The sequence below is a fragment of the Zootoca vivipara genome, chromosome 3 (genome assembly GCF_963506605.1).
Source record: "Zootoca vivipara chromosome 3, rZooViv1.1, whole genome shotgun sequence".
Classification (NCBI taxonomy): domain Eukaryota; kingdom Metazoa; phylum Chordata; class Lepidosauria; order Squamata; family Lacertidae; genus Zootoca; species Zootoca vivipara.
Genome location: NC_083278.1, coordinates 1,619,390 through 1,741,316, shown reverse-complemented (window position 1 = coordinate 1,741,316; position 121,927 = coordinate 1,619,390). Strand labels below are relative to the sequence as shown.

General features: G+C 45.0%; 1 protein-coding gene, 1 long non-coding RNA gene and 1 pseudogene across 2 annotated transcripts; 1 reads left to right on the top strand and 2 right to left on the bottom strand.

Moving 5' to 3' along the window:
- The first annotated feature begins 4,301 nt into the window (after positions 1-4,301).
- LOC132591867 (uncharacterized) lies at positions 4,302-7,516 on the top strand. Its single transcript, XR_009557268.1, has 3 exons — positions 4,302-4,545; positions 5,430-5,717; positions 7,408-7,516. It is a non-coding gene; the product is annotated as an uncharacterized LOC132591867 (long non-coding RNA).
- A 15,437-nt stretch (positions 7,517-22,953) lies between these two features.
- Positions 22,954-32,426, bottom strand: LOC132591866 (cysteine-rich venom protein pseudechetoxin-like; annotated as a pseudogene).
- A 14,675-nt stretch (positions 32,427-47,101) lies between these two features.
- LOC118082805 (cysteine-rich venom protein helothermine-like) lies at positions 47,102-97,048 on the bottom strand. Its single transcript, XM_035110633.2, has 9 exons — positions 96,990-97,048; positions 66,149-66,461; positions 63,194-63,255; positions 59,980-60,099; positions 58,894-58,981; positions 53,875-54,023; positions 52,651-52,745; positions 47,734-47,822; positions 47,102-47,449 (listed from the first exon to the last, which is right to left on the bottom strand). Exons 3-9 carry the CDS (start codon positions 63,251-63,253, stop codon positions 47,322-47,324), a joined length of 729 nt encoding a protein of 242 aa, XP_034966524.2. The 5' UTR covers positions 63,254-63,255; positions 66,149-66,461; positions 96,990-97,048; the 3' UTR covers positions 47,102-47,321.
- Positions 97,049-121,927: the final 24,879 nt, after the last annotated feature.

The following is a 121,927-nucleotide window of genomic DNA, read 5'->3' as shown; positions in this document are numbered from 1 at the left end:
GTGATGCTGCAGCCCAGTGGAGCAGCACAAAAACAGGAGGAGGTGGTATTCAACTCAGTTTTACTCAAACCTATTGAGTTGAATGGACCTACCTTGGTCATGTTCATCAATTTCAGTGGGTCTGTTTGAGTGAAACCAGCTGAGTACCACCCAGGAGTTCCCACTTCCAATGTCTGGCGACAATCCCATAGGGAGAAGACTTGCCTTGAGGCAGAGCAGAGCTATAGCCAACCTGAGTGGGTGGAAGAATAACCAATGTCCTCCTTCAGGTAACTGACTCATGCAACCAGAGGAGTAGCAGTATCAATCTGCAGCAGCCGAAACAACCAAGAGTCTTGTAGCAAACACAGTACTTGGGTCATAAGGCTGAGGTTAAGTTGTCACAGTCCAGGAATGGCCTGGGGAGCTCACTTGGGCCTCTAATAAGAGAGATGGATTAAGGACAACCCCCAGACAGCATACCTGCTCCTTCAGAAGAAGCACAAGCCCATCCAGTATAGGAAGCTGACCTGTCTTCCAGTTAGGGAGCCACCCTAGAGGCCTCCATCTTTCCAGGATTCAAGGTCAATTTATAGATCCTCATTCACCATTGCATCCAGGCACAGCTCCAGAAACTCCTGGTGATCATATGGGTGTTGAATAGCATTGAAGACAAGATCAGTGCTTGGAGCAACTAGCTCAGACCTCTCAGATAGACTGAGGTACAACAATAGGTTTGATTACACTCCTCCCAAGGTGAGGAGTGGCCTAGCTAACCTGGCAGGACAGCTTACTCTATGCCATTAACCCCTTCATGCATCAAGTGGACTTAAGCATGTTGGTTCTATGAGGCTGGTTATCCCACAAGCCCAGATGGACAACCAAAACATGCATGGGGGGCACACCCCACCTTGCTGGATCAGGGTCGGCAGCAACCTGTCCCAACGCATGCCATGGCAATCCAGCTGAAGCCCACTGCCTAAGGAACAGCTTGGTCCCAATCTTTGACTTTGCCACCTGATTTGCCTAGAATACCACACTAGATCACATACCATGATATGTACCCACTTTGATCCAATTCAGTGATCTGTCAAAAACAAAGGCTGAGACACTAAGGACTTCCTCCCCACCACTAACTTCAAATTACGAGCCAAAGAAAGGGGGGAGTATGGACCAACATAGGGGATGCAAAACTTAAAAGAAAACCTTCCTTAAGATAGAGGGTGTCTGGGGTAATTTTCCATCAGATGTCACAACTCTGCTGCATTGATTGAGCTGGGGCCCTTTCCCAGTGTCACGGTCTGGTCGGCAGGCGGCTGAAGCCCTGGCTGAGGACGTCAGGACCAGAGGCAAGATGGTGGTGTAGAAGCAGGAACAGGTGCAGGGCTGGGGGTCGAGGAGCAAGGCATCGGCAAGGCAAAGGTCCAAGGGTCGAGGATCAAGGCATCAGCAGGGCAAGGGTCCAAGGAGCAAGGAGCAAGGCGTCGGCAAGGCAAGGGTCCAAGGAGCAAGAGGCCAGATGCAACCAGGCAGGGACAGCATTGCTGTTTTAAAGAGCTGAAGGGAAATGCTGGGCTTTTATCCCTCCCAGCTCCTGCCACCAGGTGCCGTGAGGTATCAAGTGGCCTCACCTGAGTGGCCACTCCTTGCTTCTCCAGCACAAGCTGAGGCAGGCCCCAGTTCTGCAAAGCAGTACAGGCTCCAGAGCCTGATTCCTGCCCATACTCCTGACAGTACTCCCCCCCAATAGGGAAAAAGGGTTCCACCCCCGGTCATGGCCCAGGCTTATCTGGGAACTTCCTTGGCGGGCGTGTGCACAAAGTCAGCTGGTTCCCAAGATCGCTCCTCCGGCCCGTAGCCCACCCAGTCAATTAGGTATTGGAGTTTCCCACGGAGTCACCTCGAGTCCAGGACCTGGGCAACCTCAAACTCCTCATGGCCGTTAACCTGGACCGCTGCTGGTGGTGGGGTAATGTGGCCCGGAAAGTGGTCCGTGTGGCAAGGTTTCAGCAGGGATACGTGGAACACGGGGTGGATCTTCAGAGAGTGGGGAAGCCCCAACTTTTAGGCGACCTGGTTGACCTGCTGCAGGATGGGGAATGCTCCCTTAGTCGAGGGACGTCCGGTGCGGTGACGTTCCAGGGACAGCCAAACCTCACCCCCAACCTGGAACGCAGGCCCCTGCTGCCGCCGTCGATCTGCTTGCGCCTTATAGTCCGCCTTGGCCCTCTCTAGGTGCTGTGTCAGATCAGCTTGTGTCTCCGGGATGTGGGAGGCACGAGGGACGCCACTGGTGTGCAGGGACGGTTGCGTAAGTCCATAGAAGGGGTTGACCACAGCCTGTGGGGGGGGTAGTGGCTGGAGGAGCCCCACGCTCCCCCCTGAATTTATCTGGCACTGGGATGGGGAGAGTCCGTTGGGCTGGGGCCACAGCAGGGGCTGCTCGAAGTGCTCACACCTCCCCCTGGAGCGTAGCTACCTGCATGAGGAGCTGCTTCAGCACAGTGGCGAGGTTCATCTCGCACCCTGGCCGGGACGTGGGTGGGCCACAGCAAACTGTCACGGTCCGGTCGGCGGGTGGTTGAAGCCCTGGCTGAGGACGTCAGGACCAGAGGCAAGATGGTGGTGTAGAAGCAGGAACAGGTGCAGGGCTGAGGGTCCAGCAGCAAGCAGTCGCAGGGTCAAGGAGCAAGGCAGAGGCGAAGGTCTGGGAGTCAAGGAGCAAGGCGTCGGCAAGGCGTGTGGGTTTTATGCCAGGCTATATCCACGTCTTCAGTCCCTCTTCTGCCCCAACTAGGCTAACAGGACGACTGGAGCACCTTCTGCTTCGATAAACAATGGATACTGCGGCAGAGGTTTTTAATCCTCTTTATTATTTCAAGCTAATATGTATTTACAGAATATATACATAGGCTGTGTGAAAGTTACAAACAGCTCTCACTGCAAACACACAGCATAACAGAGAGCCAGAGCTACTCACAACAGCTACAAAGCAATATAGCAATACCACACCCCACTAAATTAGCAGAGTCAGGAAGACAATTTAGTGAGGGAACAGTTCCCGCCCACTTCTCTCTCTGGAGACTATCTGATTCTCACATTGGGAGGGGTGAAAATGCTAACAAGGCGAAGGTCCAAGGGTCGAGGAGCAAGGCGTCGGCAAAGCAAGAGTCCAAGGAGCAAGAGGCCAGATGCAACCAGGCAGGGATAGCGTTGCTGTGGCAAAGAGCTGAAGGGAAATGCTGGGCTTTTATCCCACCCAGCTCCTGCCACCAGGTGCTGTGAGGTATCAAGTGGCCTCACCTGAGTGGCCATCCCTTGCTTTTCCAGCACAAGCTGAGGCAGGCCCCAGTCCTGCAAAGCACTACTGGCCCCAGAGCCTGATTCCTGCCCATACTCCTGACACCCCCCCCCCCCAACTGCAATCCTTCGCTCTACTGGCTCTTTCTCCAGTGTTGCTGCAGCTGGGCCTCAGTGTTCTTGCAGCCTACTCAGCCTTGCCATGGCCACTACATTATCCCTCTTTCTCATGCACACACTTCCTTCTTGCAGTGATGCAGATTTTTCTACTTTCAAATGTGCAAGATGTGTGTTTTTTACGCCTAACCATCTCTTCATGACAGGTCTCTGAGCTGATAATTCCAAACATGGAAAGAGCCCTGCAGACTTTCCCCCTGAACACCTATGTGAAGAGAGAAACCCCAATGCTCTTGGTGGGAGCCACAGGTACAGGGAAATCAGCGATCACCAACAGCTTTGTGATTCGGCGCCCAACGACAAAGTACACTGCCAGACAAAGTTTCTCCGGCAGAACCACAGCCAGTCAGACCCAGGACGTTATTATGTCCTAACTGGTCAGGAGAAGAAAGGCACTTTTTGGTCCACCCGCTGGGAAAAAGGCTGTTGCATTTGTAGCTAAGATCACATCTTAAACATTTTTGTTGCTACACATGGCAGTTTTGAAGCATGCTGTTCCAACAGCAGGTGTAGTTCCTTTTGCAGAAATAAGATGCCAGGGACCCCAAACTCCCCAGGTAGGGAGTGTGGGAGAAGGACCGGGGGTGGGCGTAGAGCTGGGTGATATCAACTTTTCAACATTGTGACGTATCACCAGCCCAACATCACGATGTTGGAAAGCAGAGGGAGGAAGAAAGTGCATGAAGCCGGGGCCCATGAGGTCTTTCGTAAGGTTTTCTTTCCTTTTTGTTTGCTTTTGCAGTGTAATTTGAAAGTGGTGTGTGGAATGGGGAGCTGCTGCTATTGTTACACAACTGGGAGCTAGACATTATTGGTGGGCTACTGCTGTACCTTCTGTACCGCAATCATGATTTGGCAACATTTGGGTTGTTCTGTTGGGTTAGAAGGCATACGTAGAAACATATCCAAATTTTGCAATCCGAAATAATACCCAAAGTCAGCTTTGTTTTTTGGAACTTAGCTTTCCTGACGGCCTTTTCCCCTCAACCAGGAACTGTGCAGAACGACATTTGCTTAGCCAGCGACCAATGCAACATGCAGAAGGAGTGCATTAGAAAGGAGGAGCCAAGCATTCCACGTGCAGGAAAGGTAAACCATTTGCATTTATTGCCTCGTAATTGAGTGAATTGTTGAAAGAAAGAACGAAACCTCCCTTCTTTACAGTAATTCAAAAAGAAAAGGGAGAAGTGATTCTTGATGGCTTTGTTAATCATTTGCCTGTGGCTTTGTTTATTATTTTTAATAAGGTTGAATTGAACAGTTTAGACTGGATTTTTTTCTGTCTCACTTTAGAATCACGGGTTAAAGAACAAGGTCTATATCTTTTCAATCCCAAATCAATGAATGTAAGAGCTTGTTCTCAACATTCCATCACACTTTTGGTCATGACCAGGAAAACAGTGAAGTTTTAGCAGATGTGGGGCTGGAACTCTGGTGATGGGAAAGCCTTGATGGAGTAATTACTATTGTGCATCCCCAGGCCTGTGAGGGCAGAAAGGGATGACCTGACATCACTGTGACATCACATGAAAGCCTTGATGCGATTGTGATTGTTATAAATATAGTCAGGTAGTTAAAACTATGATAAGATCCAGAGCCAAGGAAAGGCAGAGCCAAGTAATTCTAGTTTTGTCCCCATGCTCTTCCCGGCTGAGTTATGCAACACTTAGACTAAGGAACGAGCATGAAGCTGACAGTACTGTAAGTTAGAAGGTAGGCAAGTGGCAGCTAGTTGAGGACAAGTAAGGACAAAATGGTGGGGCAGTGCCCCATTTCCCCTAAGGGACCAGCTTCCATTGCATGCATGGAGTGCAATGTATATGCCACCCCACCAGGTTCCTTGCAGTGTACAGGTCATAACTACATTATCCCTCTTTCTCATGCACACACTTCCTTCTTGCAGTGATGCAGATTTTTCTACTTTCAAATGTGCAAGATGTGGTTTTTTAGACCTAACCATCTCTTCATGACAGGTCTCTGAGCTTATAATTCTGAACATGGAAGCAGCCCTGCAGACTTTCCCCCTGCAAACGTATGTTAAGAAACCCCTATGCTCTTGGTGGGACCCACAAATACAGGGAAATCTGCGATCACCAACAGCTTTGTGATTCAGTGCCCAAAGACCAAGTACACTCCGAGACCAAGTTTCTCTGGCAGAACCACAGCCAGTAGGATCCAGGACATTAATATGTCCAAACTGGTCAGGGGAAGAAAGGCACTTTTTGGTCCACCCGCTGGGGAAAAGGCTGTTGCATTCGTAGGTAAGATCACATCTTAAACATTTTTCTTGCTACACATGGCAGTTTTGAACCATGCTGTTACAACACCAGGTGTAGTTCCTATTTCAGAAAGAAGCTGCCAGGGACCCCAAACTCCCCAGGTAGGGAGTGTGGGAGAAGGACCGGGGGTGGGGGTAGAGCTGAGTGATACCAACCATTCAACATTGTGACATATCACCAGCCCAACATCACGATCACATCTTAAACATTTTTGGTAAGATCACATCTTAAACATTTTTGTTGCTAACATGGCAGTTTTGAAGCGTGCTGTTCCAACAGCAGGTGTAGTTCCTTTTGCAAATATTGGAGAAGATTCATATTGAACTCCCAACATTTGATCTTGTTAGAAGTTGCCATGATTCCAAATGCTGCGCAGCTCTGATTCTTGTCCTGTTGCCAGGTGCTGATCCCATGGCAGCTGAGATTTCTTAAACAACTAACTGTCTTTTAGTTGAACAGCAGCTCAAACTCTGACCCAGAGGAGGCGTGTACATCCAGATTTTTTTAAAAAAACGGCAGTGCAAACAGATTCGGTGCTGGACCCAGACCTTGGTCCCCAATTCTAAACTTGAGCCAGAGATTCCATGGTCAAAGGCAGTAATGCCTCGCAATGCCAGTTGCTGGAAAGCGCAGAAGGCAAGAGTGCTGTTGTGTTGAAGTCCTACTTGCGAGTTGCCCACAGGCATCTGGTTGACCATTCTGAGAACAGGATTCTGGACTCCATGGGCCAATGGCTGATCCAGCAAGCGCTTCTTATGTTCTTGTGAGGCCCCCAAGCTGGGATCCCTAGAGACAGTGAAGAACTGCATTAATATTAGAAACCTAAAGTGACATTCGTATTCTCGAGTGGGGAATTTAAAGTGGATCTCCCTGATCTACTGCTCTGCCCACAACACCAGACTGATGCTATCATCGTAGATGTGCTACACCTCTAAACTAAGGAACAGCACAGCATGGATTAAACAGGCACTGAGAACAGCTTTTGACCCCATGCCAATAATGGCACAACCATTGTGTCAGTCTGTGCAATTAAGTTGGGGCTTAGTTTTATTGAAGATTTCCTTAGGTATAGGTAGGTAGCCATGTTGGTCTGACGTAGTCGAAACAAAATAAAAAAAATCCTTCTAGTAGCACCTTAGAGACCAACTAAGTTTGTCATTGGTATGAGTTTTCGTGTGCATGCACACTTCCTCAGGTATGTCACTCAGTGGGGTGCTTTTGCTGTCCAAAGCACCCAAAAAAACAAATGGGAGTATTTTTATGTGCTTACGAACTTGGGTCTATTTTGCTCAGATTTCCTAGCTGGCCCTATAAGCAGCTTCTGCTCAAATTAACCAGAGACACTTGTGCCTTTTCTGTCTCCATCAGAATGCAGCTGTTCAGTTTTGAGCTCAGCAGTTTTCAAATGACAGCTGAGGGGCACATAGATAATATTTAACATTAGCGGCTCAAATTAATGTAAGTCCTGGAACACCTCAGTGCACTTTAAGGGAAGTTAACTAAAGAGAAATATCTCCCTCTTGCATACAATATTGGGACATGTGCCTGGGCTTCACTATAGTTTTGTTTCAGCGTAGCCTATTATCATTGAATGGCATTTAATCGTTTGCCATCAGCAGAAGAAAGCTTGCTGTATTGCAGACTCACTTCCCCCCCCCTCTGACCTGGACAGGTTGGAACGTTCCTTATGAATTCAATGAATCTGATCTGAGACTCAGTATGCGGCAGATCCAGATGTTTCTGGATGAATATGTAGAAACCTCATTTGAAGCTCTCACATACCGTGTTTCTCATATTTTAAGGCATCCCCAAAAAATAAGCCATGACAGGATTTCTAAGGGTTAGTGAAAAATAAGACATACCCCGAAAATAAGCCATGTCGTGTAGCCCCGACCGAGCGAGAGGCGAAGGCGCGGGACCCAGCAGGAGCTCCCTGCCTGCTTCCCCGAGCCGTCGCGCATCGGGGGACAGAGCCGAAGATCGGCGGGCGCTCCTTGCTGGGCTTGACAAGCCCGGGAAACAGCGCCCGCCGATCTTCGGACCTGTCCTGTGTGACAGGCGGGGGTGGGGGGGGAAGCGGAGATCATGCTCCGCTCTCCCCCCACCCCCGCCTGTCACCGAAGATCGGCGGGCGCTGTTTGCTGGGCTTGACAAGCCCGGCAAACAGCGCCCGCCGATCTTCGGACCTGTCCTGTGTGACAGGCGGGGGTGGGGGGAAGCGGAGATCGTTCTCCGCTCTCCCCCCACCCCCGCCTGTCACCAAAGATCGGCGGGCGCTGTTTGCTGGGCTTGACAAGCCCGGCAAACAGCGCCCGCCGATCTTCGGACCTGTCCTGTGTGACAGGCGGGGGGGGAAGCGGAGATCGTTCTCCGCTCTCCCCCCACCCCCGCCTGTCACCAAAGATCGGCGGGCGCTCCTTGCTGGGCTTGACAAGCCCGGCAAACAGCGCCCGCCGATCTTCGGACCTGTCCTGTGTGACAGGCGGGGGTGGGTGGGGAAGCGGAGATCGTGCTCCGCTCTCCCCCCACCCCCGCCTGTCACCAAAGATCGGCGGGCGCTCCTTGCTGGGCTTGACAAGCCCGGCAAACAGCGCCCGCCGATCTTCGGCCCTGTGCTGTATGACGGGCGGGGGTGGGGGGAAGCGGAGATCGTGCTCCGCTCTCCCCCCACCCCCGCCTGTCACCAAAGATCGGCGGGCGCTCCTTGCTGGGCTTGACAAGCCCGGCAAACAGCGCCCGCCGATCTTCGGCCCTGTGCTGTATGACGGGCGGGGGTGGGGGGAAGCGGAGATCGTGCTCCGCTCTCCCCCCACCCCCGCCTGTCACCGAAGATCGGCGGGCGCTCCTTGCTGGGCTTGACAAGCCCGGCAAACAGCGCCCGCCGATCTTCGGACCTGTCCTGTGTGACAGGCGGGGGTGGGGGGGGAAGCGGAGATCGTGCTCCGCTCTCCCCCCACCCCCGCCTGTCACCAAAGATCGGCGGGCGCTCCTTGCTGGGCTTGACAAGCCCGGCAAACAGCGCCCGCCGATCTTCGGCCCTGTGCTGTATGACGGGCGGGGGTGGGGGGAAGCGGAGATCGTGCTCCGCTCTCCCCCCACCCCCGCCTGTCACCGAAGATCGGCGGGCGCTCCTTGCTGGGCTTGACAAGCCCGGCAAACAGCGCCCGCCGATCTTCGGACCTGTCCTGTGTGACAGGCGGGGGTGGGGGGGAAGCGGAGATCGTTCTCCGCTCTCCCCCCACCCCCGCCTGTCACCAAAGATCGGCGGGCGCTGTTTGCTGGGCTTGACAAGCCCGGCAAACAGCGCCCGCCGATCTTCGGCCCTGTGCTGTGTGACAGGCGGGGGTGGGGGAGAAGCGGAGATCGTGCTCCGCTCTCCCCCCACCCCCGCCTGTCACCGAAGATCGGCGGGCGCTCCTAGCTGGGCTTGACAAGCCCGGCAAACAGCGCCCGCCGACCTGTGCTGTGTGACAGGCGGGGGTGGGGGGGAAGCGGAGATCGTTCTCCGCTCTCCCCCCACCCCCGCCTGTCACCGAAGATCGGCGGGCGCTCCTTGCTGGGCTTGACAAGCCCGGCAAACAGCGCCCGCCGATCTTCCGACCTGTCCTGTGTGACAGGCGGGGGTGGGGGGGGGAAGCGGAGATCGTGCTCCGCTCTCCCCCCACCCCCGCCTGTCACCAAAGATCGGCGGGCGCTCCTTGCTGGGCTTGACAAGCCCGGCAAACAGCGCCCGCCGATCTTCGGCCCTGTGCTGTGTGACAGGCGGGGGTGGGGGAGAAGCGGAGATCGTTCTCCGCTCTCCCCCCATCCCCGCCTGTCACCGAAGATCGGCGGGCGCTCCTAGCTGGGCTTGACAAGCCCGGCAAACAGCGCCCGCCGACCTGTGCTGTGTGACAGGCGGGGGTGGGGGGGAAGCGGAGATCGTTCTCCGCTCTCCGCCCACCCCCGCCTGTCACCGAAGATCGGCGGGCGCTGTTTGCTGGGCTTGACAAGCCCGGCAAACAGCGCCCGCCGATCTTCGGCCCTGTGCTGTATGATGGGCGGGGTGGGGGGAAGTGGAGATCGTGCTCCGCTCTCCCCCCACCCCCGCCTGTCACCAAAGATCGGCGGGCGCTGTTTGCTGGGCTTGACAAGCCCGGCAAACAGCGCCCGCCGATCTTCGGCCCTGTGCTGTGTGACAGGCGGGGGTGGGGGAGAAGCGGAGATCGTTCTCCGCTCTCCCCCCACCCCCGCCTGTCACCAAAGATCGGCGGGCGCTCCTTGCTGGGCTTGACAAGCCCGGCAAACAGCGCCCGCCGATCTTCGGCCCTGTGCTGTGTGACAGGCGGGGGTGGGGGAGAAGCGGAGATCGTTCTCCGCTCTCCCCCCATCCCCGCCTGTCACCGAAGATCGGCGGGCGCTCCTAGCTGGGCTTGACAAGCCCGGCAAACAGCGCCCGCCGACCTTTGCTGTGTGACAGGCGGGGGTGGGGGGAAGCGGAGATCGTTCTCCGCTCTCCCCCCATCCCCGCCTGTCACCGAAGATCGGCGGGCGCTCCTAGCTGGGCTTGACAAGCCCGGCAAACAGCGCCCGCCGACCTGTGCTGTGTGACAGGCGGGGGTGGGGGGAAGCGGAGATCGTTCTCCGCTCTCCGCCCACCCCCGCCTGTCACCGAAGATCGGCGGGCGCTGTTTGCTGGGCTTGACAAGCCCGGCAAACAGCGCCCGCGTGCACTTTATTAAAAAATAAGACATCCCTCAAAAATAAGCCATGTCGTGTTTTTTTGAAGAAAAAATTAATATAAGACATGACTTATAATATGAGAAACACGGTATCTTACAGGTATGGACATTATGGCTACATTCAGACATAGTGCTGGTTTTGCATCAGGAAAACGAGTTTAGCATGATTTAGCTAAACCATTGTTTATCATTACGAACTTGAGCATATTACAAATATTATGAAAATGAGCCCCCAAGGGCTCCCCTCCCCGTTCCTCAGTGTGACCGTAGCAAAACAGCAGGAAAAGAGGAGGGGGGAGAGAGGAGCATGCAAGGCACACTGCAGCTCATGGGACGCTCGCTGCCTTATACAAAGTCAGTTGATTGGTCCATCTAATTCAGTATCGTCTGCTCTGACTGGCTGATATCTTCCTTTGCGGAAGTCAGGGCGAGGAAAACAAAATGAGGAGAGAATGGAGATGGGGGTCAGAGACTCTCCTCTCCTCAACTGCTCCCAGGGGCTCTTCCGTGGCCCTAGCCCCTTGTAGGGGGTACGGACGAAAGCATGGCGAGCCCCTGAATTGCTTTAATGGAATTCCCCGCACAGCAGCAGCATTGTAGGGTCAGGCATGGCTGACCATTTCCCCTACAGCAACCATTGGAGGGGCCAGCACAGCCAATCCTGGCCCCTCCATCAACCAGCAGCATTGGAGGTCACAGCCAATCCTGATCCCTCACCAACCAGTTTATTAACCAATGCCTAACTGCAACCTTACAAGTTGTGACGAATTGCTACGCAGTAGGTGAAAACCAAGTGGCACCAGCTATCCGCCAAATGGATAAATTCCTACCAGGCCCCTGCCCCCAAAGCAGACGACCCCATGGCAGGCATAGCAAGGTCAAACACAACAGCCTAAATAAAGGGAGGGTGGGTGGGTGATCCGAAGCTTGCAGTTAAAGAGAAAGCCCGCTCTGCGAGCCTTGAATATAAAGCCAGTAGGCTGTCAATCAAAAATTGCAACATAGAAATCTCCCCAACAACCGAAAATCTCCTATTACAGTTGTGGCCATCCAAACGATCTCACCCAACAGCAAGAGGAGGGTGTTTTGCTAGCCCCCACCGCAACACGTGCTCTCCATGAAGGAGAACACGCTCTCCGTAAACACCTTACCATTTTCATTCTAATGCCTTGTTTCTATCCCTAGGCGAATGTAACTATGGTGGGAGAACAATGGACGACAAGGACAGGCGTCTCCTGCTCTCTCTCATCTTCTTAGTGTATTACAAAAATTCAGAAGTCCTGGAAAACTATCAGCGTTCCCCACAGGGGGAATATTTTGAACTATCCTTCGGGACATGCCGGGTAAGAGAGCAGAAGGTGTGGATAAAGTATGTGTGTATTAGGAGAAATTTGCACTAGAATGCTAATGAATTTTCACAAGCACTTTAAAAAAAGCTCTGCAAAGTGATGTGAAAATGTGGGGGATTGGTTTAACACTAGAGAAATAAGATACTGAGAGTAACCGTCTATCAATTGAGGTTGCTTTTCTGACAAATTATGGTTTCCTTTTGGACAAATAAATGTCCAGCCAGAACTGCTTTTTTATGTATATGTGATTTTACACTGTTTATTTTCTTCTGATTTTTTGTATTTTGGAATATTGGTTTTTGTGTCTTGTTACTGGTCATTGGCCGTAATAAAAGGACTTGATTTGCCTTGAGAAACCGAGAGAAATCAAACTTGGCAGAGTCATCCTGATCCTATGCCGGGCCTTCTCAGTGTTTGCTCCCAGACTTTTGGGAATCCCTCTCTTTTTGTTCCAACATGCTTTTGGGAACGGACTGCTTTTAATGAAAGGGCTGGTGCTATGCTGTTTTTACTGTAATGATTTGTATGGGTTTAAAAGACTTGTGTGGTTTGTGTGTGTGTGTGTGTTTTACTTCTTTCTGCAAGACCTTGGCCATGTTTTAATACAGCATATCTCCTTCCCCCACCCAATTTAGGTGATGATACAGGAGGAATGTATGACTCAGGTGCCAGAAGATGGAGCCTACATTTGGCTGAAACCTGGTGAGAGTACCAAATGTCTGCAGAAGGAAATTTGCATCTGTGCTGAGAGAGGCTTGTCAACTAAATGCCTGTGCTTTCCAATGAAAAAGCGCAGCTAGAGCCATCACCCCTTTTACAGCAAAGAAGCCTTAAGGTCTGGGCTACAACCACCGCCCCATGGGAAAAAAGAGGTGTTGGGCTACAATCACCGCCCCTTCATAACGAAATAAACCTTAAGGCTTGAGCAACTTGTTTTACTGCACATTCATTCTGATTTGTTTCCAGGGAGGTTAGATGGCAGTTGCATCTACACCAGACATTGATGTATGCATGTATGCATTTCATAAAGTTTATATACTGCTTGATTCTTAAAAAAACACAAAAACCCTCAAAGGGGTTTATACAAAGAATACAACAATAAAATCATTAGTAAAAACAATGAAAACATTCAGAAAAGTAAAACCAGCAGTAAACATAAACACATCAGTATTTCAGATAGAGGAGGAGGCTGGTCTAAACAAAAATGCTTTAAGTAGGTACCAAAAAGAGCACAGTGAAGCTGCCTGCAAGATATCAATAGGCAGGGAGTTCCAAAGTGTAGGGGCTACCACATTAAAAGATCAGTTTCTTACAGATGCAGAATGGGTATTATGTAACAATGCCAGCTCCACAGATCATAGCAGTCCGAGAGGGCATGTATGGGGTAAGACAATCTCACAGAGTTTGTTAAAGGTCCTGGAAATTGTAGCCGTGTGAGGGGTAAACTACAGTTCTCGAGGTTCTTTGGAGGCCATGTGCTTTAAATGTATGCTGTGCATGTGAGCGATGTTGCATCAAGCCAGCATTATCCCACACTTTCCAGCGCATTTTCTCATCTCTTATACGTTTGGGGGGAGTTGGTTTGTTGTGCAAGACCTCCCAACTGCCATCAACTGCACAACCACGATTTGCTGGGATGTGGCTGAATCCCACCCAAGACTCGCAATGGCCTGGAGGTGCTCTTTGCTTTGCTCTCAATTGGCTTTCTCTCGTGTTGATCCATTTTGTATTGAGAATTGGGCCCTTCCTTTCCCCTGTTCTTACAGCCATACTCACAGCAACCCGTTTGCTCTCAGGGTGACTCAGGAGGGTATTCCCAGAAAGAGGAAGCAAAAAGCACCACTCTCGCCAAACTCCTTAGCCTTGGCATTTCATTCAACTTCTCTTCTGGCTTTCCCCAGTTCCTACCAGGGCTTTCATTTTCAGGTCAGAGTCATGGGTTCCAGCCCCTGCATTCTAGGATGTTGAACTAGATGACCCTCTAGTCCCTTCTAGCTCTATGGTTCTTTGATTCTGTGACTTCATAATCCGTCCATTCCTGTGGCAAAGACTTCCTTGCCCTCAGCCTTCCACTCTCTGCCCCAGATGTTCATCTCCTTGTGGTTTTAGGCCCCGCCTCCACCATAAATTTAAAGCAATATCACACCTATTTACACTCTAAAATACTGGGAACTGGAGTTTATATTAAGGGTGCTGAGAGGCTAGTTCTTCTTCCTGCGGGACTCTGGGGGCTTCCAGCTCTGTGAGGGGAACACAGCTATTAGATTTTGGGCATACTGTATTTTTTGTGTATAATACACCCCCGTGTATAATTCTCAAAATTTGGGGACTCAAAATTAAGAAAATGGAGGTAAATTGCACAGAGTTATTGCACTTTTTTGGTGCAATGACGATCAAACGCATCGCAGAGGCAAAATATCCTCTGCACGCTCGCCACCAGCAGCCACCAATTGCCCACCCAATTGCCACAGCAGCAGCCAATCAACAGCAGCACTTGACAAATTCACCAATCAACAGCACAATCACCACTGACAATATGCTGCTTGTGGCAGCAACCAATCACCCACTACCCATGTATAAGACGACTCCCTATTTCTGACATTATTTTAGCATTAAAAACCCATGTATTATACACAGAAAAGTATGGTATATTGACCGATCACAAAGTTAATTTAAGTCTGCCACCTTCATTTTTTATTTTTTTTTCGCTTTATGTTGCTGCTTGATTCGTCAGGGCACACACACACACACACACACACACATACACACACACACTGTTTATTTTGTGTGGGACAGACAGCCACAGCAGCATAGAAAGCAGAAGGATAGATAAGGAACAACTTCAAAGGGGAATGCTATTATTGTATTCAATTTGACAGGAAGAAATGACTGAATTGGATGTAGAAGAAAGGATGAGTCAAATATGACACATGGGCTGCAGGTCTGAAAAAATTGTTCCACCCCTGAGCTTTTGCCATAACCAGATAGTAATATTGACTCAGTTAATTAGGCCACACAATACCTTATCGCACCAGCTCACTTGCCTTATGTATATGCTTCACAGTATTCAAGCACCATGCATTATTTCTGGCCATCAACCATTATAGAGTAACAAGACAATTTTGCCCTGCCATAAAGCGTTTGCTGTCTATATAGTAGTTTGAAATAGGGAAGGCAACAGAAAAAGTAGAGGAAGTGAGTGCAAATGGGAGTAAGCCCCAAGATGCTGTACTTTCTTATATTAAAGTGTGGACCGATAATGTAACAACGGAGCAGTGCATTAGAGTCTATGGCAGGGGTTCCCAACAAAATTTTCTCGAGGACCCCTCATCGAGCCGCTATTGTGACAAGGACCCCCATTAATTGACTTACTTGCTTGAACATCAAATGCATGATCTTCCTCTTCATCTGTAGGCCTTTGTCGTTTTAACGAACCACTTTTAAACCAACGGTCCATTTTTAACTACGCGAACTGTAGCTTCCGCGAAAAACAACGCTTTGTTTACAAACACTACTGTTTTGCAAAGAGGCAGCGCACGCCAGGGAGGAGGGAGGGGAATGGAGAAGACAGGGTACCTGCGCAGTAGTGCACAAATGAAGCCGACGCGCGCAAAGCATCTTGGGGAGGTGAGCGTTTAGAATGCACGCGCTGCCTCTTTGCAAAACAGTAGTGTTTGTAAAGCGCCACCTAACGGCATACAGTAGAACTACTGCCTCTATCTAATTCTAGTTTTGTGCTAGACTCTGCTCATGCAGGAAGCGGCCAAAACAAAAAATCTGTTATCATACGAAATATATTTAATATTTTTTTATTCTAATAGCATCTTGCGAACCCCTCTGGCATAACTCGCGGCACCTGTTGGGAACCACTGGTCTATGGGAACTGCAAACCCTGAATGACTGCTGAAGTAAGTTACAGGTAGGTAGCCGTGTTGGCCTGCCATAGTCAAAACAAAAGAAAAAAAATTCCTTCCAGTAGCACCTTAGAGACTGACTAAGTTTGTCATTGGTATGAGCTTTCGTGTGCATGCATGCTTCTTCAGATGCACTGAAACAGAAGTCACCAGACCCTTATATATAGTGAGAGGGTGGGGAGGATTACTCAGAAGGGTGGTGGGAATGGGTGATTCACTGATAGGTGTGGTAAACCTGTTGACGAATGTTTACAGTTGGTCTTGCAGGAAAAAGCATTCAAAAGGAAGTGAGAAAGTAGTAATGGGGGATTTCAACTATCCGGATATTTGTTGGATGTCAAACTCAGCCAAGAGCATAAGGTCGAACAGATTCCTCACTGGCCTTGCAGACAACTTCATTGTCCAGAAAGTGGGAGAAGCAACAAGAGAATCAGCCATTTTAGATCTGATCCTAACCAATAGTGATGACCTGGTGAGTGGGGTAGAAGTGGCAGGATCATTAGGTGGTAGTGACCATGCTCTTCTGGAGTTTATTATACAGCGGAAAGGAGCAACCAAGCATACTAAGACTCAAATTCTAGACTTTAAGAAACCCGACTTCAGAGATCTTAGGAAAACGCTGAGTGAAATCCCATGGACAGCAATGCTAAAAGGGAAGGGAGTTCATGATGGTTGGGAGTTTGTTAAAAGGGAGATATTAAAAGCACAACTTCAGGGAATACCAATGAGATGGAAACATGGAAGGTGCCTAAAGAAGCCAGGGTGGCTATCTAAAGAACTTTTAACTGAGTTAAGATTTAAAAGGGATATCTTGATTTTAGCAAGGCGTTTGACAAGGTGCCCCATGATATTCTTGTAAAGAAGCTGGTAAAATGTGGGCTAGACAATGCTACCATTCAATGGATTTGTAACTGGCTGACTGACCCAACCCAAAGGGTGCTCATCAATGGCTCCTCTTCATCCTTGAGAGAAGTGACTAGTGGGGTGCCCCAGGGTTCTGTCTTCGGCCCAGTCTTATTCAACATCTTTATCAATGACTTGGATGATGGGCTTGAGGGCATCCTGAGCAAGTTGCAAATGACACCAAATTGGGAGGGGTGGCTAATACCCCAGAGGACAGGATCACACTTCAAAATGACCTTAACAGATTAGAGAACTGGGCCAAAGCAAACAAGATGAATTTTAACAGGGAGAAATGTAAAGTACTACACGGGCAAAAAAATGAAAGGCACAAATACATGATGGGAGACACCTGGCTTGAGAGCAGTACAGAAAAGGATCTAGGACTTTTGGTAGAGAGCAGAAAAGGATCTAGGAGTTTTGGTAGACCACAAGCTTGACATGAGTCAACAGTGTGATGCAGCAGCTTAAAAAGCCAATGCAATTCTGGGCTGCACAATAGGAGTATAGCATCTAGATCTAGGGAAGTAATAGTACCACTGTATACTGCTCTGGTCAGACCTCACCTGGAGTACTGTGTCTAGTTCTGGGCACCACAGTTCAAGAAGGATACTGACAAGTTGGAACGTGTCCAGAGGAGGGAAACCAAAATGGTCAAAGGCCTGGAAACAATGCCGTATGAGGAACGGCTTAGGGAGCTGGGTATGTTTAGCCTGGAGAAGAGAAGGTTAAGGGGTGATATGAAAGCCATGTTCAAATATATAAAAGGATGTCATATGGAAGAGGGTGAAAGGTTGTTTTCTGCTGCTCTAGAGAAGTGGACATGGAGCAATGGATTTAAGCTACAAGAAAGAAGATTCCACCTAAACATTAGGAAGAACTTCCTGGCAGTAAGAGCTGTTCGACAGTGGAATTTGCTGCCAAGGAGGGTGGTGGAGTCTCCTTCTTTGGAGGTCTTTAAGCGGAGGCTTGACAGCCATCTGTCAGGAATGCTTTGATGGTGTTTTCTGCTTGGCAGGGGGTTGGACTGGATGGCCCTTGTGGTCTCTTCCAGCTCTATGATTCTATGATTCTAAGTGAGTGCCCTGAAAAAGATAAGACATCTTCCTCTGGCAAATTGGAGGCTTCTTCCAGAAAGGTCGTAAAGACCTTTGAAAAATGGCTGAATGCTTTCCAGGTGTTTGCAGGAATAGTCTCTGCTGCTTACCCCAAAAGAAGTCTGCATTTTTGGATTTATTTGTCCTTGGTGTGCAGGGCGTTCATGTTGGCTTGTTCAGAAGCAGCCATCACTTATGACGAGACCTCCCATCGTGGGGCTTCTAAGATCCCTTCTGCCCGCTGGGATCGTAAAGATCTTGATGTGTGGACCACTTATGTGTCTCCACATTATGATGCTAAGCCTACTGAGCAATAGAAATTGAAGCCGGAGTATAAGAAATTTAGCAAGCCTCTTGTTTGCTGGGAATTCAACAAGGGGTCTTGCCAGCGTTTGGGTTGTGTTTATTCCCACGCTTGCAGCAAATGTTCTGGGAGTCATCCTGCTGCTTCATGTGGAAGCAAGTGGCTCTTTCGTGGAGCGAGGAGAGGTTCCCAGCAAGAACAACAGGCTGCCTCTCTGCAAGCATCCCGTGATGTCAAAAATGAGGTCTTAAGGACCTTTGCATGTACTCCCATTAAGTTGCCTGCCTTGAGGGAATGTTTGGATAAATATCCTGATGCAGCTGCTGTCTCTTATCTATGGCTTGGATTTTCCAAGGGCTTCCGTATTCCTGTTGTGCACCCACCCAGGGCTTCGAAAGTGGAAAATCAGAAATCGGTTCACGAAATGCCTGAGGTTGCAAGGCTCAAAATTAGGAAGGAACCGGTGGTGGGCAGGATAGTTGGCGCATTCCCTACCCTTCCATATCCTGATTTACACCTTTCTCCTTTAGGTGTGGTGCCTAAGAAGGCCTCTGGCGAATTTCACCTTATCCATAATTTGTCTTATCCACGGGGTACATCAGTAAATGATGCCATCCCTCCCTAGCTGTCTTCTGTTAAATATGTCACCTTTGACTATGTAGTCAAGTTAATCAGGAGCTTTGGGAAAGGCGCACTTTTAGCTAAGTGCAATGTGGAAGCTGTCTTTTGCTTGCTTCCTGTGCATCCACATGATTTTAAATTGCTCGGGTTCCATGCCCATGGGCTGTTCTATTTCCTGCACAGCTTTTGAGGCCTTTTGTACATTTTTGGATTGGGCCCTTCATGCAAAGACAGGTTATAGGGGCGTGACCCATTACCTGGATGGCTTTTTGTTAAGTTCTGCAGCAGATTCTAATGAACACCTGCTGGTATTGCAGGCCTTTAATGACTTGACAGCCGAGTTGGGTGTTCCCTTGGCTGCTGACAAAACCGAAGGCCCAGCAACAGAATTATCCTATTTGGGTATCCAGTTGGATACCATGGCACAGACTTCTGCATTGCCTGAGCAAAAATTAGTGGCATTGTGTTAATTATTATTATTATTTCAATTTTATTGATTATCCACCATACCCATACTTTACATACTTAAAAAAATTACATTCTTATTTCCATATTATCCATCCTTACTTACATTACAAATTAGCATTGATTCAACACATTCTCTTTTTACTCCATCATAATTGACTTCCATTCTTCCTTTGTCTTCTAACTATCATATTTTTCTGCACATTGCTTTTCTATTTTTCTGATTTCCATTTCTTTCCATTTCTTTCCTAATCTTTTAATATTTTTTAAATAAAAAACCATTAATAATTATATTGCCTATCAATATTTTATTGTTTCTTCATCCAATAAACTAATAAACTAATGTTATAGAGTACAACCGCTTTGTAAGATTCAGATCTACTGATATTCTCTCTTTCAACATATCTTCTCTATATAGTCCATAAATTTTTTCCATTCCTTGTCAAATTTTTCATTACCTTGTCTAATTTTCCCTGTTAACTTGGCTGTCCCCACATATTCCATTATTTTTTGTTGCCATTCTTCTACTGTCGGTATTTGTTGTTGTTTCCAGACTTGTGCTAATAACAGTCTTGTTCCTGTTGTTGCATACAAAAAGAATTTTTTGTCATTCTTCTCTACATCCTCGGCTACCATTCCCAACAAGAATGCTTCCGGTTGTTTATTTTTAATGTGTATTTGAAAATTTTCTTTAGTTCATTATAGATGTTTTCCCAATAATTTTTAACCTTCTTGCACTTCCACCACATGTGGGAGAAGCTGCCCTCCTCTTTACCACACTTCCAACAGTTTTTATTCCCAGTTTTATACATTTTATACAATTTGATTGGAGTACATCATCTTATAAAGATTTTCTTTTAACAATGTACATGCCATGAATTTAATTCCCAATGTCCATAATTTAAACCATTTATCATACTCTATGTTATGGCCTATATTGATTGCCCATTTCGTCATGACCACCTTGATCTCTTCATCCTTTGTGTGCCATTCTAGTAAATATTCATAGATTTTTGAAAATGTTTTGGTATTACCTTGTACTAAAATTTTGTCCAATTCTGATCTTCGATGTTCGAATCCTTTTTTGGGGGGGCTGTTAAAAATATATTATTTACTTGGTGGTACTCTAACCATCCTACAATTTTATCTTTTAATTCCTCATACGGTCTGATCTTCATTATATTATTTTTATCCAACAGCATGTCTCTCTATGTTAACCATTGTCTTCCCATATTTAATTTTTTAACAGCATACACTTCCTGTGGAGACAGCCACCAAGGAGTCTTTCTCTCAAACCAATCCTTATATTTATTCCAGACTTCATAAAGTGTTTTTTTATAATGTGATTTAAGAAATCTCTATGTACCCCAACTTTTTCATACCAGAGGTATGCATGCCATCCGTATATATTTCCAAACCCTTCCAAGTCTAATATATAAGAGTTGTTCAATTTCAGCCATTCTCTCAACCATGTTATGCATGCCACCTCATAATAGATCTTAAAATCAGGTAGCGAGAAGCCTCCCCTCTCTATTTTGTCTGTTAATAGTTTAAATTTTATTCTAGGCTTATTTCCTTGCCACACAAACCTGGAAATTACCCTCTCCCACTCTCTAAATTTACTTTGTCCTGTTATAATTGGAATTGTTTGGAATAGAAAAAGCATTATAGGCAAGATTGTCATTTTAATAGCCGCGATCCTTCCCCAGAATGAAAGTTTCAGTTTGTTCCATATCTCCAACTTTGTCTTTACCTCCTTCCAAGTTATGTCATAGTTGTCTTTAAATAAATTTGTGTTTTTCGGGAATAGCCAAATACCCAGGTACTTTACTTTTTTTGGTCACCGCTATTCCTGTTTCCCTTTGTAGCTGTTCTGACTGTTTGTCCTTTACATTTTTCACCATCATTTTTGTTTTATTCATGTTTATTTTTAGTCCTGCCACCATGTTGTAATCTTCAATGATATTTAATGTTTCCACTATTGATGTCTGAGGCTCTTGCAATGTTAATACTATGTCATCAGCGAAGACATAGTATTAACATTGTATTCTTGTATTCTTTTATTCCCAGCTTTATCCCCTTAATGTTTTCCGTGTTCCTTATCTTTTGGAGTGGTACTTCCAGTGAGCTTATATAAAAAAGGCAATAATGGGCACCCCTGTCTTGTACCCTTTGTGATGCAGAGATCATCCGTTAATTCATTATTAATTATGAGTTTCGCCTTCTGTTCTTTGTATATTGCATCAATACATCTCAATATAAGGTAAAGGTAAAGGGACCCCTGACCATTAGGTCCAGTCGTGACCGACTCTGGGGTTGCGCGCTCATCTCGCATTATTGGCCGAGGGAGCCGGCGTATAGTTTCCAGGTCATGTGGCCAGCATGACAAAGCCACTTCTGGCAAACCAGAGCAGCACATGGAAACGCCGTTTACCTTCCCGCTGTAGCGGTTCCTATTTATCTACTTGCACTTTGACGTGCTTTCGAACCGCTAGGTTGGCAGGAGCTGGGACCAAGCAACGGAAGCTCACCCCGTCACAGGGTTTCGAACCGCCGACCTTCTGATCAGCAAGCCCTAGGCTCAGTGGTTTAACCCACAGATTTGGTCCTAAACCCATTGCTGCTAAGTTCTTTTTCATGAAAACCCATGAAACATTGTCAAATGCTTTCTCAGTGTCTATGAAAATTAATGCAGCCTGTTTATTTATTTTGTTTTCTAAATTTTCAATTATATTTATTATGTTCTGCATATTGTCCTTTAGTTGACGCCCTGGCAGAAACCCTGCCTGGCCCAGAGGCTTAAAAAAAAACATGATTACCCAAATACATTTAAGCCAGGCAGGGTTTCTGCCAGGGCGTCAACTAAAGCAGGGATAGGTGCAGGGTGAGCAGCAGGTATTGGCACAGGGTGGGCAATACTTCTCCTCTTTCCCACCCCCCAAACCAGTGTGTGATCTCCCCTCAAACCAGCTGGGCTGGGGATCTCTGGGCAACGCTTCTCCTCGCTGTTTGCGGGGGAAGAGAGGAGAAGAAACATTGCCCAGAGGGGAGAAATTGAAAGAGTCCCCCAAACAGTGCATGATCATTCAATCTCTCCCTGCTTTCCCCAGCGGCGGCAGCAGGATTCTTCACTTGCAGCTGCAGCAGTAGCAGAGGGATCCTGCAGCCTCCATACAGCGCTCGAGCGGTGCTATACAGCACACATGCATGCGCCCCTGGGTGGTTTGCCGACGGCGCCGCTTGAGTCGTAGGGACGGCGGCAGAGGGTGCAGCCATGAGCAGAGGATCCTCCACACACAGCTGGGGCTGTGTGATGGTGGCGGGGCTAGCCCCCCATGGGGTGCCTTCTTGTCACCCCTCAAAGATGGCACCTGGGGTGCTCCGCTCCCCCTGCCCTCCACTTCCTCCACCACTGCCTCTGGTTTGGGTCTGAGCTCGAAGTCAGGAGACCTGGCATGCCTTGTGAAAATTGCCATCTTGGACCTGACGTTCTTGAATTCTTGTTTTGCAGCACTCAACCTTTGCTATGGAGAAAGGTTGGCCACCTGTTGATGGGGCAGGGCACTGGGGGAGGGGATTTTGTCTTCCCCAGAGCACTGTTATTCTTGGTATGGATGTTACATTTATTGATAATGTTGTCTTTAGTTTCTGGCATATGCTGCAGGAATTGGGCTCTCTGCTTCTCAATGGGGACTCTCCTGAGGAGGTATTTGGGTGTTGCTTCTGGACCCAAACCAGCTTTGGCCCTGTCAGTGATCATCAAAAATGAACAGTAGTCTAATTCAGCAAAGTATATTATTATTTTAATACAAATAGATGGTTGGTATAAGTAAGGAATTCAGGAGCCTTATATTATTTCTGTGGGACATTTGCAAGAAGCCTGACAGTCTTTCATTACATAATGTTTGCATCCCACTTGATCCTTTAAGCTCGCACAGTTGCTATAACGATTTTTTTCCTTGCATGGATTGGCTAAAAATGAGAGAGGGAGAGAGAGAGATTATTACATTTGTAGATGCATCATTAAAATCATACGAGCCAGCCCTAAGTCACTAGGCCAGTTCACATAATTGCTAAGAGTTCCCATGCAGAGAACTGGGAACAGACCCTCCAAGTGTCCCTATTTTCCAGGGAGATTATTGATTTAGAGAAGCCGTCCCAGTTTCTGAATTGATCCCAGAATGTCCCCCTTTCCTTAGGATGTCCCTATTTTCATTGGAGAAATGTTGGAGGGTATGGAGTTATCCAACTGACGAGCCATCTGAAGGCAATCCCATATAGGGAAGGTTTATTAATGCTTTATTATGTTTTTATATATGTTGGAAGCTGCCCAGACTGACTGGGGCAATCCAGTAAGATGTGTGGGGTATAAATAGTAAAACTATCATTATGGAATGGGATGTCCCTATTTTCATCGGAGAAATGTTGGAGGGTATATGGAAGCACACAAGGTTGCCAGAAGGTTCACAAGCAATCAGGAAGCATGTTGACTATATGATACAGTGCCTCCACTTGCAAAGCGGGCCTACAGCTGCTGCAGTTTACACCATTGCAGCAACTTGAAAAGAGGAGCATATCAGTGGCTCATAATATCTCAGCCTGACCCCCTGCACACTCTGCAGTATATGCACTGTTGTATGTATTCGTTTACTTTGCAGTTACTTCAGAAAACCTGGTGTGTATATATAGAATCATCGAATTTAAAGTTGGAAGGGACCCTTATATGCATGTAATATGCACCGAACATTAAATGCATAATAATGCAAGAATTTTTCACCAGTTGAGCAGGATTGCTCAAAAATCCCATCTGTGTGTGAAATGCTTGTTTTCAAATTTGTGCATCAGAGAGAAACTAACATTGGCTGTGGGTCATCATTGCTGGTACCCATGGTAGCAAATGTATGCTTGCCCTTTGTAATGTCCTGTGCAAATTATGCGCGTTTTGTATTATGTGCAAAGTGGCCCTCTCATAGCCAAGGTCAACTTGGTCTACCAGATGGAACTGGATATTTACTGGGATCCATTTTTATTGAGTGCCCTTTCGACTCTACAAAAAGGCATTATGGTAATATTTGAAGTTATTTCTACTCACTGCATAATCCATTGTCGCATGAGCCAGGGCAGTCCCCACAAGGTGGTCCAGCCTTATATGGGGTTTTAAGTGATCCTTTCATGTTCCCTCTGAATGATAATAAGATAAACAAGATGATGTAAATAGGAATACATTTGTGTTTCTGTTCTCAATAAGAAAAGTATTTATGCATGTTTTTTTTAATAAAATTGCTTTAGTCTACTATTATATTAACATTTTGTGTGTTGTAAATTATTGTTCTTAATTTTTCCTTAATTTTATTGTTTAAATTGCTCCGATGTTTTTTGACAATCAAACAGGCCAGAATCCTTCCTACTGGGGACACTAGACAGCAAAATTCTGAAGGAAACCTCAATGCACAGAAATGGAAGGAGGAGGGAACACCCTCAAAGGAAGAATGGTTTATGAAAATCTGGGAATACGCAGAGATGGCAAAACTGACAGCACTGATAAGAGACACAGATTTCGAATCCTTAAAGAAGACTGGAAACCCTTTCTAGTCTATTTAAAAAGTTATTCCCCATATGCGAAGACCACAGTGGAGTTTGAAGCGTAAGAAAATAGCTGAATATATTAAGAAACATGTTAAAGAGGATGAAATTGCATAAGATGGAACCTTAAAATGCAATTGTATGTAATTTGGGTTACAAACATCTATGTTGGGTGAACGGGAAGTCACTAGTTTTGTGACTTCTCTGCCTATTCTCCTGAGGAATATGACTGCTCCTATGAACGAGGGAAAAATTGGGCTGAATGAAATAAGTGTAGAAATATCGACAGTAGTTGTGGGTGGCAAATGGCGGTTTTCTGCCAAATATTATCTGGGGTGGCACTGGATTTCTCCAGGATTTTAGAGCTGGCATAAGGAACTCGATATGGTTAAAAACACAGAGATCAAACCTGATACCTTGACATTATCAGCACCACACTCAAGTAACTCAGCTGTCCAGGGAACTCGGCATGTTCCCTGTGGAAAGGGCTTCTCAACAGGTGACAATCAGCTGATGGAAAGGTACTTTGTGGGCTCTGCATTTAAAAGTGGTCACCTGATGTAACTGTACTGTTAGGTAACTGACAGGAGGGCTGCCAGACCCATCATATGAGGTCTGACTGGATCCACCCAGATGGTGAAGTTGGGGAGTCCATTTCACTGAATATTCAGTGAAATGAACATTCAGGAATGAAAGTCTTCAACTGTTTAGGAGGATCTGGGGCGGCGGCGGGGGGGGGGGGGGTTCCCATAAAATGCCAGAAAATTCTTTCCTGGGTTTTTTTGACTTTGTCATTAAAAAATAAATAAATCAACGGCTGCTTCCTGATTTTTCTGGCAAATGGCCCAAAGGTAATTTTCTGGTTGGTTGGCAGCCATTGAAATGCAGAGTTAATACATTACTAGGGTGCTGCCCAAGTGTCCTGTGGCTCTTATGAGGGTTCTTTGATTCAGGGTCCCCCCCCCCATAATATAAAAAAGGAAAACGGATACGAAACGTAAGTCCCTTGGAGATTATGGGTAAGAAACGACTAACAAGCTTAATTAACAAACAAACAAACAAACAAACAAACAGATAAATAATACATACGCAGGACAGTACTGGCAAACGTAGAGGTATTTCCAGCGGCTTTGAGGACAATGGGCATCATAACAACCAATTAGGTAAGACTTGTACCAAACCATCTGTAAGTATAAAAACATCCACACAAGAAAAGGTATCAGAATCTCATAGAATCATAGAGTTGGAAGAGACCACAAGGGCCATCCAGTCCAACCCCCTGCCAAGCAGGAAACACCATCAAAACATTCCTGACAGGTGGCTGTCAAGCCTCCGCTTAAAGACTTCCAAAGAAGGAGACTCCACCACACTCCTTGGCAGCAAATTCCACTGTTGAACAGCTCTTACTGCCAGGAAGTTCTTCCTAATGTTTAGGTGGAATCTTCTTTCTTGCAGTTTGAATCCATTGCTCCATGTCCGCTTCTCTGGAGCAGCAAAAAACAACCTTTCTCCCTCCTCTATATGACATCCTTTAATATATTTGAACATGGCTATCATATCACCCCTTAACCTTCTCTTCTCCAGGCTAAACATACCCAGCTCCCTAAGCCATTCCTCATAAGGCATTGTTTCCAGGCCTTTGACCATTTTGGTTGCCCTCCTCTGGACACGTTCCAGCTTGCCAGTATCCTCCTTGAACTGTGGTACCCAGAACTGGACACAGTACTCCAGGTGAGGTCTGACCAGAGTGGTACTATCACTTCCCTTGATCTAGATCAGGCATCCCCAAACTTTGGCCCTCCAGATGTTTTGGACTACAATTCCCACCATCTCTGACCACTGGTCCTGTTAGCTAGGGATCATGGGAGTTTTAGGCCAAAACATCTGGAGGGCCGCAGTTTGGGGATGCCTGATCTAGATGCTATACTCCTATTGATGCAGTCCAGAATTGTATTGGCTTTTTTAGCTGCTGCATCACACTGTTGACTCATGTCAAGTATGTGGTCTACCAAGACTCCTAGATCCTTGTCACATGTACTGTTCTCAAGCCAGGTGTCACCCATCCTGTATTTGTGCCTTTCATCCCCCCCCCCAAGTGTAGTACTTTACATTTCTCCCTGTTAAAATTCATCTTGTTTGCTTTGGCCCAGTTGTCCAATCTGTTAAGGTCATTTTGAAGTGTGATCCTGCCCTCTGGGGTATTAGCCACCCCTCCCAATTTGGTGTCATATTGAGCCAGGAAAACATACATTTAACAACAGCCAAAATATCATCACTTTGTGTTGTGTCTAATTGAAGCACACTCATTTTTCCCCTCAGGGAAAGGAAGTTTGGAAGAAGCTGTGAATGAGAATGGCAACTGAAGAAACCACAGAAACAAAGGCACAGCAGAGAGAAGGACAATCCATTATCTGAACTTCCTGTGTGAAAAATATCAAAAAGTCCTGGATGAAACTCGAGGGACACAACCACCTCTTCTCGGTTTCCTTTCTTCCTTTTGTGATGTCCAAGGCAGCAGCAAGCCAAGATGTGAGTGGACTATCAGGCATGGATTGACTAGCTGAACCATGCACTTGACAAAGATACAAAACAGTGTTTGAGTTACCTGAGTGAAATGGCCAATTGGGGCCCCTTTACGGATTACTCCAACATTGTACTTGAAATCTTTCACCTCGTTGTACCAAACTTGAATGAGGTTATTCCATGGAATAGGGTCAGTTGAAGCGAATAGATTTTCACCACACAAGACGCCATCTAGAAGTGGAGACGGGAAGCATTAACAAAAACCCATGATTACTGATTCAGGAAATTCTGTAAACAAGAGGAGTCATTTAGTGCTTTGAACTGACATGTTGCAACAGGTAAAGCTTGTTTATTCCAAGCAGAATTTGTCCCCCACTCACAAATCTGTCTGGTAAGCTAGTTGGTTAAAGCTACTTACATTTGAATGCAAAAGAATTATTCTAAAGCACAAGGAACACCTGTTTTGTTGTTAGCACATGTTTGCACATGTTTGCCTGTAAAAGGTACTCGCTCTCTGGGGTTTTTGGAATTACTACAGTGGTGTGTGGTGAGTGGACTATGCAAGTCCCCATACGGGATCAAGAGCCCTTCTGCCCCCTTTCCAAAGCCCACCTGGCTCTGGGAAGGAGGCAGCAGGGCTCCAGCATCTTGTCAGAGGCCTGGCGCCTCCTTCTCAAAGCCCAGGAAGCTTCTGCCCAGATTATGGATGGAGGCGCAATGCTCACGTGTGTGACATTGTGGTGTTGTAATGTCACACATGCAACAGCACCCCAATTGCCCTTGCAAGCTGTCACCTCTTACCTTAACTTTCCCTGTGAAAAATTTCACTGCTTGCCACTGAATTCCTGTATTGATCTCTATATTTATCTCTGTATCCATCTCCCTCTATTACTGTGATTAACAAGGCAGAGATAGTCAAGTTTGAAAGCAAAATGTTTCCGGTTTCACCTTCTTTAGAACACCTGAGGGATGAGGAAGATGCAATGTTCTGCCCTAAAATTTTAATGTCTCTGATTTGTAATCTTTATATAAAAAATGTAGGCATTGCGTGCGTGGAGGTCACAGCCTTTCTTCGTAACCGCTGAACTGTAATGTAACAAATTTGGCTACGACATTACATGCCTATCAGTGAGGGATCTGGCATACTCCCCCCCCCAAAAGCAAACCTTTCATACCTAAAATAATGATTAAACACAAGAAAGTGGCACCCAAATTAGAGGTCACCAGCAGAAGCTCTGAAGACTCCAGCAGCATCCAATAGAAAGGCAGATCGCCCACTGCTGCTTCCAAAGCCGCGCCACCAGATGACATCACAAATTCCACAGCAACCAACTGAAAACAGGCCTTTTGCAGCAACAAGGCCCAACCAACTGAAAACAAGGCCCAACATTGCCAAGTGGAGGTAGGGGCCTGCCTGGGGTGGGGGGTGGGTGGAGGGCCCAAATAGGGGGCAGGGATAGGTAATGGGTCAGAACAGGGTGGGGGGAGACACAGGGATTGAACCTGCCCTCTCTACAGTATCTCGCCTCGGCTTTGCAGACTAGGTTGAGTGGATTTAGGGGTCTGCCTGGGGGGGGGATGGGGGGCCGAATAGGCCGCAGCATAGAATCAACTGAATATGGGCCTTTTACAGGCAAAATGAACGGGTCACAGGGATAACCCGGGGGGGGGGTGTTGGACGGAGGAGAGGAGGGAAATCACAGGGATAAGCTGGGGTGGGGGGAAGAGGTCATGGATCAGGACAGCGTTGGGGGATTCACGGGGATTAGGGAGGGGGATCAGGGGGGAATCACAGGGATAAGCCTGTGCTTAAAAAATTGTATGTATCACAGGTGGACACAGTTTGTGTCAAGGCAAAGCTTAGCTGGTTTGAATGGAATGTGGAATTCTGACTTCAGATGTTAGGAAGAATTGGAACATTCCTCTCCATTATGCCTCTTTCTGTGGGATTCCTCAAGTATTTTTAATATTATGCTCAGAATGACAATTGCGGAGTCAGTGCAATAATTGTGAATTTATATTAGATGTGGGTTAGATTTTAGATCACCCTTAATTTTTTGTACAATGCTTACTGACTGCCCTACTTACCGGCAAATCTTTTGTCGTTTGGGCTGTGAGCAAATTCACAATTGTTTGCCCAGCGTTTTGCATTCGCTTCAGCAGCCGAGCTCCATCCCTAAATGAAAAGAAAAGTAGTAAATGTGAGAATGGGCACATTCTCTAAAACTGGAGAACATCATGTACCTCTGATTTCTTAAAAATTTCTTGTGTTCTGTTCTAGAGTCAATCTCCAACCTCAATCCCTGGATGATCTTAAGCATTGTTTAGCATTACATCTGCTTGACTCATGCCATCCATGCTTAACAATAGTCACCAGCTTTCAACCCCTGGTTAAGACGGTGAGTTAGGTGGTCTCAGCTACTCATTGGAATGTGCACACATTACCATTTACTTGGGTTCCAGTGCACCCCAACCACTGGGCTTTGAATCTATGTATGCACAATGTTATTCATATTCCAAAGGTATGCTGCCATTTCTTGCACCTTGGTGTCCCCCCCCCCCCCAGTCAAATTTGGCCTGACGCAATCATTGTAGCCTTGTCCCACTTCTAGTGAAGCCCTGGTGTATACATTAGAGACATGGGTGTTTCCTTATTTGGTTGTTTTTATATTTTAGTTTATTGTTTTTAATTGGATTGTGGTTATGATTTGATGGATATGTTAAGTGGCTGTTTTCAATGGAAAATCAATAAAAATGATTTTTTTAAAAAACAAAAAAACTTCAGCATGCCATTGCTGCCCCCCCCCCCCGCTGCCTTAACTTGGCTGGTTGGGGTCTCTCTCCGTCACCCACAGAAGGTAGTGATAGCCACCAACTTGGATGGCTTCCAAAGAAGATTAGACAATGGATGTCTCCTAGTCCCAATGGCTATGCTTTGTCTTTCCAGTTGGAAGCCCAGGAAGGGAGAGCGCTTTTGTGCTCAATTCCTGTTTGCTGGTTTCCCACAGGCAACTGTGAGAAACAGATACTGTACTAAATGGTCCATTGGCCTGATCCAGCAGGCTCTTCTGATGTTCTCATGTCCGACTTGCTAAAATGGATTTTAAACCACTGCATTCAACCTCAATGTTTTCACTCCAGCTTCTGTCGGGAGTAAACCCCATTATATCTGGAAGATGCATAGGATCATCGATGCAGATGACAGCCACACAAAGGGGTTTTTTGGGGGGTGGGGTGGGGTGGCAGAGTCACATGCTTCAGGCAAATGCATCATTGCCCCCTCTCTGCACAGTGGTGTGGACCTTCTGTGGCATATGAGCTTCCCTGGCTGTTGGTGGATAATGCCCAAGTGTGACAAATCAGCTCAGTCTGTGTCAGGTGCCTCATTAATAGATATATATCACTTCACCATCCTCAGCTCGTCTGTCCTTCACAGGAAAGCAGCATATTAATAAGCATCTTGGCTGTCTAATAGAGCCCTGACTGACTCCAGCCAAAAAAGCTGAGGTTGCTGATGAGACCAGAGACCATCTTTACCGTAAGTCCTTCAAGACCTGCTTCTCAGGATGCCTGCAGACTCTTGGGGGGGGGTATCGTTCAGGGTTTCTTTTGTTTGTGTCAAGATTAAATTCTGGAGATGCTTAGTTTTGCTGTTTTGGTATCTTTATTCTTAGATCTCATTAGGACTTATGTGGGGAATATTTAATTTTGTTGTATATGTCGGGATGTGTTTTATTCTTGGTTTATGACAAATTTTGTTATAGTTATCTGATTATGTATATTGCATTGGGCGTGGCTTGAATGATGGAATAGTGACATATGCATAAACGATGATATGCAAATATGTGCCCACTTTTTGTCCTCTTTTATCTTTTTTAAAACGATGTGTAAGTGGCAATCCTTGGTGAAATGTCAAGCTGTTGTTGAATCTAGTCTTATCCTTGATGATTACTATGAGAGGGTGAAGAACCAAGGTTTTCTGCCTGCAAGGAGATGTAGTATCCCTGGAAAGCCTTTGCCAAGGCCTCTGACCTACATGAATCCGGCCTCTTTCTTGCTTACCATCTTCAGCATGTTGCTTGCACTTGGCTGCACTCCTCTCCGCAGCGCATTGTGCTTGTCAACAATCTGCTTTCGCTCTGCTGGTCCAATTCCTACTGCATGTGCCTGAAGTAAGAGAACGAGAAATATTCCTCTTGTCTTTGTTTGTAGGATTAGTTTTCATTATGCTAATATAATTTGACCATTGTTTCTCTAAGAATCATGAAAAAGTGCTTTGTAGGCCCCATTTGCCTCTGTCAGGCTCCTCTGACGAAATGAAATCTGAGTTGTAAACTGTTGGGTAACACAGTGCCACCCAACACTCTTTGGTGTATTCTGGATCAGTGGTGCCGGCTGGTGCCTGCAACTGTGGGTGCCTGAGGCTGTGCGCTGTCATCATGCCCCCCGATGTGCGCACTCTATGTCATCACCCCCCCCCCATGCTGACATCACTCATACACCTAATAGGGGCACAATGACGTAGAGCACACATACCAGGGATAGGATGACATAGTGCGCATGCCCCCTGGGGTATGCATGCGCAACCGAGCCTGGCCCCCTCATTTAAAATGTTGTGGGAGCCATGGCACTCAGGGCCCTGGGCACCTGGCACCTATGCACGCAACCCCAGAGTCGGTCACGACTGGACCTAATGGTCAGGGGTCCCTTTACCTTTACCTTTACAGTTACTGAAATAAAAGAGACTTGCCATTACTTTTAGCGGGATAGGAAACCGCAACATCCTTAAAGATTCGAGATTTAATCAAGTTTTTTATTTTTTTGTTTTTTTAAAAGAATACAATTACATTTGTTTGTACTTCCCCTTAAGTATGATATTTTTCAAGTCCATTGTGTTCCTGGATGAAGCAGGAAAACACATTTTGGCTGATTAAAGAGAATATTTAGGTTAACCCAATCCAATCTTAGATTTGAAAACAACCCAGCCAAATTTAGTAACACTTTTTTTGTCCCACTGATTTAAAGGGGAGAGAGTTAGGCATGGACGGTAAGAAACTTACTTTTGAAGTAGGTTGTTGTAACACAGCAGCAAAACTCAGCAACACAATGAGAATGATCATCTCTGAAAACAAAATAACACCAGGGGTTTTACCTTACATTTGCTGTTTGTATATAGAATGTACTTATTGAAACATGGCACCACTCTTCTGAGTGGGGGTTTAGATTCCAAACTGCTCATGTGGCAGCAGCCGAGAAGTGGATTTCTGCTGGGCAGGTGGTGGATCAGGATCTGCTGGAAGATCTCTGGATGGTTTGCAGGAGACGGGTGAGGGTTTTGGACTCCTGGTTGTTTAACAGGGGCAATTTATTGCTAAGGATTTGTACCCCACCCTCCCAATGTAAGTACAATGTTTAATATAGCTTACAGCACACTAATCCCCCACAAAGAAAAACATCAGGCTCTTAGAAGGAATAACTGACCTGTAGTAAATCAGATGTACACCTGCATGTACGCAAGCTGTCCTCCCACTGTATATGACCCATAGGTGCTTGCAGCCGATGAATGACCTGTTAGAATTTCATGGATGTACCTGGCTATGGAGGCTGCCTGTAGGGTGGAAGCGCTAAGCCATATTCCTTCAATTTCCCTTCACAGTTGCAAAGTGGACTGCTCTACAGCAATGGTAAATTCACTTAGGTCACTTTGATGACACTAGCACAGTTCTTAGTGTATATCCAGAGAGTCCTTGTCTTTGAGGGTGTGAAATTCTCACCCTCCCTTCCCCATTCTTTTCCCCACTTGGCTGATCGGCTGGTGCCATTTGGGTTTCGCCTGCCGCGTAGCAAATCGTCACAACTTGTAAGGTTGTGGATAGGCTCTGGTTCAGGTGATAGGGGTGGCAGAGCGGTCTGGCCATCCCTATGCAATGGGTATTCTATTAAAGGAATCCTGGGACTCTTGGTTGGTCAACCCTGAGAGGGGTTGTGCCCTGAGCCTGAGTCCAGGGGGGCATTTGGCTTGACCCCGCCTTCCATTTTGCTGGGTGTTCACCCAAGGCTGACCTACGGTGTGCCCTGGGTCAGCGCTGCCTGCAAGGGTGCAGGGAGCTAGTTGAACCAGAGGCTATGCAACCGCTCACTTGATTGTAATCAATAAAGTTGTGGCCTAAATTCTGCCAAAAAAACAAACCTAAAATTTGAGTTTTGTCTGAATTTATTTGGGGAAGGTTAAAGGGTCTACACATGCAACAAAAAGCTCAGCAATTTTGGGGTTTCCTGGTTTTACTTTTTGAAATATGGCAACCCAAGTTGCAAATGACCTTCATATGGCAGGCTACATGATATAGCAGGCTATGGGATAAACTGGCTACCCCCATCCCCCCAAATTACCTTCTCATTTCCAGTGAGACTTGAATAACCTTCTTTGTAGATTTAAGGAGGTTCTGGGTGTCCCTGGATGATGTTATGCTTATATACCTCTCCTGTTTCCTGCTTTGCAGAATGACTCAATGTCCAACAGTAAATCAGACAATTTTGATCAGGGAAAACTTTGGATTTCTCTTCTGTTGTTTTAAAAAAGATTTATTTCCTGGATTTTATTAACCATCTTCTATGCAACAACAAAGCATCTCTTACCGTATTAATGAGCTCTTTCATACCAGCCAACTTCTTATGAAGGATTGATATCTGTGCTTGTTCTTTATGCTATGGCAAGGGTCGGCAAGGTTTACCTCGCCTGGGCTGGTTCACTTCAGCGAAGATCCCTCCTTGGGCCGGATGGCGTGTGAGCGCATGTGCACACGATTTTCGTTGCCTGCGCAGATGCAATTTTCGGCGCCACAGAAACAAGTCCCCATGCCGTGCCGGTTTAGTGCATTGTGGGGGGGCTAGCCGAGTGGGTGGCTCAGTTCGGGGACAGCTCGTGGGCCTGTGGCCCATGGGACTTAGGTTGCTGACCCCTGTCCTATGGCATCATTTCATCACCCATAGAACTAAGTACATTTACTTAGAAGTAAGTCCCATTGCCTCCAAAAGCAGAATGTGTTTGCAGCTGCAGCCTAAGACGCTAAACCAACTGCAAACCATCATGAATGGTTGAGGCACTGAATCATTACAGATTGCACGGATTGCAGTATGCGAACACAAGCTGTTTAGAAAACACAATGTATCAACACGCCAATTCAAACCTTTATTGCGTTAGCATACAACCATAGCAAAATAAAACACCACAAAATGCCAGAGACAAGGAACAAAACATAATTCAAGGCGATATTGCTGGTGTAATAACATTTAAATTACCCTAAGACAATAATGCAAAGATTTAGGTGCCAGCACCAAAAATCTAATATGCGGATATATGTAAAGCATAAAATAGCCCAAAATAGGCTCAGCGCTTTCAGCTAAAAATGAAATAGAGAGAATTAAAACAGGTCCAGGTCTAGGACACACTACCCTGTCAGGGTAGCCCTGAGTTTCAGAGCCTGCACTATGAAGATTGCCACCCCACGTGAAATTAGGGGATTTGCGTCCGCAAGAAGCAATTTCAAACAGTCTTCCTTAGATGTAATGGTGGACGGGATCAAGAGGAGGAGCTTAGATCTTATTGGCTCATAAATGGGGCAGTAGAAAAAGAAATGTAGGAAGTCCTCTATTTCATTCATTGTGCATAGCTGAGTAATACGTCATAGCTGAGTAATAGGGGTCTTAGAGTAAATCCCCTGCAGGAAGGCCGTGGGTATAGAATAGAATCGGGCCATAGTAAACGCTCTTCTCAAATTGGGCTCCGTCAGGTCTATCAAGTAGTTGGCAAGTGATCTTACCACTTTCACTTTAGGAAGCCATGTAGAGAGGCGGGCTGAGGTGGACCATGCCCGGTCCATGGCCTCGTCCCTTGTAAGAATCCAGGCCCGGATTTTATGTTGGTCCCAGGATGACAGCGTGTCGAATACTGGGAGGGAGTAGCGTGTAATAATAGTCTCCATGCCCTTAGAGCATTTGTTGCTATGGGAACAAGTTAAAAAGGCTTGCCTGGCTAATAGGGAACCTGGGGCAGTTATTAATTTACAATAAAAACAAATAATTCTAATGTGGGCTCTCGCAACAATGGAGGGGAGGCCCAGTTCTGTTCTTAACTGTGCAGCAACCGAGCCCTTGGGGAGACCCAGTATCTTTCGTGCAAATGAGTTTTGTAGAATCTCCAGCCATTGTAGTATTTTTAAATTCCACCCCCAAATTCCAACCCCATACAGTAACATTGGGAGGACTTTGCTGATAAATGCTTTTCTAATTGGTGGAACCAACTGGCCGCCTTTTGCATAGAAGAATTTCTCCAAGGCTTTGATGGTTCTACAGGCGGCCAGGATGGTCATATTTAGGTGAACTGACCAGCTAAGCCCATGCTGAAAAGTGATACCCAAATATCTGAATGCTGAACAATATTCAATGGGGTGGCCCTCAAAATTCCAGAATGACTTCCGAGTTTTCGTGCCAAAAGTAAGAATTTTGGTTTTGGCGAAATTGATTTCGAGGGAGTTGGTATCACAATATGTCATGAGCCCCCTGAGCATGTTGTTTAGGCCCTGCTTGGTTAATGAAAGTATCACCATGTCATCCGCATAGAGTAATATGGGGATCTTGAGCTGTTGTAAGGAGGGGGCAGATTGATTTCGGGCCTTCATAGTTGTAACAATGTCATTGATATAGAAACTGAATAAGAAAGGGGCCAAAAGGCAGCCCTGTTTGACCCCTTTATTCAAAGGGAAAGAATCGGAAAGAGCTCCCAGAGGGCTGAATTTTACTCTGGCAGATATGTCATTATGAATTTCCATTAGAAGGAGGAGGAGTCTTTTATCTATGTTGGTGTAGCTAAGCTTCTGCCATAGCCTATCTCTGGGAATGGAGTCAAAAGCGGAGGTCAGGTCCACGAAAGCCGTGTGTAATTTGCAGTTGAACCTGTTTAGGTATTTATCAATCAGAGTAAATAGAACAAGACATTGGCCAGATGTGCTGTGACCTTTACGGAAGCCAGCCTGTTCCGGGTGGAATAGCTTGGTTTCTTTTGCCCACTCGATTAATTTCTCTAGCAAGAATCTAGAGTAAATCTTGTATGTTATGTCCAGCAGGCTAATAGGTCGATAGTTGCGCGGATCTTGTGGGTCCCCCTTTTTATGTATTGGGATGACTATGCTCTGTTTCCAGTTAGGTGGAATCTTAAGAGTAGCATTAATAGTGGTAAAGAGAGATGCTAAAATAGGGGCCCACCACGTCCGGTTCGATAAGAATACCTCAGGTGGTATCATATCCTCCCCCGGGTATTTACTCTCTGATAGCATGCTAATTAGTTGTATACATCTCTCCGGGGAGACTGGCTCCCAGGTGGGCAAGGCAGATGCTGGAATAGTGGAGACTACGTTTACGTCGGAATCTGGGGCGGAATACAGCTGAGCAAAGTGAGAGTGCCAACTAGCTGCTGTGATGTTATTAACGATGAATGAGGGGGGGGTCTTAAACCTGCATTAATTAAATTCCAGAATTTCTTGTCGTCACGGGTTTTAATGGTCACTGCCAGTGCCGTCCAGCATTCTTTCGCAAAGAGCAATTTCTTATGTTGGAGCAGCTTCTTGTAATATGAGCGGAATTGGGCTAACTCCCTGATTTTGCTCTGGGTGCTGTCTGGGTGTGGTGGAAGGAGATGGAGATTGGAAGGTGGTCACTTTCGGTTCTGTTGAACACATTGAAACAGTATGCCTTATCAATCTATACCGAGGAGGACCAGATGTAATCTATAACGCTAGCCCCTCTAATTCCTAGGAAAGTATAGTATCCCCTGGACCAGTCTTTGGGTGTGCCATGCAAGCTGAGCAACCCTCAGTTAATGGTAAACTCCAGCAGTATGATGCCAGCCCTATTAATGGTCTTGTCGTGTGAATTCCACGTAGGAAACCACTCCTCTTCTATGAATAATTGTGACTTATCGGTAAATGAACTTATATCTGCTCCAATTCTGGCATTAAAGTCCCCCATTATAAGAATCTCTGATAAATCTTAAAGCACAAAGTCTCTCCATCAGGTCCCTGCATTCCAACAAGGGCATGACGAACACTCTGGCAGAATTCCAGCAATCTTCTCGACGACAGGCATTTACATAGACAAAGGTGGCCAAAGGAGGGCCCCTTGCACCTCTAGACGCTGAGTATATATCCCTCTTAACCCCACAAGGTAGTGCGATTTTAAACCAATTGAAGGGATACTTTAATCAGTAAAGACCCAATGATTAAAGACCAAAACTATAAATCAATTGTCAACTATTCACTGCAGCTGGGCAACGGCTGATTAACAACCATCTGAGGAGTTTAGGTCACTCCCTACCTTCCCAAGGCAATTAAGGGAAGAGGAGAAAAGCTTATCTTAAAGGAGCGCCAGACACGAAAGCCAGGCACCTTCCCAAAATACCAACCTTGGCTTCTCTCCCCAAGCTGAACAGAACAGGGACCCAAAGTTAAACTTTTTCCAGAATCCCTCTTGCACTACACACCAGGTCTCTTGTATACCCATAATCTGGAATTTCGCTAAAAACTCTTTCATATCCCCGCCATCCTGTTTGGACGTCCATCCCGCCACATTCTAGTGTAGCACATTGAAGCAGTTTGAGGAGGGAATATGTGCTAGTCAGTTACTCTGGTTGCTGGTGGGAAAGACATTGCCAAAGGTCTGAGACGACGCCAGGCGTGATACTGCCGAGGGTATTGAAGTGGTGATGATTTGACTGATGTGGCCAGCAGGGTCTTCAATAAAATCAGAGCTGCCTCTTTGCGCAGTGGCTTCATTAACATTTATGTATTGGCTTGAAGAGGTTGCGGATAAATAAGGTTCTGCCAAGAAAGGTTGACTGGCAAGGGATGAGGATATACAGTCATCTGCCTGGACCGCACTGATTGAAGACTCCAGGTCAGGCATAGAAGAGTAGGACATCAACAGATTGCCAGTGTCATGGTCCGGTCGGCGGGCGGTTGAAGCCCTGGCTGAGGATGTCAGGACCAGAGGTAAGATGTTGGTGTAGAAGCAGGAACAGGTGCAGGGCTGAGGGTCCAGCGGCAAGCAGTCGCAGGGTCAAGGAGCAAGGCGGAGGCGAAGGGCTGGGAGTCAAGGAGCAAGGCGTCGGCAAGGTGAAGGTCCAAGGGTCGAGAAGCAAGGTGTTGGCAAGGCGAAGGTCCAAGGGTCGAGGATCAAGGCGTCGGCAAGGCAAGGGTCCAAGGATCAAGATGCAAGAGGCCAGATACAACCAGGCAGGGATAGCGTTGCTGTGGTAAAGAGCTGAAGGGAAATGCTGAGCTTTTATCCCTTCTAGCTCTTGCCACCAGGTGCAATGAGTTATCAAGTGGCCTCACCTGAGTGGCCACTCCTTGCTTCTCCAGCACAAGCTGAGGCAGGCCCCAGTCCTGCAAAGCACTACAGGCCCCAGAGCCTGACTCCTGCCCAGACTCCAGACAGCCAGGATGAGGAGTGTTTGGTGCGTTGCTCTTTAGAGCAGAAGGCGAGGTAGTTGATTGCAGATCTATTAGTAGAGGTGAAGAGGGTCTGTGTTGCGGTGGTGTGTGAGGAGCTTCCACCAGGCAGACTGCCATATCATCCGTTATTAAAGTCCCAGTGTTTGGCAGCGGTTTCTGGGGTGTTAGCACCTTCACATCTGCGTTCCTTTGATTTAATAGGTTGCTATGGCCAGGTTTCGAGGAGATTTTCTCTTGAAGTACATGTGCAAGTTGCTGCTTGAGTGTATCAAGCCTGTCTATAACTTCCTGCTGTTCTACTAATGGCAGCTCGCCATAGGATGAAATAAGGTCCCTTCTCCTCTGAGGTAGCCAGATGGCTGGGCTCGCTTTGATCGTGCTTCTCTGTTGCTGGGGAGGATAAACCAGGAAGCTTGGGCTGAGGGGGAGAGTGAGGTTCCCGGGTGGACGGCTTGAGTTTCAAGACTATGTCACGCCTGTCTGGCGAGCAGATACCTTTTGGTGCGATGCTGTGGGAAAGAGGTTTAATCCTGGTGTCATTAAAGACTCTCGTTGGGAAGATGCCCCAGGTAGCCAAAAACGCTTTCCGTCTAACCAGAATGGAGGGAATTTTTGGTGACTGGAAGGAGAGCAGTACTTTTTGGAGCCGATGGTGGTAATTTAAAAGTTTCACTGTACTGAGGTCTATTAGCGGAGGCCAAATCTGAAGGAGTTGCCTTAGATGATCTTTTACATCTCTCGGATTATTTCACCTTGGGGACCTGGGGTCACTATGGTGTATATATGGTGTATACATATTTTGTTTGGTTGTGTCAGGGGGTTGTTGCGACTACTCTAGAGTAACGACGCTCCGCATTCTTGTCTTTAGACAGTTTTATTTAGTGCAGTCTATTTACAGTGAAACTGGTGTGTAGAACATGTCTGCTCAGTCCAATGCAGAATCCGGCAATGGAGTGCCCCTGGATTTCTTCCAACATAAGAGTCTCGGGACAGCAAATCTCCTTCCCCTCCTTCTCCTGCGTAATTCCGGAACTGGGGGAAAGAAGGGTCTACGCTCCATGTTTTCCTTCTCCCCCCTTTCCCTCTCTCTCTCTTCCTCCCTCATGTGTAGCAGGGGTTCTCCCTTGCTGCCAGAGCCCTGGACCTCTCTCCCCCCTTCCTCACTGGACTCCTCCCCATCCTCGCTGCCATTGCTGGATGGGGAGGAGCTGCTTCTGATGATGGGAGGAGGATCCCTATATTCTCTTCCCCTAACAGGTTGTAAAACCAGAGATTGAGAGTCCAATTGAGTTTATAAGAGGTGACCACCAGTACCACTTTGATGTCTAATAGGGGAGGTACACCTCTGTCCCTTTAAATCCCTCGGCGGTAGAGTGTGGTTGAGCTGCAGCTCTAGCAAATGGGCCTCAAGCTTTTGGTGGAGCTTATCCACCTGCATGGAGATCCCATTTATGCTCTTAAAGATGCAGCGCAGGGTCCTGGTTATTAATTGGAAATGATCGAGTCCCATGCCATCGCCCAGGGCCAACTCGGACTCCCCCTTCAAGGTGACTCTCACTTCTTTGTCATTATCATTAGCATTATTTGTCGCCTTCGAGTTCACCCCCTCCACTTCTATGTCGGCTGCGAGGTCAATTAAAGGATTAAAACGATTGTAAGTTTCCACCGTGTAGCTAACTTCCTCGTTATTTCTGCCACGGTTAAGAAAGAAAGAGTCAATCTTGGACTGTTTGGGCCTCGGGGGAGGCATTGCCTCATCCAGGTCCCTTGGCCGCTTGCCATGGCCCATAGTGGAGATTAGGAGAAAAGTCCACAATAATTGGAAGTATCTTAATGTACCTTAGAGAGTATTGTAAGAAGCAGGGGAGTGGTGAGCGAAGATAAAAAGTAAGGTAGAGTTCGTTGCTTACTTACAATTCTAAGTCATTTGTCTCATGCCTTTTCTAGTTGTTACCTCCAGTTGACAGGCACTGTTCCATCCAGTCACCTATTTGAGGGAATGGAGAAAACTGGACCTCCTTCCTTGCCCAAATGTCCTTGTTCCGCAGAGGAAAAATCTGCAGCCCATTTCTATACGAGGGGTGATTTCTGTTACATACTTTTTTATTTTTACTTTTAATAGGTTAGTTGATGTGGTGTAGCAAAGAGTTGTTCTTTAATCAAGGAGACTTGTACTCAAATCCCAAACTATGCTATGAAGTTTATTTCAGGGTAGCCACAATCTCTCTGCCTACACTACTTTATAAGGCTGTCGTATCAACACCCCATTTCATTTGCATAGATTACAAAAGTTAAGGGGTGTGTAGTTAAATCAGATCACTGATGTGCCTGCCTTTATTTTTCATTTAGAAGATCTGAGGATTTTTAATGTTGGATGTGTTAACATTCATGGATAAATGCTTTTTAGGTAGCATTGCATAATAATGGCTACCCTTTCTTTTGATGCAAACTTATGTGCTTCCTATCGCAGAAGAAATTCTCCCTGGTGCCTGCTAATTACAGCCATACCTCAGTTTAAGTCACTGGTGTTGTGCAATGCCAGGTCTATAGGCAATAAAACCGCCACTATGAGAGACTTTTTCATCTCACTGGAGGTCGACCTGGCTTGCGTGACTGAGACCTGGGTGCGTGAGGGCGAAGTAGTTGCCCTGCATGAAATAACACCCCCGGGCTTCTCCGTCCTCCACCAGTCGCGGACTGTGGGTCGGGGGGGAGGGGTAGCGCTGTTAATCCGGGAGGATTGCTCTTTCAGGGCTCTGCCATCACCATCAATCACCGGCATTGAATGTGTTGGCCTAGTGTGGGGCACCAAGGGGGGCTTGGCTGTCTGGCTGGTGTACCGACCACCTAGCGCACCAGCAGCCACCCTGTCGGACCTGCTGGAGGTGGTGGCAGGCTGGGCCTTGGAGTTCCCTAACCTACTGGTTTTGGGGGACTTCAACGTCCATGCAGATGCCACCCCCTCCTCACGGGTTCCGGATCTGGTGTCTTCCATGGCGACACTAGGGCTCTCCCAGTTTGTTTTGGGTCCCACACATCAAGCAGGCCACACGCTGGATTTGATCTTTGGTGCGGGTATAGACGTGATCATGTCCCCAACTGTGGAAGTGCCATGGTCTGATCACTACGCTCTGAAAGCCAGGATTGACTTCCCGCCCCTCCCCTGCTTGGGTGGCGAGCCTATTTGGGCTCGCCCGCATAGGCTGATGGATCCTGATGGATTCCGTCAGGCCTTGCGGGACCCTGCTCCCCCTGGCGGCTCATTAGAAGAGCTGGTCGAGAACTGGAACAACCGGCTCTTGGCGGCCATCGATGAGATCGCACCTAAGCGCCCTCTGCGACCCCGCCGAAACCGGGCCCCTTGGTTTACCGAGGAGCTTCGGAAAATGAAGCGGGACCTTAGACGGCTAGAGCGAGTATGGCGGCGTGCTCACGACGGAGCCTCAAGAACATCTTACAGGAAACTTATGAAAGCCTATGAGATGGCGGTGAAAGCTGCAAAAAAGTCCTACTTTTCAGCTTCCATTGCATCCGCTAGCTCTCGCCCAGCACAACTTTTTAGAATAATCAGGTCTTTAACAACCCTAGAGGAACAGCCAAATTTAAATACGAATTTGACCCATAGCTGTGAGGCATTTGCGAGCTTTTTTGCGGAGAAAGTCTTGACACTCCGCCGTGACCTCCCTGCCAATTTGGATACAATAACGGAACTGGAGGCCCCTCGACTGTCTTCGAGTTCAGTATTGGACCAATTCGATCAGATACTCCCTGCCGATGTAGACAGATTCCTCCGGGCTGGAAGGCCCACCACTTGCTCCCTGGACCCGTGCCCGTCTTGGCTGATTAGAGCGTGTCCAGATGAGGTACGGGCCCCCCTGGGTGAGATCATCAACTTGTCCCTGGGCACAGGGACTTTCCCAGAGGAGTTGAAGGAGGCAGTGGTGCGTCCACTCTTAAAGAAAACATCTCTAGATCCTTTAGATCTATCCAATTATCGCCCGGTTTCGAATCTTCCGTACCTGGGTAAGATAATTGAGAGAGTGGTTGCCGAACAGCTTGGTAGGTTTCTGGATGAAACATCAGCTCTAGATCCATTTCAGTCCGGCTTTCGCCCTGGTCATGGGACCGAGACAGCTCTGGTAGCCTTAACAGATGATCTCCGTAGACAGCTGGACCGAGGTGGGTCGGGACTGCTGATTCTTTTAGACCTGTCAGCAGCCTTCGATATGGTCGATCATGACCTTTTAGACCACCGCCTTGCCGACGTGGGGATTCAGGGCACAGTCCAACAATGGCTGCGTTCCTTCATCTCAGGTCGGGGACAGAGAGTGGCGCTAGGGAGGGAGTTGTCGCCGCAGCACCCCTTGGTGTGTGGAGTCCCGCAAGGCGCAATCCTTTCCCCAATGCTTTTTAATATCTTTATGCGCCCCCTTGCCCAGATTGTCCGGAGTTTTGGGCTGGGTTGTCATCAATATGCTGATGACACCCAGATCTATCTGTTGATGGACGGCTGCCCTGCCTCGGCCCCGGACACACTCACCAGGTGCTTGGAAGCTGTGGCTGGATGGCTACGTGGGAGCCGACTGAAGTTAAATCCTTCGAAGACAGAGGTCCTCTGGCTAGGTCGGGGCGACATGGGGTTGGGGGGCCAACTCCCATCTTTTGCAGGGGCTCAATTGGTACCAGCGCCTTCTGTCAAGAGTTTGGGTGTAACCTTTGACGCCTCCCTTTCCATGGAGGCGCAGGTTGCATCCACAGCAAAGGTGGCATTTTTCCATCTCCGCCGCATCAAGCAGCTGGTCCCTTACCTCTCTCGCCCCGATCTGGCCACAGTGATCCATGTGACGATCACCTCCAGGCTTGACTATTGTAACTCGCTCTACGCAGGGTTGCCCTTAAAGCTGACCCAGAAACTCCAGCGGGTGCAGAATGCCGCGGCGAGGCTCCTTACAGGGTCCCGGCCGTGGGATCACATTCATCCAGTGCTTTACCAGCTGCACTGGCTCCCGGTGGAGTACAGGATCAGGTTTAAGGTGCTGGTTTTGACCTTTAAAGCCCTATGCGACTTGGGACCCTCGTACCTACGGGACCGCCTCTCCTGGTATGCCCCGCGGAGGACCTTAAGGTCCACAAACAATAATATTCTTGAGATCCCGAGTCATAAGATGGCTAGATTGGCCTCTACTAGAGCCAGGGCCTTTTCAGTACTGGCCCCAACCTGGTGGAACGCTCTTTCCCAGGAGACCAGGGCCCTGCGGGATTTGTCATCTTTCCGCAGGGCCTGCAAGACAGAGCTGTTCCGCCTGGCCTTTGGGTTAGACTCAGCCTGACCCCTGTGTTTTTCTCCCCCATGGCTTGGATTTATGGCCTACTTGAAATGAGGCTGCACTTTAAATTTTAATACTGTATTTTAATCTGTATTTTAACTAATTTTTTTTTATGTTTTATTGTGGTTCTGTTGGTGTCAGCCACTTATGGCCTACTTGAAATGAGGCTGCACTTTAAATTTTAATACTGTATTTTAATCTGTATTTTAATTAATTGTTTTTATGTTTTATTGTGGTTCTGTTGGTGTCAGCCGCCCTGAGCCCGGTTTTTGACTGGGGAGGGCGGGGTATAAATAAAAATTTATTATTATTATTATTATTACTTTCATAAGTACTCCGCGGACTCGTCTGGAACGGATTAATCCACTTTCCATTACTTTCAATGGGAAAGTTCGCTTCAGGTTAAGTACGCTTCAGGTTAAGTACAGATTTCTGGAACCAATTGTGTACTTAAACCGAGGCACCACTGTATATTGGAAGTAAATCTCCCATTTGAGCCAATGGAAGCAGCTGTGAGTTGCCCAATCTGGATTAGGACTGTAGCAAGGGTTAAGGCCCTCCTCCTGATAATAGTTGGACTGTGCCTGCTATTGACTACTTAAACTATTTATGCACTGCTGAAGTGACAGGAAATGTTCTGGTGCCCCTCATTTGCCGATCCTTGGCAGCTCGTATCTCTGTCTGCATTGATGCTGCACAGCTGATCTTTCCAGAGACGATGTTGATGATGGCATACTAACTGGCATCCCAGCATTCAGTGTTTGCTTCTGTCCACTGAGCACCCTGACATAATTGCTGCTTCTGCAATTGCAATCTGCTCAAGCAGAGGAGGGATTCAGGGGAGCATGAGGATGTATCAGGAAAAGCAAAATACAATGACTTGTACTGTGTTACATGTCCTTTCTGGATAGTGACAAGTCATAATGCTCAAAACTGAATGTTCCTATTCAGATGTTCTCCTAGAACAAGGGATACCATGACTCTTTTTCTGCTGGATATTTTTTTAAGCACCGAGCCAATAATATGCTGTAATACATTTTCATATCTCACCTATAATCTTGAGATCTGGCCTCTCATTCTGGTTTTCTTACACAAGATGCATTGGTGTGGAAAATGGGTAGAAAATGGGACCAGACTCAAATGCTTTGTCAGTGTGATTGAGTCATGGCTCTGGTTGGTGGTCTCATTGCCCATAAACCTTCATCCTTCCCTCCTTCAGAAGAAAAACCCTGGCCACTGACAAATGAGTGGGAAAATGGAGGTTATTGCACAAATGAAGTACAATTGTGGCCTTGTGTGCATATTATATCCCTGGATGGGTGAGTCCATGAACCAGCTCATTGTCCGTGAACTGGCCCATTGTGAATTGAGTCAGCATAGTGGCCCATTGTGTTACTTTTGGTTGTGCCAGATATTAGCAATGAACTTTTCAGTGCAAAGTAAGTTGTTCCCATAAATATATTTCTAAGAAGGGCTCTTCCCGATGTTCTAGCATCTCTAATTCAGGGTTACTTAAGGTGATTTACACAAGCACTTTTTCCACCATGAATTGATTACAGTATTTAAATGCATCCTATAGTGGATTTCCATATGTATCCCAGTCTTGTGAGCGGTCCAGCCTTCAATACAAGTCTTACCTGAAAAATTTAAGAACAGCTATATTTGGAAAGTTAAACCAAGATCTCTTCTTTTTTAGTGGTCCATGGCTCTGTCCCAGGCACCAATCAGCTAAACCAGCTGAGCTCCTGGGGGTGTGACCGGGGGGCAGACTGCAGGAAGAGCCTCTCCCCTCCTGTTTGGGTCAGCTCTAAGTGAGGAGACCTGGCACGCCTTGTGACAATTGCCATCTTGGACCTGAACTTCTTGAATTCTTGTTTTACAGCAATCAACCTTTGCTATGGAGAAAAGGTTGGCCACTCGTTGATGGGGCTGGGCATTGTGGGAGGGGATTTTGTCTTTTCCAGAGCACAGTTATTCTTGTTATTCTTGGTATGGATGTTACATTTATTGATAATGTCTTTAGTTTCTAGCAGGTGTTGCAGGCATTGGGCTCCCTTCTTCTCAATGGGGACTCTCTTGAGGAGCTATTTGGGTGTTGCTTCTGGACCCAAACCTGGAATGCCTGTGGCCTGCAGGATGGCAATTGTGGCTCATGAAATCAAAGCTCTCTGACCTTCCACTAACATTTCTCAGCCTGCAGATTGGCTGTGTGCTTCTGCCCAGAGCCGGGCTGCCTGATATTTGGATCCTTGCACTGACCCAATGCTAGGCTAAATTGGCTTAGTTGCAACCAATAAAGTTCTGGCCATTTCTCTTTCTTTGTGGGATTGTTGCTGTCCACACTCTGAGCAAAAATGGTCAACAATTTGCTACATTCCATAGTCACAAGGAAATCAAAACATTTTCTTTTGTTTTCTCAGACTCAAAAGCTTTATTAGTTTGTAAAAGGTAAAGGTAAAGGGGCCCCTGACCATCAGGTCCAGTCGTGTCCGACTCTGGGGTTGCGGCGCTCATCTCGCTCTATAGGCCGAGGGAGCCGACGTTTGTCCGCAGACAGCTTCCAGGTCATGTGGCCAGCATGACAAAGCTGCTTCTGCCGAGCCAGAGCAGCGCACGGAAACGCCGTTTACCTTCCCGCCAGAGCGGTCCCTATTTATCTACTTGCACTTTGATGTGCTTTCGAACTGCTAGGTGGGCAGGAGCTGGGACCGAGCAACGGGAGCTCACCCCGTCACAGGGATTCGAACCGCCGACCTTCTGATCAGCAAGCCCTAGACTCTGTGGTTTAACCCACAGTGCCACCTGGGTCCCTAGTTTGTAAAAGGTAAAGGTAAAGGGGCCCCTGACCATCAGGTCCAGTCGTGTCCGACTCTGGGGTTGCGGCGCTCATCTCGCTCTATAGGCCAAGGGAGCCGGCGTTTGTGGGATTGTTGCTGTCCACACTCTGAGCAAAAATGGTCAACAATTTGCTACATTCCATAGTCACAAGGAAATCAAAACATTTTCTTTTGTTTTCTCAGACTCAAAAGCTTTATTAGTTTGACTGCAGATCAAACAGAGAGGAAAATTCTAATGTTAAATTCATTTTTGTAATAACTAGAAACAATTACAATTACATGTAAAAAAACTATTAGAAACATTTTACTTATAAAATGGTTTTGACCTGTAGTAGTCTATGGATCAATAATAATCAAAAATGAACAATAGTCTAATTTAGCAAAGCATATTATTTTAATACAAAGAGATGGTTGTTATAAGTAAGAAATTCAGGAGCCTTATATTATTTCTGTGGGACATTTGCAAGAAGACTGACAGTCTTTCATTATAGGATGATCACATCCCACTTGATCCTTTAAGCTCGCACAATTGCTATAACGATTTCTTTCCTCCTTGCATGGATTGGCTAAAAATGAGAGAGAGAGAGAGAGAGAGAGTTACATACAGGAGAAAATTTAAACAAAACAAAACAAAAATGACTTTAGGAGAGCCTCCTGCTGGATCAGACTAAAGGTTCAGCATCCTGTTTTCCACCATAGCAAACTCTGGTGTTGAATATTTGTTTTTAAGAGAAGGGTTATGGTTTTCATGTACAAGGATTAGTTGGATAATTTCAAAAACTTCTTTAGGGGCACTCAGAGTTTGCCAGTATCTTTTTGCCTCATAATAGTTTAACATTCTCAAACTTACTGCACAATCCTTTGTCACAATCATTTGGGCAGTCCCCACAGGGTTTTCCTGCTTTGTAGGGGGTGGCAATCTTGCCTTCAATGTTCCCTCTGGAATGATAAATGAAAACCAGCAGTTTATATCTTTCCCCCCCTATCAGTTGAGATCACCTCTTGAGAGATGGCCTTCTTCAATGGCACAAGTTGCTCAATCTTTCACACAACAAATATGTTAAGAGGGGAACGGGCTGCGTGGGGTATAGAAGAGAACAGCTGGACAGAGGGGCTGATGTCCCCTCCAAAAAACAGGTGTTGGCCCCTGGTCATGTGATCTGCATCAGGGATGTGGGATCCTTTCCAGCCCAAGGGCCACACTGCATTCGGGAGAGCTTTCCAGGGGCCACATTCCAGTGTTGGTTAGGGCCTGAACAATTCATGTAAAGCCTAGTTTCAACACACATTCACACACCCCTCTATCATTCATCTAGGCACCAAGCGAGTAACTTGCTCCAACAAAGGCCGGGGGCAGACTGAGACCTTCTATTCAAGCGCTTCCTCCAGAGCTGCTTCAGAGCCTTAAAGGGCCAACTCCCTGGCCATTGGCACTCTTCCTTCATTCCTTAACTTCACCTCTGGTGTGCTCCTAGTGCCTACCTGTTGTGCTCGCCTGCCTGCCGATGGCTTCTCTTTCTCCTTCGCCTGCTCCGAGCGAGAGCGCGGCTGGGTGGCCTCCTGCCTGCCTGCCTTCCCTTCCTTGCTCAGCCATGCTCGCTCCTCCTCTGGCTGCTGTGAGGGCTGCGTCAAACCTCCAAAGATGGCAGGAAGGCGGCCCAGGGAGGGAGGGAGCAGAGCCGCGGGGCCTTGCAGGATCAGGGCGGCGGGACAGCGAGGGCCCGATCCGCAAGGCCGGCAGAAGGTCGCCACCCCCAGCCAGCCCGTGCAAGGCCCCACGGCTCCGCTCCCTCCCTCCCTGGGCCGCCTTCCCGCCATCACTCCTCCGTGGCTCCACTCCACTCGCGTATTTTGTTTTTCTATAAACTCTGCATGAAGCGTACTTTGAAGGGCCACTGGGAAACTGGGGTGTATGATTTATGTTAGCACTCTTAATACCCAGTGTTCCCCAATATTATTTCCTAATATTCTTATTGGGCATAGTCGGAAAAGAGATTCCCAAAAACGATGTTTCTTTCTGTATGCTACAACAACTGCAAGAATGTTGACAGCAAAGAAATGGAAAATGCAAGAGGTACCAACTGTGGAAGAATGGCAAGTGAAAATGATGGAGTATATGGAACTGGCTGAGCTGACTGGGAGACTCTGAGATCAGAGAGAAGAGTTGGTGGAAGAAGATTGGAAGAAATTTAAACTATATTTAAAGAAGTATTGTAAGATTGATTAATATCAGGGCCGTCTTAAGCGCCCCTGGCGCCGTGGTGCGCCGGATCTCTCCGGCACCCTCCCGCCCCATTTTCCAGCGCGGTGGGCGGGCGGGCACAGCGCGATCTCTCCGGCGCCCTCCCGCCCCCTTTCCCAGCGCGGTGGGCGCAGTGCGCAGCTGCACAGCGGACCGGCTGGCCAGCGGGCGGGCGCAGCTCGCGGCGCCCTCCTGGCGGGCCGGTGCCATGATGCCCTGCGCCACCCAGCCTGCACGTAGGGCCGGCCCTGATTAGTATGAATTGATTTGGAAGCAGGTGTAAGCTGTAGGTTTTAGAATTTATTGTTTAGTTTTTATAAAAGTTAAAAATTAAATTGTTATAAAGGAAGTATTTAGAGTAAAATTGCTAAAGAAGATATATAATATGAGCTAAAGATAGGATATAGAAATTGCCAAAGATGATTGAAAATGAAGCACAGATAGGGAAAACTCGAAGGAAGTCACCCTAAAACGTGAAGAAAGGATAATGAATTCAGAAGTTATATTGTGTTTGTTATGGTGTTTATTTGATATGTATGTCTTATTGTTATGTATTTGTTCTTTTGTGTTTTAAGAATAAAATGAATCAAAAAATGGGAGGGGGAATTCACAGATTATTTTACAGTTCCAGTAACCATCCAATGAAATCCATATGACCTTGGCCAGATCATTCCAGCTTTCAGCAAGGGGCAATTGAGAAAGAGCATTGCTACCCAAAGTTTAACTGGCAGGCACTGAAGATCGGGGCTTAATCTAAGCCAGGCATCCCCAAACTTCGGCCCTCCAGATGTTTTGGACTACATTTCCCATCATCCCTGACCACTGGTCCTGTTAGCTAGGGATCATGGGAGTTGTAGGCCAAAACATCTGGAGGGCCGCAGTTTGGGGATGCCTGATATAAGCTAAGGTTGAAGCTCCAAACTTCTTTTCTTAATGAGAGGTCAAGTCTCAGGGCTGTGTGTGAAGTGTTTTTTTGAGGATATGCCGATTCATTGCTGTTGCTGTTGTGGAATCATATTCAGCCTCTGCATGACTGTGATTAGAGAAAAGGGTTACAACACCCGCTTCCTTGCCCTGCAACACGCCTGCAATGGCCCCATAGCTCTCGGAGCTCAGCCTGCCGTCACCCTGCAGTTCACAGTGCCACCTGCTGGCAGTCAAGTGAACTGCCATGAGACAATACTTTTACATGTTTATTATGTAAGATATATTCAGCAATGAATATGAGACATAGGGTAGATTTAAACACAGGGGGGAAACGCTATAAATTAGACAGAAATTAGATCATTTTAACAAAAGAAAAAATCCCTATGAGAAATGTAGTTTTACCAAATTTGTATCTATCTTTTCTTTTCTTAAATACTCTTCTACATATTTCCATTCTGCCTTGCTTTTTTGTACCGAAATATTTCTGATTGCTGCTGTCATCTTTGCCAAATTCATAAACTCCACTAATTTTTCTTCCCATTCATCAATTGTTGGTACTTTCTCCCCTTTCCAATTTTTGGTTATAAGGATACCAGCTGCCGTGCATGCATATAGTAGTATATTTTTTCCAAATTTGGTGATATGCTTCGATTGAAATACATATAGAATGAATAATAAATTTATAATAAATAGATAACATAGCAGTTGATTTATGTATAGAGATAAGCATATATAGATATATTGGTTTATGGCTATTAGAGAAGAATTAAGGTAGACAAATTAGACTAAAATAAGAAAAAGAAGAGCAGGATAAGAAATAATTGATAAAGGAAAGTGATGTTCAAACAATAGGAAGTCTTTTTAAAAATATATTTGTATGGTATTTTTTGTGTCTTTCTTTTTTGTATGAGTCCCCCCCCCTTTTTATGTGTATGCATATGTACATATATATATTGTGTGTGTGTGTGTGTGTGTGTGTATATATATATATGTGTGTGTGTGTGTGTGTATACATTTTCTTCTTCCCTGCCCCCCCCCTTTTTCTCTTGTATTTTCTCTGTCTTTATTTATGATTTGGAACTGGTTTCTGTAATTTCAATTTATGATTTTGTGTTTGTAATTTTAAAATATGAAATAAAGTTTTTTTAAAAAAATTAAGAGAGAGAGAGAGAAAGAAAGAGAGAGAGAGAAATGTAGTTTTAAACAATTCCTTCTCTCTGGCGCCATCTGGTGTTGCATGTTTAAAACCCATTCAATTCCTTGTTTCTTTACTAAGGAAGCTGTGTCCCTAGTGACATATGAGGAAGGCCGCAAGTAGGGAAGCACCAATATGAATAGGTAAATAAATCTAGTGACAGGTTATGTGCTGCATCCAACTAAATAGATTTGTTTTGCTTAACAATTTTCCTTTCCTCCTGTAAGAGGAAACCACCACATAAGATACTGCAGGCTGCATTGAAAAAAAAAAAGGAAAGCAATTACTGAAAGGAACTACAGAGCAAGAGTACTTCAAGCTTATAATATGTTTTGTTTGCGCTTTGGAGGTCAAGATTGAAATCTGCCAACTCTGTAGGATTGACCCCTGCAGTTGGCTGCCCTCCTGGAGTTGTGTCATTCACATGCCCCCCTCCAGGCACAGGGGACCACATTATGTAGAAGAAAATCCCAGGTGGCTGCAACCAAGAGAGAAGGCAGAAAAGGGAAACTCATTCCCATATGCACCAGAAAAGGATCCTTGCTGTACCTCCCAATGCTGACAGAACATATAAATGGCATGAAGCAGACTCTGGTGGGCAATAGGTATAGAGGAGGGGTTGGCAAACTAAGGCCCACAGGCCGGATCAGGCCCAATTGCATTCAGGATTTGGCCCGCAGACTGTGGATCAGCGTGGGGGTTCTGTTCATTCAGGCTGCACCATTTCCCTCCCTGCGCCATTCCATCCTCTCCCTCACACACACCGCGGCAGCACCTCCTCCCTCCCTCCCTCCCTCCCTCCTGGCTTCTCCCTGCCTTGCCTAGAGGAGGAAGGGGGCTGGGCTAAGATGGCTGAGCACCATTTTAAGCAGCCCCTCTCCAGAGCCAGCCCTTTCGGGCTGCTAATCTTCCCTCCACTGCTGTTGCCACTGCCCTGGTGCTCCTGTGGGCCAGAGAGCGGAGTGGACAAGCTTGCTCTGCCTTCCCATGAGAAGCAGCAGCAGCGTCGGTGGTGGCGGCAGCAACAGCCCCAGGGAAGGTAAGCGCAGCGGTTGGGGCTGGGGGTGGGGAGGAGGACTACTTGCCCCCCTTGCCTCTTCTTCCAGCTCCCCCCCCCGTTCTGCTTCTCCGGCCTGCCACAAGGTCTGAGAGACAGTGGACCGGCCCACGGCTATTTTTTTTTGCTGACCCCTGGTATAGAGCTTGGAGGAAACTGGAAGCAGCAGGATGGAGTCTGGCTGAATCTGGTTTTCCAGTTCCCTGTGAGGATTTCTCAAAAAAGTACAATGTTATTGGTCAATCCTACAAAATACAGGTTGGCTGCTAACCCTAAACTTAAACGTTTATGTCCCAAGATAAAAACAGCATTGCAAGAGGCAGAAAGTTCTTCTGTTAATACATACCCAGGACAGTACTGGCAAACATAGTAGTACTGGTATTTTTTGTCTGGGCAGAAGGCAATAGCACATCCACATTTATAAGAATTATACCAAACCACCTGCGGATACACAAATGAACATGAATGTGATCACACTGGAAATCTGAGTGCACACCATGGCAACCTTAAGGAGTATTGAAATGGACCCTCCACCCTCTCAGTGCTGCAATTCTGTTGCACAGACCCCAATTTCCCCTAACATGTACAGTGCAACAGGTTTGCCTTTAAATGCAAACTGAATAGAATTCCCCCTCCTACATCCCTACGGTAGTAATAATAAATATGATTTATTACAAATCAGTCTAAGAGACATGCACTGAGGTGAACCTCTCTGACAGAATCAGCAGTTTGTGCAATGTATTCAAACTTACTTCCCATAAAGAGCTGTTCAGGAGAAAAAAAACGTCTCTGTCTACCTTGCAAATGCATTTGGGTCCATGTGATTTGTTTTAAATACACTGGAACCTCGGTTTATGAACACCTCGGTTTACGAATTTTCGGTTTACGAACGCCGCGGACCCATCTGGAACGGATTAATTCGCTTTCCATTACTTTCAATGGGAAAGTTCGCTTCTGTTTATGAATGCTTCAGTTTATGAACAGACTTCCGGAACCAATTACACCCATGCTTCGGGTTAAGTACGCTTCAGGTTGAGTACTCCGCGGACCGTCTGAAACGGATTAATCCACTTTCCATTACTTTCAATGGGAAAGTTCGCTTCAGTTTATGAACGCTTCAGTTTATGAACAGACTTCCGGAACCAATTGCGTTCATAAACCGAGGTACCACTGTACTCTTGTGAACTGCTTTGAGTAATTAAAGATAGTGAAATAGTTTATTTTAAAAATAATAATTGGAAACCCCAATGAGGATGAAGATGTTATGAGCGAATCAAACATAGCCAGGTAATGAACATTCAGCAAGGCTAATGCATTTTGGATATTGTCATTGAATTTCAAGCTTAGGCTTAACTAAAATCAATTTCAGCTGATTTTGAAATTTCTTGACAGTATCCTCCGTTACATCTCTTGGGCTTTGAAAACTGACATATTTTGATTTATTTGTTCTGCTATAATAACTGATATCTGTGCTTGCTAGTCTGCCCCTTCCAAACACTTTTGAAACAGTTAGTTAAACTTTGTAAATAAATAGTTCAAACTTTCTAACCTGTAACCAGTGTCATAGTACCTGAGTGTAATGGCCAATCACAGCTCCTTTTGTCTTTGCTCCAGAAGCATACAGAAAGTCAGCTTCTTCATTATACCAACTCTGAATGGCTTTATTCCATCCCACGAGGGAAGTTGACATGAAGAGATTTTCACCACAGGATGTGCCATCTGCAAGTGGAAAAACAATTATTTACAAGAACTTGAAGGCTTGCCTACTTCTGCATGTGCTTCAGGCCTAATTGCCTTCAGGATCCGGCCTGTGGACTGTCCGTGGATCGGTGTGGGGATTCTGTTTGTTCAGCCTCCGCCATTTTCCCCCTGCGCCATTCCACCCCTCCTCCCTCACACACACTGCGGTGGCACCTCCTCCCTCCCTCCCTCCCTCCCTCCCTCCCTCCCTCCCTCCCTCCTCCTGGCTTCTCCCCGTCTTGCCTAAAGGAGGAAGGGGGCTGAGCTGAGCTGGCTGAGCGCCATTTTAAGCAGCCCCTCTCTGGAGCCAGCCCTTTCGCGCTGCTCATCTTCCCGCTGCCACCACCCCTAGTGCTCCTGCGGAGCGGACGAACTCTCTCTGCCTACCCATGAGAAGCAGCAGAAGCAGCCCCTGGGTAGGTAAGTACAGTGGCTGGAGGTGGGGGGTGGGGAGGAGGACTACTTGCCCCCTCGCCTCTTCTTCCAGCTCCCCCCCCGGTGCCGCTTCTACGGCCCGCCACAAGGTCTGAAGGACAGTGGACCGGCCTGTGGCTAAAATTTTTTGCTGACCCCCTGGTCTAGGACTTAGTCTCTTTTCAATAAATCCTGTAATGACCTTACCCCTAATTCTTTTTTTAAAAAACTTTACAAAATTTAACGTTCTTCTTTTTAAGTATGCCTCAGTTTGAGTACTTTCAGGAGCAGATGAAGGCATTTCTTCTCTCTGCATACCTCCCAATGGTCATTCCTCCTCTGGTCACTTTTATAGATACATGACCTGACTGTCTGTCTCCAGGCAACTGTGGTCGTCTGCAAGGGATTCCCACAAGGTGGGGTTAATATTGCCAGCCTTCATGTCTTTATAATGCAGAGTTGGTCTGCTAATGCACCATAGAGCATGTTCTTTGGGATCCTCCCAGCTTCCATTCTGTGTACATAAGCAAGTCAGCTTGAACTGGCAAGAGAAAGAGGAGGAAGAGGATCCCGGTGGGAGGTGGAGCTGGGGCTGGGACACACTGGGGCAAGCTGAAGATGGGGAGGGAGAGGTTGGTGTAGGAAGTAGAATAATAGAATCATAGAGTTGGAAGAGACCACAGGGGCTATCCAGTCCAAACCCCTGCCAAGCAGGAAACAGCATCAAAGCATTCCTGACAGATGGCTGTCAAGCCTCTGCTTAAAGACCCCCAAAGAAGGAGACTCCACCACACTCCTTGGTAGCAAATTCCACTGCCGAACAGCTCTTACTGTCAGGAAGTTCTTCCTAATGTTTAGGTAGAATCTTCTTTCTTCCAGTTTGAATCCATTGCTGCATGTCCGCTTCTCTGGAGCAGCAAAAAACAACCTTTCTCCCTCCTCTATATGACATCCTTTCATATATTTGAACATGGCTATCATATCACCCCTTCACCTTCTCTTCTCCAGGCTAAACATACCCAGCTCCCTAAGCCGTTCCTCATAAGGCATTGTTTCCAGGCCTTTGACCATTTTGGTTGCCCTCCTCTGGACACGTTCCAGCTTGTCAGTATCCTTCTTGAATTGTGGTACCCAGAACTGGACACAGTACTCCAGGTGAGGTCTGACCCGAGTGGTACTATCACTTCCCTTGATCTAGATCAGGCATCCCCAAGCTTTGGCCCTCCAGATGTTTTGGACTACAATTCCCACCATCTCTGACCACTGGTCCTGTTAGCTAGGGATCATGGGGGTTTGAATCCATTGCTCCGTGTCCACACAAACCAAGTACTCACAGGGTGACAGAGGATGATGAGGGAGGTGGGGGTCAGAGCACAGGAGGCAGAGCAGTAGGACCCAGAGCCAGAGGGCCTCCCATCTCCATGAACACGGTGGGCCCTGAGGCGTACAGAACAGTGGGCAGGGCAAAGGAGGTAGAGATAGGCCAGGGCCCGCAACCCAGTTCACTAGCTGGCCAGGTGGGGCTTTCTAGCTCTGGGAGGAGGTATGTGATTCCTCAGCAGGAGTAGTCTTGGCGCAGGTGAGGGTCACCTGCCTCATCAAACCCAGATGCTGCAATCAGCAGGCATAGTAGAAAAGGAAAGCAGAGCGGAGGTGCTCTGTCGCTTCAACTGCCCCTGTTGAAGGACCTCAGCTTGGATGCTCCAAGGATCTCTGTGTTTCAGTTTGGGCTCTGGACTCGAGGGTTGACCTTGGACTGGAGGCTTTGCATACCAACTTGCGGCCAGGTAGGCCAAGGGTTCAGGTCATTAGACATCGCTGAAACTGAAGTGTGAACATGTTGGGAATGTGGTCTTGGGAGAGCACATCTCTGAGACTCTGTCCTACCATATGATGCCCAACATCTTCCTGACACAGCACATATGGAAGGCCTTGAGGTGTCGCTCTTGACGGGTGTTGGTTGCCCACAACTCGCTTCCATAAAGCCGTGTACTGAACATGCAAGCCTGGTAGACTTTCTTCTTGGTGTTTATCATTAGCATCCTATTCTCCTATACCCTTTCAGAGAGGCGAGCCTTTGCCATAGCTGCCTTGTCAATATGCTTGCCCAGTTTAGTGTCATTGGAGAGATTACTGGTTATGGTGGAACCCAAGTAGGCAAAACCATCTACCACCTCAAGCATGTGGACACTAATGCTGTTTACGTGGAGTGCTGGTGATATCCAGGATGTTTGTCTTTGTCATGCTGATGGTGAGTCCGTTGCTCCCTTAATTGTTGAGCTGAAGGCATGGGAGAGCGAGGGAGAGAAGAATATGCCAAAGAGAGTTGGGGCGAGAACACAGCCACTAATTCTTTAATGTTCCCATCCTTATCAATACGGAAAGCAAACACCACCATACCCATATAAGAAAGATTTCTGTTTCAGTCTGACTGGAGCACTCCTGTTACAGATTAGGGATGCATTGCATTTTGTTGAGAGTTTATATTTGTTGCCTCTCATGCAGACCCTTTGGCCACCTCATGAGAAGAGAAGAATCCTTGGGAAGACCCTGATGTTGGGAAAGATTGAGGGCACTAGGAGAAGGGGACGACAGAGGACGAGATGGTTGGACATGAGTTTGACCAAACTGCGGGAGGCAGTGCAAGACACGAGTGCCTGGCGTGCTATGGTCCATGGGGTCACGAAGAGTCGGACACGACTAAACGACTAAACAACAACAATGCAGACCCTGGGTGGTCTTCTCAGCCTATCAGCTTTGCGGTGAAATACATCCACCTCTAAATGGTAGAGGCTTCTGCATACAGGGTACACAGAAGTACGCTCACTTGTAAAAATGGGAAGGAAATAAATCTAAATAAGCACAAACCAAAATAGCCTGCCTGACAAGGACCGGCGATCACCGTCTTGCAGAACCCACAGAAGATTGGAAGCATTGGGTCATGGAATATTGAGCGTGCTGGCAGAGACTGAGAGGGAGAGAGAATAAGGGCTCATCCACACTTCTCCTTATCTTGCTGCCTCCCCGTGGGAAAACCTGCTGTTTACCACTGAATCAGAACAAACAACAATTGGTTTTTCTGCAGATTGACATTTAGTCTGATTCAGTGGCAAGTGGTGGGTTTCCTCAGGGAAAGTGGTGGGATGAATGAAAAACTACTCAGACCTGTGCTTGGGAAGCGGAAAACCTCTTGGGAGCCTGCTTTGTGGGCACAGGACAGGCAGAAGTGGGGACAAGCCCAGAGAGGGAGAGACAAGGGAAGGAGGAGGAAAAGTACAGTACCTTCTTGAGCTCCTAACTGTATCCTGGAGGGCAGGATTTGGAGACAGAAGAGGAAAGGGAAGAGGGAAATGTTCCTTTTCATACTCTTTGGAAAGTTTCACCCTGCTATAGACCAACAAAAGGCTCAACTTCAGGTCTGACACCTATCTCAAACTTTAGCACTTCAGCACTTTTACATGATAGTGGGGTCAGCTTTCAGGATGGTGGGAAGGAGAAAAGTGTTCTTTCCCCGTTTCCCCCCTTGGAGATCCCCCCCACCCCTGTTCTGTCAGACTCCCCTTCAAGTTATAGCAACACTGCAAGATTTCACTGTAGTTCCTCACTTGGGCATTCATTCATATGTATAAAAGTATAACTTACAGCACCCAGGTTGTTTCCTGGATACCATTTGCTATAGATGGCAGAGATTAAGGCTGCTGGAAGACTTATTGGAATATATGCGAGACATTTCAAGGAGCACAGTCTTGGCTTGTCAAAAGAGAAATACAGTGGTGCCTCGCTTAACGAATGCCCTGCTTAACGAAATTTCCGCTTAACGAAAGGATTTTTCGAGCGGAGGTTGCCTCGCTAGACGAATTTGTTTTATGAAAAATTCATCTAGTGAATCACGGTATCCCATAGGAATGCATTGAAATTCAATTAATGCGTTCCTATGGGCAAAAAATAATTTTTAAAAATTCAATGCATTCCTATGGGATTCGCTAGACGAATTTTTCATTATAAGAAAAGACCCGTGGAACGAATTAAATTCGTCTAGCGAGGCACCACTGTATGGCTAGGTTTGCATGTATAGGGCAGCTTCTGTGGCTCCAGTTCTGAAAAGGCATTCCCAAACCCCAAACTTGGGGAGCAGATTCCAAGACCTGCATATATTGCCTCAAGTGTGGTATGAAGATATACGGTAAATTACATTCAGCTGCAAAGGCCAATTGGCATATTTTAAATGTGCCAGTCATATGTTTATCTTTTGATATTGGACTGAATTAAAATAAAAGTTCAAATTAATTTTTTCAAAGAAAAACATTGCATTAAATATTTGTTATTACATATTTGTTCTCGTCTTCAGCAAATAGATTTCATGTCTTCTAACAAAATTCCACTTGAAATAATCTGTTTGAATTCATATTTGCTGGAAGAGGGGTTCTTTACTTACTTAGTGTTCTATCAGGTGGCTCACTGTGATCTAATGTACATTGGTCTGCCCACTGTTGTGCCATCTTTCGTATATCATCATTCCATTCCTAAGTACATATAAAAATACATTAGTGAGTTACAAGTTTATAGAATAGTAATGCCCAGAAATGCATCAATTACCAGTGGGTTTTGTAACTATGGTGATGTTGATGTTCTAGCTAAACACTGAAGGACAATTTCTCAGCTATTGGCAGAAGCTTGGTTCAATAAATCATGGCCAATGGTGGAAATCAAGCCTTTTTAAAATTATAGGTATTTAGAAGCACATTATGTTCCCAGGATTTCTTGCTATGCTTCTCTTATGTAATTGAATGAGGTGCATTTTTGTTACTGCATTTGGAACTTAGTTTATTTTTGCAAAGAATGGAAGAAAGGAAGGAAGAAAGATTTATTTAGCAATGTTTTTGACATTTCCCCCCTGTAACCAAGCATTTAAGTGTGGAATTTGGGTAAACAGCAATTGCAAATAGGTCACTTCATAGGAAACTCATTGCCAGAAATGGCTAATGTTGCCAAATTCATTCATTTATTATGTTTGTGTATCTTGTCTTTCCTCCAAGGCAGCATGTGGGGTTCTTCTTCCTATTTTAGCCACAGAACACTGTAAGGTTAATTAGGCTGAGAGCCAGAGGCTGAGCCTTGGCTTAATGGTTTAGTGGTACTTCAACCTGCATCTCCTTTAGACCTAGTTTGCCACTCCAATCCTTACATCACACTGGATTTACTTGTGTAGTAGTTTATGTACTCATCATCAGTTAATAGAGATAGTTGTAGCTCCTGTTAATAATAATTAATAATTCATTTATTAATAATAATTCATTTGTTACCCACTTTTTACAAAAAAACAAAATTTCAGAGTGACTTAACAAGATAAAATGCAACAGGTAAAAACAAAACCATGTTGCAATATTCTACTATATTTTGCTCTGGTTTCATCATTTTCCTACCTTCAGCAAATGATGATTCCCCCCCCCCGCAATTAATTTTAAAAATACCAGTATTGTTCCTGCATACATGTCTGTTGGGTTTTTATAATGTATCTTACCATCTTCACCATGTTGCTAGCAGGTGGTTGGACTTCTCTGCGTAGCTTATTGTGTGTGTCCACAATCTCCTTTTTCTGGTCTTCATTGATGGTGCTCAAGTTAGTGAAATGGTCAGAGACCTGTAACCAAAGAGACAGTGGCCAAGTGTTCAGATGCAACCATCGCAGACTGATAAACCATGGTCTGATAACAAGCACTGTGTCTGTGTGTTCCCTCCTTCTCTCTCTCTCTCTCCTCTACCTTTCTCTCACTCCCCTTTGCAAGTTTTCTGGCTTTGCTAAACCACAGTTGCCCATTACATCAGAGCTAGGAAACTGTGAATTAAGCATCAACTAAATGCTGGTTTGCAAACCATAGCCTAACCACATTTACAACTTAAGCCACACTTTTCTGGTTGAGGCATAATGGGAAACAATGGTTTAGTTGTTGGCGTATTTAAGCAAACTACTGCGCAACAAAAAGCGTTTTAAGGAGACTGCAAAGTATAATCAGGAGTGGATTTAATTAAATAAAAAGAACAGAAGTTACACTAATCATAAGAACATTACAGAAATGTGACCCACCACCCAGATACACATTTCTGTGGAACAGTAATGAACCTCAAACTGTAAATCACTCAACATTAGTAAACCCCAGAAATCTTACACCAAGGAAGTACTCAAGGCGTAATGCTCTGGTCCAATAATGAGCCATTATGGGATTATTATTATTATTATTATTTTGGGGGGGTTCATATTTATGGAGCAGCTTTTAAAATGTGAATCATGTACACTATTATATACATAAAGTGAAACAGAAAGAAAATAAATTGGGATTGCGTCTTTATTGACAAGCTAACACAGGGATACAGATAAGAGTTCCCAGCAAATAAATATTTTAGTTGATAAGTCACATGAAAATAAACTCAGCCCAGAATGATGTACATTTGGAAACATATATTTGAACCAATGTCCCAGATTTATTAAATATAAACTTATAAATAAACAGTTAACAATAGCATTAAATTTTTACAGTAGAGAAGGACAAGAATAATGTTATAAGAGGATTATCAAGGAAAACACAATTATAGAGAAAAACAGAAGAAGAACATGCAGACTGTAACCACAGATGAAGTATGGGACTTTTAATTTAAGAAAGAAACTTTGTGGGGAAGTAAAATATTGGGTAAATTTTTTTTGGGGGGGGGGCATTGTTGCTTCTTCAAAGAAGAGAAAAACGACTATCACATGAGGGGTTGATGTCCTAAGGCAGAAAGTGGTTGGTGTATGGTAATTGTGGTTATCAACGAAGTCATCAAAACTGGAGAACAGTATGTTAGGCATAATTGTTTAATTGCACATTGAAGTGGAGGATGTTTGTATATATGTCGGAAAGGGTTTAACACTGGAAAATTCTACTAAGCTAGAAGGAAGCTCTCTCTGAGCTCTAGCTGAATTGTTGTTCTCTGCTAGCATTTGTGTGAGTGTTTAACTCCCTTAATCATGCGATTCAGATATTCCATTGCGAAGTCACCATTTTGAAAGGGAGCTGGCTTGGCCATTTGCTCCCAGGCACATTCAGGGAAGGATGCGATGATGAAGCGTCTCAAGAAGCTGAATAGCCTTCGGCTTGATGCAGGCTAATGCAGACCATGGGAAAAACAGAGCCTTGATTTCAGCTCTGATCGTAATTAAGTTATATATTTAAGAAGAAGAACCTATGCTTGAATATGCATGCTTTATAAAACCTTCTGGATGAAAAACATTGATGTTTTTGTACCTGTTTTTGAAGAAGTTCTGGTTAGTAAAACTTTGAATAATACTTATGAGTCTGGCCAATTTTTGTTCCAAAAGGACTTAGTTTCTATGCATCCGATTGCTTCATGCTTCACAATATTAATATCTGCAATACAGTAATATTGCAACTTATGCACATTTAACTTGTGTGCATTCAGATTTAAACTTGTGACAAGAGAGAGAGAGAGAGAGAGAGAGAGAGAGAGAGAGAGAGAGATATGATATATTTATAGATATACATATATGGGGGGGGGCTAGAAAGAGAGCAGGGACTTTGGGAATCCCACCCACCTTTGAACCCAATGTGCTTTGACTCTACATGATTTTGGCTTTAGGCATGATCCCCGGAATGTAACCCCTGCTTAAGTTGTGGGCTTACTGTAATTATTAACCCATTCATGCATCTACTGAACTTTGTAAAGTATTGTGTATCTAAAAAGCACTAGACACAAGTCTTGTATATATCTTTTGAATGGATATTATATGCTAAAAAGAAAGACAGTAGAAAACCAGCTAAAATAGAATTGATCAGAAAATTATGGGAACTGTTAGGAATAATAAAATTGACAACAATGATGGGGAGAAAATCAAGGTGTATAAATATATGCAAAGCAATTGACACCCTGTGATTAAAATTTATCAGTTAAATTCATCAAATAAATAAGTGTTAAGGCTCTCAAGGACAGGAATCAATTTCATGCTTTTATTTGATTTTTGTAAGACGATAGCAGTATTATAATAAATCTAAAGTAGGTTTAATTTGTAAAGTAGCTTATTTATTGTGTATTACTGTAATAATATTATTCCCTGTGAACTCTCTTGTAATCCTTTTGCCTCCTTTTTGAACATTTTGTGTATTTCTTTGGAGAATAATAGAAAGTTATTTGTAATTTAACACTAAAACAGCAGCAGGGAGCAACAAAATACAGCAGAAATTATTAAAAAACAGCAACAACAAAAACTGGAGAGTTAAAAACAGAAGATTACAAACCTATAATCTGGATGTAATAAATGAGAATAATTTAGTTTCGAATTCTTTTGACCATTTGTTAGTGCTCTGTCCTCTGGATATGACCCACCAGAGGGGTATGAGCTGTGAAGTCAGTTCTCTGAAAGAAGCTCAATTAGCAGGAAAGCACCTTGAGCCTGGTTGGGGCAGGATTTTGCTCTCTAGGTAGGGGGGGGGGAAGGAGTGACGAAAAGGGCGCAAGTTGGGCACCTGCCTGGCAGCTTAGGGCTATTTTGCACAGACATGCTCATCTCAAGCTTGGCCAGCACAGACCTCAATGAACCTTGAAGGGTGGGTGTGAAAGTGCTTTCCCACTCTCTGGCAAGATATCCTTGGATTTGATTTATATAGGTGGTCTTAGCAAAAGCATCAGGAACCAGTTTGCCTTTTATGAACACCCCGCTTTCTACAAATAAACCAACGTCCTACCTGTGCAGCGGATTGATGCAGCACTGCAGCCAGGCATGCGCACAAAATGAACAGGATCATGGCTGAAAAGCAAAGAAACCAGGACATATTTGTCATCTTAACTGCAATATATCTATGGCACTGAAAAATCTACCTTAATTGTGTAATTTGTAACTACGTGAGGGGGCCCCTTAGGGTTGAGCATGCCCTGCTTGCCATTTTCATAAGCCTCTGTAAGTTGGGTGACCTGCTTTACTCATTGAGTAAATTTCAAAGATCTGGCCGGTCCCTCTTCTCCCCACGAATAACAGAATCATCAGGTTGGAAGGGACATAAAAATCATCTGCGGCCGAGAACAAGAGGAGCCTTTCTAAGTCCTTTTACCTCCTGGCTTACACTTAGAGTATCCCCTGCTTCTTAGGATGACATAACACCCAGCCAGGAGAAAGGCCCCACTACCCACTCCTCCTGGAAGCATCTCCAGTTGTCTATCTGGCAACACATCCTTTCTGCGTTAACACGTCTTAACAAGTAAATGGATGTCTACCAGCCCTATTATCGTATCAAAAGAGACAGGTTCAAGCAGCTCAGCAGATTCCCTCTCTACTAGATTAAAAAAAAATCACAGGCTTGGCTGCAATCCAAGGATATCATCTAAACCACCACAACCCCAATCCTATAACAATATACATAATAAATCCTTAATGTAGAAGCCAGCTATTTCAGACAGACAGACAAACAGACATCAGGAAGCAGCATATCACAGTAATTCAAATCTTTTGGGGTTTTATCGCGCTCTCCCTCCCCCCACCCCTATCCACAGGTAAGAGAAAAAGGCTGCTACAGACTGACCTCTGCCACTCTGGCCTCTCCTGATAGTACACCAGAACTTTGTTTCCTTCTGAGCTGGGAACTGTGACTAAGTACTATAGGTAAGCAGGAATCTGAGAGTTGTTCTGAGTTTGCTGTGTCATCATGAGCCCTCTGCAATGATCCGAGAACCTATACTTCTGAATGGTTAATGCTAGTTATTTGTTCCGCTGACGACATTTTTCATTAACTGAACCTGCTCTCCTTTGCAGCTGCTGATGGAGAGCTCTTGCATTAATCCCACGTTTGGAAAAGAAGGGTTATAATAGGAATGAGTGACAGTGGCATTTAGTTCTTTTTTATTTTTAAAATGTGTCGTCTGCTGTTGAGGCTCTGAACACTTTAGAAATATTTTGAAAGAGATACAAAATGTAAATGACAAGAAATTAAGAACAGGATCATTCACCAGGACTTGTGTTATTTTTAGGTCTCCAAGTTAACAAGTTGTTGTGGTATCTATGAAGAAAAAGTCCTTGCTAGCACATTAAAACAGTAGATTGAGATGTTTTACTCCAGTGCCAATGCACAGTGTCGATTTTTTTTTTATCACTGAAAAATATTTCTGATCTATCCAGAAGCTTGTAAGTAGTAGATACAGTTTTTTAAAAGGAGAAAAAAGTTAAATAATCATATCAGTCCATCTTCATGGATAAAGAGTGAACTTAACCACAATTCTGGGTTTAGATGACTCACTTAGCCAAACCTTGGCTTAGCAGCTGTCCTGTATCAAATTTAAAAGTCCCCCCCCCCCAAATGGGTGCAAGCTCCTCTGTGGGAACCAGCACATCCATGTGGCGTGCTCTCCTCAGGGAGGCTCACCTGGTGCCTTTGTGCACCAGGCAAAAACATTCATATTTGCTCATGCCTTTGTCTAATTAAATCTACGACCATTTAAACTGTGTGTATACAGGGAGATACTGTTTTTGTTACTATGGTATACATTTTTGTGTTATATTATAAACTGCTCTGTGTCGTCAGATGAAAGATGGTATAGGAATAATAATAATAATAATAATATGGCCCTACTCTGGCTTACTGTGATGTGTGAACCAGGCCATTGTCCACTTTAAATCTTTGCTTTTGTCAGCATTGCTACAGAGCCACCAAATCCAGTGCTGACAATACTATAGAACAGCATGGAACTTTAGAGAAAATTAGTCTAGAAGGCAGAGGTCTAGGGGGCAACCACCTCCAAGGCACCTTTAAGGCCAGTAGAGCACAAGCTATATCTGTGCAACCATATATATTTGGCTACTAATTTTTTTATAAAGTGAGAGGCACCACAGCATGACAGATTTGCCTTCTAGACTAGGCATCTCCATACTGCGGCCCTCCAGATGTTTTGTCCCACAACTCCCATGATCCCTAGCTAACAGGACCAGTGGTCAGGGATGATGGGAATTGTAGTCCAAAACATCTGGAGGGCCGAAGTTTGGGGATGCCTGTTCTAGGTAAACGTAGGATGCTGCTGTTGCAATCTTGGTGCAAGCCACAGGGGCCATTGCCTCAGCCACACACAACTCTTACATCAGAATATTGCTATGCAAAATGATTCAGAATCCATACCTCTTTCATTTGCAAAATAAACCCTGTCCCTTAGTCCAGTGGTTTTACTCCTTAAGGCGGAAGTGGCTTACCTGATCAGGGTGTTGTGAAGAGAAATTGAGTGGAGAAAACCATATCTACCACCTCAGTGGCATAGTGTGGGTTGCCAGAGCCCAGGGCAGGGCATGTGCTGCACCCCACCTGGGCAGCTGAGGTGGGGGCGCATGCAGAGCCCGCGCAGAGGGTGAACAGAGCCTGCCTCCAACAGGCTCCTCGCTCACTGCCTCCATCCACCTGCCCACTAGACCACCCTGCCTGCCACCACATCTCAGTTGCCAGTGCTCCTTGCTTGTTATAGGGGAACATGATTGTGCCTCCTCAAAAATGTGTGCCCAGGGCCAACCCCCCAACCCCCCGCTATGGCTCTGCACTACCTAGAGCTTCTAGGAAAAATGGAAGTTTAAAACCATAATAATAATAATAATAATAGAACACTGTCGTGAGTTAAGCGATATGCCACCACAGCAATGTAACTTTGGTGATATCCCCAAAATAACTTACCGTTATTTTCCTAGGGAGTTCAGAAGAATTCGTTGTACCTTTAGGCGGTTTCCTTCCTTTGAAAATGAGTGGATTTTCTTGCTTCAGTGAATATATATATATTCTCCACACACCCTACCTCTGTTGCTTCCTGCTTTGCAATGTGAGTCACAGAAATGCCTGTGTGAAGTAGGATGTGAGAACTGTGTCACTGTCTTCTTGCAATATTTGTTTTTGTAATAGCTTTTATTTCCTGATATTTTCCTGGCTGTGAAAATGTTGCTGCTGTTATAATCCTACAGTTGTGCTAGATGAGGAACAACTTGATTTTCCTCTGCAGAAGACAAAAAGGAAAATAAATGAGGAGCTTTCCACAACGAGTGGCTGAATTGGACTAAAAGTCACCCCCAACCCAAACACATTTTTAATAGAGGCTGGGTTACCAACAATATCAAACTAATCCATTTTTAAAAAAACTTAACATTGATTATTAATTCTCAGCTAAATGAGAGTCTACTTTTTGTGTTGAAATATAAGGAATTCTTCACATAATGGATCCTGAGGATTGATGGCTGAGTTCGTTTGCCAAGGAGAATATGAAATAGTTCTCCATTTGGCTTATGTCCATTTTACTGCCGTCAAAACTGGTTTGATGGGAACGTCTTTTATGAAAGCATACATTACTGTTATCTTTCAAACATAATGGACTGAGAAAAACTTGTAGAACTATTTTGTTCTGTCTGTTATGGTATAATTACCAGTGCAAACGTGACTTGGTGAGGACTGTGAAAACAAAGGTTATTGTACTATATAAATCAGGTTACAGGTAGGTAGCCGTGTTGGTCTGAGTCGAAGCAAAATAAAAAATTCCTTCAGTAGCACCTTAAAGACCAACTAAGTTTATATTTTGGTATGAGCTTTCGTGTGCATGCACACTTCTTCAGATACCATAATAATTATAGAACACTGTCGTGAGTATCTGAAGGTATCTGAAGAAGTATCTGAAGGTATCTGAAGAGGTATCTGAAGAAGTGTGCATGCACACGAAAGCTCATACCAAAATATAAACTTAGTTGGTCTTTAAGGTGCTACTGAAGGAATTTTTTAAAAAAAATATAAATCAGGCTTATTGTCAGAGACTGGGCATAGGAGAAATGGTAGAGGCTGCCTCCCCAGCCTGACCCTTCCAGAGAAGAGGAAGACAGTTCTGAATTACAACAGGGATTTGAGGGGGGTCACAGCTCAAAGGCAAATGAGGGGGAAAGCTGGGAAATATTGGGAGAGGAGGAAGAAGAAGCACAAGAGGGGGGGGACAGCTGACGGACACAGTGACTTTAGAAAGCATTCCAGACCCCCCCTCCCAGAACCCAGCGAGCCTTAAAAGTAGGAGAGCAGAGAGCTCAGAGGCAGAGGGCACATCTCAGTACCTGCAGGGGTGGCGCATAATGGAGAGGGAGGGGGTGGAGACTCACTTGGGGCAACACCACTATTCCAAGCGGCTGCATTTCCAAGCCTCTCTCTGTGAATACAGTGGTACCTCGAGTTACAAATGCTTCAGGTTACAAACGCTTCAGGTAACAGACTCCGCTAACCCAGAAATAGTACCTCAGGTTAAGAACTTTGCTTCAGGATGAGAACAGAAATCCTGCTCTGGCGGCACGGCATCAGCAGGAGGCCCCATTAGCTAAAGTGGTGCTTCAGGTTAAGAACAGTTTCAGGTTAAGAATGGACCTCCAGAACGAATTAAGTTCTTAACCAGAGGTACCACTGTATTGAATAAAAAGCAGTTGGTAAGAGCTTTTCCATGTCTTATGCATTCCTGGCGACCTGCTGTGGGGGTTGGATCCACTGCTGCCTGACACGTGGCTTCCTCCAGCTTGCCATGGCTCAGTTTTTGAAAAGCAATTTTGTATGAATCAATTACTTATTCCCCCCCCCCTTTGATTTCCTCCTATCATCTTCTGCAGTTGTTTACAGTCTGGAAGCACATGGAACCTTCGTATTTCAGATTCATGTAACCAAATTCATCATCTCTGACTCCGCACTTTTTCTGGATCCTTGTAACACTTCATACAACATAGTAATGGCTGAAAATGCCCAAACCACTGGAGATTCTCCACAGGCAGTGGGACTGAAAACAAATGTGCTAGATGAGGGCCTGGAATGGGTGGATCCAAAGACGCATTATTCCCATGATACACCCTAATGCACATCACTCCTAGAGCTGGCATAGCTATCTTTCTTTACATTAAGTGACAGTGGGGTGGATTTTTTTTTAAATGCTTACCCAGGAAAGCACAATTAGTGATACAATCATATATTTGTTTCATTAGAAGTAAGTTTCAGTATTTTCAGTTGAGCCTAATACCTGGTAAGTGAGTTTAGGATTGTCACCTATAAGGGTTAGGACAGCCACAAGCACCTGCTTTTCTGCTTCATGAATTCTTTCAGATTCAGTGTTTCCTTGCTCCAGTGCAAAAAAGTGGAAGAAAGATTTGTTACAGATAATTTGAGAATCATTGACTGGCAAATGCCTCTGTGGCGAGATACACCGGTAAAGGGCCCCCAGACGTTTAACGGTCTATTGACCCAGTACCTCCCCCACCTATTTCTTCCCTTGCTGCCACCAACCAGTAAGACTGATTGGAATCCAGTCAGGTGAACAGTGAACAAAACAATTAAGTTTATTTTGGTGATAATCTTACAAGCATAAAACTTATTCACGGTTTCTCAAAAACGTTTACTTAAACTTAACCTTTAGTACAGTATTAGTTCCCCCCTTTTCCTCCCTGACTGAAGTTCCCTTCTTATTACTCTTACAGATTCTGCACCACAGCTCACCTCACTAGCTTCTCTAACCCTCTCTCTATCTCAAAATCCTCTCCACCTCTCTCATCAACTCCCATAACTCAACTCAACTAACTGCCCTTCTGACTGACTGCTTCTCCTTATATACCCCTGCTTCTGCCTGGAGAGCTCCTATTGGCTATTTACCTCCCTTGCAACTTAACTCTTTCTAGACCCCTAGAGGTGAAACGCCACAGCCTCTTACAGGGGCTTCCTCTTTAGCGGTGTGTTTGAGCCTGTCTTTAGTGCAAGTGATGGATTCCACGTTCCTCACAGCAGTTTAGGGATGTGAGGTTCAAAAAGGTGCAGCTGCTACAATACATGAGGTGCCTTAATTGTGTTCATCTCTATGGTTATGAGACACGCTTGAGACTGCCATGGAACCTACATAACTTTGGTAGCACAATAGGACAAGATGCCCATGTTTTTAATTTCTGTATTTCTGAAATTTTAATTGTTGCAAATGCCCCCTACCATACCTGCTGGTGAAAGGCAGGCAATAAATTTAACAAAAAACAAAACAACCCACCAAACAGACAAACACAAAACCCCCCACAATGTTACATTGAATTTCTCATTTAACATATCTGTTTCTTTGCTAACCTCCCTATCCTTGCACATTGGTATGATAGTAAGGTTGAAGGATATTAGAGAAAGTTAAGTATGTAATATAGCTTGGCTTCAGGATGCCTATGAAGAGAGTGTTGGTGGCATGAGATAAGACTTGTTGATTCATGCTAGCCACAAGAATTAGGTTGTGCAAAAATATTTTAACAGGTATCATCGTAGACTCCCAGTAAAGCAAAATAACAGGAAGCTGCATCTTAGGGTAAACCATTTCAGTAACAAGTGGAAACATTGCTTTGAGCCTCTTGTAATAGTCTACTATATTTGAGAAAGTTAATCTCTATTCACTGAATGACATTCGCTGTGCATGTATCATGTTCAGAGAACTCCCTGGCACACATGAGACCTCTCCCAGCTGCACTCGGAATAAAGAGGAGCATCAGGCATGCGAAACATAAAACTTCTTTTGTGGTTTGATTTCCATAAGTATAAGCACAGCCATCTGACCCAGAACTGGAACTTCTCTGGTAATAATGAAGACTTCCACTATCAGCACCAGAAATGTGATTTTGTTAATTGTTCAGCTACAGTGCTTTGCTCAGCAGAGGACATGTCTCTTCTCCGAGGTTTCTGTTAATTTCTCTGAGTTAGAGTCTTGTTGAAAGAGCCCAGAAGTTTCTTTGTTGCAGCAAAGTCTACCCACCTTCAAAGTTTTGCTCCTTCTTTGTGATGCTTATCCAGATTTGAGGCTAGATTGGAGCCAAAGCCACCAAACTGGAAAGCAGGATATAATTCAGGAAATGTTACCCTTGTATGCTTTCCCAGTGGAAATGAGTAGCACATCTCCAGAAAGAAGGATAAAGCACACCCTACTAATTGACATCAAATTGGCCTAACCGACTTAAAGTTATATTACGAGGCCGTCTGATTTTATTGGATAAGAGATTGGTGCCAACAAGAATATTTGGAGGGCCATGACAAGCCATGAATTTTTAAGTGGTACCATAGTACTTTAAATGTATGGTGTGAATGTGGCTAGAATTGTGTGTTGTGTGTGTGTGTGTGAACGGGGATGTAAATTGAGCAGCTATTGACACATTATTTATACCTCATGGAGAATGTGCACATAATCCTCCCATGAAGAGGGAAATGTGCACATTTCTTGGTCCATATGCATAATCCTCAAAATGCTTTAGGGAATGTCCATATTTTGACTGAATTTTGTAAATTCTCTAGACAGTATCCCAAGGCAAGGCAAGGCAAGGCAAGGCAAGGCAAGGCAAGGCAAGGCAAGGCAAGGCAAGGCAAGGCAAGGCAAGGCAAGGCAAGGCAAGGCAAGGCAAGGCAAGGCAAGGAGAACCATCCTCAGGGGTCTTCTGTGATGTGAATGAGGAGGCCATATTTGACACCAGGGGAGCCCAGAAACACTCTGGGAGGTGGAAGATGGTTGGCATAACTGTGGAGTCTTGTGTGCCTGCTCTTTCAAAAGTCAGTTTTAAAAAATATAGAAAGAAAATACATTCTTGGAATAGTAGTACTGGTGGAAAGAAGACTGACCAAGAGGTGTGAGGGGGAACAAAAGGGTCCTTTCTTTTTTCAGAAATGTTCTATAGAAGTTGCTGGGTGCTCTGCAGGCATCACATCTGGCAAGCTCTTTAACCCAGTCACCTCCTTATTGTATATATTACTATGTAATATATAAAAAGGTAAAGGGCCCCTGACCAACAGGTCCAGTCGTGTCCGACTCTGGGGTTGCAGCGCTCATCTCGCTCTATAGGCCGAGGGAGCCGGTGTTTGTCCGGAGACAGCTTCCGGGTCATGTGGCCAGCATGACAAAGCAGCTTCTGGTGAACCAGAGCAGCGCACGGAAATGCCGTTTACCTTCCCGCTGGAGCGGTCCCTATTTATCTACTTGCACTTTGACATGCTTTCAATCTGCTAGGTTGGCAGGAGCTGGGACCGAACAACAGGAGATCACCCCGTTGCAGGGATTCGAACCGCCGACCTTCTGATCAGCAAGCCCTAGACTCTGTGGTTTAACCCACAGAGCCACCTGGTTCCCATATGTAATATATAGCACATCTTAAAATGTATTACTACAGAAAAAAAATGCTACATTTGTGTTTTGCCAACATGTCAATAATTTTAATAATAATACTTTTATTATTTATATGCTGCCCCAGCCACTCTGGGCAGTTTTCAACAAAATGTTAAAACACAAAAACCCTCAAACATTAAAAACTTTACAGGGTTGCCTTCAGATGTCCTCTAAAAGTCAGATAGTTGTTTATTTCCTTGACATCTGGTGGAAGGGCGTTCCACAGGGCGGGTGCCACCACCGAGAAAGCCCTCTGCCTGGTTCCCTGTAACCTCACTTCTTGCAGTGAGGGAACTGCCAGATGCCAGAAGGCCATCGGTGCTGGACCTCAGTGTCCAGGCTGAACAATTGGGGGGGGGGGGAAGAGATGCTCCTTCAGCTATATAGGACCAAGGCCATTTAGGGCTTTAAAGGTAAGCACCAACACTTTGAATTGTGCTCGGAAACGTACTGGGAGGCAATGTAGATCTCACAGGGCCGGTGTTATATGGTCTCAGTGGCCACTCCCAGTCACCAGTCTTGCTGCCGCATTCTGAATTAATAGCCACTGGCGCTCTAGCCATCTCAACAATTGTTTCATCGCTCTCAGCTCAGGGGAAAACCATGGGGCTGTCTGGGCTCCATGCAATCGGAGAGGGCGCTTCGGAGCCAGACAGTCAATGGCCCTGGTTAACTTCGCATGACAATGGGTCACCAGGGAATTTTAACAACGAGAAATGTAAAGTACTACACTTGGGCAAAAAAAATGAAAGTCACAAATACAGGATGGGAGACACCTGGCTTGAGAGCAGTACATGTGAAAAGGATCTAGGAGTCTTGGTAGACCACAAACTTGACATGAGTCAGCAGTGTGATGCAGCAGCTAAAAAAGCCAATGCAATTCTGGGCTGCATCAATAGGAGTATAGCATCTAGATCAAGGGAAGTAATAGTACCACTGTATTCTGCTCTGGTCAGACCTCACCTGCAGTACTGTGTCCAGTTCTGGGCACCACAGTTCAAGAAGGATATTGACAAGCTGGAACGTGTCCAGAGGAGGGCAACCAAAATGGTCAAAGGCCTGGAAACGATGCCTTATGAGGAACTGCTTAGGGAGCTGGGTATGTTTAGCCTGGAGAAGAGAAGGTTAAGGGGTGATATGATAGCCATGTTCAAATATATAAAAGGATGTCATATAGAGGAGGGTGAAAGGTTGTTTTCTGCTGCTCCAGAGAAGCGGACACGGAGCAATGGATTCAAACTACAAGAAAGAAGATTCCACCTAAACATTAGGAAGAACTTCCTGACAGTAAGAGCTGTTTGACAGTGGAATTTGCTGCCAAGAAGTGTGGTGGAGTCTCCTTCTTTGGAGGTCTTTAAGCAGAGCCTTGACAGCCATATGTCAAGAATGCTTTGATGGTGTTTCCTGCTTGGCAGGGGGTTGGACTGGATGGCCCTTGTGGTCTCTTCCAACTCTATGACCCTATGATCTTCTGGATATGTTCTTTGTTAAGGTGCCTGGTGCATTTTGGTGAGGCTCTAGTCAGAGAAGCTTGTTGACCTGAGCTTGGTGAGAGAGTAGCCTAGACAGAGATGTACTTCTAGCACATGGTGCCCTGAAAGGCTGTACAGGTTTTGTTCTCAGCTGTGCCTTCAAGCAGCATTTTGGTTTCCTTATTTGTCTCAGCAGCAGGAGGTGTGGAAGAGGATTAGTAGTGATTTCCGTCTTAGCTGATATTACTCAATAGCATGATTATATGTCTTCAAGAAGGGTTCTGTTGTTTTATTCAATGTGAAATAGCCTTTTGAAAGGGTTCTGTTTGTGCAGCTCAACACTGCTGTAAGGGAGAAGGGAACCATGCAGGCAGGACTCACTTGTGCACAGTTCCCCAGGCAGCTGGATCTGGTTTTGGTGTGTGTAATGCCCTTAGACTCATAACCAGTAATCAGGAGATCTTTGGCATGAACAGTTTCCCCTTAAACCTACCATACTTTGAAGCTGGAACAATAGCAGAAAAGATTTCAGGACAGCCTCTGTCAATAATGTGATGGACTTTTGTTTTCTAGGAAGGGTGAAAATTCTCACAGAAAAAGGAACAAAGTGTATTCATTATGTTGCAATATTGCCTCATGTTAAATGTCAAATAATTAAAGAGGATTTTCTCAGGGTTACTCTGCTGTGGGTTGCATACCAGGAAGGGGTGAGGCAGGAACCAGATCCCAAAGTGTGCAGGACATGTGGATCCACCCCATTTATCCATAATTCTCTCACCCATAAACACCCTTCGCCTCTATGCATTCTCTCTCTCTCTCTCTCTCCCTCTCTCTCCCTCCCTCCCTCCCTCCCTCTCCCTCTCCCTCTCCCTCTCCCTCGGCTAACACCAGTCTTGATCTCCCTCCCCTTACACTGGCACCACCACCACTACCGCTGCTGCTACTACTACTACTTATTATTATTTCAATTAATTAATTACATTGTATACTACCCTTGATCCGTAGATCTCAGGGCAGCTCACTACATAAAAATACAAGATAAAAAGAGAAAATGCATTATAAGAACAAGAACAAAACCAAACCAACCAATATTCCTGATTCCCTCCCACATGCACATATTAAAAGATACAGGATGTTAATCAGCCAAAGCCTGGTTGAAGAGGAATATTTTCACCTGGTGCCTAATGGTGTATAATGAAGGTGCCAGATGAACCTCCTTGGGGGAGGAGCCACTGCAGAAAAGGCCCCTTCTCATGTTGCCACCCTCTGGACCTCTTGTGGAGGGGGCACAAGAAGATTATGATTGCAGAGTCCAGGTAGGTTCATATGGAGACAGGTATTGAGGTATTGAGGTCCTGAGCTGTTTAAGGCCATTTGAGGCTTTATAGGTCAAAACCAGTACTTTGAATTGGGCCTAGAAACTAATTGACAGCCAGTGGAGTCAGGCCAGGATTGGTGTCATATGACTGGCCACCAAATTCTGCACCAGCTGAAGTTTCCGAACCATCTTCAGAGACAGCCCTATGTAGAATGCATTACAGTAACCTAACTTAGAGGTTGCCAGAGCATAGACAACAGTAGTTAGGCTATCCTTGTCCAGAGAGGAGTACAGTTGGGTCACCAGCCAAAGCTGGCTAATTGTCATAAGGGGTAAATTGGGGGGGGGCGATGTGCACAGAAAGAAACAATAGCCATGCACCTCACTAATCACCCCAAAGGGAAAGTTAAAAAAGACTTGAAACCAAGATAATAGTCTCCCCATAAGCCGAGTTGTTGTGAAGTTGATATTGTAGAGAGTGCTTTGCAAATTGTATTATTGAGCTGAATAGGATCCTATAGTTTGCATTGCTTGCATTGTATGAATTCTGACTGTATGGCTGTAGCCCTGGGATGTCTTGTTTAGAATGCTTTCCAGTGCCTCTGTGTCTCTGCACCAAAGTGTGTCAAAGGGCAAAGCAAAAAGGAACAGGATGCCCAGCTCAAGGCTGGATGGTGGCTGGCTTAGTCTGACGCGCAGTCTGATGCGCAGAACAGGCAAGATAAGTCAAGGCTGCTTGAGGCAGGCACCGGGGCAGCATTAGTCAGCATGTGTTTACGCACATGGCGTAATGTGTGTTTATGAGAACAACCGGACACAGGAAGATGCGCACCCCCCCTTGCGTGCGTGACCCCTTGCGTGCGCACTCTTACAGAGGAGGGGGAAAGAGCCCAAAAGAAGGGTATAAGAAAGCTTTGCAATTTGTGTTGCTTTACTCCTGTTGTGAAACATGGGTCACCAGGAGTCTCTCTATATAGAGATTAAAGCTCTTTCTCTGGAACTCAACCCGGTGTCGTTTTGACTATCTTTTGTCCTTGCCTGAGTGCAACCTAAAAGGGACCCTTACTGGCTGATAAGGCTACAATATATATATGTAGATCACAGTATGTAGGGAGGGATGATTCTTCCCTCCCTAAAAGTCACCCCCAGCAATTAGGCTTAGGAAATCCCCCCCCCCCAGCATTAATACAAGCTATCCCCTGAAGCCTAACTATCATACAGTGGGGAGATCATAAGAATTGTAGAGTTGGAAGTGACCCTAAGAATCTTCTAGTCCAATCTCCTGCAATGGAGGAATCTCAGATAAAGCATACATAACAGATGGCTATGCAGCCTCTGCTTAAAAACCTTTAAGGAAGGAGAGTCCACAACCTCCCAAGGGAGACTGTTCCACTGTTGAACAGCTCTTATTGCCAGAAAGTTATTCCTAATGTTGAATCGGGAATATCTTTTCTTGTAACTTGAAGCCTTTGTTTCCGATCCTACCCTCCAGAGCAGGAGAAAATGAGCTTGTTCCCTCTTCCATGTGACAGCCCTTGTGATAGTTGAAGATGACTATCATATCTCCTCTGTCTCCTCTTTTCCAGACTAAACATACCAGCTCCTTCAACCGCTTCTCATAAGGCTTGGTTTCCAGACCCTTGATCATCTTGGTTGCCCTCCTCTGCACATGTTCCAGCTTGTCAACATCCTTCTTAAATTGAGATGCCCAGAATTGGACACAGTATTCCAGGTGTGGTCTGACCAAGGCAGAATACAGTGGTACTATTACTTCCCTTGGTTGGGACGCTATGCTTCTGTTGATGCAGCCTAGAATAGCATTCACTTTTTCCTATTGCTGCTGCATCACACCGTTGACTCATGTTAAGCTTTTGGTCCACCAAGACCCCTAAGATCCTTTTCACGTATACTGCTAGTACATGTCTTGCACTTAGGCATCCATTTCTTCAGGCCTCTTTTAAATAAAGTCATAATGTAGAAAGTGTGGCCAGTTGAATGTTTGCCAGTAATGTTTGGCCTGTTGTGAAGTAGTGGTCCTTTGAACAAGTATTGCTGGGTGGGCCCCTCAGGCAGGTGGTAAGTTAGTCCCCAAAGTGGGAGCATGTGATGGGGCTGGCTGGTTGCCAGCATTCTCCAGCCCCTATAAATCTTGGAGTTAACCTGCTGGGGGAGGGAGAGAACATGCCGTGTATTCGTCTTGCTGTTTGATGTTCTGTAGCTGGTGCCAGATAAAGCCTGGTAACTTGTCCGGTGCCTGCGGGTGAAAGCGACCCCCTCCTTGACATGCTCTGCTGGGGCTTATGACTTGCGAGGGAAATGGACGGACCTGGTCAGATCAGGTTTCTTCAAGGCAGTCAAGTCCTGGAAGGAATCAGTACCCTGGACAGTTCCCAGTGCCTGAGCTCTGAAAAAGGTTGCCCTAACAAAAACCAAAACTCTTCTGAGGTATGAAGGTGGGCAGTACCAGTTCTGCGTTAAGCCTTATAGGTTTCTTCCATAACATGTACATTTCTTTATTACACATTCAAATATAAACACACACACACAGAATCTGAACGGCAAGATTGAACTGGGTCAATACAGACTTGAAGGAACCTTGCATGGTGGGTACAAAGGTGGTTGTTCGTTCCCTGACAAGATGTCCTTGGATGTGATTCAAATAATTGGCTTAGCAAAATGAACAGGAACCAATCTTCTGGGAAGAATTCTTCTATGAATGTCCAAACTGGCAAATTCACAAAAGTCTTACTTAAGGAGCAGATTGGTACAACACAGTAACTGGCCAAATATGCACAAATTGAGCAGGAACATGGCTGAAAAGCAGAGAAAATAGGGCTTATCTGTGGCTTGTGACTTCTACAAATCTACATCATTTAATTTTTTGTCTCTTTTGGTGCTTTTTCTGTGTGTGTATGTGCATGCACATTGTGGCTTAAAGTTTGGTTATTCCTGGCCTCAAAACCAGGGAGCCTATAATGCAATGCTCACAATCAATTTCGAGTGGAAAGCTTGTCTTTAATAATAATAATAATAATAATAATAATAATAATAATAATAATGGGGGAAATATAATTATTAGTGATCCTTTCAAAACAAGTGGGACCTGCAGCATAACATTTTAGGGTGACTGCCATTCAGGATTTCATCCACTACCCATGTCCTTTTCAGGATATTCCATCTGTTCTCCCTTTCCCTAGTTTCCTACTGACTGTTTGAAGAACTGTGTTTGCAGCTCCCACTACTGCATGGGAGAGGGGAGCTGTGCAGGCAGGACCCATCGGAACACACAATTCCCCATCCAGAGAGACATTCACATACAGTATTGACTCCTGCCTTTGTGTATGTAGGCAATGTGCTTAGACTAACGAAGACATCAATGCCTTGCCTCATCAGTCAATGACTGGCTAACAGTTGACCACAAAGAGAGATCATGTGTCATAATCAACTGCTCCTTAAGTGCAGGCTGCAACAATAGGGAAAGAGATTTCAATGAGCATACAAGGGGACAACATTAACAGTCTCTGACAATAACGTGATGGGCTATTTGTTTCCAGGAGGAAAGAACAGAGTGGCTTCATTATGTTGCAATGTTGACTTAAGCTGGTATGTTTGAGAATTCAAAAGCATACTTCAAAGTAATACCATAAAGTTTTCTAAGTTATCTAAGTGCTTGCCAACATTGTTCTGCAAATAGAACTCCACAAAGCTCTATTATCCAGGACCAGCTCTGCCATGAGGCACGGTAGGTTTCTTGGCTCAGGCAGCACTTAAGGAGTCTCTGCAGAAATTACCACCAGTTTTGATCATTTTTTGAACATTCCACTATGCTTTTATTTGTACAATGAAGCCAACAGTTTTTAGTCACATTTTTCCTCCCAGTGGATAATTAAATGTGATAGTTGTGTTGATTAACTGCTGTTTCAGATTCTGAGCTGTAATTCTGAGCTGTAATGTCAATCATGAACATTCAGCAAATCATTGGTCACATAATTGTATCCATCTGATTCTGTGACTTGTAGTTGCTATTAAGACTGTGCTCAGCCCCCTCCACCCATCCTGTAGCCTTGATCTAGGGGACCCGAATCAGGTAGACCTGCTTTGGGGCTACCTGACAATCACCTGCCCCAGATCCAGTCCTGAATTAGTTTGGGGGGCAAGGCTATTGCTTAGTTAGGTTTTTTTATATAAAAAACTTAAACATATAGCTTATAAAGAGATCTTATTAACTTGCTCCCTTTGCTGGGATATATTTGGGAGAATAAAGGGTAAAAGAGTAAACCCTACACAAATCCAGGGTGGAGTCCCTAAGGCAGTTGTGTGGCGCTTTGTATGCCTCCTTCTGGCAACTCCTACAACCAAGCTGGTGCTCCACCTTCCAGGTCCAGGACCTCCAGGCACAATGCCCAGGCTTGCGCCCCAGAGTGGTCTCTTCGGTGCTATTAATTCAGCGGTTCGGTTTCACTCCTAGAGGCACATTCCATTGTCAGAGTGTCCCCTACTGGTGTCTAGGGTGGGTGTGCTGTGGGGGCACAGTGCACTGTTGGAGAGACCCCCACCCACTGGAGCTAAGTGGGGCCACGCTGCCCAGACATGCAGTGGGAAGCCTGGCTGGCTGACATAGCTAATGCCACCCTGTTTTGAGGGGCTCATTCATGGCACCCTGCGAGCCCAGTGCCACTTTGCGAGACCCACAAAAACAGTGCTGGGGTCCCAGGATGTCATGAGTTGTTGGGTCCTTCTCAAGGCACCCCCCAGCTGGAGGACAGTGTGAGACGGATGCAACAGCTCATGCTGTGGCAGGGCGCCATGAGGAATGTGCCCCCCAAACTGCGCCTGGGGCAATGACCCCCCCCCAGCCATCTCACCCAATGTCACTGCTCCAGCTGGAGGCCACAACAGCTCATGGCACCCTGCACCCCCAGCACTGTTTTAGTGAGCCTCGCAAAGCGGCCTTGGGCTTGCAGGGTGCTGTGAGTGTTCCCCTCAAAGCAGAGTGGCATCAGCCAGCTGGGCTTCCCACTGCATGGCTGGGCAGGCAGCACAGTGTGGCCCCACTTAGCTCCACATCATGCATTCAGCAGAAGCCATCTGCTTCCCTTTTCCTGGCACCCCTGCTGGCACCGATCCAGCAGTCATCCACTGCTCTTCATGCATGCTCACATGCATGCTCACATGCATGCTCACATGACTATATTCTAGGTATAGTCCTGGTGGCGTGGGGTGCTAGGGTGCTGGGCCGGTAGGCAGGGCGCTGCGCGCTACGAGGGCGGGGGCACCGGAGCGATCTCCGCACCTCAGCGCCAGGGCGCCCGACCTGCTCGAGACTGCCCTGCTCACATGCACTTCCAGTTCTGTTCCCCAAATCGAGACAGCTCATCCTTCTCCGAGATGCCATCTTCCCTCTCACCTTCAGCTACAGACTGCTTTTCTTCACTGTCTAAGCCCCTCAGCTGCTCTACCACTCTCTGGACCTCCAGCTGCGGTCTTGGGTGGCCCCCTTGCAGTATTTTGTAAGGCATGACTCTTCCCTCACATGCAATCACAGCTTTCTCCACAAGGAGGCTTCTCATGCACTCTGCTTGCAGTTGTTTCATTTCACTGGACCAATAGTTCTGCCACTGTTCCATTTTCTCAAACTGCTCCTTTTGCTGCTGGCTTCGCTGCTCCAGTATCAGCCTGAACTGCTCAAGGTGTGTTGCTGTTTCTCCCTTCCTCCCCCCCTTTTACTTTACACATTGCTCACAGGCCTTTTCCACTTGGAAACATAGATCCCACCCTGACGCCAGTGTTACAGGCCACCCCAATCTTTGCCCAGTGGTGTGGGATGTCATGGGCCTTGACGCTTGACCTATCACCCAATATGGGCCTCCTCTCCCCCTCTCCCCACCATCTTCCCTCCCAACCACAGATATTCCTCATAAGCTTGGTTTCAGTTACATATTTATATTTATTATAAGAAGAACACTGTAAATAGTGAGGTTGGAGGGAAATGAAATGACACTTTATTTTGAATCTGGTGCATAATGTGACCAGCATCATATCTACTATGAGTTTCCCCCCCCCTTTTTTACAATTAAAAGGAACATAACTTTTAGAAAATAAATGAACAGAATACCCAGAATCTTTTTATTCATAATACAGTGTCCCTCATTATCTCTTACACTTACTAAAAACTAGAAATGAATTGAAGTTTTAGCATATATTAGCACATCATTAGTCTTAGTTGTCACACAAGAAACATAGATTTGCACTAGCTAAGGAGGTTTCATATAGTCTTGTTGCATCTCTTTCATGTGAGTGTCTGCAGAAATATTTTATTGCCTTTCCCCTTTTCCAAGAATTGCATAATCTGGATTCTTTTAACTGAAGAGTTAAGTCATTGGACATGATGAGTGGCATCCAGTGTCTGCCCATTTGCACAATGGAGCATCCTTTCCACAACAGTAGTTCCAGTTTCTTTTCTTTCCCCTCCAGCTGCTCAGGTGCCTCCAAAATCTGTTCTGGAGTAGATTGCAGGGCACAGAAGGTTGTAGGGATGGGGGAGTCGAAAGAGAAATCCCATTTCAGAGGATGCCTGCTTGCACTATATCGGCTCTCACCCTAAGACTCAAACATTTTATTTCACTCATATTTTTTTCTTAACAATCTATTAGGAGAAAAAAACCCCCAGTGATAACAGATTTTTCTTTAACATTATTTCTTTAATATATTTTGATTCTCTTCTGCTTCCCAGGTCAAGCCTACTAACACTCAGACTCCCTCCAACACAGGGTGCTGTGAGTGTCAATTAAATATAATTTTGGAATATTTGAAAAATTAGTGATAGTACTACGTTGGACAAATGGAATATGTGAATCATTTAATGCTTGAACCTCAGTTTGATTTAGCTCAGAGTAACAGGAAATGTCTGCTAGGAAGTTGATCACATTACCATCAATTTTAATATCATTAAGATATTGGATGACTCGTAAAACATGTCTCTCGAGTTAATGCTCTGAAATATATCTTGACTATCTCTATCTAGCTGTATACACTATTTTTGAATTTAAATAGTAGGCTGCAGCAATAATTTTATTAGCCAAATCTGCTATGGAAACAATTAAGTCAACATGATAAGAAACTACATTATCTCCTTCTGCTTTTTCAGTTATCCTTTTAATCTTAATGCAGTCTTTTCTACTATTTCCCATTTGTTCTAAGTGGTCTTCCATTCTATCTATAATTTGTTTGTTTGTGGGTTGCGTACTTCATCTTTCATTCTATTCAGCTCCTCATTAATTAACTGTAAAATCTGTTTTCCAGTCACTGATTGTTTTTGTAGCCTTCCAGTGCCTACAAGCTACTTTGCTGAAAATAGGAGCAGGGAAGAGGACTAAATTCAGTCCCCTTGGTGACCCTCCCAAACAGGTGCTTGACATTATTTTAATACCTTTGGAAAGGGTTCTGTGTGCACAGCTCCATCTGCTGGTGAAGAGTGGAGAAGAACCATGCAGGGAGCATCCATTTAAGCCCACAGTTCTCCATCCAGATGAACAGACAGGCTGGTCAGAGTAATCAGTGTCATAGAATCATAGAATTGTAGAGTTGGAAGGGACCCAGAGGGACACTTAGTCCAACCCCCTGCAGTGCAAGAATGTCAACTAAAGCATCCATGACAGATGGCCTTCCGACTTTGGAGAGTCTACCACCCTCCAAGGGAGTCCGTTCCACTGCTGAACAGCTCTCACCATCAGAAAGTTCTTCCTCCTTTCTTGTAGCTTGAATTTGTTGGTTCAGGTCCTACCCTCTGAAGCAGGAGAAAACACTCTTCTTTTACCCAGACTAACCATACCCAGCTTTAGCCTTTTCCCCAAGCCACATCAATGAATGACTGGTTAACAGTGATGACAGAGGGAGAGCAATATTAGTGGAAGAGATTTCAGTAAGCGTACGTGGGAAAATAGCAGCCTCTCTCAATAATGGAATGGGCTATTATTTTCCAGGAAGGGGGAATATTTTTACTCGTTTGGATGGGTGGAGGGCTTTTAGGGGAGTGATCTACATGAAGGGGAAAGTAGCCATTAGTTTTCTGGTGACAAATGGCAACAATGCCTGGTTGTGTGGTGTGATAGTCCCCCATTGAGATCAATCAAAGCTATAATTGGACAGGTTGTGAAACCTTTGTTTCCTTTTGCCTGCTAATCCCTGAGGGCCACAAACCTGGCTTACTGGACCTATGTTTGTTATGATATAGTGCAGAACTTCAAACGATAGAGGTACATTCACTTCTGCCCCTATGACTGCTTGTTCTAAGGACAGTTTGTTCATCTGTTGGTATAATGCTTCTTCTTAGCTACTTAGCTATATTTGGTATCCTACGCATACAATTAGTTTGACTGGAGGTAGGGTGTGTGTGTGTGTGTGGGAATCTTTCTGCTTTTCCTTCTACATTCAGAAGTCCCCCCCCACACCTTTTGGCCTTATAACCCCCTTCTTTACATGTCATATATAAAAATGGAGAAGGTCCATGTTTGTTAAAGCCAAGTTTTCTCTGAAACTGCTTGCCCGATCACGTTCAAATTTCACCACGAGGTCACATGCAAATATGTGAGTGTTTGCATGCACTTAGATTGGACAGATGTCACACCTATGGCAGGTAAAGCAGGTAAAACCCACTGTTCCTGAACACAAAACTCAGACAGCCGAAGATGCTGGGAGCATAGAAGTTGCAAAACAGTACCATCTAGCGACGGCTACACTGCTACTGCACCTGGGAAATCTTCCCTCTCCACAGCATTTCGGCTCAGCTTTACAGATTGGGCTGAGAGGAGGTGGGGGCTCAGGCACAAACTTTTGTAAACCAAGAAAACCTTTAATAAAAACTATTATTTTAAAAAAGGAATTCCCCAGGAAAATATGCCTTATTTTTTGCATAAGCCACATACATTCACAAGAACAACAGTAAGTTCTGTCTCCCTCTGTCAAATATAAGGGGAAGAAATGGAGGCAGTGAGAGATTTTACTTTCTTGGGTTCCTTGAGCACTGCAGATGGTGACAGCAGTCACGAAATTAAAAGACGCCTGCTTCTTGGGAGAAAAGCAATGACAAACCTAGACAGCATCTTAAAAAGCAGAGACATCACCTTGCCTACAAAGGTCCGTATAGTTAAAGCTATGGTTTTCCCAGTAGTGATGTATGGAAGTGAGAGCTGGACCATAAAGAAGGCTGATCGCTGAAGAATTGATGCTTTTGAATTATGGTGCTGGAGGAGACTCTTGAGAGTCCCATGGACTGCAAGAAGATCAAACCTATCAATTCTGAAGGAAATCAGCCCTGAGTGCTCCCTGGAAGGACAGATCCTGAAGCTGAGGCTCCAATACTTTGGCCACCTCATGAGAATAGAAGACTCCTGGAAAAGACCCTGATGTTGGGAAAGATGGAAGGCACAAGGAGAAGGGGACGACAGAGTATGAGATGGTTGGACAGTGTTATCGAAGCTACCAACATGAGTCTGACCAAACTGCGGGCTGCATCTATACAGCTATAAAAACACTCTGAAAATGCTCTGAAAAAAGCTCACAATGGAAAATTTCATAGAGTTCCAATTTCAGCTCTCCAGCGCCATCTGGTGTGACAGTGTTATAATACATTTATATATATTTTTTAACTTTTTAAAACTAATGTAGCTGAGTACCCTGTACATTTTCCATCTTCAGGACTGTTTAATATGAAAGAACATTAAACAATGCAACCATTGTCCCTCTGATGCTCTGACGTTATGTATTTTGGCTCAGCACCCCCAATGTGAGCAGTGCAAATGCTAAGCAGTCAGTGTGACTTAAAGCACATTTAGGTATCTGCTGGATATCTTCTGCATTACGCTGACTGCAAAATTTTGATGATGTTATAGCTATTAAATGTCAGCATGACCACCATGAGCTTGCTCTGCAGAACAGTCAGGAAGATAGCATCAAACACAAATGGACTTATGCCACATGGTGTTCTGAGTGGCTGGCTGTTCAGAGGATTGTTGTCTGTTGTTTCTTCAAGTGGCATTTAAGTCTCCCTATATGCATCACAGGGAGCAGGCATGGAAGGGGGTCAGTACTGATGTCTCATGCTCTACCACCTCGGCTACTCTCTTTATTATTTCATTATACACAAACACACATCTCCTGTTTTAACAAACAAGTAACACACAAAATAAATCACTCATGATTTATTACTAATAGATCTTGATTTACTAATAAATACATATTCCCTGTAGGGCCTCCAAGGGTCATCCCTAGGAGTGGGAAAGCTGATGAAGGAGCAGTCAGTCAGTCAGTCAAATACCCTGTTCCCATGGGCGTACCCAGGATCAAAGCTAGGGGGGCACACCAGCCACGCCCCCTAGCCACCCGATTGGCTAGCTGGCAATGATTTGGCCAGGATCCCCCCAGGAGGCTATTGGAATGTAATATATCAAGTAAAATAATAATATTGGGAATAACTGGGTACACAAATCACCCTGTTTCCAGTGGCCCCTTAAAATATGCTTCATGCAGAGTATGCGCAGTTAGAAGTTGACCTGGCTAAGCAAAACACCACCAAGAGTGTAGGGTATTATTTCCCTTGTGTGAAACCCCTTACTAGCTGTATGCTTGTCAAAGCATACAGATGAAAAACAAACTGATGGGTTTCTTCAACTGAAAAACAAACTGTCTCTAAAGGCTTTAAACTAAAAATAAATACTTTCTTCCACATCCAAAACCTCCCACAAGAACCTCCCACAAAACTCTCATTAAACTACCCGAGAGCTATCAGCAAACAAAGTAATTATACTAAGGTTTAACTAAAGGAATCTCTTAAACTAAGAACGAACAGAGTGTGACCCATAACGAAATGCATCAAACTGCAAGATCTAACAAAGAGAGATGCAGGTGGCTTTCTGGCAGAGCCTTATATACAAAAAACAGAGCCCACGCCTGTGAGCAATTAAGAGAAACGCTTGCACCTGTTTCTCTTAAACAGACAGTGTTTACATTAGACCGGCATGAAAGTAATGACTATTCAAAACAAAATCCAACACCCTCTCCCGGTCTATTGTCTAAATACTGAACATTGGTATCTTACTTATATCTTCCCATATTTAGGTGCTTGCACAAATCACTGTGTTTCTGAAAAGTTAGAGGCTTGGTTAGACCGTCGGCTACGTTATCTTCTGTAGGACAGTACTTTAACTGAATGAGACCTCTCTTAAACTGTTGGCAAACATTTTGGAAATGTATATCCACGTGTTTTGTTCTGAATTTAAAATTTCCTGTCTTGGCCAAAGATATACAGGGTTGACAGTCTTCCCAGACCATAATGGATAACACACACGTTCCTTGAACATCATTAACCAAACTAATATTCTAGCTCTCTGCATAATTCCGAAAGAGCACAGAACTCAGCTTCTGTAGAAGACAAAGTTATCAGACCCTGCTTCCTCGAACTCCATCCTATCAAGGAGTCTCCAAATTTGATGACCAAACCGGATACTGATTTTCGGTCTGGCAAGTTTGCCCAGTCACTATCAACAAAACAACTAATTAGTTCAGTTCCAGAATATGATAGCTTTAGGCAAAAATCTTTGGTGCCTTTTAAATAACGGAAAATACGTTTTACTCCAAGCCAATCATGTTTCTTTGGTTCAGAAACTGATCTGCTGAGTATACCAACTGCATAAGATAAATCCGGCCTACTCCACACGGATAAATATAATAAACTTCCTATAGCAGACTGATATAACTCAGGACTTTCAAACCTTACATCATTTTCAGATTGAGCACTTTTTATAAAATCTACTTCCATAGGTGTCTGCACACTTTTACACTCAGACATGTTAAATCTTTGTAGTAGTAGCTCAATTTTACTTGTTTGATTTAACAGAAAACTTCCATCCTCACTTCTTGTGATTTGCACTCCTAGGTACTCATGTATTTCCCCTAGGTTTTTAATCTTAAAGTGACCTTGTAGCCGTTTTGCAAAAGTTTGAATTTGGGCTTCAGTTTCAGCTACGTAAATCATATCATCAACAAAAACCAAAACTAGTTCTTTTTTATTATTTGAACCTCTTACATATAAACAATTGTCGGCCACACAACTTTTAAATCCCAAGCTTGTAAGCACATTATCTAGAAAAATATTCCAGTTTCTAGCCGATTGTTTTAGGCCATGTGAGGGACAGGGGATATTGCGAAGTCCCTCCCCTCCTGAGTTCAAGCCCATCCCCGAGCGCAGGGGAAAGCAGGGAGAGTTCCGATTCCAGTGGGGAAGCAGGAAGTCGTGTCCGAGGCTCAGACAAGGTAGCGGAGCCAGGGTCCCAGGTGGGACAGGAAGGGGCAAGCAAGGGGGGCAGACCCATCCCCCCAACTCCAGAATTGCGCAGAAAGCGGAGAGGGAAGAGGATGGGTCTACCAAAGTTGTTATGTTGGAGAAAAACGCGCCAAACGCCATTCGGAGGTTCTGATTCAAGCTGAGAAGATGTGTCCTTGTAAATAGCATTGCCTTCAACACTGTAAATACGCAGCACCAATAAAAGATAAAATGCAGAGCTGTATAGAGTCGTTACTCTGAAGTAGCCCGCTCCGGCCACTGTGACAGGCCATATATGGATTTATGCAACCGGTAAACTTGTCCAAGTTTTCCTTCTTTAAACCCTAAAGGTTGTTGCATATAAATTTATTCTTCCAAAGGTGAATTTAAATAGGCTGTGTCAACATCAAAATGGTTGACCTTTAACCCTGTTTGTGCTGCATAGACTAACAGCATTCTCATCGTATCACTCCTAGCTGTGGGAGAGTAAACAGCCATGTAATGGATGCCTGGTTTTTGCGTAAACCCTCTCGCCACTAAACGTGCTTTACATTGTGCTTCTCCCGTGGCAGACCTCTTAACTCTATAGACCCATCTGCACCCTACTGCCTCCTTGCCTTCCGGCAGTGATGTGACAGAATATACTCCAAGGTCTTTAAGAGACTTCATTTCTTTTTCCATTGCCTTTTGCCACATATCTTTCTCTTGTTTGGGTAAACTTAATACATCCTGATAACATTCTGGTTCACAGGTGACACAACAAACTCTTACATTCGTGGCACCAAACCTATCAGGTGGTTTCCCTTTCGTTGTCCTTTCGGACCGTCTAGGTAAATCAGGAATTACTTCCTCCTCCACTTTTACATCATTTTCAAGTGAATATGAATGATTTAACTGATCAACAGCACCATCATCTAACTCTGTATCACCCTCTTAGTCAGATTTAGGGTGTTCCCTCTTCTTAGGGTGAGTCGTAAATTTTTTATCTAAGAACAGAATATCAGGATTACCATGCAGGTGTGCCCATCCATTCTGTTCACAGAATTCCGCACTTCTGCTAACAATTACTTGTGTTTGGTCTTTATCAGGATTAATAAATCTCCACCCTTTGGCTAGACTTTGATATCCACAAAAACGCATTTTTTGGGATTTGGGTTCGCCTTTTCGCCTCTGCGCACATGGGATTAAGACCCAGGCTTCACAACCAAAAACTTTAAAATGATCAACTGGAGGTTTCTTTCCATATAACAGAAAATATGGGGTGTTTTGAACTGAAGAATTAAATAATCTATTCTGGATATAATTAGCACATAAAATTGCTTCCCCCAAAAAAACTGTTGTGGAAGCTGGGAGTCAAATAACATGGCTTCCATCATTTCCTGAAGATATCTATTTTTCCTTTCAGCTACACCGTTTTCTTGTGGGGAGCACGGATTTGTGGTTCTGTGACAAATACCTTTTCCTCTAAGCCATGCTTGAAAACTGCCACTCATATATTCTCCCCCTCTGTCACTTTGCACTTTACAAACTTTAAAAGAATATTGTCTCTCTACAAATTTCACCCAATTCTTAATCACTTCAGCTGTTTCACTCTTCTGTTTAAGGAGATATGCCCAACAAAATCTTGTTTTATCGTCAATAATTGTGAGCACATATTTAGCTCCTCCTATGCTGGGATTTACCATAGGACCAATTAAATCAGTATGGACCAGTTGGAATGGCTTATCACTTTTTCTAGTACTTTCAGGATATGAACATGAATGCACCTTCGACGCCTTACAGGCTCTGCAATCCAAATATTTTCCACAAGCCTCTAATTTACACCCAGTAGCAAAAGACTCCAACTTTTTAACATTTTTCCAGTTTGAATGGCCCACGCATCTATGCCATAAATGGGCACATTTCTGGTGCTGGGGAGTGTTAGCACACTTGGCTTGAACCTCACATGGGTGGTTAACAAAAGCTGTATCAACTAAAACATACAAACCATTAACTTTTGTAGCAGTGGCAAACACCTTGGACTCTTTCTTAATTTGGCAATAGCCTTTTCTGAACACTACCTCAAAACCAGCTTCTGATAAACAGGATACTGACATTAAATTATTTTCTAACCCTGTAACACAATAAACCTCAAGGTTTGTACTTAGACACTGTATATATGTGTAACCATGAGCTGTTATTGCTTTCTTCCCTCCATCTGCAAGACAGACATATGATTTGTCAAGTTTAGCCTTCTTGCTAATACAAGCAGGGGAATTAACTAAATGTCTGGTTGAGGCTGAGTCAATAACCCATGACTGTGAAACAACCCCCTCAGAGTCTGCTACTTTGGCAACAACAAACAGAGTTTTAATTTGTTTCTTTCCAGAAAACTTCTTTTTCTTTTTCTGACTTCCATGTGAACTTGCTCCTCTTTCAGGATGAGGGCAGTCACGAATTAAATGTGTGGGGTCTTGGCATTGATAGCATCTGTGCACAATAAATGCCTTCTCATCCCACTCACAATTAGGACCTGTAGAAGCTCTAACAGCTCCTGACTGAGGGCGTAGAACCCCTTTAGAACCTTCTTTCTTTTGTCTTGAACGTCTTTCTTGTTCAGTAACAAGCCTCCCATAGACATACCCCATAGTGAGTTCCTGCCTAGGCATAGACTCAAGTGTTTGAACAAGATTTTCCCAAGAAGAGTCTAGAGAACTAAGAGTTGTGTAAGCTCTATTTTCATCATCTATCTCAACGCCTACTGTCTGCAATTCTGCAAAAAGTGCAGTCAGCTTCAATAAATGCTCCTTCACACATTGTCCTGGAGCAAGCTTTGTGTTATACAAAACACGCGTTAGCCCAATTCTGCTTCCAGCAGTTTGTCTAACATAAATGTCCCTTAATGCCACCCAAATTTCGTTTGCTGTAACTAAATTTTGAACATGTGGTAGTTGGGAGTTCATAATACTCAAAATGAGAGTGGAACTGGCTATCTCATCTTGCCTAAGTTCCTCTTCTGTGGGATCATCATTTAGTGGGTTTTAAACTACTGTCCATAGACCTTCTCTTTTTAAATATGCTTTGGCTTTCAGGCACCACTGTGCATAGTTTTTGTCATTTAGCCTCTCAAAAGGAATTCCTTGAGAAAATGTCCCCTCTGCCATGGTAGGAATGTACACTGCTTACTCACAGCACTGGTTTAAACTACTCAGCGTTCCCTGCCTTTCAGCAGCTTCCTTTCTAACCAAATAGCCCAGGGCTTTCTCAGGTTTCAGCTCTTTCACAGCTGCAGTAATTACTATGCACACAGCCACAGCCACAGCCTTCCACTTTCTCTGTGGGAAGATAGACTATGTTTTTCTCTGGGATGTCTTAGCTACAAACTTCTATAAATGCAGGTCCCAAAACCAGCCTGCTGGGCCCATAACCTATTGGAATGTAATATATCAAGTAAAATAATAATATTGGGAATAACTGGGTACACAAATCACCCTGTTTCCAGTGGCCCCTTAAAATATGCTTCACGCAGAGTATGCGCAGTTAGAAGTTGACCTGGCTAAGCAAAACACCACCAAGAGTGTAGGGTATTATTTCCCTTGTGTGAAACCCCTTACTAGCTGTATGCTTGTCAAAGCATACAGATGAAAAACAAACTGATGGGTTTCTTCAACTGAAAAACAAACTGTCTCTAAAGGCTTTAAACTAAAAATAAATACTTTCTTCCACATCCAAAACCTCCCACAAAAACCTCCCACAAAACTCTCATTAAACTACCCGAGAGCTATCAGCAAACAAAGTAATTATACTAAGGTTTAACTAAAGGAATCTCTTAAACTAAGAACGAACAGAGTGTGACCCATAACGAAATGCATCAAACTGCAAGATCTAACAAAGAGAGATGCAGGCGGCTTTCTGGCAGAGCCTTATATACAAAAAACAGAGCCCACGCCTGTGAGCAATTAAGAGAAACGCTTGCACCTGTTTCTCTTAAACAGACAGTGTTTACATTAGACCAGCATGAAAGTAATGACTATTCAAAACAAAATCCAACAGAGGCATGGTCAACATCCACGCCCCCAGAGGAAAGGGGGGCGTTTGCAAGGCAGCACATGGAGCCACCCGCGCTTGCACTCCTGCCTCGCCTGCTCCTTTAATAGCAGCAGTGACTAAAACGAGGTAGCAGCAGCAAAGCTGCCTCCGTTGAAGGAAACCTGGACCTGGACCTGGGCTAACTTCAGCCCACACTCTTTCAAGTCACAGAGAGCACAGCACAGAAAGTGCTGCCCCACAATGCTCCATGGCCCAGGTCCAGGTCCAGATTTTTTTCAATGGAGGCAGCTTCGCTGGCGCTGCTGCCGTTACGCTTCAGCCAAGCAGGCTGTGTCCCTGCCTGTCCTCTCCAGCTGCCCTGCTTCTAGGGGGCAGCTGCCGCCCCTGCCCCATGCTGGGTATGCCCATGCCTGTTCCCTTTCCACAAAGAGTTTTATTACAGGTGCCCCAAAACATGGTGAAACTCTTTTAAGACCAGCTAGCACTTTAGCATTTTAGGGAGCAATCCCAACCCAAGATCCCTCAGGGTGCCTGACTTAGGATCTAGCGGATCTCCTGCTTATCTGGCCAATTCCCAACTCAGCCGGTCTTTCCTGACTGAAGCCCCACATTCTAGCTCAGCCACAGAAATGCTAACATAACTCCCTCATCTCGGCCCAGCTGGGGCTCAGTTAGCTGAGCTGAGGCCAGGGGCTCTTATGCCGGCATAAGTTTTGAAAAAATGGATGTTGGGGAGGAGAGGAGGGAGTGGAAGTGGCAGGACCTGGGCAGGGGTAGAGACTTATGTTGGATCCTAACAGCATTCAGCTTGGTCATTTGACCTGGCAACTCAGCAGAACATACACTGGCGAAAAGAGTGGCATATGTAAAACTCTATTTTCTTTTCAGTTGAATTGGCACTTTTGAACAGGGTAGGGATAATTTAGACCTGCTTAATTTAAGCTGCTGAAAATTCTGTCAGCTTCTTGTACTTAGGATTGCTCTGTTACTTCTGAAAAAGGTGAAGTTGCTGAGTCTCCTTTAAAGGCAAACCCTGCCGATTCCAAGGGCATCACTGAACATTGTAATAAGCCTATTGCTGGTAAAGGTAAAGGTAAAGGGACCCCTGACCATTAGGTCCAGTTGTGACCGACTCAAGGGTTACGCGCTCATCTCGCATTATTGGCCGAGGGAACCGGCGTATAGCTTCCAGGTCATGTGGCCAGCATGACAAAGCCGCTTCTGGCAAACCAGAGCAGCACATGGAAACGCTGTTTACCTTCCCGCTGTAGCGGTTCCTATTTATCTACTTGCATTTTGACGTGCTTCCGAACTGCTAGGTTGGCAGGAGCTGGGACCGAGCAACGGGAGCTCACCCCGTCACAGGGATTCGAACCGCCGACCTTCTGACCAGCAAGTCCTAGGCTCAGTGGTTTAACCACAGTGCCACCTGGGTCCTTAGCTATTGCTGGTACAGCAGTCTAAATTGTGATAAAGGCTGGCTTGAATAGAACCAAAAGTTGTGTGCTTATCCTTAACAGGGAGTGCTACCCAATGATGAGCAGGTTGAACAGCTCTTCCTTGACCAGTGGCACCAGCCATTACAGCTCCTCCCAGGGAGCCTATCCAGCGCCATGGTTCAAAGATCCCTCTGGTGCCCCCCCCCCTTTCCCAGAGTTGCTGACCTTTTTACAGTGCTGCCGCGAGGTCTAAAGTTTGCACGGAGCACTGGTGTGAAAAATGTCGATATACATAGTCGCTTGTCTGAACATTTCAGGGGACTGATGTTGTATTTATTCTGGCAAAGGTGGGGATTTTTTTTAATGGCTTAAGAAGGCAGATTGCTTTTGCCAAGTGGAGCGATCTCAGTGTGTGGGTGCCACGGGGCGAATGTAGGATACCATTCCCCATTGCTTGTTGATTGAAAATGCCCTGTGTATCTAAAGCACGCGCAGTGTGATCCTAAGCAGGTTTGAATGCAAGAGCAAAACAAAACAAAACTCTGAAGCAAGCTTCCTCCCCCCCCCCGCCCCTTGCCAGCAATACATAATTTACACGACCCTAGGAAAGACCTCCGTTGAACCGCGTGGGACTTACTTCAGAGTAAAGAGTAAAGGCGGTTGTGAGGGATTGGGGCCCTCCCTGCCTTGGGCTTCAAAAGAACTCCTAGATGTCTCCCCAACCTGATCCCAGAGTTTGATGTACCCTTCTGTGAGGGGGGGAGGGGATAGCCTTTAGGGTCTGGGATGAATTTTGAGGGAAAGAGCAAATTTATTCCCACCTTTTCCGCTCACCTTCTCCGCCTTCCGCGCACAACAAGGCTCCGTCTCTTCCTTTCTTGTGGAAAGAGCTCGGAGGGGTGGGGGGGGGAGGGGATAGAGAGTGGCTCCAACCTTGTGGCTAGATCGCCACCACGGTGCCAGCGGGGAGAGCTCCGGACTGCGGGAAAGCATCTGGAGCCTTCCTGCCGCAGGGATGACCGCAGGGTGCTGGAGGCACGCAGTGCAGGAACGGAACCCCTGCTCTGCCTTGCTTACCTCCCCACACTCTCCCTGGACTCTCTGGAACCCCCCCAGACCTTGGCGCCCTGGTTCCCTGCACCACTACCCTCAGTGGTAAAGACGTCCCTGGCTCACTCCATCTGTTCAGCACTTCTGCCACGACTCTTGAATCAGGTGAAAGGAGAGAGTACTGCTCTAGAACTAGAGTATTGCCTCAACTAGAACCAGGGCTCTCAACACTGGACCTGACCTGGTGGAACACTCTGTCTCTTGAGACCAGGGCCCTGTGGGCCCTTATTTTTTTCCGCAGGGCCTGTAGAGGACAGAGTTGTTCCGCCTGGCATTTGGCCTGGAGCCAGTCTGATCCCCTCCCCCATTTTCCCTTTCTTTTTCCCTTTTGTATGAGGCTGCATTTTAAATTTTAATTTTAATGTATTTAGTCTTGTTGTTGAGTTGTCTTTTAACTACAGTGGCACCTCGGTTTATGAACACAATTGGTCCGGAAGTCTGTTCATAAACTGAAGCGTTCATAAACTGAAGTGAACTTTCCCATTGAAAGTAATGGAAAGTGGATTAATCTGTTCCAGACGGGTCCGCGGAGTACTCAACCTGAAGCTTACTTAACCCGAAGCATGGGTGTAATTGGTTCCGAAAGTCTGTTCATAAACTGAAGTGAACTTTCCCACTGAAAGTAATGGAAAGTGAATTAATCCGTTCCAGATGGGTCTACGGTGTTCGTAAACCGAAAATTCATAAACCGAGGTGTTCATAAACCGAGGTTCCACTGTAGTTGTTTTATATTTGGTGTTAGCCATTCTGACCCGGCCTTGGCTGGGGAGGGCGGGGTATAAATAAATTATTATTATTATTATTATTATTATTATTATTATTATTATTATTATTATTATTATTATTATTATATGCCACAGGCAGAAGAAAGGCCCTTCAGAACTTCCTTCTGGAACTGACCAGTCAACCAGGAGAAAAAACTAATGGAGCGAGATGGCACAATTCCAGTCCCAGAAGGATAGCATAGTTGACGATTTTATAGTTGATGATTTTGAACATTTTTGAGAGAGAGAGGAGAATTAGTTGAGTTGTACTCCCCCGCCCCCTGCCCTCCTGGCATAGTTTATAGGGCTGCTCACCAGCCAGAAGATTCAACATACGTAGTACCTGTATCTACAGCTTTGGAAAGTAGATCAATTTGTTTCAAGCTTCTCCAACACAAAAACAAAGTTCTCTTTCTTCCCTTGCTCGTGTAGTAGGGAATCTATCTAAAAACAGCAATACCTTTCCCCCTGGTTTCATAACTGAGAAAAAAAACCAGATGAAAATGCACCCAGCTAATTTGCACCATCCCAAAGCATCTGAATGAATCTCCTAAAGTGTTTGTAGTTCTACGGTGTCCTGTAGCAGCCATTGTGAAATAAATAAAATGAACAAAAAGTGGGGGGGGGGAGGACTTCAAATCAAGTGTTTGTTTTGCTGCTCAATGACTGGGAACAATTTTGGTCATGAGGCAATGTCAGCATCATCAAGTGCAAAAAGCCTGAGTTAAACAATTGCTTAAACATCCTTCTGGCCTTCCCTGATAGTTTTCCCATTCATTAGAACAAAAGACCAATAAATCCGAAGGCAATCCTGCAAATCTTTTTTTAAATAACCTAGGAATTTCATTTGTTTTGCCTGAGCTTATGGGGATCATGAGATCCTCTTGAAATATATCCACATCCCATCCTCTATTTGCTCAGTTTTGTTCCCTTACGAGTTGCTCAAGCTTCTAGTGCAAGGATTTTCTTCTTTTTAGTAAAAGGGAAGATCTGATGCCATTTGGAACTTTTCATGCACCTGATCTTCAGGTATAATTAATGTTTTTGATGCTGAAATGTATTTTATTAGGCATTGTTGAATAAATAAAACGGGCAAAAAGTGAACAAAGGACTTCAGATCAAGTGTTTGTTTCGGTGCATAATAATTGGGAACAGTTTTGGTTATTCTCTTTAATGTCATCATTTTAAAACGAGTAATGCTACACGCTGTATAAAATTACAGTCTGACTACCTGTTGCACTTAGCAGAGAAGGAGTAGCAATGTGTAAGCCAGGCATGGGCTATTAAGCGTTTGAAAGCTCCCCTGGAAGCAGGCAGAAAGCTGGAGAGAATCTAAGGCAAACACACAGCAAAGGAGGAGCTGCCTTGGCTGCATTATGTGATTTCTCTCTGCTTACCGGCATTTCCCTTTAGTAGCACATTCTGCCTACTCTATCCCCTTTCTGCCTCTTACAAAGGTAAGACAAGCAGAGGAAACAAAAGTCCCATTGTGCCAATGGAGCTGTGCGCCTGGATGCAACACAATTGTGAATGCAACTCTGGCACCTAGCTTTGCTTAAGAAGCCAATTAAAAAGCATAAGGGCCTCAGCAGGAAATGAATGGTGAGCAATTTCTATAAGGTCTGATACACCTGTGTTGCATATGTTAATATTGCATGTGGCAAAGTTCAGCTGCCTTACAAAACATGAGACGATTAGTTCATCCAGCTCAGTACTGCTGACATGGGCTGGCAGCCGCTCTCCGGGGTCTCCGATAAAGAGAAAGATGTGGGAGAGTGAGGCTTAGTGGTTTGTGGTTCTTATTCTTGTTTTTATGACATACTTTGCATTTTATTTTGTATTTTGTATTATTATTTTTTTGTAAACCACCCTGAGATCTGCGGATGAAAGGCGGTATACAATTTTGATAAATAATAATTACAATTTTCCTAATGAGGGGATATGGTCAATGCCAGGGCAAAACTGCCCAGAAATGCCACAGGCACTTCACAGCCTTTTGCTGCCCGCTGTTTGACAATGCCTTTCCTGTATACCCATGTAAGCTTATTCCACAATATACCTGTTATTTAACATGACATGAGAGCCTTTGCTTTATAGAACATATCATTCATGGATCACAAATGTAGCAGAAAATATGGGTGGAGCCTTTAATCAAATAACAAAAAGCAAACATTCTTATTAAAGGTTAAGTCAACACAGTTTTCAAATTAAAGGACAAAGCTGAATAGCTCAATCATAAATAAGACTGTAATAAATCCTCTTACAAACATCCTCAGGTTAAACAGGAAATTCAGTAACCTTGTAGCCCCCTATTTGTATGCATTTGCAGTTGAGGAATATATTTCATAAATCCAATGGACTCTAGCATACCCTCCAACATTTCTCTGATGAAAATAGGGACATCCTATTCTATAATGATAATTTTACTATTTATACCCCACACATATTACTGGGTTGCCCCAGTCACTCTGGGCAGCTTCCAACATCTATAAAAACATAATAAAACATTTTTAAATAACCTTCCCTACACAGGATTGCCTTCAGATGGTATGGGGGTTGGATAACTCCATACCCTTCAACATTTCTCCAATGAAATAGGGATATCCTAAGGAAAAGTGGGACATTCCAGGATCAAATCAGAAACCGGGACAGCTTCTCTAAATCAGGGACGTCCCTGGAAAATAGGGACCCTTGGAGGGTCTGCTCTAGTCTACCAATGCTTAAGACATAATAAAACTGTTTGCCTTTAAGGTGCCACAAGACTCTTGGTTTTGCTACAGCTCAGATGGACACAGCTTCCCTTCTGGACATTCCAAATATCGATCCTCTCCCTCCAGGTTAGATTTGGTATTTGGACTTCAGAACAAAAATACAAAAGAATGGCCTTGGCCCAGTATACCTGAAGGAGCGTCTCCACCCCCACCGTTCAGCCCAGACATGGAGGTCCAGCACCAAAAGTCTTCTGGTGATCTCTCATTGTGAGAAGTGAGGTTACAGGGAACCAGGCAGAGGGCCTGCCTTCTTGGTTCCACCCTGTGGAACGCCCTCCCAGCAGATGCCAAGGAGGTAAAGAATTATGTAGGTTTTAGAAAACATCTGAGGGCAACCCTGCACTGGGAGCCAGATGGACGGGATATAATTATAATTATAATTATAATCATCATCATCATCAGGCTCAATTCACTTGCAAGGTATTGAGGTGTCTTTACCCAACATTTCTCAGGACCATGGGTAGGCAAACTATGGCCCAGGGGCCGGATCTGGCCCAACCGCCCCTTCTAAATCCAGCACACAGACTTTCCGGGAACCAGCATGTTTTTACATGAGTAGAATGTGTCCTTTTATTTAAAATGCATCTCTGGGTTATTTGTGGGGCATAGGAATTTGTTGACCCCCCCAACAGTGGACTGGCCTCCTGGTGAAAAGGTTTGCTGACCCTTGCTAAGGACCCTATAATACAGGCACTTCCAGTCTGTTCTAGCTTTAGTAAAGGTAAAGGGACCCCTGACCATTAGGTCCAGTCGTGACCGACTCTGGGGTTGCGCGCTCATCTCGCATTATTGGCCGAGGGAGCCAGCGTATAGCTTCCAGGTCATGTGGCCAGCATGACAAAGCTGCTTCTGGCAAACCAGAGCAGCACATGGAAACGCCGTTTACCTTCCCGCTGTAGCGGTTCCTATTTATCTACTTGCATTTTGACGTTCTTTCGAACTGCTAGGTTGGCAGGAGCTGGGACCAAGCAACGGGAGCTCACCCCGTCACAGGGATTCGAACCGCCGACCTTCTGATCAGCAAGCCCTAGGCTCAGTGGTTTAATAGTATTAAAGTTTCAAAGTCAGTTGGCTAAGCAGTTAATGTTATTTATCTGCTTTATCTGTTTTACTTCTTTGTGTGCTTAAAAGCCATATACTGGAATTTTAATTGGAGGACAGGCACTGGGAGAGCAGCTGTTTTGGCTTGGCATTTTTAGCTGATAAGACATGTTTAGAAAACCCTCTTGGTTTTCTAACTTAAATCGACTCTATTTTAATTCTTCTATCTTTTATTTCTTCCCTTAACTTATTTTTTTTACCAAGAATGTGTACATTTCAATTTTAAATCAATTAATCTATCCTCTTTCTTCCTCATTAATTAATTAATCCCGTCCCCCCTACTGCTGTAGCCAAATCCTCTAGACATTTCAGTGAATTCCATTTATCATACCCAAATCAAGCCATACATATCAGTCCATTGAAAATATTCTTTACTTATTCATCCTACTCCCACCCTATCCCAAATCCAACCCCAATGTTCTTTCCACAAATTCTGCCGCCCCACCATGATTACACCTGTTGTCCAATCCCTCCCCTCTTCCTTTGCGCTCTTTTTCTCCTCTATGTCTCGAAACCGGATCTTTACATTGTCCATCTCCATGTCTTTCTCTTTTTTCCTCTTTTTTCCTTCTGTCTTGCAGCTTTTACCCTGAACTCCTCCTCTCACTAGGAGTTCAGAAGTGTCCGCTGTTTCTTTCTTGAGGGCTCCTTGGGAAAAGTCTAAGTCTCGCCCCACATCTCCCACTTGTGGGGCATTATATTCTTCCTGTTCCTCTTCTTCCAGAGTTTGTATTTGTAAGTCTTTTGTACTGTCTCTGTCTCTCCATAATTTGTTAAGCTCCTGCAGCTGTTTGAATCTTGCTTTAACACTTGCTTAATGTCCAGGAGCACAGAGGAGATCTTTTGCCAAACAAGGTCTTGTGATGTTGTTGTGGCTAAGTCTTTCTCAGACATCTCAGATTTCATGTGCCTCTAGTTGTTTGGGCAGCCAGAAATGGCAGGGATCAAATTCCAACTCTCTCTACGCCATTTTGATTGAATTGGGTATATTCCTCCTTTATTATAAAATATCATTTCCTTCATGTATCTCTTAAACCCATTGTCCACATTTTAACAGCTCTTTTTTAAACACCCCCAAATTGTTCAGTTCCAACTTCAGTTTTTATAATCCAGATCTTAATAAATTCGTATTCTCAGGTCCGTTCACTGAGCTGTCCCTGGACCCGGGTACAGCTTTCAAGGGGACTCTCTTTTGTCAAATAACGTTGCTTGCAGGCTCTTCTTTAAAATCAATTCTCCCCCCTGCGCCTGCAGCAGAGGGGCTTCTAAGTCCGCTTCCTGATAAATTAGATATTTTCAATCTTTTTGACAGCCAAGGGCTGAGTCACTGCCTCATTGTCTCGCGGGGGGGGGGGGTAATCGACTCCCTTTTTGAATTACCCCCTATTGCCAATTGGTTCTTCTAATTAAATTAAATTCCACAGTCTTTGGTAATTTCGAATAGTTTTATCCTTACTTTAGGGGAGTCCCGCCGCTCTCCTCCGCCGGTGTCAGGGCTTCGTCCCGCGAGGGTAAGATGACGTTCAAAATGGCTCCCGCGTCGCTGCCTCCACTTTCTCCGGGGCTCTTTCGGAGCTTACCAGGAAGTAAAGGGGCCTGCGAACGGAGCGCTGCCGAGCACTTTGTCCAACAGAAAGCTCAATCTGTGGTTCTATGGGGGTCACGACGCCCTCGCGACTCCCCCCCCCTCGCAGAGCTGGGTTGCCTCGGAGCCCGAGGTGAATCCTGCCGACGGAGCTGGCGGCAGACCGGAAGTCCTACATTTGGGTATGAATAGAGTGAGCCTGTGACCTGGACTCAGGAATTAAGTACTTATCATCACAAAAGAATAGCCAGGCTCTCCAGGTAAACCCATTAACAGCCAGGTAAACCCATCAACAGGTTTTCTGCCAGATAGGATTTTGCTGTAGTAGACTACCCCTTCTGTGATATATGTATGATGTATGGGGGATGGTCTTGGGATACAGGGTGGGCAATTTCTAAAGTCTATCTAAGGGCTTGCACATCTTTGTTCAGGGTTCCTCCTCCCTCCTTTGTGTGTGTGTGTGTATGGGGGGGTGAGCACCCTGTTGCAACAGTTTAATAAAGTTCAGGCTTACTAGCTGCTTTGCTTCTTGATATTCTCTGGTTGGCCTCTGTTATTTTCTCCTACTCATAGAGAACCTATATAATAACTCTATACGGGCTCTTGGATACCGCATAAGGGGAAAAGGAGCAGTTTTTTCTCACAACAGAGGCAAACAATCACTTTTACTTTAGGGGAAAAGTAGATAATTCCAATATTTTTAAACATCAAACACCATTTATAACCACTGGAGTTCATTTGTTTGCTGTGACATGCTTAATTGAGCAAATAGCATGAGGGGAGTTTCTCAAAGAACATTTTTATAGGAGCAAGTATTTTTTCTCTCCTCTGGACTTTTACAAGATGCTTTTGTCTTTTAGTAAAGAAACAGTCCTTTTCGACGGCTAATAAAACATAGTGTGGTTTCCATTTATAGCTTGTATAATGAACAACAGTGTACAGCAGGCACGTCCAACAGGTAGATCGTGATCTACCAGTAGATCACTGGATGTCTGTGGTAGATCACTGGTAGATCACTGGCTCCCCCCAAAGAAGCTCAACAAGTTTGGTTCCTCTAGAATAAGCTCAAAATTTTCACCCTTCACCCCCCCAAACAGGGCTATCCTTCCTAAAAAATTCAACAACTTTGACCTGAAACCCCCCCCCCCCTGAAAAAGGGGGTAGATCACTGCCAGTCTTTAACTCTGTGAGTAGATCGCAGTCTCTTGGGAGTTGGCCACCCCTGGTGTACAGTATTACAGAAACCTCCACAGGGTTCTGTCTTGGGCCCAGTCTTGTTCAACATCTTTATCAATGACTTGGATGATGGGCTTGAGGGCATCCTGAGCAAGTTTGCAGATGACACCAAATTGGGAGGGGTGGCTAATACCCCAGAGGACAGGATCACACTTCAAAATGACCTTAACTACAGATTAGACAACTGGGCCAAAGCAAACAAGATGAATTTTAACAGGGAGAAATGTAAAGTACTACACTTGGGCAAAAAAAAATGAAAGCCACAAATACAGGATGGGATACACCTGGCTTGAGAGCAGTACATGTGAAAAGGATCTAGGAGTCTTGGTAGACCACAAACTTGATATGAGTCAACAGTGTGATGCAGCAGCTAAAAAAGCCAATGTGATTCTGGGCTGCATCAATAGGAGTATAGCATCTAGATCAAGGGAAGTAATAGTACCACTGTATTCTGCTCTGATCAGACCTCACCTGGAATACTGTGTCCAGTTCTGGGCACCACAGTTCAAGTAGGATATTGACAAGCTGGAACGTGTCCAGAGGAGGGCAACCAAAATGGTCAAAGGCCTGGAAACGATGCCTTATGAGGAACGGCTTAGGGAGCTGGGTATGTTTAGCCGGGTGAAGAGGTTAAGGGGCGATATGATAGCCATGTTCAAATTAATACATAAAATGATGTCATATAGAGGAGGGAGAAAGGTTGTTTTCTGCTGCTCCAGAGAAGCGGACACTGAGCAATGGATTCAAACTACAAGAAAGAAGATTCCACCTAAACATTAGGAAGAACTTCCTGACAGCAAGAGCTGTTCGACAGTGGAATTTGCTACCAAGGAGTGTGGTGGAGTCACCTTCTTTGGAGGTCTTTAAGCAGAGGCTTGATAGCCATCTGTCAGGAATGCTTTGATGGTGTTTCCTGCTTGGACTGGATGGCCCTTGTGGTCTCTTCCAACTCTATGATTCTATGACTTACGCATCACTGTGGAGCAAGCATTTCCCTTCCCCCTGATGAATTCTCCCCTTGTGTGGCCTTGATGTGATTCTGAGGTGTTTTTTGTTGGGCACCCTGAGTCCTTTCAGGTTATCTTTCCCATTTCCTTCATACATTCAAGCAATGAAGATCTCTGTGTGTTTTATGTTTGGAATTAAGCTGTGAATAAGCCCCCTTCTTCTCTACATAACGTTCAAGTGGTATCTGTACTCTTCACCTCCGCCCTCCCTGCCTAATTTTATACAGTAAAACAACCCCTGATCATTAGGTCCAGTCATGGACGACTCTGGGGTTGCAGTGCTCATCTCACTTTACTGGCCGAGGGAGCCGGCGTACAGCTTCCAGGACATGTGGCCAGCATGACAAAGCCGCTTCTGGCGAAGCAGAGCAGGACACGGAAACGTCGTTTACCTTCCCACCAGAGCGGTACCTATTTATCTACTTGCACTGCTAGGTGCGTACTCTGGTCCATGGGGTCACGAAGAGTCGGACACGACTAAACGACTAAACAACAACAACTGCTAGATGGGCAGGAGCAGGGACCAAGCAACGGGAGCTCACCCCATCGCGGGGATTCGAACTGCCAATCTTCTGATTGGCAAGCCCTAGGCTCTGTGGTTTAGACTGACATTTCACTGTCATCCATTATTACCAGGAAACATCTTATTAGTCCCCCTGTCCATGGAAAATGATATTAATCCAAATATCAAGGTTAGTCAGTCTTCTTTCTTATAAAAGCAGTAAGACAAATAGTTGCTTCCCTTCCCTTCTCTTCCACCATAAAAACTTGGACCCAAAATGTGCGGAATGTAGCACTTATGGAACACTTGACTCACCATCGGAGGGTGATAAAAGGAATAGGAAAGAAATATGGGGTTGACTGTATGGTCTCGATTTACCGTATATCATTTCCCTTCCATCTCAATCTCAGCAGCCCCTATAGAGAAATCATCTTACTGCTATAGATTGAAGTATGCCTAACGGATGTGAGCTGAATTTGTAACGTAAAAGATTCTCCAAGTCTGTTTTGGATGACTGCATATAAGACTTAACATCTGCATGTGTATTTGTCTTGGAAGACAATCCTTTGTGTTTGGTAACTGTTTTTTACATTTTCAATAAAGTTGATTTTTAAAAAAGAAAAGAAAAAGAAATACTGGCATGTGGATTGTACATAAAAGCTGAGTTTTAGATCCATGTTCTGATTTCCACATAGCCTTGGAAAACCTCTCAGCTCTCTAACTTTTCTGCATATCAAACTTATATAGGGGGGAGAAAAGAAGCTGTAAGGGAAATGATTGGGTGCCACCTAGTGGATTTCCAATTACATTTCACCCATCCACCCAAATACAAGATGCTGTGTCATGGTTCAATTTGTTTTGGATTTTACAAGAATCCAATTTTCTGCTGGTTGGTGGGGAACCCATCTGTGGGAAGATGTGGGCCCACTAGAGCAGAGGAATGGTGGCAGGCTTGAGTAGAGAGATATTTTCACCCAGTCCAATGCCACTTGCCTGGGACAAAGGGGATTTGCTCTGCTGTTTTCCCATAGTCTTATTTGTTTTGCAAGGTCACACAGAATAGCTAGGTGGTTTCGTGCTCTGTAGTAGAACACCTGCAGTTTTGTTGAGGACTAGTTTGCTGATACTTGATCCAGTCCGTTCCCCCCCCCCCCCGAGTTACTGGCAGTGGGCAAAATGCAAATAATTGAATTTTAGTTGTATTTTGGTATATCTCATTTTAAAAATTAAGCACTGATTGTTTAATGATAGAGAGGAGGATTTCAAAGTTAGGTCTCCAGTTCCTCTGCTGTGTTTGTTTCAAACATATGAAGACAAGGAGGGATCTGGCTAAATGGCTTACTGAGAAGAAAAACATTCAGGCAATATTCTACCCAACCAAAGTGTGTTGCAGTCTAATTGGTTTGTTAGCCCTACCAACTCCTCATAAACTACAAGCTCTTCTCAGAGAGGAACCATGCTTAGGAACTAAGCCTCAGAAATAAATGGCATGAACATGCACAGAGTGAACATGCACAGAGTGCACTGAAGAGACACATCTGTTTGTATTTAAGAAGGTAATTCCACAACAGGTATCCTTTGTGTGAACAGTGCATCTTGCCATCACCACAATAGAAGAACTGGCTGAATCAGGCCAAATACCTATTTAGTCTAGCATCCTGTTCTCACAGTAGCCAACCAAACATGCACAGATGTGCGCTCACTTGTGCACTCTCTCAGTCTCTCTCTCTCTCTCAACATTTTTAAACCTAAAGAAAAAACAGGAATGCAATACCGCAAAACTGCTCTCAAATCTAAACAAGCACACCAAGCCTACCTTTACAATAAACAGAAATGTTTCCAGTTGCAGCACACACGAGCCACCCTCCCTTTAGAGAATGGGAGAGCGGCCTGTGTGTTCTGCAACTGGAAACATTTCTGTTTATTGTAAAGGTAGGCCCAGTCCTCCCCCTCAAATGCATAGGATGAAGTAAAAATAGTCCTTTGAACCCTGAGATGTGTTTTGAGGGCTCACCCCATTCCTGTGATTTTAATCTGCTTAAACTATTTTTATTTTTAATTGTTGTAACCCACCCTGGGACCTGCTGGTGAAGGGTGGGCAATGAATGTAAAACTACTACTAATATTTATTATGAAAAGAGACTTGCACTATGTCCACCATCACTCTCTCTTTTAGCAAATATTAATCAAAAAGAAGCTGCTCAGACAGGCGGACATATCCTCCTTCACCAGTTCCAAACAAGATGCTCTGAGCTATTTGTGGGTGTGGCCAGAGCACAAGAGTTGTCAGAACTGTTTCCAGAGCATCTCTGAGTCCAAACAGTACAAGATGTCTGAGAGATAGGAAAGCGTGTGTGGGTTTGTGATTTTGTGCTGAGGATCTGATATTGTACCCACGTAGTGGAAGTTGCCCCTGTAACGAATTGACATAGTTTTTTAAAAATTTCTTTTTTCTTTTAGCCTGATTGACTGGACATTCTAATGGAGGCGGGTCTGCTTGGAGCTTAAAAGGAGGGAGGAGCCGTTTTGTCCATTGGAGAGCGCAAGGGAGTGGGAGCGTGGGTGGTTGAAGGGTCAGGGTAGTGTAGGGTTTAGATGAGGAATAAGTAAGTTCCATGTTACGTGTTTGACAGCAATAACCTATTTACAGGTAGGTAGCCGTGTTGGTCTGAGCCGAAGCAAAATAAAAAAATTCCTTCAGTAGCACCTTAAAGACCAACTAAGTTTTTATTTTGGTATGAGTTTTCGTGTGCATGCACACTTCATCAGATACACTGAAACAGAATCCACCAAACCCTTATGTATATTCAGAGGGTGGGGGTGATGGGAAAGGGTGATGGGCTGATGGGAGTGGTAAACCTGTAGATGGCTGTTAACGACTGCAATAACCTATGACAGTAACGAAGCTTGTACACGCACGAATCTTTAAAGCAACCATTATGAATTTGAGTTAATAAACTTTCATCTTTTATGCGCCAAGGAGAAATCGTCTTTCTTATTTCCAGCACGGTATCGAAAACAGCATAGGTGGAGGCTCTCTAAAGGACAAAACGTCCCTCAAGAGTGGCGTCGATAGTTTGTGTCCTGGAGTAACGCGGTATAGGCTGAAGGTGGACGACCCGGTGTGTCACTAAGTTGCCTAAGCCGATAGGCAAGCTTTTAGAGTGAGGGATTTCAAGCTGGCTGAGGGAATCTCCTCACTGGGGACAAAGGGGGTTGGTCGCACAAACAGCCTTGAGTTTCATAAGATACCTGGCCACGTGTGTTGGAAGCAAACTCCACTTACTAATAAACCCAAGGCTGAAGAGGGGTTTATAAATGATTTGAAGGGAAACAGGGAGGTGAATTTTGCCTCAGGATTCCCTAGGAGTTCCTTTAGTAAGTGAGAGAGAAGACGGGTTCCCTAGGCGCTCTTCTAATAATAGAGTAAGAGGGGCAACTGTCGCACCGTTTTAGCATTAGGTAGAAGGGATCCGTCGCAGCCCCTAGTTCCAGTCACCACACCACACAGAGGCAGTTTAAGGAGGACCAGAGTTGTGATTCCTGGACTGGATGACCCCCAGGGTCCCTTCCAACTCTACAATTCTAAGGTCTAGAATCATTTGCTGCTGCAGAAGATCAGTAATATAGTTTGAAACATGGGTATATATATATATATATATATATATATATATATATATATATATATATATATATACCGTATATACACACACACACACACACACACACACACACACACACACACAACTTCTGGCATTGCAGATGCAGATACAAGTAGAAAAAAAATCTGTTGCTCCAGCAATTCAAGATGTAACACGGACGCCAACTCACCTCACAAGAGTCATTGACTGACACCAACATATGCTACTCACTCTCTGACTTGCTAATTATTTTGTCAGCCAGCCCTAGAACTTCATCTCTGGTCACCTCTAATTCATTCAGTTTTTATTTATTTAAGACATTTCTATACCACTCGATTATTCACATTTCTAAATGGTGTCCATAGAAAATGGGATAATAAAACAACAACAACAACAATCATGAAACCAAAAACTACCTTGAAACACCCACTGGAACAATAAAGTCTTAGCCATGTACCTGATGTTCAGCAAGGAGGATGCCTGTCTAATCTCAGGTGGGAGGGAGTTCCACGGGCTTGGGGCTGCTATACTGAAAGCAGCGCTATCTTCTCAGGAAACCAAATCACCACCAGTAAAATAGAAAGCAGCAGATCATAATGCTTCCCCAATGGAGCTCAAAAACCAGTTATGCTCCAAAGCCCCCAACAAATAAGAGAGCTTTTGTATTTCACCTGAACATTGCTACAACAAGGGGGAGCCTGATGAGGTGCCACTGTAGAGAAGGCCCCGTCTTATGTTCCTGTCCTATTTGCTGTCCCCACTGACGGGGCTGCAAGCAGAGCCTTTCCCAATACCCTCCCAGAAAAACAAAAGAAAACAAAAATTGGTTCAGGAGTGGGGCTCTGCACCACACTTTCTGCAGCAAAGACTGACAGAAATAATTAACTCAGCTTCTCTGCAATCTCTATATCCAGTTTTAGAAATCATTTCACTCCTTTGACAACTAGTGGCACAATGGCTGCCCTGGCTTTTTTCCTGCTTCTGGTTTATTGAAAAGTGTTTTGTTTTTTTTTAATCGTTTGTGCTAATGTCTTTAGCAATGAAACATAGGTTAACCCAAATATGTGCATCACCTTTTAAACAAGAGCCCATAAAGGTGAGATGTGGAAATGAGGTACATTGGTTTACTGTCTTTATTAACATTAAACAGTGAAACCCAGTTCAGATCTCATCTTTTTGCATGAAGTTGCTATTTGCAACTCCTTAAACAAACTGCTGCTGTTCTCTTAGTCCCAACCACCTCTCTGCCCACCTTCAACGTCAATATGATAATACAGGCCTATGCTATAGATTTGCTGTTAGGATTAATGAGTAAATGCACACAAATACTTTGAACAGCACAAGTCCCTTTACAGATACAATTTCCATCATCATTATTATTGGAGAGGTATAATTTAATCCCTCTTCAATCATTGTTCAGGTGGAGCTCTTGAACTGCTACTGTGTCGCCAGCTTTGCCTTCTGCAGACTCTGCAGGTAAGATGCATGTTTAAAATCACATAAATCAAGATGAATGCACTTTTAAGACAACTGTGCCTTCTTGCCTTGATTGCATCTTCTCACATTCAACCACAGAAGCTTCAGTTTTCAAAATGCCATTTCTTACAAATGGATGCTCCTCACCCATTTCTTTCCATCCATAAGAAGCTTAATAAATCAAACAGTACATTACAGCTTCATGCCATGTTATCACCTTCATGATGGAATTAAATTAGGAAAACAAATAATGTCATCCAATTGCAGAAGATGCTAATTACCCACTCTGCCTGTAAAATGAGGCATGAGTGATGTCTGATGAGCATCTTACCGAAAGAATCATGAACACTTGGAAATGTAACACTTAAATAATGTCTCGTGCTGCTTAGGCATAGGGAAATGAGAAAGCAGCAGGGAAGAAGCAGCATATGCTGTTTGGGGAAAGAAGTTTTTAAGGAACGTTGGAAATCTAGATCTTTTAATGGGATAAAAAAATGGATCAGTTGGGAAATTGCTTTCAAAGAGTGATCAGATTACTTTTGTAGTGGGCACGTTAAGAGATAAGCATGTCATTTTTTACTGAGCACCAGTGGCCATCTGCTTGTGCCTAGAGGAAGCTGAAGACAGGCTCAAGCATTTATCTCCAAGGAGCATGGCAGCTATGGAAGCTGCTTGGAGGTTAGGGGGAAAGTTGTGGCAGTGACCGTGTGACACAGAGCTGGTTGTTTTTAAAGCTGGCTGAAAGAAGCAGCCCAGCTTCTTCTTTTTACTTTTGGGAGTACGAGTGGAGCTGGCTCTACATTTTCCAGCCAAAGGCCACACTCTTATGGCTAATCTCCCAAGAGTGCAGAAAAGGATTCTGGAACATATGACTACTGCCCTCTGCTCATACAGCCCCTAAATGTGTTATGGTTAGGATCTCCCACTTTTTAAAAAGGATACCAAATAATTGGCAGTTCCATGTGACTGCTTTGAAGAATGGGGAAAGTGGCACTTTTGGAGAGTCTGTTTAACTCTTTCCTTCTTTGCTCTTTCCCTGAGTTAAATGGCTTTTCTCCCAAAGCTGCTATCTGCAGGACAGAGGTATACTGTAGGTGGGGAGACAAGAACAGATGTTTCATTAAGAAGGGGTTCTTCATGATGTCCATTTACCAATGCATATTTCAGATTTTGGAAAGTGTACTGTGCTGGCTGCTGGGAGCACATATGTTATCTCCTGAAAAATGACAACAGAATGGTCACTTGACCATCTTGGGGCTAATGTACTGTTGCATGCCACCCCAACCTCTGAGCAGTGCAAGAGGGACTTACCCAGGGTTTGTGTTTCCTGTGGAATGATGGCCAGTGGAGACTGTGGTGTCTTTATGATATATGGTTTATTTACACATATATGCAACCTGAGCCTATGGTGGAGGAGTTTACAGCATTAACACCCCAAGGGGGTCTTGCTTCATCCATAATCACAGCCTTGGATGTGAGCAGAAATCAGGCATGTCTCTCCCTCACAGGCTTCAGCCTACTTCTTCCAGTTCCTAGTTTACACACACACAAATCAGCTTAGGTCTTTGTCATTTCTAACTAACTACCAGGGAATTGAAGGGACCCAGGTGGCGCTGTGGGTTAAACCACAGAGTCTAGGGCTTGCTGATCAGAAGGTCGGCAGTTTGAATCCCTGCAATGGGGTGAGCTCCCGTTGCTCGGTCCCAGCTCCTGCCCACCTAGCAGTTCGAAAGCACATCAAAGTGCAAGTAGATAAATAGGGACCGCTCCGGAGGGAAGATAAATAGTGTTTCCGTGCACTGCTCTGGTTCGCCAGAAGCAGCTTTGTCATGCTGGCCACATGCGGACAAACGCTGGCTCCCTCGGCCTATAGAGTGAGATGAGCACCGCAACCCCAGAGTTGGACACGACTAGACCTGATGGTCAGGGCCCCCTTTACCTTTACCAGTGAATTGAGGGGGGACACACTACCCATTTGTTATCTGCTACAGAACCACTTCCTTTGTTGCCATAATGACCCATACCGGTATTTAGAGGTCCATTATCAAGAAGCTTGTCTGCCTATTACAACAATTTGAATCCTTGCTTAGATTTTAACACCTGCTGGATCCTGGAATTAGAAAGGTCTTGGCATACAGCCTACCCACCTCCCAAACCCATAACCCATAACCCACCTCCCAAACCCAAACCCATAACCCATTATAAAAAATGTGTCTGATGGGAAATTCTATTTCTCCCCACCCTATTTAAAACATGCTACTTCTTAAAGTGGGACATATACATTAATTTAAGGGAAATGAACAAGAAAATAGTTAAAAGAACAGAATTTAGATAGGCTTAGCAAGATTGTGCAGTTATTGTTGGTTGGGGTGCACTACGCTATGCTACTGGTTATGAATAATACTCATTAGACAGGAAAGGAGGAGATCATCCCATTTTAACACATTTAAAAATGTGGATCAATAATATACAAAGTGAAACGCAGCTTTCTTTTGAAATGTACACGTCTCCAAATTTTGTGATGCAATCAGAAAACCAGACAAAATGTGGATATTGGAGACTGGGCACATATTAATGCAGATGATAATGCAATAACAAAAAAGGGCATTATATTAAGAGACACTGATTGCAGAAATGCAGGTGTTCAAATTTAGGAAAAGGGCTAATGGAAATGTTTATGAATCTTTGTGCGGACTTTTTCTTTCAGTTTTCTTTTTAAAATGACAAAGTGATGTGGAAATGAGGCAGAGTGATCAATATATTTGTCCATCCTGATTTAAAACTAAATTCCACAATGTGGGCATTATGGCTCTAAAGTTAGAGCAGAGTTATTTCCTACTGCAGGAAAAACACATACCACCCAGTTAAGCCTTTCCCCAAAAATCAGGTAATCTGCAAAAAGTTTTAAGTAGGTACAAAGAAATTCAGTATGTTTAGAGTCACATTACATATTCCTCTGTGCATTGTTCCTGACATATTGCGGTAATATGTTGAGACAGCTGTCACAGTGTAGCAGTATTAGTATAAAACAATGTAAAAAGAATGGTACTCTAGTGCATTGTGCTTTCCCCCCTTTTTGGTTTAAATCCTTTTGCTAGAAGATACAATTCTGAGGAAGTTAGCAGCCTGCTTTTTTGCAACTTTACGGAATTAGTTCCAAAATGGATTGAAGTATTTTCATTCTGTCGGCAATGCAGCTGAAAGGCCACCTGCTGTGAAATAAAGGAGTACAGACCAGCGGTTATTATAGCAATAGCCCATAAGTTTACTGTTTATCGGTACTAAGCTTAAATCTTAGTAATTCTGAATTACTGAGTTAGCTTAGATTTATGGAGATGCAGGATCATTTAGAATAGCAGTCATTCCAGAAGGAGATATTATCCAAGCCAATTTTCTCATCGTGGTGCAATTGCAATTCCATAGTTATGGTTTTATCAGTGTTTTCCATTATAAACCTCGACTTTCAGGGCCTTATAATTTGGTCATAAAAATGCACTCCTTGTTGAAACTTAGCATATTAGGTTAGAGCTTGAGAGCTATTCATCCCCCTCCCTTTAACATGAAAAACAACCCCTCGGCTAATTTAGCCACTGCATCTATTCCACTTCTGTTTCTAAATCTGCAGCCCTATCCCTACTGATGTGGATTTAGCTCCACCAAATTCAGCAGGACTTACACTGGAGCAGATTGTGCAGTGCCTTTTAAATGGCACCCCGTTGTTGATATAGCTTCTGCCCTGCTCGCCCCGCTGCCTCCCCCACTGGCTGAGAAGTGGTCTCACGGCTTCCGGCAATAACTCGCGAGAGCTCACTGAAATCTCATGAGATCTCATGTGCTCCAAGTAAGGTAGGCTTCAAAGGTGGCAGGGCAGCGATGGCAGGCTGATGGCACCTTCCTGTTTTGCCTTAGGCAGTGAAACTGGATGTGCTGCTTCTCTTGAGGGCTATTAGAGCATGAATAACTGAGGCCCAACTATCCTAGTCTAGGAACAGCTGTAGCTATCAAACTGGCTGAGCAGAGCATACACACTCCTGGGCATAGACACTCCTCACCACTGAAGCCACTTGGGCCTCTAATTGACAGCTTGGAACTGAGGAGAACCCTCAAACTAGGCACCTGGTATGCCAAAGGGAAAACATGCCAGCTCACCAAACCTCCAAGAATCTCAGATTCTTTGAGTGGTTTTACAGAGATGTTATGGATGTGGGGCAAGATAGAGCCATCAGGTAAATGCTGTGGGTCCAGATAGCACTCCCCCAGTGCTGTTATCTAGTGTGGCCCTGTTGGTGGGATCAAAACCACTGTATTATGGTGCCCCCAACACCAAGTAAAATATCCATGCCAGAAGTCAGATTGAAATGGATGTAGATAATCCGCTTAATCAGTAGTTGGCTAACTACTAAGTCTCTCAATCAACTTGCTCCAAAAGGACTGAACACACAAGAAACAAAATAACAACAACACAGGGGACAAGGGTGTAGCCAGGATCAAAACTAGGGGGGGGGCAAGCCATGATCATTCAGGGGCGGGGCCACAAAGTGGGAATGTGGGCGGGGCTACAGGGCCAGCTGGCCTGACGATATCGTGGTGGCGGCAGCGGCGGCAGCGGCCACCTTGTGCTTCTGGGGCTGGCAACGGCGGCGGCTACCCTGCTTGGCTGGAGAGGACGGGAGGGTCGGGCAGGCAAGAGGGGGTGACAGGGTGGGCGAGGGCAAGGCAAGGCACGGCCGCAGTCACGACGGCTCCGAGGCGTTGCTGCATATCAGCATAATATTTCAACCATGTTGTGGGTTCAAGCCCCACCTTAGGAAAAAATTCCTGCATTGCAGGGGGTTGGACTAGATGACCCTTGTGGTCCCTTCCGACTACAATTCTATGATTCTATTGATATATTGCCATAGCATACGCATCATTCTGCTTTCTTGAATTGTCCTACTCCTAGGCATAGCAGCCAACTCCTAGAGGCCTAGGTGCCTCCCCCCCTAATTACTAGTAAATACCGTATGTGAAAGAGTCATCCCCCCCATGTTGATGGGCTTTCTATGTGGGGCTTATCTGCCCCCCCATATTTTATTAAGAATGGAAGAGGGAGGGAAGGAAGGAAGAAATAGAGAGAGGGATAACTCATATTTGTGGGTGCCTCTGGGTGACGCTGTGATGCTGGAACTCTGCAGCAAGAGGATGGGAGGGTCGGGCAGGCGAGAGGGGGTGGCAGGGCGGGTGAGGGTGAGGGAAGGCACGGCCGCAGTCACGACAGCTCCGAGGCGTTGCTGCATATCAGCATAATATTTCAACCATGTTGTGGGTTCAAGCCCCACCTTGGGGGAAAAATCCTGCATTGCAGGGGGTTGGACTAGATGACCCTTGTGATCCCTTCCGACTACAATTCTATGATTCCATTGATATATTACCATAGCATATGCATCATTCTGCTTTCTTGAATTGTCCTACTCCTAGGCATAGCAGCCAAATCCTAGAGGCCTAGGTGCCTCCCCCCCCCAATTACTGGTAAATACCGTATTTGAAAGAGTCACCCCCCCATTTTGATGGGCTTTCTATGTGGGGCTTATCTGCCCCCCCCCCAGTATTTTATTAAGGATGGAAGAGGGAGGGAAGGAAGGAATAATAGAGAGAGGGATACCTCATATTTGTGGGTGCCTCTGGGTGATGCTGTGAAGCTGGAACTCTGCAGCAAGAGGATGGGAGGGTCGGGCAGGGGAGAGGGGGTGGCAGGGCAGGCGAGGGCGAGGCAAGACAGGGCCACAGTCTCGATGGCTCCGAGGCGTTGCTGCATATCAGCATAATATTTCAACCATTTTGTGGGTTCAAGCCCCACATTGGGGAAAAATTCCTGCATTGCAGGGGGTTGGACTAGATGACCCTTGTGGTCCCTTCCGACTACAATTCCATAATTCTATTGATATATTACCATAGCATATGCATGATTCTGCTTTCTTGAATTGTCCTAGGCATAGCAGCCAACTCCTAGAGGCCTAGGTGCCTCCCCCCCCCAAAAGAAATTACTGGTAAATACTGTATTTTAAAGAGTCCTCCCCCCCATGTTGATGGGCTTTCTATGTGGGGCTTATCTGCCCCCCCCCCAGTATTTTATTGAGGATGGAAGAGGGAGGAAAGGAAGGAAGAAATAGAGAGAGGGATAACTCACATTTGTGGGTGCCTCTGGGTGACGCTGTGATGCTGGAACTCTGCAGCAAGAGGAAGATACCGGTACACCTGTACAGGAGCCTTGTAAGCAGCTTTCTGTCTGCTTGATTTACAGCAGGCACGTCCAACAGGTAGATTGTGATCTACCAGTAGATCACTGGATGTCTGTGGTAGATCACTGCTAGATCACTGGCACCCCTAAAAAAAGCTCACCCAAAATTTTCCTCCTCCCTAAAAAAAGCTGAACTATGACCTGAAGCCCTAAACAAAAATGGGCCTCCCTCCCTCCTAAAAGAAGCTCAACAAGTTTGACCTAAACCCCCCAAAACAGGGCTTCCCTTCCTTAAAAAAACTCAACAGCTTTGACCTGAACCCCCCAAAAGGGGGTAGATCACTCCCAGTTTTTAACTCTGTGAGTAGATCAGAGTCTCTTGGGAGGTGGCCACCCCTGATTTACAGTATACAGATGCAGAAGGAGGGGCAGACTGGAACACCACTGCTTTTTATAAACATCACTGTGTCTATCAAAGCTACAGCCCCCCCCTTCTTATTCACTTCCTTTTAGCCTTGCAGGGCCACCTTAGTCAAATTGAATCCTCTGCACCCTCATTAAATCGCCAATAGAACTGTTAATGCGATCCCTGAATGCCCATTAACAACTTCCACTGAATAACAATAGGGTGAATAGGGTGGACCTTGCCTGAAGGGATATTCTGCTCCATTGTCTTAACTGCTTAAGTACTGGTAGCCACTTTGCTTTATTTATTTGATGTGTTTTTGTTACAGCTGTGTTCCCGCCCCCAGCAAGTGGAGAGCTGCTCTTGCTAAAGCAAAGCCCTTTCCACTTCAGTTTTTGGAGGGGCAAAGTATTGGTTATGGTCTGTAAAATACAATAATTTTTTGCTTCTAGGGGGGGGGCAGCTGCCCCCTCCTGCCCCCCCTGTCTACACCCATGACAGGGGACCAACAACATCTGTAAGAAGTTTGGTAAAATAAAGAAGTCTTTAGAAGCCACTTAAAGGCAACGAGAGAGGGAAATAAGCAGCGTTTGCAGGGGTAGGAAATGGGGCCACCATTGAAAAAGCCCTGTTTCTGTTTTTTTTAATATAATTTTTTATTAATTTTATATAAACAAGGGAAATACAAGGAAATAAACAATCATCATTTCACACCTTCTTCCATCCCCCCCCATGAGTCCCCTCCTGCCACAAGAAAGACCCATGCTGAGCAAATAGTCGAGGGTGGTTCATTTTAAGTGGCTGGGTTTTTCCCCTACCCCTCCTCCCCTCCCCAAGGCCCACCCCTGCCACCGGTGGGCCCCAGAGTAACAGGGGAAGACTGAGCCGGGTGTACGCCCAACCAACCTTCCCAACCCTGATCATATGTGTAAAAATAAAGAAAAAAGGAAAAAAATTAGAAAATAAAGTCCCTAGTCCCCCCCACCCCAACCCCCCCCCAAAAGAGAAGGAAAAAGTAAAAAAAGAACAAACCAAGAAAAACATGAAAAAGAAAAAAAAGAAAAAATACATAAAAATTCCCAAATCTTCACATTATCATTGTGACTTCCTCAGATCTCTTCTTCCTGGTTTTCCTAACTTCAGATTTAATATGGCGAATTTTCTACCCCAGTTCCAACTCTTATTCTTATAATATTGACTTATTCCTCCTCCTTCTTCATGCTGCCCCCCCCACAAGTCCCCTCCTGCCACAAGAGGAACCTGCTAGGTGCAGCACTTCAAAGGTTCCATTTTTGTGTCTGGGCTTCCCTCCCCCCTCCCCCCCCAGAGCACCTTCTGCCACCAGGTGTTTCTGGGCAGAGAAGGAAGGAAAGGCGGCCCTCCATCCAGACACTTATCTAAACACAAAAATACTAATACAAATCTAAAAATTGTTTCCCAGGCCATTCTTCTACCTCCCTCCAGAAAACTAATTTTTATATCTACTAACTCTCCTCCCTCCTCCCGGTGACCTCCCCCCCCCCCTAGATCAGCAGTCCTTTAACAAACCAAGATTTCAGAAACCGTTAATCAATCACCAAAATACTTTTTAACTAGAATTTTTCACCCAACTCCCATTCTTTCCCACTTCCCAATCCAGGCCTCTGTCTCCCCCCCCCTTCTGCCTTTCCTTTCCCTCTGTTGCCCATGCCCAATTTTTAGCCCCTCCAGGAGCCTTCTTTTCTTGAGTCTTTAAGTCATATTGTTGTTCTTGACAGCTGTCTTTTTCCTTTTTAAGTCCTTGTTGTTCGTCCTCCAGATCACATTTTTTATATTCCATCTCAGTTTTTGCAAAATCCACTTCTTGTTCTTTAATCTCAGGTAGACTTTCCACATTGTCCTCAAAGTCCTGATCTTGAACCAAAGTCTCTGCACATGTTATGCTGGAGTATTGCAGTATCCTGTGGATGTCCTTCAAAATCTCTAAATAGTTCAGAACAGTCTCTTGGAAGCTTGTTGAATCCATTGTGTTCATTCCTTCTAACCACAAACAGGCAGGAGATTAGGAGGCAGAGCACACTGGAAATTTCCACTCACTCACAGTTTCCTCCATCTTGGCTATTCCTTCCATTGTCTTTGACTTTTGCACAAATAAATCCTCTCTTAAGTCCAAATGCTTCTCTTTTAATAAAATCTTACAGCCAATTTATCTCTCAACGAATTTTTAAAAAATTTTCTTGCCTTTTAGCAGTTTTGACAGCTTTGACAGCTGTCAAAAATTTTTTTTCCCCCTGACACACTTGCTGTTCCTCAGGAGGTGCCGGCACCGGGATTTGTAAAGAGATACAAAGTCTTTGTTTCTTTCGGGTGCTAGTAACAAAGTATCTTTTTCGGCTTTGGAATGTTTAATGCGCCTCTTAATCTGCCATTAGGAAGAGATCGACTCCCGTTTTTAAATCTCTTCCGATTTTTCCGAATTGGTAATTATAAAGTCCAAAAAGTCCCAACGAAGATTTCACTTACTTTGGAGAGGTCTTTTTAAATTCTTGGGACAATCTGCCGCAGCCCGGTAGAAGACTCGGGGCTTCGCTTCTCGGAGGATCCGATGTTGACCAAAATGGCTCCCGCGACTCCAACTCCGCCGGCTCTCGGAGACTCTACTGTGTCTCCGGGCAGCAGAGGAGTCGCCAAAAAAAAGGAGCCTGCCAGTCTCTGAGCCTTCAGGACACTCGACCCGAAGTTCTTATGGGGAATCCGCGCGCCCCACGGAATTCCCCCCCCCCCCCCGCGATGCCAGGGACTGCGGAGCTCGCAGTCCCTGCGTCTTCTTTGTCCAGCGCGGCAGACCGGAAGTCTGAAAAAGCCCTGTTTCTGGTACCTGCCAACACAATCAACTTTTAGTAGCGGAAAGAGATCACTTGTCAGCATCTTCATTTATGTGCTGAATCGATGTGGGAATATTTGCTTTGGGATTCGGTTGAACCCAGGGCATAGCTCAATCAGTGCTCCCTGAACCTGATGTCTTGCTTGACACCCCAGACTTTTCTAGAAGCAGAGAAGCAGATGCAGAATGCAAGTTGAATTTCCTAATGTGTATATGCATTTGTTATTAAAAAGCTTTTCTTGGGGGGGGGGGATTTTTGAACTACTAACTCCAGAAAAATGCTAGAAGCAATGTAGAAAACACACATTCCAAAGCACAATACAAGCAAACAAATGCAAATAAATGAATTCATTGTTTAAAAAATCAGTGCAAGAAGCTCAAGCATAAAATGTATGGTTCGTTGATAACTCTTTTGTAAAAATAAAAAGCAGCATTTCATAGACATTCTCTGCCAAAATTCTCTTTGAAAGCAGTTTTCATGATAGGAAGCTTGTTTTCCCAATAAAGTAGGGAACTGTTTTGCTCTCAGAACACAGTCTTAACACAGCTGTGCACTGTGCCATTCCTCTTCCTGCCTGAAGCCATGCATCATTTGCTGGCAATATGCTATCTCTTTCCCCTTGTTTTCTTCTTATGGGCTTCTAAATAATTGCTGTCTTCCCCCAAGTCTCATTCTTCTTTTACTAAGCAAGCTTGTTAGAGAGACCATTCACACAGCCAGCCAGGCCTTGAGCCAAGAACTGGTCTTCTCCTTAGTCATCATGCCAACTAAAACAATTCTCTTTTGCCAGTCAGTATACAATCCTGCCAGTGGGCTGGAAACATTGTTGTATTGCAGTGAAGCAAGAGGGGCAGTGTAGGTCTGCTCTTCATTAACAAAAAGTTTTTATAATTCAAGGCTGAGCCAGTTTGCTTAAGCCATGAGTTAATCACAACTTGACCCACAGAAATCAAACAAACTATGGCTTGTTTCTCCAATGCTTCATTTGTTTTACCAGCTGTTCTTGCCTAGTGCCTTTGCAGATTAGTAAGGGAGGGTGCTGGGTTCACACATAGTGACAGAGCATGGATTCAGATGAACAAACCATAGTTGAGCTGCTGGGCATGGTTTGCATAACTCTCAACCATGGTTTAATAAATAATGGCTGAGAATTATATGCGAACCAGTCCAACGTGGTATACAGTAAACAGGCAGGATAAGGTGGAAATGGTCCATCCAAAGTTTGCAGTCATGAGCGTGTTGAGGGGAAGGGCACTTAAGAAAAAGTTATATCTTTGGTTCTGATGTGCAAGGGTTTGATGTTCAAGCTGATTTTCAATTCAGGAGATGAACTTTATTGATTGACAAATTTTCAAATATGGAGGAATTTGTTGGGAGTAAGTTGAAAGGCACAGTTAGGTGACTTGGAGAAATCTTTTTATTTTATTATTTTTTATTTAATGGGAGACCAAAGCAGGAATTGAAATAAGGCAGGGAGCCTTTCACCATGTTGGAATATGTTGAAAACTACTAAGAATACTAAGGGTATTCTTCTCTTGCATTAACAATGCGTTCAACCATCAAATTGCGCAGAAATCTCCCAGGAAATCAATGAACTAAGCCTGCTGCTGTCAGGAAGTGGCCCTGAGAATAGCCCTACTCCACCCTGATGTCTAAGGCCTTTTTTCAGACTCTGAGGGCATATCCACATCACAAACTTTTGTTTTCTATAATGGCTTTCTGCCACTTGTTTGGAGACCATGCTGAAAATTCTGTCAAAGACCCCTGTCCTCTTCACAGAGAAGGATGTTAAACAAAAGTGAGGCCTCCCTGAGTAGCCCCACTGCCCCTCTGGCCCCCAAAGTGTACAGCAGCAATGCATGCAGGAGCAATGCACGCCCGACACAAAAGACCTGCAGATTTCATGCTGTATCTGTGGGTGCCAAGGCCATGTGATGTGGGGGCTACTTGAAGCATTCCCACTCATTCCCCTACCATTGAACCTGACTCAGATACGATCAACTTCTGAGTTCATTCTGTAACTGCAGAAAATGGGTTCTGCAACTTGTCATTCTGAAAGCCAACATTTCATCATTTACAAGACTTCTGTTCTATGTCAATAAGTTGTGTCTCACTTATCTAGGGTAATACATAATGGTTCTAGCCATCATTCATCAAGCTAGGAAAAAGGTACAACTTTTTGTGGTTAATCCATAGCCGTTTGTTCTTCAATTGTTTTCAATGAAACATTGCAACAGGACATTTTCAACTTCATCAAATATGCTAATTCCTAAAAGCTTATCCCATAATAAAGATGTCAGTCTTTCTATTATTATTTTTTATTGTTATGCTCTGTTACTTGCCTTCAATCATAGATGCTCCATTTGATATGGCTACTATCCATGGATAGAAATGTCTCCATTGTTTGGCTGTTTGTTTGTTTTGTTTGTAGTCTTACACCTAGTGGTACTCTAAGTGCTAATGAGTTCTATAGGCTATCTGACGTGTGAAGAAATGCTTCCTTTTGCTTGATGTAATTCTACACAAATCAATTTTATTGGGCGATTGTGGGGCATGTTTGTTAGCCAAAATGACATCAGACAATACTTTTCTTTTTTTCCTGCAGTCACATACACTGACTTCTATTAGCTTTTTTGAGTTTTCAGTGTTTTAGCCCCTTCCAGCTAATTTTTTTTTGGGGGGAGGGGGAGGGCAGAGAGAGAAAATAAGCCCATCAAAATTATAATTGGTGCTAACCTATCATTTGCTCACTCTCCTCTCCCCACCTCATTTAGCTACTGTGGCAGCTCTTCGTTCTCCTCTTCCACTCTGCTTTAAATCCCAAATGGTGTCAATTATCCACAACTCTCACAGGGCCTGTACCATCTGAATAACAATTCATTAACCTTCACTTTCCTCTGCTGATTAGCACCCCCCACTACATCCCTAATGTGGGAGACAGCATGTCAGAAACTCAACCAAACTTTTTAATTATGCAAATAATACAATACCCGGAGATAATTATTTTGTTGGAGACCTGCGGCTCCACACTTCCTGCTCTCCCAGGTTTTTAATGTCCCATTCTCTCTCCCCCCCCCTTGTATTATCTGAACACTGTCAAGGAGAATGAAGGATTTTCCTCTTAGTTCCAGGTAGGTGATCCCCAAGGAGACCAAGTATACATAGATAGCCCATTGGTTTAAGAATGGATATCAGTTTTTTATGAGATGGGTGAGGAGCAGCAAGTCTAGTGCTGAGATCCAAGATACTGCCTATGAGTGCAAACAACTAGCAAAGGTGTTCAAATATTCAGATGGGAAGTTTATTTTTTAATCCAGATAGGTTTCTGCCTTACATATTGGAAATACATTTTTGTCCTGCTCAGCTAGAGTAAAATACCTTAGCCAGATCTTATCCTTTAAAACGAGTCCTTCTAGATTCAATATACAGTATGTTGAACTCTTACGGACTAAATGCACGCTATTTCCTCTTATTAAACCAATTCTTTTTATTGGCGTCAGCTTGTTTTTTTTATGGGGAAATACTTGCATAGAGGTGTATTGTTTTCAGTAGTGATATTCAGAATATAATTTTGTCATAAAAATAAAAGAGCCCCCTGGATCAGAGCAAAGGCATATTGAGTCAAGCATCTTATTTCCAACAGTGACCAACCTGAGGTATGAGAAGCCCACAAACAGAAGTTCAGTACAGTAGCACTCACTTGCTAGTGACCAATGTACGGAGTAGAGAGGTAATTTTATTTTTGATTTCTTTCCTAATGCTTCCAATGTGGAATCCACTTTTTTCACAGCAATTTCATTCTGGATTGTTTTCTTACTTTTCTTTTAATTAAATTTTATTTTAAAAAGATAAAACAACTACAGTGGGTACCTCCGGTTGCGGATGGGAGCCATTCCGGAGCTCCGTTTGGATCATGAGGTTTTCGCAACCGGAGGGACTGCTTTTGTGCATGTGCGCGCGGCAAAAACCTGGAAATATACTTCCGGGTTTGCCGCTTACATATCCCGAAGTTTACGTAACTGGAGGGATACGTAAGCGGAGGTACGACTGTACATAAAATCAGTGTGTGATCTCCGAATGCACCACAGATCCTTGTCAACGTGTATATGCTAAAATCATTGCAATTTTAACAAACATGAAATGATACACAATAACCTCCATCACTTGAACTGTTGTTCACAAATGAAAAATAAATATATATTACAGCAGCACTACTGGTCTGTAAGGTTTATACAAAGACAGGAGGAAAGAAGAACAATGTTTCCATTGAGATATCCATCACAACTCCAAGATCCCTTCCCTGGTCAATAACTGCTATCTCCGACCCCTAAGTGTACTTGTGAAGTTAGGATTATTTATCTCAGTCTGCATCACTTATGCACAATTTTAAAAGTGCTGGTTCCAATGCAGATCATTGGGAGAACTCTCTGTTCACCTCTCTCCTCTGTGAGAACTGTCCATTTAGACTTAACTCTGTGCTACTTGTTCTTTAACTAGCTACCAATCCTTAAGGTGATGTCTCCACTTAACCCATGAGGGCTCCGTTTGTTCAGTGTGGTGTAGTGGTTAAGAGCAGTAGACTCGTAATCTGGGGAACCGGGTTCGCGTCTCCGCTCCTCCACATGCAACATGCAGCTGCTCGGTGACCTTGGGCTAGTCACACTTCTTTGAAGTCTCTCAGCCCCACTCATCTCACAGAGTGTTTGTTGTGGGGGAGGAAGGGAAAGGAGAATGTTAGCCGCTTTGAGACTCCTTCAGGTAGTGATAAAGCGGGATATCAAATCCAAACTCTTCTTCTTCTTGCTGAAGCCATGTTGATTTTTCTTCAGCAGGACTAGTCCTTCTATATGTTTGATATTTTGCCTTCAGTAATGCTTTCCATTTTACAACAGTGTCAATGAAAAAGGTGCAGGCTTGGAGGCCATGTAAACTGCAGCTCAGACACTGCCTTGGATGGCATGGTTTGTTTATTTACTCCTGTGTTTATTTTTGCACGCACAAAGTAATCACTTTTTTGGGCTGGGAATTGTG

Bases quoted from the DNA above. Each gene is read 5' to 3' on its own strand.
- LOC118082805 (XM_035110633.2), bottom strand. From the start codon at position 63,253: ATGATCCTGTTCATTTTGTGCGCATGCCTGGCTGCAGTGCTGCATCAA. The intron at 60,100-63,193 runs GTAGGACGTTGG...CTTTGGTTACAG, and splicing joins TGCATCAATCCGCTGCACAG to GTCTCTGACCATTTCACTAA. The intron at 47,450-47,733 runs GTAAGTTTGAGA...TCTCATTTTTAG, and splicing joins TTGTGACAAAGGATTGTGCA to CCAATCCATGCAAGGAGGAA.